Source organism: Salarias fasciatus, chromosome 9 (genome assembly GCF_902148845.1).
Source record: "Salarias fasciatus chromosome 9, fSalaFa1.1, whole genome shotgun sequence".
NCBI lineage: Eukaryota > Metazoa > Chordata > Actinopteri > Blenniiformes > Blenniidae > Salarias > Salarias fasciatus.
Genome location: NC_043753.1, coordinates 11,118,360 through 11,243,998, shown reverse-complemented (window position 1 = coordinate 11,243,998; position 125,639 = coordinate 11,118,360). Strand labels below are relative to the sequence as shown.

General features: G+C 44.8%; 4 protein-coding genes across 11 annotated transcripts; 3 read left to right on the top strand and 1 right to left on the bottom strand.

Moving 5' to 3' along the window:
• Positions 1 to 45,305: 45,305 nt before the first annotated feature.
• Positions 45,306 to 50,987, bottom strand: xkr9 (XK, Kell blood group complex subunit-related family, member 9). 2 transcript variants are annotated; one of them, XM_030100037.1, is made up of 6 exons: positions 50,878 to 50,987; positions 49,196 to 49,234; positions 48,756 to 49,009; positions 47,887 to 48,287; positions 47,168 to 47,379; positions 45,306 to 47,094 (listed from the first exon to the last, which is right to left on the bottom strand). In XM_030100037.1, the coding sequence occupies exons 4-6, from the start codon at positions 48,198 to 48,200 to the stop codon at positions 46,460 to 46,462; spliced, it is 1,161 nt and encodes a 386-aa protein (XP_029955897.1). In that variant the 5' UTR covers positions 48,201 to 48,287; positions 48,756 to 49,009; positions 49,196 to 49,234; positions 50,878 to 50,987; the 3' UTR covers positions 45,306 to 46,459. The 2 variants fall into 2 exon arrangements, with proteins under 2 accessions (XP_029955897.1, XP_029955898.1); XM_030100038.1 differs by lacking the exons at positions 49,196 to 49,234; positions 50,878 to 50,987 and having other exon boundaries at positions 48,756 to 49,141.
• Positions 50,988 to 51,026: 39 nt separating this feature from the next.
• On the top strand, positions 51,027 to 57,258 carry tram1 (translocation associated membrane protein 1). Its single transcript, XM_030100039.1, has 11 exons — positions 51,027 to 51,297; positions 52,971 to 53,034; positions 53,896 to 54,017; positions 54,100 to 54,216; positions 54,298 to 54,356; positions 54,469 to 54,553; positions 54,769 to 54,839; positions 55,014 to 55,118; positions 55,348 to 55,491; positions 55,730 to 55,881; positions 56,014 to 57,258. The coding sequence occupies exons 1-11, from the start codon at positions 51,175 to 51,177 to the stop codon at positions 56,082 to 56,084; spliced, it is 1,113 nt and encodes a 370-aa protein (XP_029955899.1). The 5' UTR covers positions 51,027 to 51,174; the 3' UTR covers positions 56,085 to 57,258.
• A 1,017-nt stretch (positions 57,259 to 58,275) lies between these two features.
• Positions 58,276 to 112,723, top strand: ncoa2 (nuclear receptor coactivator 2). 7 transcript variants are annotated; one of them, XM_030100032.1, is made up of 22 exons: positions 58,276 to 58,294; positions 74,378 to 74,463; positions 83,983 to 84,090; positions 84,760 to 84,932; positions 88,107 to 88,210; positions 91,023 to 91,200; positions 92,771 to 92,959; positions 95,322 to 95,423; positions 96,869 to 97,009; positions 97,140 to 97,287; positions 97,541 to 98,906; positions 105,079 to 105,277; positions 105,355 to 105,567; positions 106,371 to 106,619; positions 106,965 to 107,094; positions 107,196 to 107,361; positions 107,450 to 107,746; positions 108,239 to 108,316; positions 108,411 to 108,891; positions 109,581 to 109,758; positions 109,941 to 110,145; positions 111,265 to 112,723. In XM_030100032.1, exons 3-22 carry the CDS (start codon positions 84,002 to 84,004, stop codon positions 111,274 to 111,276), a joined length of 4,698 nt encoding a protein of 1,565 aa, XP_029955892.1. In that variant the 5' UTR covers positions 58,276 to 58,294; positions 74,378 to 74,463; positions 83,983 to 84,001; the 3' UTR covers positions 111,277 to 112,723. The 7 variants fall into 7 exon arrangements, with proteins under 7 accessions (XP_029955892.1, XP_029955890.1, XP_029955891.1 ...); XM_030100030.1 differs by lacking the exon at positions 58,276 to 58,294 and adding an exon at positions 58,670 to 58,758; XM_030100031.1 differs by lacking the exon at positions 58,276 to 58,294 and adding an exon at positions 58,786 to 59,049 and having other exon boundaries at positions 74,381 to 74,463.
• A 3,283-nt stretch (positions 112,724 to 116,006) lies between these two features.
• On the top strand, positions 116,007 to 121,320 carry prdm14 (PR domain containing 14). The gene is made up of 8 exons (XM_030100036.1): positions 116,007 to 116,643; positions 116,907 to 116,960; positions 117,037 to 117,197; positions 118,396 to 118,663; positions 118,743 to 118,945; positions 119,380 to 119,481; positions 120,633 to 120,852; positions 121,184 to 121,320. The coding sequence occupies exons 1-8, from the start codon at positions 116,007 to 116,009 to the stop codon at positions 121,318 to 121,320; spliced, it is 1,782 nt and encodes a 593-aa protein (XP_029955896.1).
• Positions 121,321 to 125,639: the final 4,319 nt, after the last annotated feature.

Sequence of the window (125,639 nt, the reverse complement as noted above, 5' to 3'; positions counted from 1 at the left end):
CGGGCAGCTCTTCTTGGCGCTAGACTCTGCCCCCCCTTTGTTGACTGTTTGTTTATTTCTCAGTTACCGGGACTGGACAGGCAGAGGAGGGCAGGGACAGCGGCTAATCAGGAAGCTGTGAATGTCAGGGATCCCGGCCAGGAGCCGGGCGTCCATAATAACCGTCCCGGTCCAACGCCGACAGCGAGCGGATCAGGACTGTGAAATGCTGTTAATGAAGGGTGGTGGGTAGTCTTGTTTGTTCCAAAAACATTCGGTTGTGGCGGGTTTTGGCTCAGTCGTGCAGTGGTTAGTGCTGTTGCCTCACAGCAGGAACATCTCCGGTTTGACTCTGCGGCGCACAGTTTGCATGATCCGCCTGGGTTTTTCAGGCTAACGCAGTATTTTCTCAGAATGCAACTATTTCCCACACACATCCCATCATATATGTGTAATGTTGAGCGCTGTGAAGGTTCAACTTCACTTCCCAACAAACCCGTCCTCTTTTCTACTTTCTTAAATCAGTGTTGCCCCTTTTCTCCTGCAGCCATGAGTAGGAGTAGCCGTGGCTGAGTTGGTAGAGCAGGTTGTTTCTCAATCAGAAGGTCCTTGAGCAAGACACCGAACCCCAAATGGCTCCCAGTGGGCGGACCGAGTGCCAGCCGCCGCCTCCAGGAGCTGTGGAGGCTGTTAAATCAGTGGGAAAAAAGCGCCACAGACGTGAACTCCGCTTCAACTCCGCTGAGTTGAAGGGAAAGTTGTTGATGAGGAGAAATGACGACATCGTCCTCGGGGTTTCAGCCACTTCCATGCAAACGGACGTCTTGCTGTGCAAAATCCTGCTGTGGAAAAAGCAAAAATATTTCTGAAACAAAAAAAAAGAGCAGGACACACAATCACACATGCGTTAACAAGCAGAGAGATCTTGACAAATCCAGGGGAAGAACATGCAAACTCCGCAGGCTTCAATGCACACGTCGTTTTAAAAGCTGAGGCCGTAACTCTCCGCCGAGGGAAATAATTACAGCGCAGCACACACTGAAACCAATCCCACCAACAAAAACACACCTCCACGTAACTGCTCACCGCAGCTCGTAACCGCCGCCGTGTTTTGAGTTGTTTCGAGGGCGAGCGGCGTTGCCGGACCGCCGCCGCCGCTGCCGCCGCCCGTCAGCTCCACCTGCACCTGCGGTCAAACACACACACACACACACGCTCGTATTTACGGGGCCCACCGCACTGGTCCATCTGAAGGCGAGTGGCCGAGATTTATATGGCGAGCTCAGGCCACCCCACCACAGCGAGAGCGAGCGTGTGTGTGAGTGTGTGTGTGTGACTCCTTGGCTAACTGGTGGTTTGTGAGCCTCCAGGTCCCTGAAGGTTTATTTTGCCGCCCCTCCAGACCTCCCTGCACGTTGTGAGTGTGTACAGTGCGATTACGTGTGAAGTGTCGTACTGTGGGCGTGTGTGTTTGTATGTGTGTGTGTGTGTGTGCGTGCGTCCCTCTCGGGTGTTAATTGGGCCAGCTCTCCACAGTGAGGCCTCGGACCCGGGCCAAGCTCCCTCCAGTCTGGCAGGAGACGGAGCCTCGCAGCCATTTTAATAAACTCTGTGTCATCCGTTAATAACAGCCCCTCCTCCATCAGTCAGCTGATGTTTCCTCAGATTTTACTCTGAATGTGGCTGTATAACTTCTTCATTTTGTTCGAAAATTGTTCCTGCTTCTCTTTCATACCCTGAAATATTTCCCTAAATGTTTTTAACTTTCTCTGAGCTTTTCTTCTCGCACATTCGGAGGATTAGTTCAGCAGTGGAGTGGACCCCCGAAGCAGTGCTATTGTTAGCCGAACAGGAGGGAAACACTTTCTAAGAACTCCGAGCACATTTTCCAAAGTAAATGCGCTCGGCAGCCAGGATATTTAAATATATCTTTACAGCTGCGAGCCTCCGTTGAAATGAGACGCTTGACCTTCAGGGTTGAAAGTCTTCCAGAGGGGCAGTGGTGGCCTGGATGTTGGTAACCATGAAGTCGTTGGTTGAAATCCCACTGCTAATGGGTCGCCAGGCACTAAACCAGCTTCTCGGGTTGCGTTAGAGAGAGAGAGAGCGTGATCCACGGTTGCCGAAAAAAACAGAAACGTCACCGCCAAATCAAGTTAAGCCAGGGCTGCAAAACATGTTTAAAAGTGAAATTTCAGACCAGGACATGTCTGATAACATCGCTTACTATTGTTATACTCTAAATGAATAAGATCGTTGAATGAATGACATCGTTTGATGCTTTCAATCTCGTCCACAGGTCTGTATTCATTGTGCTTCTGCCTCGCTCCTCCACTGAGTCGTCTCCCTGTGTTAATTACCCAGCGGTCTTTCCTCCATGTGCTCGTTACCCTCATGCGCTGCACCTGTGTGTTTCCTATTTAAACCCCTCTCTCCTTCGGTCTGACGTCTTGATCGCTTTCCCTCCAGACGTCCAGCAGCGTTAACTCTGTTTTTGCAGTCGCTCGCTGGTTTTTGGATTTTTGAATACTCAAGAACAGCATTTTATTCATGACTTTTTCAGCCGTTTTTGCCATTTTGATGATCAAGCTTTGCAACACTTTTAAAACAGAAATAAATTTTACCGCCTTTGTGACGAGATTTGGCCTTAAATGATGAAAATCTCCCACAGAGTCCTTTACAAAAGACACGAGGAATTATATGATTTGGGTTTATGGGAACTGGAGCAGCCGAACGTCTCGGAGAGACAGCATGTCTCAAAAAGAGCCTCACAATGGTTGTTTTATGCCACGTTTCTCTCACTCTCTATCTTCTCCTCGGCCTGGCCGGGCTCCTCTGGAGCTCAGGCTGCCCCAGTAGGAATGTTAATGTCCCGTTCCAGTTGGCTGAAATGGTTTCTCCGCTCGGCCTCCGCCTGGGACGCGGAGGGGACGGAGGGGCGGCCACCGGGACGGAGGAGAATATTCGTCCATATCCTGGGTGACTCCACTCTTCTGGGGGATTACAAAGGGTTTAACTGGCGGATGAAGGAGAGGAAAGTGGTAAGTGACATTTCTGGTCTGGGAATATGGCAATCAGCAGCGTGGAGCGCTGCCAAGTCCGCTGGCCTGGCCAGAAAAATGCTAAAAAGGCTTGAGAGAGTGTAAACAAACGCAGCACTGGCGAGCAGTGCGGAGGGGAAAGGAGGAGGAGGAGGAGGGGGGAGGGTGGAAGTCCAGGGGGACAGATCTGTTAACCATCAGTGGCTGCGTTTCATCCCGCCGCCCGTCTCCAGAACCTTCAAGGGAGGCTTTGTGTACCTGCTCGGCAGACAGGAGCTGGGAATTTGGGGAACAGGAAACCGACTCGCGCACACACACACACACACACACACACACACACACACACACACACACACACACACACACACACACACCTCGCTCTCCTTCCCCATGCCTCACCCGCTCCCCTTCCCCTGTGCTCCCGGCTGCCCTGCAACACATCCCGCATTCACCACATGGGATGCCCTTTCTCCTTCGTCAGCCCTCAGTAACTCTAAAGTGAGTGACCACGGTTGGGGGGGGGGGGGGGGGGTTCGCTGAAGAGGCTGCAGGGTGATGTGCACCCCTCTGATTGACATGTAACTTTTTCTGCTTCCAGTATTTTTCCCTTCAATCCTTCAGATGGACAATAACTACGATGTTTGCCTCCAGAGTGTCTCGACTCCCCCTCCTTGTTCTCCTGGACTCGGTAGTTTTACAGTTGTCAGTCACTTCAACTTGGTCGTCTGTCCCTGTGATCGTCTGTGCACTCACCATTGTTTATGTTTATAGTATATTGTTCTCTGAGTGCATGTGTCGTTTCTTTACAGAAGATAACAACTCCCACTACTCGAGAGACCGTACATGCTAACCACACTTTCAGCTTTTCTTACATTTTTGTAAGAATGGATCTCTTCTGAAACAAAAAAACCTTTCCTTTTCTCTTAAAACTTCATGTAAATGCCTTATTTTGTGGATTTTTGTTTTTACTTCCCCAACATGTGATTAAATGACTGATATGAAGGTTTGTGACTCTGCACCACCTAGTGGAACAACATGGAACTGCATTAAGGAGGCAAATCAGGGTTCTCTGGAATACAGTGTGATAATGCTGCTGTAATAAACTTATTAAAGCAATAGTTGAGGCGTTTACGTGTACTTTGATGCATTTTAGACTGAAATTAACATCTAAGCATGTCATTCTCAGACACAAAAATATGCTGGAAGATGTCAAACTGTCTAAAAATCACATATAGGACCATTTCTAGAGGTGGGAACGATGCATTTCCACCCGAAACATCACATAAAGAGTGTAATTATTTTTATCGTGTTTATCTGACAGAAAGTTAATGCTAACATTTGTCAATGGTTACTAATGTAACACATTAACTGAATACATTCAGGCGCATCTGTATTCATGTGAATGTTTCAGGACCACTTCAGTAACAACGCTAGCATTTTTACTGTGATGAATAGTGTCAAGTCAAATCTATTATAAAGACATTTTATCAACAATCCAATATGTCATTACTTAATCAAGCAGTTTTGAAATAAATTCAAAATTTAATAATCTGCTAAAAATGATGTAAAAATCATTTCATTCACATAAAAATTGCAATATTTCTTAAATACGAATGTTTGTTGCAGGTTCTGTGAAAAAAAGGTGCAGTGGATGGATTGTCGTCATTCATTCATTGAGTATATATGAAATGCTCAATCATGACTGTTAGAACTCTCTTACTATTTTATTACATTATTCCTTGTTACACTAAAATCCATGTGATGAACTTACACAAATGTTTAATACCCAGATGAGCTGAATCAACATCTCACTGACACATTGGTGTAAAATAATTGTCTTTAAAGGCCACATGAGGAATTTCCCTCAGGGATTAATAGAGTATTTTCTCTTTTCGTGGCAGTCATGTGGGTTCCGCTGCCTCCAGTGTAATGTCCACCCGACGGAGCGGGATGGCTGTCTGTCCATTCATTCAGGTGATGAGGAGGAGGAATACTTGGCACTGAGTTGACACACATCATAAAGGCTTCATTGTGAATGCTGACTTGTCTCCCAGTGTGCTAAATTAAAAAATGGATGTAACCTAATCCGGGATGGCAGCGTCGATAAGATCTGGAGTCGGCCCGTGTCCCTGCAGGCCCTGCTCCTCCTCGCTGCGCCGCCAGGGAAGGCGGCGCGGTGACGAGAGGTGTTCAGGAAGCGGCGAACACCCCGCAGATCAGCAGATTATATTTTTTGGCGAATAAATTCATTCCTGAACCTTGAATTACATTCACCTTTCAAAAAACGTCTGCTCTCAAAGCCCAGGGCGGTGTTTGTCTGAGACTGGAGGGGGGGGGGGGGGGGGGGGGGGGGGGGGGGGGGGGGGGGCGGAGGAAGTGCAAGGTGTTAGCTGGCAGCAGATCCAGGCGCTGAGATGTTTATGTGCATGAGTGTGTGTGTGTGTGTTTGCACGTGAATGTGCATCTGCACAAATGTTTCCCAGCATTGCACACATGACAGCATTTCGTATGTGATTAAAAAGCATTTGAGTCACCGTAAATAGCCGAATAGCTGTCAGCGTGTGTGTTTCCAGTGCATTATCGCCGAACTTATTGCTGCACATGTGTGTCGACGTGTGTGTGTGTGTGTGTGTGTGCGCGCGTGTGCGAGGCGGGAGAGTCGCAACGCAGCGCCATGACAACAGCGGAGCCGTCTGATCCTCTCTCTCTAATTGTCTGTGACCTCGTAACCGGAGACGCGCTCTCCAGGCAGGAGGAGGGCCTTTCACACGGCAATCACTTTTGGATTTGTCCTCTGTGCAACTCCTGAATACCACCGCCTGAAAGCGGTGTGTGTGTGTGTGTGTGTTTGTGCATGCGTGCGTGCGTCCGTGTATGTGTGTGTGTCACTGAACATACATGCAGGTGTGACTGCTTCTTCAAATCCCACTTTACTGATCCAGCACTTTGTTGATTGGTAATAAAGGAGAGCGTGTGTGAGGAGCTGCTGCTACATGTGGAAAAAAAAAGCCAACCTCAGTCTTTATTGATGAGAAAAAGTCAATCTTTACAATATGTGGTGATGCATCGATTGGCTAACTAAACTCTTGTAGCAAAAAAAATTGATAATTTACTTCAATGAATGAATATGTTGACTATTCCGTCCTCTATGCTTATTTTTTCATGAGAAAATTTCACAAAATTCGCAAAAAAAGCTTGTATTTCCAAGTATTACATCATTTTCCATTATAACATAAATGAGGTGAAATAAAATGATAGAATATTGTCATCATTAGGCTTGCTGACACAGGGATTTACTTGTTTAAAGTATCCGTTCATCCATCTGTCTGCAGTTCGTCCAGGGTAAATTTGCGGGATGCTGGAGTTGAACCAGCGAACAACGAGTGAGGACAGAGTGAACGATGGGTTTCCAGTCCGTCACAGGACGAACACGCACAGACACAAACCATCACACACACTGACACTCCGTCGGCGATTTAGAGTCACTAATCAACCTTACACACTTGTTTTAGGAGTCAAACCAGGCAGATTTTAAAACTGCTGAGATTTACTTTTTACTTGTTGGGTGTTTCATTAAATAAGAAAACTGATTTTAAATGTGAACTATCTGCCTTTATCAGACAAACCATACAGATAGTTATTCTGTGAAGATATTTTCAAATTGTTTAAGAATTACAAAAATGTAAAATACAAAAAAGTGTTCTATAGCTGTTATGAAACAGTCAAGTATAGATTACATGGAGTGCGTTCACCTCAGTCACTTCAAAGTTTCTCTGTCACATTTAAACAAAACCAACTGTCTTTTAAACTTTCTCATATCGTACAGTTCAAACATCTTCACCTAATTCACAGTTAAAATGCGATTATTGGTTTTATGGAGATCCTCTCAGTCTGAGGAAAGTTGATTTATCGCCTCAAAATCTCGTCATACACCTGAAGCATCATGACCGTATAAAGTAAAATAAAAGTAATGCTGTTTGTCAAGTTGTGCAGTCCGATCTAAAATGAGAATTTATCAAATGTTCATAAAGTTGTTTTATTTACTTTATTTTTAAAAGCCCCATACATTTATCTAGTTTTCCACTTTAATATATTCAATGTATCGAAGTGGCAGCATTTCAGAAAAAAACTTATTTTCCTCCATTTCCACGGTTTGAGACGGATTTGGCACGTTTTGGAAAAGCTGTGTTTTTTTAATGACGCCTGATTAGGAAATAGTGATATTTGACAGGAAGTGAATCCTTTTGATGGAGCAGCTCATTGATCCCGTCCATGTGCTCTCCTCTCCGCCTGCTCTGACGTCTCTGCTGTTGCTCCTCCATAAAGGGGCCTCGGTAATGGCCCCTGTCACACACAAAGGTATTAAGGCCTAAAGCCTTAATACTCTCTCTCCGACGCCACTGGCAGCTGGGCCAGGGGAATAATTCGATTTGGTATTTTATGCTGGAAAAGAGCCTTTCTTCCCAAGCCACATTTGCGCTTGGCTTCTCCTCGGCTCCTCGGCCCCCTGAAAGACTTTACATGACATTAACACATTTCAGAGAGCATTACGGCTTGAAAAGAGATTTGTCTAGACAAAGACACGGTTTATTTGTAGTTAAAGCTTCATTCCTGCCCGGTCCTTCTCCTGCACTCTTTTCCCTGCACCTTTACTCCCTCCCTCCTCCTCCTCCGTCCTCTGACTCCTGCCGGGGCACACAGTGCTTGGCGCCCTGACAGGTAAGAGGATTTCAATTAGTTTACCTCGGAGTGGGCCCGGCAAAACGTGATTAATGAAAGCAATTAGTCTCTGTCATGTCTTCAGCGCACTCCTGCTAAATCACCGGGCCGCTCCTCGCTGACGCTGAGAGCAAATTACATCACCCGGATCGTCTGCGGCGCTCCTCTCCCCCCGCCTCTTTATGAGCTCCCCACGTCTCAATGAAGAGAGGAATGAAACCCAGCTGATACCCATGTGCGAGTTTGTTCTTTTTACGACTGTACCCCATAAACATCTTCAGTTTCTGAAGACTCGCAATAAAAAAACAAGAATTACACTCTGCTCTTTTTTTTTTTTTTTTTTTATTGTTATTATTAAATACTGCCGAACGCTGCTGCTGGAAAACGATAAAACAGTCATAACTTTTCATTTCTAAAGAGAAAACGTGTGAAGATGTGTTTCAAAAGTGAGCATTCGTGATGTTTTTCTGTCAGCAACTTTCAACCTGAAGAAAAGGGGGGAAAAAGAAAGAGAGAGAGAGAGAGAGAGGGGGATGAAATCAAATAAAAGGGAACTCGGCGAGCCATAGATAATGTTTTGCTAGCTGCAGGCTGAGTGGAGCCGAGCCAACAGTAATCACTGCAGCAGCCCCACCTGCTCCGACAGCCAGTGTGTGCACGCTCTCTGCTCTCACATTCATTTTTTTTTTTTTTTTTTTTTAATATCAATACATCAGTCTCATCTTGTCTCTCTCAGTTGTGTTCGTGGTGTAAGACTCTCTCACCTGCAGCCTCTGTTCACATCAGGTTTGGTATACAGCCCTGCATTATGGAAATCTAAGAAAGAGAGAGAAAAGACAAGAGACAGAGAATTAAAAGTTCGTGGTTTAAATAAATAGTAAAGAACACGTCTGAAGTTTATCCACATATCCGTCCATTGATACTCAGCAAACTTTGGTTTGGGGAAAGTTGTGTTTTCAGCAACATAAGTTTCCCGTTTTCACTTGAAAACGTCTTTTAGTGCCAACGGTGGACCAAAGAGAAAAACCACGGCCCAGGGAGAACATGCAAATGAAGTCCAGGCTCTGTGATGCACCCCGGTTGTCCGATTATCGCCTCATGATCCCTTTTTTGGGAAGTTCCGTCAAGTTTGGCGAGCCGCGCCGACCCGACGGTTTATTTTACCGTCGTCACCCGAACATTTCTTTTGGCTCGTCACTGAAACGCATCTCCTGATAAACTCCATAAAATTATTTCATCTGGCTAAGGGTTAATCTCCTCAATCCCGCCCCGGCTCGACTGCGGCCTTTGGAAAGGTGTGCTCGGGACGATGGGGCCTGCATATTTTGATGTGATCCTATTTCTTCATTTCCTGCCCCGGCTGGGAGCGGGGAGGGGGGAGGGGGCGGGGGGGCAGCGGAGGGCTTTTTTCTGCCCCAGACGCTCTTCTTCTCTCCCTGTCTTCCGCTGCTGCTCCCTCTCTTCCTCTCTCTACGCCTGTCTGTCAGACGGAGGACGCCACTGCAGGTCTCTGGCATCCGCCTCGGTCTGTCTTCTCTTCTTCTTCGTCCCGCGCCGCGGTGTGATGCACATTCCTGAGCGTGTCTATATGTGTGCTGGTGACGGCAATCTGTTGATGAAGGGATGGCGGAGGAAATGACCCCTTTCCGGTCCACAGATCCACTCTTTATAGGAGTCATTTTTTTTAGTAATGAATAAAACTTTTCTGTCAAACTGCAGAAAACGAATCTTTTTTTGTCTAAATTAAAGTTCTTACAAAGTTTCAAGGAGAATTTCAGATTTTTTTTCCCCTTTTTAATGATTTTATCATAATTTTCAAAGTTATTGAAGAAACTGTTATCAAACAAAAGCCAGATATCAGGTATGAATGTGGGTATTCGTGATTTAAATTGATATAAAAACTGAATATTATTGATATCAACAATGTTTTTGTGTGCACTTGATTTTCCTCAGTACTGTAATTAGATTTCTTTGGTCCATAATGTCTGCACTGTGCCTGTAAACTGGCCAAACACTCCCATGATGCATTGCAAAGGGAACAAGGTGAGTTTGGCTCTCTTTTTTCACACTGTGATGTTGAACAACATCCCTTCTATAGACCTGCAATCACCTCACCTGTTAACATGGATCTGCAGCATTTTTCCATTTGTTTTCATCACGTTACCAAAACACAGTGGTTCAGATTTTGACCTTGAGCGTCGGGGAACCTGGGTTTGAATCCCAGCTGAAGCAGGAGGAGCATCGGGCATAAAGGGAGGCCATGGTGCATTTTGTTCGGAAACATGAAAAGCACCCCAGTCTACATCCTCCCAACAAGTGTGTGTCAAAGTGTGTGTCCGTGTGGCCTGTTTGCTCGTCTGCAGCAAGTCGGTCCGTGTGCCCAGGGTGTGTGAGCGCCTCGCTCCTTCAAACGTAGACGGAGCTGTCAAGCTGTCATGGAGAGTAATATCTGAGACACACACACACATGCACACACACACACATACTGTCAATCTACCCCCCCCCCCCCCATCCCCCACCCCGTTGTCTACGGTTTTCCTGTCACCGAGCCAAAACCTAATTGTTCAGAATTCTGTCAAACCTCCAACACTTTGATATTTTTCCCAGGCTTCAAAAGAGCTCGACAACAATGGGCCTGTGGCTGCAGGCCGCGCCGAGGCGGCCGAGACTATATTAGTTATCGCGTCTTTATGTCTCTGGCATGGCTGGGAGACTTTTACTGGGGCGGAGGAGGAGGGCGTTTCGGAAGGAAGCAGACCTGTTAGCGGTTTCTCAGGCGGGTTGTTCGATGCCCCGGGATATTTTTTTTGGTTTGCGAGTGACTTTTTTTTTTTTTTTTATCCGATGGCGGCTCAGGTGAATATCAGGGCGTGTCCGGTCGCCGCTCCGTGTTGATGGCAGCGTTGAGGTTTCTGTAATTGACGCTATCTTAATGCATGAACCTTTTACACGTTGTTCACCTAACCACAAACCCAGGCTGTGTTCAGGAGGTCTGGGATGATTAAGTCTGGAAAGGATAGACGCGATCAGATAATTTGTCACAGATTTAAACTTGGCAACACTTCACAAAGAAGCATAAACCCATATCAGAGACACAGCAACTTTTTTTTATTTCTTTTTTAAAAGCTGGGATTAAATCCTGATACTTGCAACAAGTCTGTGTCAGCACAAATAAAACACAGGTTCTTACCTTCATGAATATAAAAGCATCAGAAATGACAAGTTATCTGCTGTTGGCATGATTCTGAGCTTTCACTCATTGTTTGGGTTCAGTCTCGCTCTTCTTCTCTAAAAGAAAGTCTTTGTCTGAATCTTTTTAATCTTTGTCTGCAAAATAAGGAAAGGGGTTTTTTTAAATTAAGTGAATAACATTTTAATACCAGGTCATCTTGCACATAGAAGAAGAAATCTATTCCTATCACGACACGTTCTTATAAATCAAGCGTGGTAAAACAATAAAACCTCTCAATCATGATATCTGTTTATAAGAGAGTGAACGAAAAACAAATCTTAAGATGTCGCCTAAATCAAAGGCATAATCTGAATGGATGAACAATAGTCTGTTATTCTTTATATATATATATATATATATATATATATATATATATATATATATATATATATATATATATATATATATATATATATATAGATCACATGTCTAAATTGACTTTTATTGTAAATGGTAGAGGAGTAATTGGAGTTTTTGACACATTTTAGAAATACATGACGTATGAATGCAAGGAACGCAGTTTACAGCCATATTTTTTTTTGACAGTTTTTTAAAGATCAGCAGTTTGTGTGGAGTCAGTTTTAAAACTTGATTTTGTTGTTTTACATGTGTGTTTTCCTCTCCGGTAAATCGTCCAGCACGTCCACGGTAACTAAAACAGATTGGGCGTGTTTCTCTTCTTGCTCTCAGATGAAAATGAAAACAGTCATTATCGTTCTGAGTTCACCAGACTGGTTTTAATTCAATCGAGGGGAAAGAAAAAACACACTTTTGAAAATGTCTTTGTTCTTGAAGTAGATATGATTTCCCTGATTTTGAATCCGATGTATCACACTTTACAACCTAAAGACATCCTTGTTGTTATTCAATTACCTGTAACATAATTCCGTCCAGGGAGCCGGCGTTTGACAACAATGGGCCTTAGATTGCGTTACACTTTCTTGTGTTTTACTCCACATAACATTAGTTCACTTTTCACACAACAGCGATCCAGTTTCTGTGTTTCTCTGTAACAAGTATTGTTTGGTGTGGAGGTTGCCAGCAGCAGGTTAGCACCTACTCAGCCCTGCTAACATGATATGCGTTCACCTCTGCTGGGATATGCGCTGCTCCTTCTATTTATGGATGCTGGGTAAAATGACACTTCACCCTCAAACCCTTCTGTCTAAAAGAGAAGAAGAAAAAAAAAAGGGACTAGTTTCGTATGTTACGTGGACGTTGAAGACAGGACGGACGCTGCTGGAAAATCACCTCTGTTGATTAAAATCGGTTAATGCGTGGCACGCATGCTACGTCAATCAGCAAAGCGGAACCTCAGATGGAAAACGCAGGAGACTAACTAACAGACATTTCCATCCATGCATGCCTGAGAAAAGTGGCTGCAAACACGTTTACCGGGTAGAACAATGTGTGAAAACATTTGTGAGCTCTGTTTTAATGGAGTCTCATTTCAAGTCTTTGGGATTTCCTCCAGTATCCCAGCGCTGCTGTCGAACAAGGAGAGAGAGAGAGAGAGAGAGAGAGAAAACTGCCTAACAAGCTGCCTTCTCCATCTGTGACCAGACTTCCACTCGGTCCTGCAGAAAGTGGCACTGTCCGCGGGGACGGGCGAGGCTTTGGCTGCTGGCGGAGAGCGGGCCGCTTTCCCCCCGGCTCACGTCTGCGATTACCGGTCGGTGAAGTCAGAACAGCCGCGCCAAGGCTCCAAATGTGACAGGAAATGACTTGCAAATGAGCAATGATGCCCTTCATTATTACTAGAAATCTGAATATATCTTATTTTATATCCATGCATAAATTGCATGACTTTTTTTAAAAAACAAATGTGCATAAAACTGCTTATCAGTGATCAATAATTCTGCATTTATGCAGCGATCTTACTCAAGTATTGTCATAAAATACAACATACAGCCCCCCAGGCAACATTTAAATCTTGAAATCTTTCACAGACGACAACTGATTCTCTCCCCTTGTCTATATTTGTCCAACATGGAGCATCTCTGTTTCCCATGACACACTCATTATTTGGAGCAAGCAAAAGGAAAAAAAAAAAAAAACAACAAAAGACACAGAAACATATGTGAAATTTTACATTCTGGGCAATTTCCTTTGATAAGCAATCAGTGTCTGGTATTTGCATTATGAAATCAGACGTAGCTTCAGAGCAGATTTGCTCCCAAATGCAAAATGATCAGTTCATCGTGTCGGTAAGAAGACAAAGAAGAAGCAGATCCAGGAATCAGAGAGATGCTTTATTCCTCCCATACACGTCTTTTGCTGCACTCAAGTTCATCCCAGTTCCTCCGACTGAGACAAATATGTCTGCGAGCTGTTTTCAGGCCGTTGAACGTTAAACAAAGTCTAGATTAAGACCTAATTGTTATTCCAGATTGTAATTTTTGAATTGGCTGCAGTTGATATTAAAAAAAAAAAAAAAAAAAGTCCACATTTCAAAAGACAGCTGAATATATAAGCTATCCTGGTGTTTTCCTATGCTTTTAGATCATAGAATGTCTGATTTATTATGAAAAGAATTAATTGAAAAAATGCAAAAATTGATAAAACACATTCAGTATGAAGCTTCGTCTTCTGCTATTCCAATTAATCATTCGAACTTTATTTGTATAGCACAGTTCAGACAGTTAATGTAACTCAAAGTATTTTATAACGGATTGACGACGACAATAATAGTCAAAACATACTTGCACAAAGTTCTGCGTGCACATTCACACGCCTACACAAACCCACATGAGTCTGTGATCAAAACAGTCAATAGAAACCACAAAGACCCGAGCAGTGAAATCCATAAATGACCCAAACTAAAAACCTAAACTCTCATAAAACGCTTCTAACTGGAGATGAAGTCGTCCTAAACGGTGTGATGTTTCAAGTGTGCGTGGTTTTGGGCCACTTCCTCTCATCCTCGTCCTCCGGTGGATTTATCCATGATTGAACAGAAGACCCTGGACTGTTCGCTCCCTGCAGGGCCTGTCACCCGGGCTGATCTATCCACCCCCGACCCCGCCCCCACCCCCGTCTCCCTCGCCAAGGCTTTATGATGGAAACCGATACAAACACCGTGATAGAGTTTCGGGATAAATTATTCACGCTTCCAGTGCTCTCTGCCGCCGTTTCGCCTCTTAGAGGACGTCCATTTTACAAATGGCCCCTTTTTTTAGACCCCATCCTTTTAATTGATCCGCGGCGGGGACGGAGCGTGCGGGACGGACGGGGCCGCGCGCTAAAAAAGTTGGACGCCGGCCCGCCCGCGCCGCGGGGGCACTGAGCGACTGGAGATTTACTGCCTGGTAAATGAAATGGCCGTCCATCGGGCTGCAGGGGCGGCACATCAACAGAGGGCCGGCCTGATGTCTCTACCATCTGGTAGGATAGGCCTTTAATTGAAAAGAATTTCTGGAGCGAGGAGGAAGAGCTGGACCAAGTCTCCCGGTCCCCCAAGAGAGAGGAGTAATGAAAAGAAAATAACTTCTCTCCTCTTTAGTGCCTATGGAACCCATAAAGAATAACAGGACATGGTGATATAACAGACACGCCGCCGTCCTGAGTGGGTGAATAACTTTCATATTACAGCCGGCCATCTGCTAAGACGGTTGTGGAGTTAGGAAGCCAATTGGATTAAACGTTACGGCCACTTTGCTCGCCGCGGCTTTTAGGGCTGCCCTTCAGGTAGGCAGTTCATAAAGCATCCCTTTGTCAGATTTATTTAGACGTGAAAGATGTGTTTTTTACTTTTGTGTCAGAGGCACCCACTCCGTGCTCCCACCTCCACGGCGAGGTTTTTCTTAAAACAAACAGGCGGGGAGGGGGGGGTGGGGAGATGGCAGACGTCCCGGAGGATAACTGATGAGTCTAGCAGGGCCGAGGGCGGAATAACAACGCCTCACCTTTAATGTGGCGTCCGCCAATGGGATCCGCCGCATCCCAGACGCGACCGGCGTGTGAGAACGATCCGGAATCATACCGAATTACACAAATCATCCGTCTGACTGCGGACGCCTTCGAACCGCTGTCCGTCACCCGGGAAGGCGGCGCGCACGGCCACGCTGCTCGCCGTGCTGGCCGCTGCCCTCCAGACTCCCCAGACTGAGCAGCTACTTGAGAAAATATATCGTTTACATCCAATTTTCTAAAGAGAAAATCTCCACCGAAATGAACCAATTCCACGCTCGCTTCACTTGACGAGCGCCCGTGCGGCATGAGGTCACCGGCTGAATCATTCTAAGCACTCGGAGGAATCACCCACGCCCAAGGTAAACAGACATAGATACTTAAGGTAAACAGTGAAAAAAACAGGCGACATCAATAGCAGATACTGTACTGCAGCAAGCACTAATAATGGTGATTTTCTGTTTTTCCATGTCTCGGTAAACACTGGCGGTGTTGAAATTAGGCAGACGGGACCTCTTTGAACACACATCCAGCCTCTCCTGTGTGTTTTGGCATTTCTTGCTCGTGCACAGCCGTCACACACGCTCGCGCCGAGAGAATTTACAACACTTTTTTTCAAGGCGGGTAATAACGCGCCATCGCAGAGATTTTGAAGTCGGTGCGTCGAACATCCGTCACTTTCTCACTCTCTGGCACTTTTTGTTTTTTTGAGTCGAACACCATCGAATCTGCAAGTCTGTGGGAAAACGCTCCTGTCAACAGTCAGCCACAGTCTTATGGCAGGAAAGAAGTAATCAGATCCATCTCCACTCACAAATACAAATTGCACATGGGTGAACCGTTTTGTAGCGACAATAGCCAGGAATAGGCCGGGCGACACGGGCTCCGTCGCTCTGTGTGTGTGTGTGTGTGCGTGTGCGTGTCGGGGTCACGGCTTGTCCACTGACATGGACCCCGTTAGATCGGATGACGGCACTTCATAATATTGACACATTCGCAGCGTGAGGTGTGCCGTTCGGGGAGTTCGGTGATATACTGTACACACCTGACACGTCAGATCGGTAAACTTCCTCGGCCACAAAATAAAACGAGCGAAAGTCGAGCCAGATGGAAACATAAGAATGTGGCGTGGCTTTAATAGGTGACACACATACATACACACACACACACACACGCACAGGGTGAACATGGAGACCGAGGCTCAGTACATCTACAGTTGTAACACAGCAGGGGCCACACACAACGATAGGCGTCAAAGTTTGAATGTCGAAGAGGAAATTAAATATGTCTTATAAGCCGAGATGAAAAAAGTGCTCAGTAGTTGAGTTTTATTTTCAATTTTAGTGATTTTTTTTTAATGTTAAACAAAATGCTGTTTCGTTGCATGGGATGATCAATGAGGCTGCAAAATGTTCACCCTGACAGCCCCAAAGATGCAGATCAAAGTCTACTGCAATGATTTCTGGGAATCATGGTCATACAAGTCAGTGAAACGTACTGCTTTGAATCAACAGGACAATATTTAAAAATAAATATCACTACTATCTGCTGCAGGTAACCTGTGGGTTACCAGTTGTTCATGTTTGGTCATTTAGCACCTTTAATCTGATTTCCTTTCAATAATTCGAGCTGTATTTAATATATTACTACTAAACCCTCGATGAAAACTGCATATGCAGATCATATTTTGTATGTTTACAGCTGGAGAGGAAATGATGTAGAATGAAGTCATGATAAATGTATTTATAGTTCACACAGTTTTTATGGTCAGTTAAAATATAATCATGGATTTCTTTTGGATTATTTCTTTTTTTCTAAGATTATTTTGTGTGTAGTTTTGATATCCAAAGCTCATACTCCCATCCAAAGTAAGTTAACACATCAATTATGCTGATTTTTAAATTGGCGCACTTACTGATAATGAATTCAATAAATAGAAGGAGCAGTTTGAGCCGTTCGCAGGATTAACGCCAAACTTCTCAGCTTTTTCGAGGGGGGAATTATTATTTTATGTCCCAGTAAGTGTCTGAGATCCGTGATTCTGTCGTCTTTTCACTTCCAGGGGAAGGTCGGATTACCTCAGAATAATTTGTCAGTGTTTGGACGGCAAATGGGATAATTGTGATGTTGACGGCCCGGAGATGATCCAAACCGTTGCTGAAGCCTCCACAATTATGCGTGTGAGGTAAAGTGGGCCTCGGCCGAGAGCCGCCGCGGCTCCCCTCGCCTCCTCGCTCTTAAACAAACACGCCGGTCAGACATCAGTTGGAAGCGTCTTTGTTTGGGCGCGCCTGACCTTTAGCCGCCGTGCCGGTCTGTGCCCAACCGGACCAGACCTGCACGTCCCAGACGTTTAGCGGCAATCACCGCCGTAAACCTGGGGTGACCCTCCTGCGGCGCTCAGCTGATCGGCATGATGGACACACGGAGGGTAAAATAAATAACTCAGCGAGGGGCTTTAAAACGTGGGCGATGGCGGGCGAGAGAGAGAGAGAGTGAGAGAGAGAGAGCGAAGGAGGGGGGTCCACTCCATGCCATGCCACGAGGGCCAGCTGGCAGGGCCCAAAGCTGGCATGACAGAATGTGACAGAGGATCCGGAGAGCGGGGACTCGGGGAATCCCGACACAATAATGCGGATGGCAGAGGCCAAAGCCCAGATTTAATCACAGCCATCACCCACCTGCCAATAGAAAATTACACAACGGATATCGATGGCAGCCTCCCCCCACGGCGTTGAGCTCCCAGCAGCGTTTTGCCGGCCGGGCCCCCCACCACCACCACCACCAGCTGTCAATCACAGGGCTTTAATGGCGGCGCTGCAGAGAGTCACTTATAGCGCAGTCACAGCAGGAAGTCACAGGTTTCCTGCAGAATGTAAAGAAAATAATCTAATTGCTTTTGGCAAGAAGTCAGATTTCAGGAATCCGGACCTGTGAAAAAGCAAGAATTAAAACTCTGAATGGATAACAAGCAACGACACAGAGTTTATATGGAGGGCAGGATTCAGCTCAGGGTGATCACTGGCTGTATCCACTTTGTCATCAAATCAACACGAAAAGGTTAAAGTGTAGCTAAAATTAACTTTCTAACCATGAAACCATGAAAAATTGTATTTGGAATGTTTTGCTTTCAGAATGTTAGATGTCAAGGTTTTACCATCATGTGATCGCATTCGTCTGGTTCATTGAGGCTGGGTTTCTCCCCAAATTAACCGTTTTTGTCCCGTGTTTTCAGAACTTGGAATCACAAAGGATTTAGCTCATATAAAGACGTTGTCAGTCTGGAGAGCAGCAGACTCCCTGATTCTAACCAGAGCTTTCTTAGTGTCCCGTGTAGGCCTCACTTTCAATCATACATAATCATATACATACACACTAATTTGCACACATGCACCCATGCACACACACACACACGCACAGACACACATATTCATCAAGTTAGCGTGTGCTGTTCGGACTTGACAGGTAACGGTCCTGTGGTTTGGATACTAATCAGTCCCTGAAAATGTTTACATTTTTCATCTGCGCGGCGTGCCTTTGACTCTCAGGTGCCCCCGTATGGATTGCTCCAGCCAAAATTAAGATCTGCCACAATCAAAGTGATTTCACATCCAGAAAACACACGTATTTGGAGACATATGCGCAAACACTTGTGTGCATTATCTTCAATTTCCTTTTGTTTTTGACTCTTTTTTTGCGAAAAAATAAGCATTAAATTAGATTAATTACACTTGATTGTATTAAATCCTTTTGTTTTACTTTTAGAATAAGAATTGCATCATTCTCCTTTTGATATTGTCCATCAGATTAGTGGACCAAAAGATGAGATGGTCCTTATAATCCACATATCTTCGATTTCAGGGATCGTTTTATATCGGTTTGGTTGTTTACATGCATGTGTGTGTGTGTGTGTGTGTGTTTATGCTCCCGTGTGCTGGATCCTGACAGCTATCGCTTCTGACAAGAAGTGGTTGTTTTGCGAAGGCTTTGCCCCGTTTCATGTTCTAATAGCTTCCCCGTGATGGCAGAGAGACCCTCTGCTCCGCGCTGCTCTCAGCCATGACTCCTGCAATATTTACATGTTTACGCTCACATTTTTTCCGTCTGTTGTTTCTGGAACAATCAGCGGCGGGGGCCTGCGGAGAAAAAGCGCGGGGCCGTGAGTCGCGCTCAACTTGGGTTTCATGATTGGGAGGCTGGGCCTGATTACGCTCGACTCAGCCGGGCGGGGGGGGGGGGGCAGCGAGATGGCAGGCAAAAGGGGGGGGTTCGTGTTCGCCTCTTCAAGGCCCGCTCAAGGTTTGCGAACGAGGGCTGGAAGAAAGCGGGGTCTCCGGGGATCTCGCAGAAAAGCTTCGCCGGGCTGAGATCAGTCTTCTGTAGGTCCGTAACCCCGGTCATGATGGAACCAGCCGATCCTGAAGCCAGAAATGGATTTTATACACGTTACAGAATCAATCGAAAAGTTCAGATTTGATCAACTAGATTATAAGCTCTGCATGTCTTCCTGTTTCTCGCATATCGTTAAAGGAAACTCCATGACAAACTAAGACGTTGGTGCTGGAAGGCCTTGTAAATCCTCTGGAATTTGCAATATTTTGATAATGTGTGACTTTTTTCTTTCAATAAAACATGCAAATATGAAGACTGTGCAGAGACAAAACTTTAAAATATATGATATGTTGTCATGTTAACAGCAATGTGTTTGGTGCTATATAAATAAAGCTTCATTGAATTGAATTGAACAGTCACACTTAGAGCACATAACTTAAAAATGAATCTTTTTATTCCATTAAAAAACTTAGTTCTATCAAACTTTGCTGCTAACTTTCAAAATGGTGTAACTCATACTACCATTTAAAGGAAAAACATTCAGTGAAGAATAATAATTCAGTATTATCAAAAGTTTCAACGCCGCTATTATCTGCTGCAAATGGAATGCTAAATAATCATTTAGGAGTCAAAAGAAAACTATTACTACTGAGAGGTAAAGTTAAACCCCCCGAGGACAAAGGAGAGGGTGATACTGATGACTGTGTGGATAGAGGGAGAAAGAAAGCAAAGAAACACGGGCAGGATGAAAGGGCGTGTTGGTCCCCTGTGGTGTGGCTGCAGACGTAGCGGGTCCCAGCGTCGGCCCGGCCCAGCGTCGGGTTTCCCAGTGCCGGAAGTGGCGCGTTTCCCCTGGCGACAAGCTCTTCCTGCAAAATAAAGAAATCATTAGAAAGATGACAGCTGGGCCGGCCGGCAGAAAGCCCACGGGGCGCTCGGCCTTCGAGAGCTGCCACCCGACATTAGCTCGCCGCGCTCGGCTTCACCGCCGTCCCCTTCGCCGGGTAAGCAACACGGTTTCCTGTGTCATTCTTTATCTGGAGCCTAATAATTCTTTCTTTCTCTCTATCTGTGATCTGAACGTGCTCATCTGACTCCTGGCCTCTCGCGCGCACATCGTCCGACCCCTCGCCGTCCCACGAGGACGACGAGCCGGGGAGCAATGCGGGGGTCGGCCGGCGAGCGCTGAAATATCCTGACACGTTAACCCCGGATCGTACGCGTCGAGCTCGAAGCCGAAGGGTCCGGGGCGCCGCCGGTGACCCCTGGCAATCACGGCGTGTGGCAGCCACACCGGGGCCTCCGCAGCGCGGCCTTCTGGGAGCACGCCGCGCCACATTCCAAGCCTCAAGTCCTCCCCGAGCATTTCCTCCGAAAAAGAAAAACCGTCGCTTACTTCTGTCTGCCAGACGAACGCAGCCAAAGAGCCGGAGGATTTAAGGGCGCATTAGGAGAGCTCTCCCAAAAACCATCAGTACTTGACCTCAGCTGAAATGATTACACTGTAGGGAAGATATTTCAAGTTGATCCCAAAAGATAGTCTCATCTTGAGCTTAAAAGCCTAAAGGGGATGAATTGAGGAAAATGATGCCCAACTTGTAATTTGTCGGTCATTATTGTAAGAGACGTTTGAATCATTCAACCTTTTTTTTTTTTGTAAACTCACAGTAAATAATGAATGGTAGAGCGAGACTCCTGAGAATATGAACTGTCTCTCTTCAGTCCAGCAGTCATGTACTGACCATGGAGTAAACTTGAACCCATAAGCATCTGGATGACCCTGACCCGGAAAACGACCAGGAGAGGACTTCTCCTTTCTAACACTGCAGCTTCAAATTAAAGACGTGCTTGAGACATCTTCAACACGGTGAAAGATTCTTTGGAAAAGGCTATGGAGGACAGTGTTGAATAAATGCTGCATCCATTCTTATAGATATATGTTTAAAGAAAGGCATGTCACGAACAAAAACAAAAATCAAACCAAAGTAGCTTCACACGTGGTGAAAAGTTGCTGAAAAACAATAAAAATGAAGCACAGACACCCGAAGTCGGCTGAGGTTCAGTAACAAACGCTCGCATGCATACATACACATATATTGAAGCTATCCACACTGTGATGAGCATGTATGTTTTCGTGTGTGTGTGTGTGTGTGTGTGTGTGTGTGTGTGTGTGTGTGTGTAGTGATGACCAAAACATGACACGGACTCACAGACGCCTCCAGGTGCCACAACTCAGTTGCCATGGCGATTAGGAGCGACATAGGTTAACACCTGCTAGCGCTCACTCATGGAGATTAATGTGGCTGCTCAGGCAAGTCGCTCACAGACACGTACACACACACACGCGAGCTCGCTCAGTCTTGTATTTCTATCCTTGTGGGGACCGTCCATTGACTCCCATTCATGTCTAGCCCCTAACCCTGACCCTTACCCTAACCCTAACCCACACCACAACAAAGCCTAACCCTAAAGAAATGTTTTTGCACTTTTACTTTTTTCAGTAACAACAACATGGTCAAGAAAACACTGTTTCTCCTACTTAGGACCGGAAAAAGGTCCCCACAAGGCACGTCGTTCCACGTTTTGCTATCCTTGTGGGGACATTTGGCCCCGACAAGGATAGAAATACAAGAACACACACACACACGCGCACACACACGCGTTAGACTCCAGTCCCCTTTAATGGGGACTGATAAAAGACAGGCTCCATCTCTCACAAACAGCGAGAGGTCAGCTCCGCTGCAGCCACTTCCACGTGCTGCTGCATTTAGACATGCAGCGCCATGACTAGCAAGCAGGCCACGCTTGCTCTGGACTCACTTGACGTTATTAAACTCCCACCAACACTGCGACACAAAGTTTCGAAAGCTTATGTCAATGAATAAGTGTATCCAAGAAGTGGACAGATGGTGGCTGCTTTATTTTTTTTTTCTTTTTTTAACTGCATGTTGAAGCTACAGGCAATCAAAATAAGTCATTGACATTCACATGCAGATGAATGGCAGCCGTGAAGTGGTGTGTTAGGTATCGTCACCATGGCACAGCAAATCCTAGATGAGGCGCGATGAGCAAGTTGATATAAAGTGCCGTGAGACTGTTGACACACTGCGGTTCATTTCCATCGCTGATGTCTGAGCCAGAGGCCATTGTGGTCGAGGCTCAGGCTTATTTACACACACAAATGAGGCCGACGCTGGAGGCAGACGTTGCCCTGATGGGAAGGTTGCCAGGATCGGCATTTGACAGGACAATCAGTCGTCTGGATGTCCTGTCTGCGCCGACTTTTCTTTCTGTCTGTTCACATTTTGAAACAACACCATGTTCAAACACGCAGGTCGATTTTTTTTTTTTCTTTTTTTTTTTTTTTTTTTTCATTTCAAATGCATGTAGAACATTTTTGGAGAAGGAATATACTGTTTTTCTCTCATACTCAGGGCAGATGTGGCTCAGTCGGTTGATTGACCAACTCACACTAAATGCTACTTTACATGACACCTCAAAAAGCAAATTGTTGCATGGTGATTGTTAACTTGCTGTAGATCAGGGGTGCCAAACATATGGCCCGAGGGCCCAAAAGTGGTCTGCAAGTGGCTCCAATCTGGCTCGCCAAACCACCAAAGAAATTTTGAAAATGGAAAAAAAAAAGAAAACATTTACTTATTGTTTTGTTCTGTTTTTTTTAGAGTAGCAGACACAACAAAGTCGAGCAGTCAAGGTGAGTTCAAACAAGCATGCGTAATTAGCAGCTGTGGAAAGTTTTTTTTATTTTCTGATATTTCACTGTATGTCACACCAGAAGGTTAAAACTGGCTTTATGTTGACATTGTACACATTTTCAGTTATTTGGTTTTGTGAAAATATGACACACTAATATGACGGAAAAAAAAAAAAAAGAAGTATTTACTGAAACCGCCTTGTGCATGTGCAAATATTGCCATTTTGGAAAAATGTTTTATGCTTCCTGGTTAGATACAGACGGGGACATTTTGAAAATGTTGCACTCTAGAAGTGCTTTCTAAAAAGTGCAGATAGTAGTGACGAAATAATCCCTGATCGCCGTATTTCCTGCAATTAAAAAGTGACTTTCATTCAAAAGCCCGGCGCTGACTCCACAAGTGGTTTTCATTGGCCCGAGCGGCCCCGGGCAGCTCAGAGACTCCATGTGTCTCCGAGCGGCGACTGTAAAATCCATTTGGGACTCTAAGCCCTTAATGACCAGAAGATGCTGAGGTAAGGCAGGTACCCTGACTTCCCCCCTAAACTCTGATGGTTTTCGGACAACTCTTAACTTCTACGGACTTGGGTGTCCATCTGGGCCAAATAACTCACATGGTACTATTTATTTGGCCTGTTAGAGACTCGGGGATAATCGGACCCCCCTGTTTTTCCCTTCTTTTCTTTTTTTTCTTCTTCTTTTTCCCCTGTTTGTAATAGCAATTGATATGGACTATTAGAGGGTATTCACTGTGTAGTTTTGGCGCTGATGAAAGCGCTGGTCTGTTTACAGGACTCTAAATGATTGGGATTTGGAAAACATTGTCATGGGTTAAGGGCGGGGATGGGATCAAGGCACTTAATAAAAATGGAGGTAGGGATCCTCGGGCACTCCTCACAGGCAGACATATTAGTAGCACACTGTGTATTGGCATGGTCTTCCTTGGCATTCGGTCAGTGGAGAATAAAGACAACGACACTATTTGCTAAATATGGTCCATCAGAGAGAGGATTCATTGTTTACTTTTATATAAACTGGATTGAAATAGAGTAAAAGACCTTCCAAAGCCACTTGTATTGTTGTTGTAAATAAGACCACTCTGGTAAGTGTACAGTGACACTTCCATAACAAACCCTGCGCATCAGTTGGCAGCATATATGAAATATATGTCTAATATGGAGAGCACTGAAGATTTGATGGTGTTTGTGATTGCCAGCTGTACGTCACTCAGCATTAAAGCTGAAAGGAGCAGTCGTCAGAGAGCCGTCACGCTACGGCTGCCACCATAATGGTACACAACAACAATAAAGCCTTCAATCTTTTGTGGAACAGGCCTATGGGCCACATGTACGTCTTCCAAAGTTCCCCCTCGTTTTTTGTTTTGTTTTTTTTTCTTTCCTTTTTTAGTTGATCAGCCCTGTCATTTTGCGCAATCCGCAAGAAGTGGGAGGAGAGAGGATAACAAAGCTCAGAGGTGTAAAAATAGCCCGGAGGCTTCGGGACGCGGCGCATTGTTTAGCGTCTCAATACAAAAAAGGGAGGAGTGAGATGGGCCGAGGCTGGGAATCACCCCAAGGGGTAAGGGCGGAGAGGTGGATGCACGCTACAAAACAAAGTCCAAGTGTCAGTGTCACCCATTCAGGGCACGGCGTGGCTGTATCAGTGACAAAAAACACTGCAGGCTCTGAGGCTCAGTCGGTGTTGGCGTGATCCTGACAGGGAGGAGAAGTCAAAGTTTTCAACACAGACCTTAAGGAGACAATGTCTGCCTTATATAAGGTCCCATTTATTGTACACGCTAAACTGCCGCCCTCTTTCACTTGGTGATGGATGCGACTTTAACTCAGAAACGTGTTGCGTGTTGATGATCGAAGCGAAATGTGTCGTGGAGCTTCTCACGTAGCTCTAGTCCAGGTATTTATAGCTGCTGCTGTCAGATAAGACAATAACGTTTAAGCATTTGAGGGATGACAAATCTGGTCAAGCTTTACAATGATCAAGAACTATGGAGTCCAGATTGAATTAAATTTAATAAACTAATTCATCACAGAAAGCAGTAAAGCTTTTGTGTTGAGCAAACAAGACAAAACTGTCTTCAAATAGTCAGAAGTCTTGACAAGAATGTGGAGTACTGTGCTTTTTGTTCTACAAGAGGAAAGAGCTACTGTAAGGACAGTTTTCCTGGAAGAGTCCAATGTCAGTTGCTGTGATGTAGTGGAAAACTACAATTTGTTTTTTTTTTCTAAACAAGTGACCGTATTCCCCGTTTTCAGAACAAGAACACTCTGCATTCCTTGAAGAAGTCTATTTCCTCATCTTGTCCAGGAAATGTTCATTGAGAGAATAAGTAGAAAGGACACTCCACAAACTTTGTTTACACTTTCATACACTCAAGAAAATAGATTCTGATTAAAATCTGGAGCCCCGCTTTTGCAGCCCGTCTCTCTCAGGTGTGAGTGTTTTTTTGTTTTGAGATGGAGGCCGGGCCTCTTTCCAATCGCCGTGGTGGTCGAGCATTTTCCTATGACGGAGAGTAATGGATCCATTTAGCAGTAATATTGCTTAATGGAAACAGCCTAATTACAACCACAAATAACCACAAGCCTTCGCAAAGGATTAAATATACAATAGCAGAAAAAAGGCAGGTATACATTTTCCAAATGATGAAAAAGTGAAACATCTGCAGTTCTTAGCAGGTTAAAAAAAAAAAAAAAAAGTCTCGCCAGAGCCTCGCAGGGAGAGAGAAAAATGCTTTGTCACTTTAGATTTCACAGCACCAGTTTGAGCTACAGTGCAGCCGGTTTGGATTTCAAAGCCCTCTAGTTATAGGGAGAAAACAAACACAAATATTTGTTTTGTGGTTTATTGTGTTTTAATATGGCAGCAAGACGAGACGCAAATTGAAAGCAGGGAAGTGTAGAATGCAGCTGCTGAAATCAGCGTCGAGGATCAGTCTCTCCCGACAATCAGGGACGGGCTATGACTTAATCCTCCTTTGAGGAAGATTTGTGATTTTGATGACTGACCAGTTTGATTATTTAGTTTTAATCTCCTGATTACTCAGATACCGATTTCATAGGAAATATGAGCTGCTTTTTCTTTCCCAATCGTCTTGCTTGACTTCCTCCTTTGTTTTCAGCTGATCTATTGATGCCAGTCAGATGATCTAAGATATATCAACCTCTTCCAAGACCACAAGGATTTAACCCTTTATTGCGCAAACTCCAATTTCGAGTAAATGACAGAACACAGGAGAGAACTGATGTGTTGTCAAGATTTCCAGAATGTTGACAGCAGTTTTAAAAAGTGTCAGGAGTTCTAGAATACCTCAGAAGTTCTAGAATGTGCTGTTTTAAAATGTTTCGAAAGTGTCTTGATAAGAAAGCACTGCCCCAATACATGTGGTTATTAATAGTGTGCGCGCCTGATGGCGGGCCGATGTAAATGCCAGGTATAGTGAAATGAGGCCGCCGGGGACGGCTGATTATGAGTGAAGGCCTGCGAACATCACTCAACGCCGGCCGTTCCACCCCTGCCGCCGCTGTTGGTGAGCTCCACTGGCTGCTAAAATTGAATCTCAAGTTGTGTCCTATTTTGGATTCAGGAACAGGTGATGTGCTTTGGCCCAACATGGTCCCTTGCCTCCACGCCGCCCCCCCCGCCGCCTCAGGGCTGTGAGCTGATGCAATGACAACATAGTTTTCTAAGAAAAGGAGCGGAGGCAAAGTGGGTCCGCTGCTCCTGCCGAACAGATCGATACTACGCGACTTACAAAGCTGAAACATCGGCGGACAGCTCGGCACCTGTGGTCCAACGTTTAACGCGGGAAAAAAAAAAATACATATTTCGCACGAGCGTCTGAATAAAAGACATCCGTCTCTGATTATGTTTAGTAAAAATAAATCCGTGTTGGACAGCTAGTGGTAATCAATCTAGCGCTGTTTAATTTGCTTCCAGCTAGCGTAGCACAAAGCTGTCCGTCTCGCTTTGTTGGCCCTTGTTGACAAACGCTTCACTGACTTGAACATATCCACTCAAATTAGGCAAATCCTCCCCTCCGCCTCCCCCCGCTGACGTGCAGGGAGCAGAGTTGCACATTGAAGAAAGAAAAAAAAAAAAAATTGAACTAGCTAAATGAATAATTCACTCTCCTGGTTTTGCAGCGCTGTAAGTTATAGGTTTGCTCTGGTTTCGATATAGAGGACAAACATCGGCGCGGCGTGTCATTGTCAGCGCACCTGGACTCCGCTCTGCCCTGCACCTGCCTGCCTGCCTTCAATGTAAACTTCCCCCGACTCGCCATTTACATGCAGGCCAAATCCTATTCAAATGCCTCCATCTAAACAGGGGGACGTTTCAAAACCGACACCCTCACTTCACTTTGACGATCGCGCGTCGATTTGAATGAGGTCTCCGGCTGCTCAGAAATTAGAATAACCAAAGTGACACTGCAGAGAAAAAAAAATCTCTTATTGTTAATACTGTCAAGGGAGGCCTTTACATATCAAATCTCGCTCATCTGAAATCTGTTTCTGGAAACTCCGAACGTACATAATTTTCTTCTTACTCACAGCGAGAGCGGGATTGAGGAAAATAATGCCGTACGGCTATGACAGAGGACTTGTTGTTCGCCTGGCACACTACCTCAAACTTTCCTACGATCGGAGTTATTTCTACCATGTGGATGATTACAGGCAGAGCAATAGATATGCAAGGGCAAATTATACTCCAATCTGGGATGCTTAAATTCGAATGCCAGCGCGCTTAGCTACAAAGGCCGCGCCGAAGAAGTGCATGGATCACAAGAGGAGCGGGGAAATAAGAGCAAGACAACGCGCAGCCAAAAGTTCCACATCCTTGGTTTCAGGGGGACAGAGTGTTTTGTAGATGGAATATTAGTGTACGGTTGATTATTGTGTGTGTTTATAAGAGTGGATCTAAACAGTTGCCAGGTAAACAGTCTGCAGAATGCCAGAAGAATTACATCCCGAGGCGAACCTACCCTCATGTAGCTTCGTTTGAAGAGAATGACTGTTTATATTAGCCGCCGCGAAGACGTACAGTGGCTGCTCTTTCTGTGAAAGTGATCACGTCTTTACGGCTCCCGTCGCTGCTCTTTACAGATCCGTTTCCCAGAGGTATTTGATGAGGAGACCCGAAGCAGGAGGAAGTGTGGGTCTGCAGCCCGCATGCTAACAATGGCCCTCCTCAGGCCCCCCGGCCCCAGCCCAGCCAGTCATGAAACACCGTGGAGATGTTATTGACCTCAAGGTTAACTCTCCTCAGGTAAGCCCGGGAGATAATGGACAAAGAGCAGTTCTTTTACAGGTGGAGTGACACGGCATATCCGCGCCGCGCAACTCCTCTCGCATTGACAGATTTTCTAATTCACTGCAGATTCCCATAAAACTGGGTGGCCGGGGCCAGCTCCGTCCAACAGAGGGCCCATTCATGCTGGGTGGGATGAGGGGCCTGGCCAAATTAACCTGGATTAATTTAAAAGAGCAAAGGGTCCTAACATCCGAATAAAATGAAGATCAATAAATTAAATGTCCGGGTCAGGATGTCAAGTTGTAGCGATGATCGACTTGCATACAGAAAGTTACGTCCTTTGGCTCAGAACGGGTTCCAAAGGGGGGGGGAAAAAAAAAATGGCAGAGCGATCCTTAATTACTTTATTCCAAGGAAGAGAAGTGCTTCCATGCGTCTCTCTTTACATGCTAGAGTTGCGCTCCTATAAACACACTCACGTCAGAAAAGAATGCTCATTACTTCTCTCATTTGGCTCTGGAATTAGTTACTCCAGCAAAAAAAAAAAGTCATCAAAGAAACCTCAGACATTTTCAAACATGTTTGTATTCGACTCTGAGAATTATTATTATTGAAAAGTGTGATTTACATCTTCATGGGGTTTTCCAGTGTTTTGTGTTTTTACCTCCATTTATCAATGAATTGTTCGCTTCTCCTCTACATATCAAATAATGATCTCAGCCTGATGTGTTTGACTTTAACTTCTCAACTGGAAAAGTTTGCAAAAAAACGAGCTGGCTCACAAAGCCCATCATGGCCGTGCGGTGGAGCACCTCGACTTAAACCTGAACCACATCATGTCATTCACTACATAATCAATTATCCAGGAAGGACAGCCTTGTAAGGAGGCCATCTCATCATGCAGCCATTAATATCTTAGCAGTGTCTGCCTGGAGATGACATATAGGACAATGGAAAGAGGAACTAAGAAATGACCAAGTGGCCCAAGACCAAGCTGTTAGCAGATTAAAGTGACTTAAAGATGCAGGGACCCAAATTCTCCATGACAAAAGCCACGGCAGGTGAGACACAGATTTGGCGAGGGTCATTTGCAAGGTGGAATGTGTCTTAGAGCAAAAGACTGTTTATATAAGGCCCACGCAGCTAAATGTTACACCAATATTTACATGTATTTATATGTTTTTTTTAATGGATTTCTATCTAGCAGGAGTGTCAAACACATTTAAGTTCAGGGGACAAATGTAGCTCAGTTTCATTTTTAAAGGGCAGGGCTTTAATATAATAAGCTTTAAATTTAAACTTTAGAATTTTTCTTTGTTGAGATGCAGATGAGTCATGATGAAATTGTCTAGAATTTTTACAAAACCAAACAGTTACTATGGACAAATGAGTAAAATTTCAACATCAAGTCAAATTGAATTGAAGTCAGTTTAATTGAAACCTGTTGCAAAATACAGTGAAATGTCAAAAAAAAACTAATTCTATCACTGTGAGTAAGCTATAGCTGAAAAGCAACGTCTTGCTATTTGATTCCACCGTGAAAAAATGTACATCCAAAATGTATATGAATAATTTAAGTTACATGAATTGCATCAGGAGGAGAGATGTTGGGACTCAGTTTGTTTCTCCAATCTTTTGTTGTTGTTATTTCTAAGAACTTCCAGCATGACCTTTTTCTTTCTTTCTTCCTTCTTTTTTTCTAATCTTGGTAAATTAAAAACACACTATTTTGGAACTGAGTGATTTCAAGCAAAAGTAGCATAATAAGTATAATAAGGACACATCAAGACCAATGATGCTTATAACTGATTCAAACAATAATATTCAATGACAATTTTAAATTTTAATTTTTAGGAGTCTCAGTATTGAACCACGTTATTTCTCTTGATCCACAGGAAGAACTGGTTGGGAGCCTTTCTTTGCAGAAATTTCTTGTTCTTCCTGTTCATGTATGGGGTTCAGTATAATCTGGGGCAACTCTGAATTAGTGTGAATGTAAGTGTATCAAGTCTATTAAGAAAATTACATCCATTTTTTTCCCTCCTATATATATGAGTCGCACAATGACCACAATGGCTTCCTGAATGAAATACCCAAGCTCTTTTTTTTTTTTTTTTTTTTTCCAAGGCAGGCTTTGCAAATATGCCAGCAGGATACTTCCTCAGATTAGCAGGGCTGTTTACACAGTCCCCTGGTAATCTGGGCCACAGGGGACATACCTGTACTGTGTCAGAGGCTGAGCTAGAGTTACACAGTGGGACCAACCAGCCACAGCGGCCCGCACCAGAATAAGATCCAGAGGGTCCGGCGGGACTGGCCCGGCTCCAGCGGGGTTGGCAATGGGTTCGACTTGCCTCGGCTCCCCCTGCCAGATGAGGAGGGCTTATGTGTGTGTGTGTAAGGTGGTGGCTGGAGGGGTATATTATGGACTGCCACCTCTACATCCTTCCTTCCTGCTCTTGTTTTTTAGGACATACTTTAGTAATTAGCTTGTCCACAGGTTCATAAGCAATACTGGCAGACACACACACACATGCAGGCGCACAAAGAGGAAGCTTTCCATCAGGTAAGGAGGGGAAAAAAAAAAAAAAAAAAAGTAACCATGCCTTATGGGCCGGGACAATGACGGCACACAGACAGGAGAATACTGGTGTTATTGTGCAGCGAGGGGAGGGCGGTTTTAATGGAGCCTAAAGCTGATGGGAAGATAATAGGAGAGAGTTGTCCTGTTTGAACTACATGTATTATAATCAAGCATGCACACACAAATACAAACACGCAATTGTGTGTTCCTGCGGCCGTACACACGTGTGTGTGTGTGTGTGGGAGCGTTATCTCTGGACGCTGCCCTTTCTTCCAGGTGCTCCTGTCTCTTCATCCTTCAGCTGCTTCTCTCTACAAACAGATGTCCAGAAACAAAAGACGGGGATGATCACCAGCTGTCCACACTCAAACGCACAAGACGCCATTTTCACCCGTGCACTTTAAAAACACACAGTTTGGAATCAACATGGCAGAAAATTGTTCTTGTTTTAGAAGCGTGGAACATTTGCAAACTTAAATACACTTTCTCTGAATTTGTTTCCTTTCGTTTTGTTAAATTGCACTCAAAATACGAGCAACAACAGGACACTCTGCCACTATTTCATGAGAAAACAAAACCAACATGAAAGATGTGGGCGAGAAAGCAGATTTCATGGAGACGAGGCAGTTGAACGTGACGTGTGTGACGGGGAGAACTCACAGAGACGTGGTTGAAAGCGACGCAGATAACGCCGATGACAGAGCAGAGAGCAACACGTTAAACGTCTATTTAAGAGAAATATGTGAAGCTGTCATCTCAAGCAATGGATATGTTTGGTGGGAGTGTTATTTAAAGGGTACGTCCCTGTGTGCTGGTGCCGCTCTGAAGCCGGAATTTTGTTTTTATTGCAGAATTTGTTCTCCAATAAATAAATAGGAGAATTTAGAATATATACAGATACCTCTGCTAAAAAAGTGCCTTGCTTTGTTGGTTGTTTTATTGCTGTTGCTTAATCTGTAAAAACAAATTTAAAAATGTTCAATCTTATGAAGTATTCTTAAATTTTGAGATGCCGTGTTTTTTATTTTCAGTGTCAGTTTGAATTATATTTTTTTTTAACTGTGAAATATTTTAATTTCTGCTCAATTAATCTAAATATATGAATGAGACAAAACTTCCCTTCATTTTTAAATCAGTTTTATTGCATGCATGCACTTATTTGTAGTTTTGTTTTGATTATAATTTTGAAATTTCTGTACATTAATATTTAAATGAAAATTCTGTTTCTTTTTTGCCTTTACAGGGAAAACAGAAAGTTATATACATAATTTGAAAAGAAATATATCATTTAATATCATTTGAAATATCAAAATAAGATCTTTTATGGTTCACGGTCGTAAACACAAACTGATGCCATAAGGATCAAGCTGTCTGAGAGCCGTCTGTCTTTTAGTGAAGCATAAGAAAATATTTCATCACATCAGGGCTTCAAGCCCAAGACTTCAGTTTTCTCAGGTCCATCAAGGTTTTGGACAAAATACACTCGTGCAGTGCAAATAAATAAAAAGACATGACAGGACCTGGAATGATTCAGGAAACTGCAGTTCACTAAAACTGAAAACACCAAGTCCCAGTTGGAGCTGCAGGTTGAGTTTATCTGACAGAGGAGAGGAGCTCATTGTTACCCTGCACTGCAAAGATGCACAAACACGTTCCTCATCTTTGACCTCAAGGATGTCAACAACTTCAGCGTGTGAAGCAACGGTGTCTCTATAAGACACAACCGCCTGAAGATCTGAAGATAACATTGCAAAAATACTCAGTCAATGTTAGGATAATGAGAAAGTTAATTTAGATATGATCTGTAAAAACAGAACTGTCAAAAAAAAACAGTTTATTTATTATTTGTTTCTTGAATTTCTTTGTATGTTCTCCATGTTTTCAAGCACCGGACCCTGATGTTTATCATTAAAGTCCGCTGCACTGCTGCAGTTAGCCTCGGTTAAAGGAGAGATGAGAGATATATAACAATACAGCTAATGACAATGGCAACGGTAATGACTCCATTATCTCCCCGCCTCCCCGGGAGCAGCTACAGAGAGCGTTCAACAAGCCCGTGAGGCGGGAGGATGATTCTGGAGTAAATCACTTGTGGAAAGGTGAAATGTGGCCAGCACGAGTCGGCCTAATCCATGCCAGACATGTGCAGAACACCAGAGGAGCAGGTGCAAACAATTGAAGCAGCTGTCAGTGAGCTGCCGTGATCTCTTTTGATATCTTAATTGTTAGTCAATCCAAGAGCAATTTTGGCAACATTGCTGTCAGCCCCGGGACTCGGCCCGCTCCGCTCCCATCTGTCAGGGTCTCGCGGGGGCCGCGCCGCCGCTCCTGCTCCCTGACCGAAAGCCCCGTGTCTCCTGGATGTGTGTGTCCGGCCCGTCGAGCATCTCCGAGGGAAATCGGGCCTGATTGCTGCCATTTCCGCTCACTTTGGCGGTTCGGGTCGGGGGTGCAGGCTAATGCTGATAATTGCCACGTTTCAAAACTACTGGAATCCGTGGAGGGGGGCCCCCCCCCCCAACCCGACTCTGTCCGGCCCCGTCCCCCCGACCCCCTTGTCTGCTCAATATTCCTAAACATAGTGATTAGCATAAGAGCAGAGTGTGTGTCAGGATCGATTTGGGTCAGCGGCGTGAGGCTCTCCAGATCCTCCGCCGTGGAGCCGTTAGGACAGGGCTGATCGGGAGCGGCTCCGCAGATGTTGCGCCGGGCAATCAGGCGGCGAGCAAGCAGCGCCGCGACGAGCGCATGAGCTCATGCGGCCCTCGGCCAAAAAGCCACGAAAAAAACAATCGTTCTGATTTAAACTCAGTGGCAAAAAAATCAGAGTTGAGTCCAGACGCGGAGGCTCGCACACATTCGCAGACATCCTGCAGGCGTCGTTATAAAGAGATAACTCACCGTACGGCGACAGTGAGTGACCTGCCTCTGCCCATTCAAAGTGAGACGAGGCCCGACGCCGGGCCCCGCCTGACCCGCACCGTGATTTATGTGGCCCCAGTAAGCCGGGTCTATTTGAGGGCCCAGCGAGGAATGAAAGTGTTAACAGTGGGTGTCGGGGAAGGTGGGTGCTGAGGGGAGAGTTATGAGTTTTCTCAGCTGAGTGCCCAGCTTTGGGTTTCCGACATTGTTTTCATCCGGGAGTGAGGGAGGGGGGGGGGAGGAAGGAGGCAGAGCAGGGGTAGTAAAAGAGCAAGAGAGGGGGTGGCAGAAGGATGGGAGTGGGGGGGGGGGGGGGGGGGGTCCGTGGAGCCCGCAGGCTTGAACTCCACAGCTGAACCACTGACCCCGACCATCCATCAGTGCAGGGGTGTGACAAGGCAGGGGCAGGGGTATGTGACAGGGTGGGGGGGGGCAGGAGACCAGGACTGGTGACTGTTATGGGGGCTGTGGGGGGGGGGGGGGCTGTGGGGGGGGGGGGGGGGGGGGGGGGACTGAAGGGCTATAATGGGCTTTGGGACATAGGTGGGGCCGGTCACTGGAGAGGACGGCGGGCAGTGTGCTGTACTGTATAAGGATGGAGTGGCTTAATGTGAGCAAGTGAAATAACCCAATGAAAATATGCATATGCTCAATTTATAGTAGATTAATGGAAATGCTTTTTTCCAATAGTCCTTTGTACCATGAAAGTCAGTTATCAGGTATATTTTCTAACAGTTAAAGAAACTAATTATTTTCACTACAGTATACTGCAAAAAAAAAAGTCTAAACTAAAAGAATACAAGAAATGATTCCCAAATTTTGCAACACTAATTCTGTCCTAGACGTTTAGATTTAATTAATTGAGAGTTTCTGCCAACATTTATCAACAGCGAGAGTCACAAAGCAACAAAGTGTTACAGTTCAGCATTGTTTCTTTTTTACTGGTTCCACTTTTGTGAGATTTAAACTGAGCTCAAAGCCAGACTGACCCTCCCCAACCCCCCCGGATAGGCTCAAACCGCCAGCGTCTTTCAGCTGTTGCCCAAGAATCACTGTCACTTGGCTCCATGCGCGCACAATGCACGGCCAATGGGCAGAGCGGACCCCGGCATCCGTCCTCAGAGGGGCATTGGCCCTCGGCCAGACAGGCCTGAGCCGGGGGGCCCCCGTGGCACTGAAAGACTAGAGAGACAGTAATGGTTAACACCGGACGGAGCCGTGAGGAAGAGTCTGGGACAGAGAGGGAGAGAGCGAGGGGAAAATCGCTTGAATATGATCCAGTTTTGGAAGTCCGTAACACATATTCCAATTTCATTAGGGGCCAAAGATGGAGCTTTATGTCGGCAGCATTAGCGGTTATAGGGGTGACTGTGTTTGCCTGCCTGACACTGTGTAAAAGAGGGTTAGGGCCGGGCGGATGAAGACACACGGCGGGAGGAGGGAGAGAGGAGAGGAAGAGACAAGAGTTCGTGGCCCTCCCAGTTAGGTTATGGCACTGCAGCATGGACAAATCCATGAGCAAGCGAAACCACTGTTTTAAATAGCAGGTATCTGGTGTCAGCCTGCCCTGAGAGAGGCCCTCTCCATCAATATGTTCCTTTGCCCTTGTCTGCTCCTGATATCTTTATCTTGTCAGGACCTCTCCTGTACGTTCCACCTCAATGGCTTCCGTCTGTGCTCGCCCCGTCCCGTGCAGATGGACCCCTGCTGGTCGACCCCGCCGTAGGGCCTTCGGGCAAGGATGGCGGAGGTGGAGAGAGAGCAGGAGGGGGTTAAGGTGCAGTGAGAGGGGGGGAGGGTGGGGGCGGCTGAAGGCAGTCTTATGTCAACCTGTAGTCTACAGGGGCCTCATTACACAGACGCCAATGGAGAAGCTTTTAGAAGGTAATTAGACCATTACAGATAGCCAGGGGAATAAATGAGCTCTGCCTACGTCCTCTGAGCAACTGTTCAAATGAGCAGCTACCGAACACGTTGGATTTCCTTCTTCCTATTCGTCTCAGGAATACCGAAAAATGTTCCACCAAAAAAAAAAAAGTTCGACGCCGCTCCGAGTCACGATCTGATCTACGTGTTTCTGCCGTAAATCCGCTGCCTCGAAACCGGCTGGACACAAATTGTACAACAGCCGGGTGACAAGAGGAAGCGTCCACTGTTCCTTTCCTGTAATTTCAAGCTTACCCTGAGATGAAAATGGGATGGGGATTGTGGGGAATGACAGATGCGGCTGGGGAGGGCCATTGACGAGGTCATGTGTCATCACAGGGTCGCACATGCCCTTTGAGGAGGGGCCGGTGGGGGGGGGGGGGTTCCTTCCCACACTACCTGGGGAGACGAGGCCTGGGAATGCGGCTAACCTGGACTTGACTGATTCCATTCACCTGTCAGCCTGGTGGGAAGTATCCCCAGGATCTACTGTATGTCAGCCCGTCTGGCTGCAGGATCAAAAAACTGCAGCGGCAATCGGATATATTTCTAAAAAAAAAAGAAACATTTTGCTACCCCTCACTTTTTATATCATCAAAACTCTCTCCTCCGTGTCTGTGTCGGGACGGCGGAAAGTCTTGTTCTGTAGGTTTATCCAGTATTCTACCTATAAATCACGGCCATCATCAGTGCCATGTACCTTTGCCTGGTATGTCCTCCCGGTATTAGAGCTTCTGACAGACAGGCGACTGCACTATATTTCATCCCCCTCCTTTGTGTGTGAGTGTGTGTGTGTGTGTGTGTGTGTGTGTGTGATTTTAATAGCTGTTGGTTACCTGCTCACATACGATACCCCTGCAGCCTGCTTGGGCAGATGGCTATTACTTTCCAGTTGTGAAAATCAAGCTTATATAAACACAGGCACGACTGGGATGCACTGGACCAAATGCACCCCCCCACCCCCCTCACCCCCCATGCCCCCTGAAAGATAGTATTATTTTGTGTGTGTGTGTGTGTGTGTGTGTGTGTGTGTGTGTGTGTGTGTGTGTGTGTGTGTGTGTGTGTGAGACCAGGGACAATCCGCTGGCGTCTGTCATGCTCGGCCTATCCTGTGGAAATCATTAAGTAGGAGCATTAGGCCGTCACTTCCTGGCAGAGCATGCAAGCGAGCTGCAGAGCTTTATCACTTTCCAGGACAGGTGGGAACATTATGGACGGCAGGACTCTGTTAGAGTCAGAGTCAAATCAAAAGTGAAAACTACTTTTCACTTTTGATTAATAACCTTTTTGAAAGGGCTTCCTCTGTCTTTTTCTTCTTCTTTTTTTTGTCATAAATGTATTTTCCTTCAATTGTTAAGCAGTCCTTTAAAATTTAAAATCCTTTTCTCCCAACTGTTATTTTTTTCCTCTTTCATTAATTGTGGACACTTCATGTTAAGATATGAAACCTGAACTTCTCTCTGTCGTGAAACTCAATATTCCTTTTAGTGTCAAGGTTGGCCCTGTCCCGCTGCCTCTCTCATGGAATCTGCTGTCATGTGATTTGCCCCCACTGCCCCCAAACCGCCCAGATTATTGATTACTGGCCTATTGTGAGTGAGACATTTACTGTAGGCCGTACTGCAGCAAAGCCTGAGAGCTGCAGACAGATCACTCATCACTTTATAGAAACAATCAATGCAGGAACACAGTGCAATTAATAATAATAATAATAATAATAATAATAATAATAATAATGCATTTAAATTATTGATTTTTTATATTATAAGTAGACGGCAAAAAATTACTTATGCTGTTGTTATGTGACAAAATAAACATAACATAAATATGTCTGAGGAGAATGTCAGTCATCCTGATAAAAAAAATTCTGTTGTATGTCCTTTTATCAATTTATTTTTCTAATGTAATTATATCAGGTTCATGAATTCTTTATCTAGAAATTAAACTTAATAGAAAATAAAATGTGTGTATTATTGTAGTCTTTTGTGTTTTCCATTCCCAGATCTGTGCATGGTAACACACCAATAATTAGGACAATTTCATGGATCATTAAAATTATTCTTCCATGTATTGATTATGTTTCGTTTCATGGGAATAAGACATATATAAAACCTATTTCAAGACTCGTGGAACAATAAAAGAACTTATACAATTTCCTTTTTTATTTATTTTGTTGCTATTAATCTAATTTTATTTAATTTTCACCATGGATGATCTCCAGATAGGATTTGTTTTTTGTTTTGTTTTTTTTTTTTTTTTTAATTCGGGGGATTTTGAGAGTGTTCGAAAAAAAAACACAAACAAAAAACGAATTTTTCAGAGGCGCTTTTTTAAATACTAAATTAAAATAGAAAAAAAGGACGGTTTTACAGAGAGCAAATGAAACTATGGCTGCTTATTGTTGTGGGGGGGGGGGGGGGGGGGGGGACAGATGGGTGTAATAACGAAGAATAAAGGTCGATCAGGTGTGTATGTGAGTGTGTGTGTGTGCGTGAGGCGACTGGCGGCTCGAACTGCGGCCGTGAGGCGCGCGCTCCAGCGCGTGGTGCGTTCACGGACATATACTGCCATCTACTGGACACGGTTCACCCTCAAACACACCTCTGACACGTTTGTAGTTTATTTGCAGTCAGTATAATGAAAATAAAGTTTATGATTTAAACCACACCACAACAGTTGGACAGTTTTAAGTTTGTGAAGTGTGTCATTTCATTACCTTTTTAGAACTCTTTGATGCATTCAATAATGACATTTCTCTTTGAAATATTTTTCATTTGCATTTCAGAAGCAAACCAGTGTGTTGATAACAGTGAAAATTCAGGCAAATATCCACAAAACAAACTACCAATGCAGGATTTTTATATTTGCCTAAGAAAAGTGATTTTAATAGAGATAGAAGTGATAAAATCTATTGAGTGCTATTGAAATTAATTTGAACAGTAATACTTTAAAGAGCATTTTAATTCATTTCTAATAGAGTACAAAATGTCAATATAACTGTAGATGTACAAACTTTAATGCACATATTTCACAGCTCTACGTCCATCTCAGAAATTTCATTCAGTTATTTATGACATTCAGTTTACATGCATCTGTTTCAGTGGCTTTATAAGGAAAATAATTTTGAAAAAGTACTGCAAATAGCACACATAACAGGGAAATTCCCTAATTGGGATAATTGAAACAAGCAATGAACCTTAATGTTCATATGAGAAATTAACATTTTGATTCTATTAAAATAAATAATGATAAATAGTTTATAGAACTTAAGCTTCAAACATTATTTTAGATTATTTTTAAATCCTGTTTTAAACATATGTATTAAGTATAGTGAAATAAAGTTTTTTTTTGTTTGTTTGTTTTTTTTTAAATCAAAGGGGAAACTGAAAGCATTTTTGTGTGAGTTTTGCTCACAGTGCTGCTTTTTCTAATGGGACTATAGGGTCTATTCAAAGCAGTTTGTTGGAGCATTTTCTCAGAAGCTAAACCTTGCATCTGTGATCTGCATTGACAGGCCCACTTCACCCGGCGGGTCATGCAAGCAGCGAAAGACCTTACAGGCAAAATCCTGTACACAAGCCAAAAATCCTCAACAGGGCCTTATAATAAAGCTCACACTGTGTGTGTGTGTGTGTGTGTGTGTGTGTGTGTGTGTGTGTGTGTGTGAGTGGGGAAATCCCATGTGCTGGTCTGAACTCAGACTCCTCTCTGGGTGTGTGTGGAGCCCGGCCTGGACTGGGCCCTCGGGTGGCATAAACTATACTTTTGCTCCATAAAATGATCAATAATAATTATGTCAAAGTTGCAGCTCCTATCGCAGAATTACTTGCTGATATTGAGCCACGGGGGAGCATTTGTTTGAGTTCTCGCTTGCCCCATTAAGAACAAGGCACTTCATTCATTCCCCCGCTTTGCTGGCTCTTTTCACATGTTCCCTGAACTTCTCACCAACTCTCTTGAATTTTATCCAGCTCCAGTAGACATTCTTTGTAAAACAGCTCTTGTATCATTTCCACTTGACTGGTCAACTTTCACCCAGAATCACCTCTGACCACACTCCTCTCTGCGAGACATTCATGAGCTTTCCACAGATTTCTACAACAACACAAACCCTCGAACATCTTTGGCACAAATTATAGTCTGTGATCTCCCTGGCATGGGCAGGATAGAAAATAAACGGCCTCTAATTGTGATGCTTTGACCATCTTCCCTCTGACTGTTATTTAGCTTGGCTGCCGCCCGGGGCTTTGTGGTCTCAACCCAAATAGTTCAGTCAGTGTGTGTGAGTGTGTGAGTGTGTGAGTGTGTGTGTGTATGTGTGAGAGAGAGGGAGTACATTATTATTCCCACTGCCCGCTACACTGCACATGCTAATAAGGGAAGAACATGGGGATGTTGTTCTTTTTTGTGAGGAAAAAAAACAGTAAGACAAAAAGACCGGGGGGGGGGGGGGGGGGGGGGGGGGGGGATGGTGATGTCAGGAGTGTGTTTTATCTGAGTTGGGATCTGAAGGTGGGTGGTGGTGGTGGTGGGGGGGGGGCTGCAGTTTCCTCTGGTAGGGGCCCAGGACTGAACCCACAGCTTTGCCAGGGAGCCTGTTTAAGGAGATTACTCAGTCGCCACACCTTTGTTGCATTATGGGGCCAGACTGAAAGGCCCTGCTCTCTGGACATCCCTGTCAGATGCCATGTCGTCTCGTAAATGAAAACCTAACAGCTTTTATGCAAGCCTAGTTGGGCCGTTCACCCTTATGCAGGCTGACAGCGGAGCTGGAAGTTTGTGATCTGTGCTAACTCACCCTCTGATATCAACTTGTGTGTTTTTTTTGTTTTCTTTCCTCTCATACATTCTGTTAACCCCATTCCTGAGCCTGGCTGTGCAGACGTTTCACCTCTCCTCGTGTTGGGTTTTTCTCTGGAACAGAGCCATGAGATGGATAATCTTATAAATTGCACCGTATAAATAAAACCTAATTGAAGTGAGCTGAATTGAAGGGAAATCAAAACCCTGATCGCCGCTTACATTCATCCGTCACTCATCATGAAATCAGACAGATCTACAGACTTGATGGTGGCCTCATGTATTACATAAAAAAAAGGAACATTACAGACCTTGGAAGACCAAATTGAAGACATTAGAGTGATTCAATATGTTATGGTAGATTTCTCTGAGCTGTTTTTTGCATTGGGAGGGCAAACTTTACATTATTGGGAATGGCAGAGGAAGAAAGGGCTGATCCTATCGCACCGAGCGGTGGTGGGGTGTTGGGGTCCGCAGTCCATTCCAACCACACAGAACTTGATTTTATTGCCCTGATAAAACGCCCTCAAGGGTAATCATGACAGGCAGTTGCCCTTTTTTTCATGCACGCACTGCAATGGCACCACAAGAAACCAGAGAGAAAATCACACATCCCATTTATCACACGGGCCTGTCCCTCTCGCTTTGGCCCAAAATGCGTTTTATGGTCATTTCCCTGCACCCCCCGCTCTCCTCCTCCCCCCTGTTTCGTCGCAGATGGGTTAAATATTACATCAAAGCGTCTTTAATGTTTCACCTCTCACATTTCATCTTGGTATCGAGTTCAAAACTGGTGCGGGCTGCGTTTTTACAGTAGATTTAGTGGATCAATGTCCATAATCACATTAGCACTGGCTTAACGTATAACAAATTTCACCGTACCGGCATCAAAGACCTGACCTCTTGTTATAATCAGGCATAGCATCTTTTTCTCTACTCGACATCTATGGACTTTGTGATAGTGAGGGGAAAAAAAGAAGATTGTCAAGGGGGTGATAAGCCGTGGTGTACGAGGCTCAGAGGGAAGCTGTATGAGAGAAAAACGTTTGTCCCTCATAGTCATAAAGCCACAGATGCTTTGCACGCCTCCTTGCTGTTTTCATGCATCGTCCTGATAATCATTTCCTGATCTCAAGACTTTTGGTAGTTTTTCTCTGAGGGATAAAACTCTAATCTGTGAAAATAAAAGCGTTTCCCAGAAGGCCAGAGACTTTTGAGTACAGTGAAGAAATATGGTTGATGCAGTATTGAACTGAATTAAAAAAAAAAAAAAAAAACACGGGGAAACCATCACACTTCCTGCACAAGGCCAACAGGTCATCAGTGACAAATCCAGATTAGCACAAAGATTCAAACAGACAAACTGCAGACAAACTAGAATTGATGGCTTCCACTGAGCCGCTCGGGGAACGGCTCATGACGTAAAAGGAAAAACATGTCAGGTTCCCCCAGCCAGGTTAATCAAGACAAGCTTCCCCTGCAAACACACGCATGTGTGTATGTGTATGTATGTGTGTTTGATTGCAGCCGGGTGCTTTCCCCCGCGTGTGTGCATGTGCGAACCGCATTGCTCATTCATAATATGCAATCCTATTTTACGGCTGATTGTATTCGCCATAGGTTGGCTGTATTGCATGAGCTCGTTGCCCATATTCCTCAAGCCCAGCGCAGCATAAATAAACAGCAACATGCTATAATCCATCATCCTGTGCGCGGTGGGAGCGTGCCCAACACAAACATGGCTTCTGTTTTCTATCTGTGTGTACGGCGCTGTGTGTGAGGGCCGGGATGGGTAGCGCCATTATGCTCGCGCCGCGCTGATTGTCCGTGGCTGTGAAACATAAACCTCCTGCAACAAATGAGGATCACACAAATGAGCTTCCTTCATTTCGCTCTTTGTTTTTGCGCGTCCGGCGGCCCGGATGAGACGCATCGGAGGGAGCAGGCCCACATTTTCTTTGAAGCCCTTTAAAGAATGTGTTTAGAAAAGGCTGAAAAGTTAACAAGTCGTAACTCAGAACTCTTTGAAGGATCTCAGCTCTATTGGAAAAGTTATTCTACATTTATTTTAGCCAATAAAAGAGAGAAAGATGTCCATAAATCAAGCAGTAACATGCAGAGAGATGAGTGTGTAAGTGGGGGATCATTTACAGCTTGTTATTCCTTCCAGAACAACTGGTCTAAAATAGGACTTAAGTGCTGTGCTGGAGCTGTTCTCGGGACATCCCTACACAACCGTGGTCATTTTTAAGTGTGTGTGTCCTTGTGTGTGTCTTTATAACTATTGTCTCATAGTGAAAATATCCCTGGAAAAGTGATGATTTCTTATCTTGACATCGAAATGCTTTGATTCAATCCTTGATTGTGCAACAATACCTATTATATGCACAATGCAAATGTTGTCGGCCTATTTTTAACTCTTCATGCTATTTGTTTATGTAAATATTGAGCTCATCCACAGTGTTTGGTGCTGAGGTCTGGCTCGACTTCCCTGCTGCAGCGCCTGTCACACTACACCCGCACCCCGTCTCAATCACAAATCCAAATAGCAACAATGGCGGGGCTATTGTGCCCCGGCGTAATACGCCATACAATCTCCTCATTCAGCGGCAGGAGGACTTTATTTACAGAGCCCTCTGGGTAATGCAATGCCACGCTCTGATCACACACCGGCCCACTGCAGGTAATTATCCTGGGTCTGCCCTCCAATCTGTCACTGCCCCGACCCATTTGTAAGTGTGCACGTACAGTGATTAAAGAAATTTCTGTGCCACTGCAAAAAGAAGGGGAGTTCTATCAGTGTGCTCCCTCCCTCCCGCCCCTCTCTGCACGTCGGTGGGGGGATTTCTCCAAAAGCGAGGCGACGCTGCCATGTCGGGGCGAGCCAGGCAGACGTGTACAGATCGCCAGCGCCGCTAATGCATCCGAGGCGCTGGTGCGGCAGTCAAGTCATAATAATTAAAGACATACAGCATCTCGGGGCTTCATTAATCATGGTTTATATGGACTTTGAAGCCGTAATGAAAAACAGCCGGCCTTCCTGGGTTTATTGTGTCTGTACAAATTGTGGGGATGGTCTGGAAGCCAGGAATGTCCCCCTCATGACCGGCTGCTCCAGGATGTGGTGATGGAAAACAAAAAGATAAGATTTTGGTGGAAAAAAAAAAAAATCCGACGGAGAGGTCAAGGTTATTTGCATAGATTGAGAGCTCGATTCGATCAGACAAGACTGAACTGCTGACAACGGTGTGAATGAAAGATTACAGGTCTGCGTGGTGTTGGAGCATTCGCCCTGCTGGGAGATCTCAATAAGAGTCACTCGGTGGTCAAAGTCTGGTTTTGAACTGAGCTAAATGAACACCCGTTGTGCTCCGGAGATTCATCTTACACTGTCAAGTGCCATCATACTTGATTCTCCCCCTTTTGTCTCCGGTTCTCACTGAGCTCTCCAGCCTTTTCTGGAGGTGCATTTCAGCGAGATCGGAGCGCGAGATTACCGGGTATTAAGCTCTCAGTGCCAGAAGTGGAAATTACAACGAGGTTGTCAACGCCAGACTTCTTTCTGCTTGTTTTCTCCCGGAGAAGAAGGGGGTAATGCTTTCCTCAACATGTTTCATCCTGATGGCTTGTGACTGGTCCCTGGCAGGGCTATCAGTGGTGAGTCACAGCCAAGAGAGTGTGTGTGGTTCAACAAAAGCAGAGTGAGAGAGGAGACGGAGACGTCCTAGGCCTGCATCCCGGGACGCATGCATCTTCTTCCAATAAAAGTTCCTTTTGGCAGGTTTACATCGCATTAGTCCACTAAACCCGAGGAAAAATACAGTAGAGGGACCGAGAGGAGAGCATGCATCATTCTAAAAGGAGAGGATGATTTGATTTTGGTTCTTTTTTTTTAAAAGGAGTTCCCCTTTCAGGTGCAAATGGCTCAATTTGGCTAAAACGATATCAATCATCTCAGTTATACTCTGCAGATACATTTCCACCTAATAGCATATAACATTCACAGAGTAAATAGGGAGTCAAGAGTCAAGGTTCAACAACTGTAGCTTCACACAGAAACATTGATTCATTGATATCCACTCCAACAAAAAAGTTCCTCGCTGAAATTAGTCATTTTTATGGAGTGTGTGTGACAGACTCCAACTGACAGGCCAAAGTTAAAGTGGCTTCGAGGAGTAAACAAGTCAGAAAGCTCAGGGTTTGGTTGAATTAGATGAAAGGAAGGGGGCTCTCTGGACCCTGCGGTTTGTCGGCGTTCCTCCCAGGTGAGCTCACCCCCGGACCACCCCCACGCCCCGACGTCTGACCCGGCCAGGAGGGAACGGTGTCCTCGGCTCTCCGGCTTGACTCACCCAGTATTTTGCTGGTAGTCAAAACAAAATTAGCGCTGATGTGTTATTTCTTGTTAGCTCATCTATGAGCTGGGCTCCATCGTGTCTGAGGAGGGGGGAGCGCTGACAGCTTTCTGTAGGTTAGGGATTAACGTGAGAGAGATCACAACAGTAGCTGTTGACTAATTTGGTTCATGATAGAAGCAGGAGGAATCCTGGGAAGGCATCTGTTCATGACATGGAAGGATACTAGAACTAAAAAGTCAATGGAAGCACATCCAATCAGGAAAATTTTAAGAACTGATGGCGAAAAGATGCTGAAAATAAATGTTTCTTGACTCAAAGTGAGATACAGCTGTAAATTGTGCAGATAAAGTTAATTTATATGATGGCGCCATCTGGTGTCAAACTTTTGGCATTACAGAGTTTGCTCGAAATTCCAGATCACCCTGAAGTTTGGAAAAAGAGATATCTCCTCCTCCCTTATTGATTTATGAGTGGTGCATGTTACACTCAACATAACACGACAGGTTGAAAGAAATGATTTATTTTCTTAAGTTGGAAGTGTGCTAAACATCGAGGTGTCAGGTACATTTTTGAGTTTTTACCTTTCAGACAACACCATAAATATTAATATAATTATGATTAAATACATAGTTTTCACTACTTTGGTGGTAAGATTAGTCATTAGTTTCATTCCCAATATCAAGGAGAAAAAAAACACATTAAATATGCTTCTTTTGTGTGAACATCAGTGCATTTCATACTAATGAGTTACAAGAAGACTCAAATGAAAAAGAGTAAGAGGAACTAGTTTGTTTCAGGGAGAACTTATTTGTGACTTAGCTGATAAATCATGCTTCATTCATGAAATGTGTGAAGTTTGTGGATAGAAAAACAGAATAGATTTTATAAACATTTTTGAAATGACTGCTATGGATTTTTTTGCTTGAATATGATATTCTAATATCAATATTTCAGCATGTTATTGAAGGTTTTCCTTGTGCCTGTTTTCATCAGGAACTGTCCTTATATACACTGGGATTTGAAAGATGGGTGGATGAATGTGTTGCTTTTTAAAAAAGAAAAAAAAAATTCTGATTTAACATGTTTGTGTGTTTCTGATAAGTTCTGATAAGTTCAGTCCTTCACAATTAGCGATCGTGCCTCATAGTAAAAATATTTTGGGTTTAACTCCAGGCCAGGCGTTTCTCTGTGGAGTTTGCATGTTCTTCCAGTGTGGGTTTTAATCCCAAAGTCCAAAAACATGCATGAGAGATTAATTGATGACTCTCGCAACACTTTTCCCAGTCAGAGGAGACATTTATGTTGATCTCTGAGACGATTATAGCAGAAATGTCACGCGTTGTCATGAACATAGCTCTAAAAATAATACACAAGCAGCATCTAGTTCAATGTGTTGTGCAATAACTATCAATGACTCAACAATAATATTACTATTAACAGAAATAAATAAGAAATGCACCAAATATGTTAACTTGCTTCATGATTTTCAACTTTTTCATTTCAATCCATTACCATTAGTTTGTTTGTGTCCATGCAGAATAACATCATCTATCATTTCAAAGGCACAGTCATCCCACGTTCCTACAAAATTCTTGGGTAGTGTAAAGTATGCAACCCATGCTTGGCTTTGTTCCTGTTCTTAGAAGCCTTGAAAAGAGTTTAAAAGAACTTTTACCAAGGTTGCAAGTTTCTTTGTCTCCTTGAGGTCCCTGATTCCTTTTCCGTCACCACGCCGTCCACCTCATCCGCAATATGACTCTTCTCTCTGGGGTGCAGGAGGTAGTAGTATAGCACGAGACACACCAGCCCCAGCACCGACCCTCCGATGATCAAAGCACTCACGATCAGATATTTTACAATTGTCAACATCTCTAGCTTCAGCAGAAACAGCTGTAACAGCGCCACAAAATGAATGAGGCAGTGAGTAGAATAATAGATGATCATCTCTACTTTCGTGTCCCGTCCTTTCACATTGAAGAAGGTGAACGTGAGGATGACTCCCACGACCGCTCGGTAGAAAAGCTCCAGAACTCTGGAGGAGCAGAAGTCCGTTCGAAGCACATGCGTCCAGAGTGTTCCCAGCAGCCAGAGGATGGTGAAGGCGATGGCGCTGTAGGGGCTCAGTGTGAGGAGGAGGCTGAAGCTGAGGATGAGGCTGCCCACGGTGCAGAGTTTATAGAGGAGGTAGATTGTTGTAGGGATGCCAGAGGGCATCTCCGTGATGTCGGGGAGCGATCGTCGGTGGCAGCGGCGGTAGTCCACCAAGGCCCAGGCGACGTTGAAACAGGAGAAAGTCACAGATAAATCTGAAAGAACATCACGTGTATGAATAACGTCCGGCTCTTCAACGCAGATGTGACAGCGGTGGTCTCTACTTACATTGCGTAAATGAGCCCTCATCGTGGCCAAGCAGGACGTAAAGCTGTAAGAGGAGCTGAGGAACACTCTCCAGGAAGGCCTCAAACAGTTTCAGCATGCTCAGATCGGTAGCCATGCAGAAGAGGCCGTGGTGCTCCTCCCTCAGTTCCTCCACCATGAAATGATTTGTCCTCCAAACCACCTCCCATCCCTTTTTCAGGAGGAAATAAATCCTGGCAACAGAATAAACACACTGAAAACACAGTAACACCAGGTTCAAGCATGCAAATACACTTGTTTGTTTGTTTTTTTTTTGTTTTTTTTCAGAACAGACTGTCACTATACAGTATTTCTCAGCCTCAGACTGTAGTTTGAATGTCGTTCGTCCGGTTTGCACATTCTCTCATGCCATCCATCTGTGCACCAACGGCATGCTGCACGTTTCCATTCACAATGTGCTGACACTCCCTATTCTTGCTATATTAAGATCTCGGATTAATTTTTTCACTAGTTTCCTGGTTATTTGCCAAGAAGTTCAGGAAGTGGGTCTGTAACCAAAGCCCGGCGGTTCAAATCCCTCTGTGGACGGTCTAACCCGAACCCTAAATGCTCAGGTCGCTTGGAGGAGACATCCAGCGTACAACTTGTGCCAAATCAAAATATGCAGATCACATGAGCCCAAGAAGGAGCAGATAAAACACTCTCTCTCTTCCAGAGATACAAATGATATGACTGCTTACCTGGTGAAGATGCCCAGTCCAAACACATGCAGGACAACTATTTTACACATGGAAATGTCTGGTTTTATCTCTGGGTTTATGGGATCGTTGTTCATGTCGTCCCAGTACCAGACACAGCTGAAGATCTGTGTTACCACCAGTCCAACCAGGATGAACATGAGGGTCAGTCCACACCAGACATAATGCTGCTCCTGGAAATACCGCACAGCCAGACGAATATCGGTCCCGATGTCGGCCGCGTACAGCACAAGTCCCACAATCGTTAATAACCATCGCAGCTTGGAATACTGATTGTCTGACTGAAGCATCGTCATTAACTCGAAAAGAATTCCTCAGAAAAAGTACTGCTTTGTGCTCAGGTCTGGCCTGGTTCCAGTATTTCCACTGTTGTGTTGGTCAAACTGCAAATAAAAAAAAACAAAAACAAAGACAGATATAAGAAAAAAACTTTCTCTGTTCTGCCCTGATAACACACCCTCATATGTAACAGAGAAATAATCAGTCATGATATCAATATAACTTCTGAACTTACAACATGAAACTATTACCTATGCTGTAGTTTGTGTTACAGTGGAATTCCCCAGGTACACATATTTGTTTTTAAACAGTACAATAAAGCTATATATGAAGCTACTGGGGCAGTATCATTCATAAAGTCTTCATAGATTTCCTTATTTACTTTCTTTTTTTCTCATCTCAGCTTGGTTTGATCTCGTCCTTCCCGTAAAGCGTCTGATGTCATCAGTGAGTGTTATCCCACCAAGATTCCAGCCGAATGAGGCATTTTCCTCCCACACTACAACAACAACTACTACTACTACAACTACAAAAGAAAAGCAGCAAAGCAAAAAGATACTACTTGGACTTACTTGTTAGTTTCCCTCATGGTAGAGCAATCTGTTCAGTGACAGCCTTACAGAGCTCTGCACATGTCAACTGTCTCTCTTTTTCCTTGAAACGCTTTGTCGCTCCACCCCGGAAGCACTAAACAGAAACTAGACACATGTTATTACATAATTAGTAATCTGCCTTTATCTGTGAGGCCTGTGTGTGAATGGATAGCTGCTGACACCTCCCTTGCAAACACTTCCAGCCTCCGCAATTTTTACATTTTTTTGAATGCCTGAATGCCAAAAAGAAGAACAGGATTAGGACAGAGAGTTGACTTCTTCTTTGTAAAGGACAGGGAGGATTTGAACAGTGATGTATCATTAACTCGCAATTATTAGAAAATAGTCCAACAGAAAAATCTGTTTGATCAGCCAGAAAAGATTTTGCTGTTTTGTTTTGTTTTTTTATGAGTACCCACCCACATGCTGTTGTGCTGCTCATCCCACAAATGCATTTCCTATGCAAATAAACAGGAAGTAAAATGGTGGGTTAGAAGAACAGTCATCTCAGGATAACTTCAGAAGGTCTGTATTTATCCCAGTAGCTCCAAGCTCCCAGCTAAGATGTAAAATATTTATCAAACTGAAGGGGCCACAGGGCAACATGCAGGTTATCAAAGAGATGGAGGAGCTGGAGGCATATCAGTGAACTGAACGAGACTATTAGGTAACAGCTATTCACACAACCATGACACACACTGACACAACTCATTCAACTCCATCTGGAATCAAGCACTTAATGCAGAGAATTGGGACAACAGAGGTTGGGGATGTGTTGCCATATACAGTATGTAAGCTGGAATACAAAATACTAGAAAGAATGTCAGCTGTGGTTGATAACTTATTGGAATGTGGTTTTCTAATTAATGACATCAGTGGTCATTTACCAGTTTTTATCATCTGTGATTACAATCTCAGAAACAAGAAGACAGAGAATCAAAAAGAGATTAAAAGAATGAGGTCGGTCAGCTGACTCAACAGACAGATTCAGGAACGAATTACTGGCACACATTTGAGAAGCAATTTGTCAAGAAAATGATGTGAACAAGGCTTATGAAATATTCTTAAACGTACTCAAGCAACTCAATAACAGGAACTGGGGGTTACTGCCCCGAGTGCCCTGATCACTACTGGCAACACTGTTGCCTTCACACCCCACATGCTCTTTCATCCCTTGGTGTTTCTCCAGCTTTTCCTGTTCCTTCTTTCTGATGTTGCTGTCACTGAGGATTACTACATCCATGACTTCTGCTCTCTTCTTATGTTTATCCACCACTATGTCAGGCTGATTGACCATCAGCAGCTTTCTAAATCTTGTCTGTGGTCTTGCCTTGTGTGATACACCCTGGCCTATCCTGGTCCTGGATTGAAAGCTATTTACAGAGGAGACAGCAAATCGTCAACTCAGTGATGTTTGCTCAGAAGCACAAACAAGACATCGTTTGTGGTGTTCCCCAATGAAATGTATTGGGCCCTGCTTTATTTATTTTGTACATAAATTATATATATAAGGTCTCTAAAATGTTGAAAATGGTTTTGTTTGCAGGTGACATGAATATTTTCTATTCGGGGGAGAATTTCAAAGAAATACTGGAGAAATTCATTCAAGAAATTAATAAATAAAAAATATGGTTTGATAGAGATAAACTTTCATTAAACTCAACTACAACAAAAATAATGTTATTCAGAAATTGCTTAATTAATGAACCACAAGATTTTTTTTTTTATTTTATTTGTTGTGTTTTGCGATTGTCAGTTGGTCATTTTTGCTCTGTCTTTTGTATGTGGCGACATATGGTGTATGCCTATGATATTATTATTATTATTAATAGTGGTAGTGGTGCAATTATTGTTACCAGTATTATTGCTATTATTATTTACAAAATGGCAGTAAATTGATGAAATAGGAAGTTAAGCTTCTTCCCACTCCTTTTTGAGCAAGTTATTCATTAACTTCTGTTGTTGTTTTATCCACTTACGTTGAAATATTCGAAATAGACTTTCCAAATCCAAGTCCAGATGTGGAAACAGTAAGAAAACGTGTAACTTTAATGGCACGAGTGGGAGAAGACAGAGAGCCTGCTCTCCTTACACTCCAGACCTGTAGGCCGCGGCAGAGAGCCCCAGCTGTTTCCTCTCCTGTGCGTAAAGAGCGTCGTTGGTCAGGCGCAGCGGCGGCGGCGGCTCCTCTCCGTGGACCCTCCCACCAGAGAAAGAGTGACACGCCATTCAATCGCAGCCTCCCTGGCCCTGTGCGTGTAGGAAGCGGGAGTGAGCCGTGAGAGCCCTCGATTAAAAGAAAGAAAAGCAGAAGAGAAGAGTATAGTACTCCTTCAGAGGGGAAAAGAGGAGGACAGCCGCGCTGCGTAACGCAAAAGTTGGATCCGATCGTTTCGACATGGGGATCCGAAAGAAGCCCAACAAGAACCCGCCGGTGATGAGCCACGAGTTCATCATCCAGAACCATGCAGATATCGTCTCCTGCGTTGCTATGGTGTTCCTCCTCGGGCTGATGTTTGAGGTACGTCCACGTGTTGAGTGGGGTTTGGTAGCGGGGGTCCCGGCGGACAGAGAGCCGAGTCCTCCCCATCTGTTCCCCTGACATGGCTGTCTGTCTGCGCTCCTCTCCACTTCCTCCCTCCATCCAAAGTTTCTTTTTCTTTCTTTTTCTCTTTCCTCGTCCTTTGTGGTTGTTTCTCCTAAATCGTAAGCTCGGTTAAATAGCGTGGAGTAAGTTGCTGAAATGTAAAATTTGCTTGTGAGAACCGGTGATGACTTTCCATCTGGCTCCTTCCACATTTCAAACCTGTCGTCTCCCCGGCCCGCGGCTACATCCCCGAGAAAACAAAAAGCAAACTCAATAAAAAAAAACCCTCAAAACTAGAAATCAGTGCATTCGTGTTGTTGAATCTGTCCGTGCTTGGTGGAAGTTTGCAGCAGTGAGTGGATCTGAGTGGCTGCAGGGTTTTGCAGCCTCCCGGACTCGCTTGGTTTAAATGTGTTACGTGGCAATCACACAGCGACCGTCAGCGGAATCCCGCTTGGACCCGATCGAAAGTTATTCTTCAACACAAGTTACGTTTCAGACTCGACTCCATGCTGCCTAGTGGCAGCTAGGACATAACCGCGTTCTTACAGTACATGTGGTGCTTTCTTTCTCACTTAAATGTAGTTTATTTCATCCTGAGACAAATTTCAAACCCGCTTGCGAGCAGCGTACGACAAATAAAAGTACATCCGCTTAGTGTGTTTCAGAGTAAAATTTCAGTCAGACGTCCGCAGGTTAACCTTGTGGTTTTATAAATACAAGCTTCACTAAACTTTGTCGGTTCATGTTTGTAAATGTTTCTAATGATAATTCAAGGGACAACGTCTTTTAACAGCTGCTGATTTTAAGTCGATGCTTACGTTGCCCTATAATTTTGAAGGAGTGATGTGTACTTCCGGTTTGGTTGTTGCCGTGATGCAGTTTTAGTTCCTCTCCCAAACATGTTATGTGAAACATTTACTATTTCAGTGAATGTTCACTGTGCACCATTTATTTGATTATTTAATTATATTTATAAAACCTATCCAAAAAAAATCTGCTTTAATGCTTTCCCGTCAAAACTCTATTGCTACAATGTAGCAACGTGTCTTCTTAATGTTACATTTATATTGTATTTATCATATTAAGAATAATCTAAATCAGCATTGGATTAAGTAAATACTTCCTTTCACAACACACTTGCATTTTGATGTATTGCAGCTGCAGCTCGAAGCTACAATTTTATTTTAGTTTTCTTGTGTATCTACTGTTTCCACCGGTCAGCAGTGGGGACAGTGAAATGCCACTTGGACACTGGCCGAGCTCTGATAAGCCTCAGGTCAGCTGTGGGAGGGTGTCTGTTGTAAGACCCGAAACAAACAGTCATTCTGGGAAACAACACTGATGATGTGTCCAAAGACGGGCATCAGAAGATGTTTCTCTAAGCGTGTATCAAACACATGCTGGAGGATGTTAACTGGCTTTAAGAATCCCAATGCATTTATGTAAAAAATAAAACTCTTGATCAAACATCACATTGACTGAACAGTGTTATTTGTGTGGTAATTTGGTAACTGAATTGACCTGTTTGAATACTCTACAACAGGTAATTATACTTCTCTTCTCTAAGGTATGACTCATTGCATGTATGTCATCTACACCCACAGATCACCTCAAAGTTTGCCGTGTCGTTCATAACTGTGCAGTACAACGTCACCATATCAACAAACGGTGAGTTAAATACAGGTTTGAGTTGATTATACATGGTTTTGCAGCGTTTCCTTGAGCTTTCTTGCTATGAGCGTCTCATTTGAATTCTGGAGCGGCGCTTGCATGGCCTAACACCAACCCTTTTGAGAGCTTTTTTTTTTTCCCCTTTGGAGCTAAAATTAGTCTGCCTGATTTATAAAGTTCTCTTGTGGCAAGGTTGCGCTGGGAAAATTTGGGCTGAGGTGTTGTAATATAGGCCTCGCAATTCAAGCCCTGCTCGTTTCAAGGTTGGCAGTTTCTCTCCCGACCTCAGACCCTGTCTGAAGAATACACAAGCGCAGGACTCGGTGTGCTCCTGCAATCTACTGATTGGGTTCTTATCTCTGAGACCATGCCACTTCCCTTGCCGTGCAGCTTGTTCAGAGCTCATATTCAATAAGGCCACATGCTGCGTTTTAATGTCTCGGCTGTATTGTTTTTTTGGCAACTACTGAATTTCTTTTTCTTTTAAGTTAAGCTCCATAAATGTTACGATAAAGAGATGCAGGCAGGCCGTTTCTAGTATTTGTGTGTCATCGTTTTGGGTGAAACTGATAACCGAGTTAGAAGCTGCAAAGGAAATTCGCCACTCAAGAAAAAAGGAAGCCGTTCTGTCAGTTACAATATCCGTACTAGAATAGAATATGACTTTGCCAGTACACATGCGAACACCTCCGAAGATGCAATTCACTTTACTGAACTGGAGAGATCCAGATGTGCGTGTTCAGCTCTAAAGTCTTCATGCACTGGCTACATTTGACCTTTTAAACAATGAATAAAGTATGCAAAATAGGCTTTTATGCTCTAATTGTGGTCATTGTGATAACTCCATGCTCTGTGCAGAAGGCTCTGAGGAGTCCAACCTGAACATGTTCCACCACGGCATCAAGGACCTCGCCACCATCTTCTTCTACATGCTGGTTGCCATCATCATGCACGCCATTATCCAGGAGTACGTGCTTGACGTAAGTGAGACAGACGCCCACAGGCTCCGTCCAGCATGTTCTCCGGCAGACCTGCGTAGTTTATCTTTGTTCGCCTTTGCAGAAAATCAACAGGAAGAAGCACTTCTCCAAAACCAAACACAGCAAGTTCAATGAGTCGGGACAGCTCAGCGCCTTCTACTTGTTCTCCTTCGGTTGGGGTGCCAGCATCCTGCTGTCTGTACGTACACTTTACTGAACAGCCTCCCTGCTTCTTCACATGTGTTTTAAAGTTAGTTAAATGCTTCTTTTTCTCATGTAGGAAAACTTCCTGTCCAATCCAGTCTCTCTGTGGGAGGAGTATCCCCACACTCTGATGCAGTAAGTGGTGTTTTTATGTGTAAAAGCCATTATGTTGTAGGTTTATAGATAAATAGACATAAAAACCTGGGGCATATTTTTAAAATATGAGCATATTGTTGTGGTCTTTCAGCTTCCAGATGAAGTTCTACTACATCTGCCAGATGGGTTACTGGTTACACGCTCTCCCCGAACTGTACTTCCAAAAGACAAAGAAGGTGTGTGTGCGACTGCAGTCAGGCTGTAATTTTGACATGGGATGACGTACTCTGACTTCTGTCTGCACCCCGAGGCCCTTCCTGTTTGACTTCCTTCGCCGCGGAGCATTGTTTCAAAGAATCATGCTTCTTCTGCCTAAATCAGCATCTCCAGCCTCACCGCTGTAAATATTTGGAGCGTTTCAGGCTTTTCTTCTCCCGTGTTTACTGTTTAGGAGGATATTCCACGTCAGCTTGTGTACATCTCCCTCTACCTGGTCCACATCGCTGGCGCCTACATTCTGAAGTAAGAACCGCCACGCTGAGACAGCCTCGAATTAGAAGTGTGATTTTTATTGGTGTTGTGTTTGCGCTTTATGAGAAGGTTAGTTGTACCACAGTGCTGTGATTGTATGTTGTATATTTGTAATTTAAAAGGGAAAAAAAAAAAGGTGTTAGAGTGGTGTGGTGTGTGTTTCAGTCTGAACCGTCTGGGTCTGGTCCTGCTGGTGTTGCACTACTTTGTGGAGTTTCTGTTCCACGTCTCCCGCCTCGTCTACTTCAGCAACGAGAACAGACAGATAGGGTGAGTTCTCTTATTCTTATTGTGGGCTTTTCTTTTTTTACTTTTTTTAGTTTCCCTACTTTTTTTAACACTTGTAATCGGACTATGTTAGACATCCAAATATTTTAATCTACTCTCCTATATGTTTAGCCTGATGAAACACATTGATTGATTTGATAACTGCAGATTTTAGATAGTGATCAGATTTGTGAACGGGTTCGCTGACGGCGGCCTTCCTCCTGTCTGGCAGGTTCACCGTATGGGCCGTGTTGTTCGTCCTCGGAAGGCTGCTCACTCTGTCCCTCTCGGTCCTCACGGTGGGCTTTGGCCTCTCCACAGCTGAGAAACAAGGGTTCGATTTGGCGACGGGAAACTTTAATGTTCTCTTTGTCCGGTGAGTGCGTCTGAGGAGTGACAAGGCAGTGCTGTGTGTGTAGAGGGAAAGTTGTTCTTAATGACCTTTTACCACTGCTTACACATACCTTACTGTCATGCTTTTTTTTTCTTTTTTCTTTCCAAATGTTACTTTTATCATTTTGTTAATGCATTTCAGTTTCTAAGACGTGCGTTGCTCTGTAACGCACCCTTTTTTTGTCTACTGAATTGCCTCCGCTGTTTCCTCTGTGCACCAGGGTCACCGTCCTCGCCGCCATCTGCCTCACACAGGCCTTCATGATGTGGAAATTTATCAACTTTCAGCTGCGCCGATGGAGAGAGCATGCCCAGGCTCAGACCTTGAAGAAAAAACAAGTTGCTCCCAAGAGCAAGTCGAAGAAAGACAAAGGTGAGGGGAAGAACTTCAAGCATGTCTCACTTTATAGTGACGAACTTTCCAAACAGCCATCGATACTTTCATAAAATGTACTGAAGTATTTATCCTGCCTGCTCTTTACCTGGATGTGTTCTTTGCTTTTAGCCAATGGAGTCAACGGAGTGAACTCTCATGCAGCAGATTCACCAAGAGCAAGAAAAGAGAAGTCCTCATAAAAACATTCCTCTCAGTCTTTCCCGGCCCGTCTCAGAGATCCGTCTCTCCCTGCGCCTTCCAGCTCCGATGACCACGACACACACACACACACACACACACGCACGCACACACAGAGCTCCCCCCCACGATTGACCTCCACAGCTGGACTTCTAGGGTCATAATTAATTTCGCTTTTCTTGTCCCCAGTCGTCCACAACACTTTCCTCTCCGAGTCTTCGCCCTTCTGTGCCATCACGAATGAAAAGAAACGCAAATCTGAAATAAAATATTAAAAAAAAAGGACTTTATTTAAGAAGTGCCTATTGATACAGATTGTTTTGTACAGAGTGTAATTTTGAAATTTCAGGAATGATCATGTCAGTGTTTTTCCCAACGCAGATCATTTCATGCTTTCAGCCTGTTTTTATTTTTCCTGTTTTGTATTTATAATCGTTTGCGCCGCCTCATTTCCTTGCTTCTGACTCCTGTCCATCTCCGAGGGGATTTTGGAAGACATTATACTGAGATTGTGACTTTCCTCGTGCAGTTTGTGGTTTTTCCATGAGTGGAGCTCATATTCTTCATCCTTCAGACATGATTTTGGCTCAAACTTCTCTTCCTCCATTGCAGTATTCCTCTACATACGTAGAAATGGACAGTTAGATATAATACAGGAGTAATCTTTAACATCTCCTTGTGGTTCTGGTGAGAAACTGTATCAAAGCAAGAAAGGAAACTGTACGTAACAACTATTACAAGCCCCATAGTGACATCTCCAGAAAGGCTGCAAACTCCCAAACCTCAGAACATGCATCTACATAGATTCACAGTTAATTATTGTGTAAAACTGCCTGCGAAGACGTAGTGACCCGATGTAGCATTTACTTACCAGCATTCAGGACAGCTTTGTTATCACAACAAGACATGTTCTTGCCATGAATTTATACCGAATCTATTGCAAATGTTAATGCATTAATGTGCCATGTGATGTATAGAGAGAACTTAATCACACCAACTATATTTTTAGAAAGTTTTGGCTAAATCACTGTTGTCAGTGTTACGGCGTTCATTTGTTATTCAAGTGGGGACTCGCTGCATCTGTTTGGCCTTGTGATTATTCTTTAAAAAAAAAAAAAGCATAATTTGTTACAAAAGTATGGACTGCAGATGTCACATTTTGTTTTATCGTCCCCCCCCTCCTCCCCCCTACACACTACTAACTGTGACAAATAAGCCTGATTGACTGTTGATGCCTGCCTTTTTACGTACACGCCATAAAATGAATTTGCATTGCGATGGAGTTCAGGCGACTGGATTGTAAGACTGTATCGGTCACCTAGGTAACAAATGGCCCCTTCTAGAGAATAAACTCATTAAGTAATTTCAGGTACGCGGCCGTGAGTCACGGCTGCCTCCAGCTGTATGTGGTTTTCTCAACTTGTCCTGAAGCTTTATCCAGCAAAAAGAATAAAATGCTCTATTTAAAGAAACATACATGCAGAGTTGTTTTTTGGTTGCATGTTAAAATATTTGTTTAAATAGAGGGAGAATAAGCTGAAAAAATAGAGGTTGGGAACTTCTGTTTTACATGTTTTCCAGCTCTAGAATGGATTGATAATCATTGGCTTAAATATTGAGTTTTGAACTACCCATGGGTTTGTTTAAAATTGCCCATGATAAGTTGTAATGACTTGCTGTTGCAGACCTCGTGAACAAGGGAGTGGCTGTGATAAGGCTTCATACACATCTTATCAAAAGAGGATCTTTAAATGTCTCTTATGTAATACAGTGACAGTAATAATAATGACTCACGCACGTTCTTTTATTACTTTAGGCATACAGCCAAATACAATCTGTGAAATTCTTTCTTTTCAGTTCGTATCATTACATATTTGTGTATTTTTCACTGGATTCAATTGAATGTTTGTGTGTTTACATGGCGACCTTTTCGCGGTTTATCTGGCTTTTAACTTCAGCTGGGGATCGACACAAGTGGTGTGGGAGAAGTGGAATCATTTTCAGGCCAGGATTTCTTGAAACTTACTCAACGTCAAGTGAAAACCCTGAGTTTTGGGACCAATGTTGCTGAGGTTGAACGTGTCCTGAGGGGGAGTGACTCTCATGTTCGGGCTGTTGGCCACTAGGTGGCGCTGTTGCCCAGATATCGGCCGACAGAAAACGCCTGGCTGCTTGTTAAAGCCACGGATAGTTGACCAGGCAGTAAATCAAGGTAACTAAATAAGTAGGGCACGCTTATTTAAAATATTTCTGAGGCTCGAAGTGCTTTCTCAACGATATGGTTTCAGTAGTTCCGAAAACAGCATGCGGAATGACATGTTGTCTATGGGGGAAATATCCGCTTTTAATGCACATTTCCCATTAAAAACTGTAGTTATAATACGTGTTATACTAATTCTGTGTTAACATTTACAAGGGCGTTGCCAAAATTCTGTTTGTATTACAATTATATTAGCGTCGTTTAAAAGGGTGACACAAACGATAAGATCTTTAATTACGTGCATCTCGCAGGGAAACGTTGTTGCGGGGTTAGAGTTTGCTCACCTTTTGTGTAAATATAAAAGAGTATTGACACTGACATGGCACGGCGGCGAGTCTTAAGTAACTGTCAAGATTAAATGTCGATAATCTGGTCGCAGATCAATCAAACTGCAAGAAGCGTGTCATTCCTAACAGGTAAAGGATCGCTCAGGAAGCCCCCCCGCCTCCTCTTCCACCTCCTCCTCCTCCTCCTCCTCCCCACCGGCGGTAACCGAGCTGATACTGCTGGAGCCCCGTGATGTGGTTTGGTGTGGGGGAGGATAGCGACTACCAGCCAGATAAACACTCAGCATTGGTTTGCAGAGCAGGAGTAACATGGCGGCACAGTTAGCCAGCAGAAATGTTGTTTCACTACCGCGAAGGTCAGAGCCGCATCGCTTAAACGGAATTTAACAGGCGAGGACACGGCCAGAAGTCTCGGGATTCGTAAGTACGCCGCACTCGCCCGCGGACGCAACGCAGTTGTTTTCATGGCGAAATCCGGTGCGAGGTGTTCAATCTCGGCTGTGTGTCTGTCTGGCACGGGCTCTCTCGCTCCGGCGTTAGCTCATTAGCACGGCGTTAGCTTCTCGGCTAAGCTCGCCGCCCGTGTCAATGGTGTTTTCTGCAGCAAACTTCAACAGACGGCGAGTTGTTGCAACCTTTTTTTTCCTTCTTTTTTCTTTTCTTTTTTACTCGGCTGCAGTGGCGCTCATGTGTACAGTTTACTGTGAAGTGATAAAAAAGGTGGCGTGCAGAATTCTTTAATGTGTCATTGTTTATTTTTGTTTTTTTATTTTTGTGGCGGACGAAGTTCGCCTGTTGTAGCAGCAGCGCAGTTAGCATGCTAACTGTTTAGCTGCGGGCTAATCTCGTCGTAGTCGACAACATGAGTGAGTGGGGTGAGTGTGATCCCGTTTCTTAGAGTTTTATCCAAGTCTTTGCCACGTTAAGTAACTTCACTACATTTGAAAGTGGATCGTTGGTGCGGGTACTACTTTTTGACCCCTCTGTGTTGTTGTGGTGAGCAGATTAGCATCACTAACTTAAAGTAGCGCAAAACATTTTTTTTCCACGATTCAGAAAGTTGTTCGAGAACAACACATTTTGCACGCGAGGAACCCACGCTGGAACGCTTTTTTTGCGGCGTTGTTTTCGAAAGGAAGCAGGAAACGGTGATAAAAAGTGATTAAGACATGAGTGCGGGGGGCTTGGACTTGCAGTTGAATGGAGGGGGATGCTGTCTGAAAGTGCAGTGTGTGGGGGGATGCTGCCTCTCGGTCTCACATTTGTGTGTGTGTGTGTGTGTTGAGAGTGAAGTGCCCTCCTTCTGAAGGGCCCTCCTGCTTGACTGATCCGGGACTATACAGGCGGACAGCTTGTGCCATTTCACTGGCTTGTCAGCGCGGCTCTCGGTAATGCCAGAGGAACGCATCCCGCGGAACCAGTTGAGCAGTTTCTGTTGCATCTCTCTGCCCACCTGATGGTGCACGGTGCTTGTCACCTCGCAGACACCAGATTTCACTTGACATGCTGTTCAGCTGCGCTGTCATTTCTCGGGATGCAGTGGAAATCACTCAGATCTGTCAGGAGTCAAATGCAGGGGAGACTCAGCAAGCTGAAAGACAACGACTCAAGTGCGTTTTGGATCCTGACAGGACTGTAGTTATTATGTGTTACCAATGAATGGCATCTGATTGGCTCCAGAATCCACAAACATACAGCTACATGTTTATGAGGAGCTGTCTTAAGCATCAAGGTGAACAATGCAGCCTTAGAAATGATGGTGTAGCACAAATGGAGTCGTGATCTCCACACAACCAGGTATATCTGAGTTTACACGACAAGATAAAAACATGAAACAGATTACAGATGATAAAAGGTCTCAGATGTTTTCAAAATTTGTCTGCAAGGAAGCTGAGAAGTACCAATGCTGCTGTCATGGCACATTGCCACAATAAATACTGAGTTCTGTCCAGTTAATACAGTAGCAACGCATTACTGATTAGTGGAATAGTTGGAGTTTTCACTGAAAAGTGCCCTGAAGTGACTGTGGTTTTTTGGCCATATAATTAAAAATGGATTGATAAAACACTGTTGCAACCAGTGATTAGAACACAGCACAGGTATATGTGAGTTTTTATTTTTAATTCATTTCCCTCATTTGCATATGTGGAGTACTAACAATTCCAGCATTCCTTCTCCTCATTCTGGCCTGAGCACTATTTCATCTCCACAGCATAGAGCCTGAAGTTACTGACTTTGTGGTTTGCATTGAAACAGAACTCACTCTTTATGTGCACAGATGCCTGTAGATAGACAGATAGGAAGAAAGATCAGACTGTTTTGTCCTTGCAGAGAAGTTAAGAAGTCATCCTGAACTGACCTCATTTAAATTTCCAGACTGGATCTTATATGAGGACATGGCGCACACATACACATGACGCCTGCGACTGCTCACTCACAGTTACAAAGAATGTGGTCCTGTGGAGATACAAACCTGCATTCCTACAGTATGTCGTATTGTAGAGGAGCTATTTGGGTTTGTTTTCCTTTGTTATAGAGATATTTGATATTGTAACACTGGTGATATTAATTTCAGGTTGCAAACAGTTGCTCTTTTTTAATATGTTGTCAACTTCACAATGCAAAGGAAGGGCTTTTGGAATGATGACAGAATTCACACATGCTTGTTTGCAAGTATGTGGATGTTTATACAAGGGCAACTGGCTGGAAGTTTTCTCACACTCACTTGGCACAGTTTGCTTTGGGCGTGACTTAAAAGTATAGCTTTCTGCTTCAGCACATTATAAACCACATCTATAACAACGGGTTATTATGATAGTCATACTGCATCTTTCTCATGCGTGCTCGGTGTCATTTCTCACTCTGGGAAACAAAGTTTTTTCTTTCTTTCTTTCTTTACACAATCCAGTGTTTATCATATCACCTATAGGGTCTTTTTGTTTGTTCACAAAACACAGTAACATGTTGCACTGCACAAGTATTGTTCTTGCAGACGCTTGACTTTTGCCCTTTTGATAGGTGACTTGTTGCGTCACCTGAGTGATACAGTAATCGTTTGACCCTTGTTCTGCTACGTAGGCTGCCACTGTGGAGTTCTGTCAGTCTCTCTGGGACTTTTATTTGCCCATGGTAGGGTTTTTATAGTTCAGCCTCACAGTTGTTAAAATTAAATTCAATTTCGTGCCTTGTTATTTGTACAGACAAATCACCTCAGACATTTTGAGTGATTCTCTGCAAAAGCACCACTGTTGATTTTAGCTTGGTCATTGCTAATAATGACTGTTTTCTTTTGTCCTTTTTATAATTGCAAATTGAACTAATGTTGGATAGCTATGACAGCTTGACCTCAAACTGGGGAAGGCCTTTAATGCCGTATCAGGAAGTAAATAACAGTAACAGCAAATTGAAAAATCTGTTCTCACAACTCCGCTCAGAATATTTCCCAGTTATTCTGGAAAAAATAAATCAAAGTCCATGTTGAGTGATGTTGAGTAATATCACAACGCAACAGAGAGAGAATTATTTTGAGCCCCATTGTGTACTCCTTTAGACATGTTTATTATTAAGGTCATCTTGGTGTTGTTAGAAATGCAATTGTTTTTCACATATTCACTAAACCATGGATGTCCATCGCCAGCCCTCGAGGGCCGCCATCCAGCGTTTTGTAGGCATCTTCTTACTCCAGTATACCTGAATCTGATGGGGACATCTTTATCAAGCTTGTTTAAAAAAGAACACGGGGAGGGGGGCAGTAATGAGCCCCTTGTTGCAGTCACTCATCTAAACCTGTGAGAGATGTCAACATGCAGAATGTTGGCCCTCGAGGACCAAGTCTAGCCACCACTACTACCCATCGGTGGATGCAGGGTTAGTGTGTATGAGCTTCATCGGCATGGAGAGCAGGGTCACCTGACCCGTCCCCTTTCCAGAGTTGGTTTTAGGTCAGATTGACCAATATCTGTACGAACAACGGACACTGAATGTCGACACTGGTTCAAATTCCATTGTAAAAATGTTATAATGCCTGCAACCACTAACGAATAGAATTAACAATGAGCTTCAGCTGACCTCGGGTTGGTTGTAAATGTGAAAATTGCCAAATGCCAATGCATCATAAACTGTGACCTGTTTGAAAAATCAGTCGATGGGACAGTTTAATAGTGAAAATGTTCTGTGAGGTGGAAAATGTCCCATGCCTCAATCTGGAAAATACATCTGAAGGCATTCAAACTGGAAGCTTCTCATTGAGCGATCTGGAGGTTAAAAAGAGTAAATGTGACATCTGAGTGTACTTCCTCATTTCACAAAGAAGTAATGTTCATCATTTTAGCTTCATTGCGTCTAAACATTGTTAGAAGATGTGTTAACCACAAATACTCCTAATTGTAGTTAGATAATACATTATTCCTCCTGAGCTTCGGTTCATTCCCCTCTTGATTGATGCATGTATGCACGCAAGTAGGCGGCCATGGTCTGTTTATCGTTGTCATGTGGATGCTGTAAACATGGAAATATGGGACCTTCGACTGGTAAATATTCCAGTTCCCAGCTGCTTGAAAGCAGCATTGCTTCTGTGATCTCCCTCTGTTTTCATCTTTTGTGTTCTAGTTCAAGCTGAATGAGCGTATTTTCTGAGCCACAGTGTAGAGGTGAATTCCTGAGTCACATGGGTGTTGCAGGGCTTTTGGCCTCTTATTAAGATGTTAAGATTTATGTTGAGAAGTGAATGTGTATGTGACTTGGAAGTTCAGTTCAAATAATATCCAGTCTTGGAAGAAGCAAAGTCATCTAATCAGAGCTCATCTCATTTCCAATTAAAATGATTTATTATTTAATCAGTTTCTCTATAAATGGGAAACGGTCATGTGATTAATTTAATTGTGTGAATCTCGCAGTTACAGCTTTCAGCTGTTTTGCCTGTGTAAATAATCTGAATTTATTAGGGATGGTTAATAGATTAAAAATTGACTTTCTTGTTATTCACTTACAGCTTTATTTAAAAATGTCTATGAAAATATCACTGCATGTCCCAGTTCCTTTTGTGAGAAGCCCTTGATGACAGTAAGGCCCATTAGACATCTAAGAAGAATTGAAATGACTGCATCAGTCCCTTTTTAAAAGCATCACATTTTAGCAGTGAACTACATTGCTCCTCTTGTTACCACACGCTTCTCTTCGCTAACAACGTTAGGTTGACTCATTTGAACCAGGCTGGAAAATGACATCCCTGTCTCCGCCGCTTAGTGCGGCTAGCTCCTGAACAGCAGCACACGCCTCTGTGTTACGCAGGCTCTTCAACGTGTACTCCCGGGCTCTTTTTTTAAAGCACAGTGTCAAATGACAACATGTAGCAGTTAGACGCTGGCAGCAGACGGGGCCTTCATAACTTTATGACTCTAAAATAGGACTGTACGTGCTCAAATCTGCACGTCGATTCAGTGCCTGCTGCTTTACAGTTGTGCTGAACTTCATCGGAATTATTGACATTATTTGCAAGGAATGCTTAAAACGTGCAGGTCAGGCCGGCGCAAATAAACAACGAACCACGTGGCTCCTATTCCAGATTAGCTGTCACACGTCAGTCTACGCTGTGTTTACTGTCCATCACATGCAGTGTGAGGTCCGAGGTGTATTCTTGACATGCTGCGCCCCTCCCCCTGGTATCTGTTTGCCTTGTCTCGCTGGGCATCTCACCCGGCTGTCTCTGCGTTTGCGTCGTCATGGAAACAGCCGTGTGACAGGTCCTGGGTGGGCGTGAGGGATGAGCAGTGGGGTAATGGCCAGGTTTTCACAAGCAGAGGGAGAGAGGAGGGTGAAGCAGCGGAGGGAGAGGCGCACATCGCCAGGAGGAGATGGTTGATGGAAAGCTGAGAGGGATTTGACATGGGAGAGTTGAAGTGGGGAGTATTTACTCCCTCTCTGCTTCAAGGCTTGTTGTCATTGTGGTGTAATGATATTAAACCGGCCAGCCCATCTGTCCACACGGCAAGCAGGCTGTGTCTTGTTAACACCTGGCTGGACAAGACCTTTTAAGGTGTAGCCGATTCGGAAACCTACTCAATACATTTTATCCTTTTAAAGGGCTAATATAACAAGTCAGATGTTAAGTAATTTATTTAATGTGCTCAGAATTCATTGAGGGTTTCAATCTTAACATAGATTTTCACGTAAAGACTTTGTTGTCATATCTATCGATGGTTTCGAGACACTCGGGGTTCTGTGTCTACCCCAAACCTTCACAGTTTTTAAAATGATCTATGCAGATGTTGAAGACCAAGGGCACAATTCCAAGAAAGCAGAGTGTGCACACGCACTGTTGTTGTAAGGTAATAAGAGTCGGCGTGTTCACCAGTGTTTGACAGACTTACTGTGAGGCAACCTTCGGGAAGGAAACAATATTGGGAGCCATTGTTGTACGTGATCAAAGCCTGTGTTTGGCTGTGAAAAATAATACTCACAAACGGTTAAGCTTGGCAAACATTCTGTTAGATGGCAAGATTTGACTCTTTCTGTGGTAAATCCCTGTGGCAGTTTGTTAAACAATGACTGAGGAGTATTTAATTCTGTGAAGTTTACCAGTCTAAGATCGGTAATGTCACACCAAAGGTTGCCTCATGCCCTCCTCCCGTGGAGACTCCTCCAAGGGCTCCGAGGATCTTGAGGCTCAGAGACAATCCGATGATTTCAACAGTCCACGCTCCTCCACTTATGTAGGTCAGCCACAGTAAAGTGCATATTGATCTCTCAAGCTAAATGATATTGTGGTGTCTACTGCTCATTGCTAAGAAGGTGCCCTCAGCCAGTTTGGCTTGAACAGAGGAGACAGCAGAGGTCACATGATTGTATGACAATGCCTCTGCAGCTGTTTTCCCTTGTGCTGCGAGCCTGCTTTTGCTTAGCAGTACAGTATGTCAGACACTGCGTTGAACATGGTAATTTTCACATGAGAGGAGCGGGGCTTTCTTTATCCACAGTCGACTGAGGTGTAAAGATAAACCATGGCATTTAATGATATAACGCAAACATGTTATGGAAGAGAAATCCTGAAAATGAGAAAAATAGATCTGCTCTTCAGATAAAGGTTTTGGAGTCTGCCTTCCCAATTTGTGCAAGTGGTTGGATTTCCTGTCCCTCCGCCACAATGTGTTTTTGCCACTGGGTGCTAGCGAGGGTGCTAGCATGTGCTTGGCACCTTTCCCACAGCCCAGGGTGGAATCCTTGGCACAGAGGGAGGGAGAGAAAACTTGGACTGAGCAAGCCGCCTGCTGGACTTGGGTGGGTGGTCCAAAAAGAAATGTGCCGTGCGAATCAGCCCTGTGAAATCCTCGTATACAGTCTCCTTCTGGGTAAGAGGCGAACGTCACACTTCCACCGCCGTGGCACGGCCAGGCGAAGGTAGCATGGAATGACATGTGCAGCGCAGCAGCATTTCTCACTCGCTCGTCATAAAGCCAGAGGAATGCAGGGGATTTAGTTTCAGGCTTTTCATTTCTGTACACATTGTGAGGGTCAAACTCTGACCAGTGTGATTTCTCCCACCAACCCCCTCCACCTCTCTCTCTCTCTCTCTCTATCTCTCGCTCTCTCTGCTGACTCAGCGGTGTTCCTACTGTGACCTATAATATGGTTGTGCGTGCTTTATCTTGACTGTTTTCAGTGGGGTAGGGAATCTCCTTAGCTGACCTGTCTTATCCAGCTATACTTTAGACTATACATTAGGTACTCAGTAGGGTGATATTTCAACTAATTTAAGCCGTAGCAAATCTGCTGCTCCGCTTGTTTTCGGTTTTATTAATCGCAGTGAACATAAACGGCTGCACAGGTTCATGAGCCTCATATAATGCCCCATTAACCCACACAATAAACGTTGGGTTAAACAGCCAGTATGAATAGGTGAACATGGTATGCATCTTAAATCCACTATCTATTGGATTGGTGAACCTGCAGCACTATTCAGTGAGTTGTTTTAATATAATGCCTGTCTGTATTTCAGCTTTATTATTGACCCATAAGCCAAAATTGTCTGATCACCTACTTTAAGCATACAAATTGAGATTGTGTTAAACATCTATTTTTTTTCTTTTTGGTGCTCATTTTATGTCCACCTGACTCGCCTCATGGAAACATTTGATTTCATTGTTTACTTCTTTTGCAAGGTTGACAAGATAAGAGGACATTTGCAACTGCTGTGCTGCCTGAAGTAAAGAAATACATATTTTACCCAGATGCAACAGGATGGCTCCATGTGTTTTTGATTTTTCATACCGGTGGAGTTTTATAACATGGAGTAGCGACAAAACCAATTAAAGATTTTGTATAAACAGGGAGCTTGATAGAAGAATAGTGGGGTTTTTTTTAAATGTTGGTTTGTCCATAATAAGAGACAATGAGCCTGTGGTTGTGCAGGGTCTATGTTTTTAAAAATAGTGATGCCACAAGATCCCTTCTGATGCTTCTAAAGGCCAACTCTTTTGAGAAATTACAGTTTTCCCTCCAACAGAACTGTCAGATCACTGCCGTCCGTCCCTCGGTGAGCACGAAAGTGTGCGTGTGTTTGTTTGTATGTTAAAAGTACTTCCATTCATGCCTTTACTCCAGAGGTTTGCGGTTTTGGCACCTGAAGATGTGGGCTGTCAAAACAAAGCGGCCTCCCATCTCTTCTGGCTGCAGAGTACAAAACAAAGGCGCTCATTGCCGAGCAGATTACACAGGCGAGGCAGAGCAGCGCCGTTACACAGAGGCTTCTGCTACCAGGCCTGGCTGACAATATCTGATTTCAAAACCCTGTCGGAGTGGAGGTTCGTTGTTTTTGACATTGATGATGGTGGGGCGCAGTAATTAAGTAATCTCAGGTGTCACCCTGCTGTTCAAAGCCCCTATTTGTAAAGTTGTGTGACACTAATTGCAGCGCTTACATTTTTCCAGAACAATGAACTTTGAATTAGTGTCACACACTGTCAGTATGTTTTGCCTCATATAAATCCACATGATTTGTGTTTTGGTTGTGAAATCATTGTGCAGTAGATAAGCCAGTTATCTGGTCAAGCCAAAGAAATGAAGACCAAAACCCTGGTTGACAGTGATGACTTCCATTCTTTCATCTTTGATATTGCTTTTTGCAATGCGGGGTGGGGGGTTGGTTTACTTTTTTTTTTTTTTTTTTATAACAATGCGTTTGAAAACAATCGTATTAGGAAGATCTGTATACTTGAAGAATAAATAAAACGATTCTCGTTCAATCCTCGTGCACATGGGTCACAGCTGAAGCGGATTAAGCAGCATCTGTATAGATGCGCCTTCATCGCCTACCAGTGTGTTTTTATCTGCTCAAACAGTCTTTCAAACAGCTCTGTGATATGCCGGTCGACGCGGGTCGCGGGTCCCAGTTGCAGATCGCCACAGGTCACGACCCCGCCAGTAGTCTCACGGACATATTTGAACAGTTCACTGTTGGTTTTGACTTTCCTGCTTCCTGTCATCTGCGTACATCATGGTGTGAATCTACATATGAGGGAGCGCATGCGCAGAATGAATAACCCGCCCGTACGACACGATCCACCGTTTATGAGGCACAAAGCAGATTATTGATCGGGGAAGACTACTACTATCCCATCCGAAAATTTAAGCGGCTCCGAGTGGATCAGATCCAGTTAGGTGTTTGAGACGTTTACAATCTGATTGACCCCACAATCCAATTATAAGGAGGATTTTTTAACCCATGTAAACCAGGCTAATGACGTAGATTAGCTTCAAACAACAGTCTTGTGTGCGAGGGTTATTTTACCTGGAAACCACCTCAGAAAAAAGCAGGTTTCATCTCCCGTCCGTGGCTCAGTGGGGCAAATCAGTCACTCACGATTAAAGGTTAAATGCCCATCGCTGCTGGCGCTGTTGGAGCCGATCAAAAATAAAAGAAGAGGACTTCACTTCTCTTTCTCTTGCCCAATTGCATGTTTAACTGTCAGAGCAGCAGCACAATTGTCACCTCTTCATCCAGTTAGAATAGACCCTGGTGTGTTTGCTAGTGCGACGCAAGCCACTAGACCAAGTCCTTGTATTGTCCGTTTTGTATTCAGACTCACACTTTTCTCTTTACTTCCTTGAGACTTGGGCCTCACTGAAATTAAAAAGTAGCATCTCTTTTAAAGCCGTTGTTACAGTGTCCTCTCAGAGTGGATGGATTTACTTTGTCTCCAGGTGAATCAGGTCAGGTGGCCTGGGTGTAGCTTGGACTTGAACAACAGCAGCCGATCTCTGCAGCTTAGTATCCAAAATTTCAAATTGATTTGTGGTTCTGCGTTGCTCACGTGAGATGATTAGCTTTTTTCCCGACACAACATACACACAATCTTTTTTTTTTTTTTCTCCCCGACCATTGTCCATGTGTCTTATTTTAATCCAAACAGAAGCACTTCGATTGAGTGGTGTTTCTACAGATTCGCCAGTGTGTGTGTTTGCTGTGAATGTTCGTTTGTCACATTGTCTCACTCTGACTGATACAGTGACATAGTTGTGTCAGCTGATCTCCTCCCCCCTCCTCCTCCTCTCTGCAAACATGGCACCTTATCCTGAGCCTGCTCCCACTGTACAGCCTGCGGGCCCACAGGAACTAATTCCTCATAAACTGTGACAGGCAAGAAAAGATGGTGGACACACACATGGCCGAGCACAGTAAAAATGCAGCTGAGCATGCAGCAAGATGAGTTCCACTTCATCTTTGCACAATTAACCGTGAACACAAGATGCTCTTTCTTGCTCACACCTCTTTTTTTTTTTCCCACCCAGCTTTGCGTCTGTGTCGTCGTTGCAGATGCACACATGTTCGCTTTCTCTTGTCATTATGACTCACCTTTTACGACACGTCTTATCAGTCTCATTATGCCACTTACACATTTGTGTTTACTTCTGCTGAGGTCACAGCTGAAAGGAGCGAGCTGTTGCTGTTCGAGCAACAGATGTAAGGGCACCTGGTATGGGGGTTGCATCTGCATCAGCTTATTCAGTAACTGATAGTTTTAATTTTACGCTCTGATCTCGCCGGGACTGCTGGATTTTCATTCAAACCTCGATCAAATAACAGCCTCTTATATTCCTGCCTCTTCTTGCACTTTCAGGAAAATTATAACTAAAAGATGGATACAACCCACATTTTGACTTTGTGTATTCTGCCAGTAATACAAGTGAAAGCACTTAGCATGCTTTTTGTATGCATGTTTATAAGGCTTGGTGATAGCTTTACGGCACAGTTACATTCACTCACACAGGTGAAGGAAATGAATTTCAAAAGTTTTGCAAAGGTCCACCGAATAGGCGAAACAGTGTTTTTAGTGTTTGGAACTGGTCTCATGTCCAGTCTACAGGTTCAAAGCTGCCATTTCTTGCTGCTTACCCTTTAAGCTCTCTTAAATCGGATTTGCAGCAAAAACCTGTATATTTTCGTCACCTTGTTTCTTGATTGTTCTTGTGAGGAAATCTCTCTTTGTCTCAGAAATCGGATTGTGTGATTTCCTTCACTTGACGGTTCTTTTCCTGAGCACCCGCTCCAGCATCTAGATTTATCGATTATGGGTTACGTAGAAATATTGACCAAACCCTGACATAACTACAGGTAAAAGGCCAGACGTTTTCATTAGTGTAGAGATCAACCTCCATTCTTATTGAATTGACTGCCATTAGTGGGCTATTCAAAAGGCAACCAGCAGGAGCTCCATTGGTGTTTAGCCCCTCCGTGACCTGACCATTATGGTCAATTTCTAGCACATGAGCCATCTACCCTTTGTCCTATGTGAACCTGATTAGCAGGCTCATTAGCATTGTTAGCCCAGCCTGAGTGACGAAGCTTTTCACTCAGAAGGAGCCTACTGCCAGCTTTGAAAGAATGAGGGGATTACAACTACTCTCAAGTTTTGGCTCCAGGCAGCATTTCCTCTCACCTCCTGTGGTCTATGTGCCCATGTCTTAATCGTCCGGATGAGTCTGCCTCATTCAAAGCTGTATGAACTTGAGAGTTAAATCTATTGTAACTCGAATCCCCGAGCATAATATTTTGGTTCAGTTTGTTTTGTTTCACTTTAAGTCATCGAAGCTTTTAGTTTGTCACATTTGAGAGAATGCAAGGTTTTGGTCTGCTCAATAAAACTGTCTACTACCAGTTACGCTTTAATTAGCTGTGGTCTGTTTAAAGGGAGCTTGAACTTTTGCCCCGTTGATCTGTGACCTCCTGTAAATACCAACAGATGGTTTGACTCCGGGTGTATCGGGCAAATGAGTTACTCTCAGGATCCAGTGACATGTTTTGATGATAGTGTGAGATTTACTGTGTCACCATGTAACGGTGTGTTTATCTGCCCTCGTCCCTGTTTTTATTACCATTTTATTTAACCTACAATTAGATTTACTGATTGTATCTCACCCGTATTCAAGGGTAACATGATGCTCAATTAATGACGCCGTTAAAGCTCAGTGGCAGGGTTGGCAGGGTTGCAGGCTTTTGTTTAGGTTACACCATGTGCTGTTCGACACTTCTGTGCCAAGTTGAATATCTATTCAAAGGCAGAGGGCTTCTTGACTCTACATGACTGACTCTTTCTACAGAAGTGTGTCCAGACAATGTGTAACCTTGTATGTGCTCTGCCTTGCCTTTGATACATGAGAGATATTGAATTCTTAAATATGTGTTAAGAGTCTATTGTACATGCAGCTGCACCGTCGGCAGTGAGTGATGTCAGGGTATGTTCAGGCGCTGCTGTTCGGAAGACATTTCTTTTAACCATCCATGGCAATACTACCTGTGATGAACTTGTTGTACTGCTGATTGATTTTCTCTGAGGTGGTGTTGATAAAATCAGGTCTCATGTGCTTTGTCTCAAGCCAACTGTTATAATCGTGCTTTGGAAGTTTGATTAAGGTTTTAATCTGACCTTAAATGTGGGAGACACAGGTTTGAATCCCTGATGCGTGAAAATTACTCAAGTCTGCGGTGCAGGATGCAGTGAGCTGTGGCAACAGATACAAAAAGGGAGCAGTCGGAGAGATGCTCACTTGGCTCTATGAATTCAGTTGTCGAAATATATTTTAACAAAATAATGCTGATTATCCCTCGTTTTTTCGGTCATAAGTTCCTCTGAACAGCTGATGTTGGGGGGAAAAGGCCTCCCTTGTGCCTCTGGATTGGATCTTCCATACAACTCATGCACATTTATACTTCAATTAAAAAAAAAGCCTATTTGACTTACTGTAAAGGATCCGTTTTGATGTTTTCTCGTCCAGCTGGTCATGTAAAAATGATGAGTGAAAGTAGCTCAGTGGAGTGTTTTCACACTGTATTCTGTCACTCGGGCCACAGATCAAGAGCTGGACTGCACCTCAGAGCAGGCATGTGACGGCATTAAAGCTCAGAGGAAATTCCTTCCCTGAGATTGAAAGCTAAGATCACCGAACGAAGATAAGAGGACATTGAACTTAAACTGTAAACTACAATTATAAAGTTCACCAATGATGAGATTACCGGCAGACATTGCGATCGGTTTTGTCTTTGTAATGTCTGTTCTGAGCAGAGTTTTTATAAGGATTCAACAACATTTCCACATGGTGATGAGCTTTGCACTTGTGTTGAGTTCAGAAGGGGAGTCAGTTTACTCCAGTGTTATGTCAGTGCATGACATCATGTGAGTGCATTCCTCAGCTGGCTCACTTGGTCTGTGTTTGAGAGAAAATCAGCTCCGTGAGCTTACAAGAGTGATTCATTGAGAACTTTTTTTCCACCCCCTAGCATAATCAAATTGCCTGGTAAAGTTCTTTTCCTTTCTTTCTTTTTTTTTTTTTAAAGTTACCACTTGCATTTTGTAATTACCCAAATGGGAATATTAGAATTTTAAATTGAAACTTTTCTCCTGGTCTGATTAATTATATGCTATGATTAAAAAGGCCCACTGCATACCACTGTGTAATAAGCTTTGAGGCCCCCAAAGGCCTGAAAAGACTCTGTAGACATTGAACTTGCAGTTCCATGCTGATGTTGTACAAACAGCTCATGTTGGATTGGGGGGGATAAAAAAAAAAGATTGAACAGAAAAGCATTAACACTTAATTGAATTGCAATGAAAGAGTTTGACATTTTGGTGCAATTATTGCTATAGGACGTGTTCTAGTTTGATCCTGAATTAAATTGTAGATAAAAGGACATCTGAAGAGTAATGCCCCGTTATACACGTGTACACAGACAATGGCGGCGTCCAGAGTGCACGGACTCTCAGTCCATATGCTCCTGGAACTTGGTTCAGGCTCATCTAGTCTCCATAACTGCTGCACTGTCCCCCACCCTGTCATTGTACGTTGCTTTTATCTTTTTGTGCTGCCTGTATTTTATCTTTTTTCTTTGTACAGTGACCTTAGGTGACCTGAGCAGTACTTCTAAATGAAATGTGTTATTTGTTTAATAATTGAGTCACCAGTAATAATTTTCTGAATTTGTCATTTTACCATATATTTATTTAACTACAACATATATAATACAAATCAATAGAAAAGTGTTTTTGTTTAAAGCATATTGTTCTCTGCATGCTGTGTGTGGTTTCATTACAAAAAGCAAACAGCACCCACTAGTGGCCCAACATGCATTCTGCAGTTTCCGTGTGAATGGACATAGTTTTCAAAACATTGCAATGCAAGCCCAACGAAAAACACAATCACAAAAACAATGTGATTTCACTTGAAGCATCACGCAAACAGGACACAAGGTTAGTTGGTGTCAAGAAAATATGGTGCATTCATGAGCTTTTTGTATGTGAGCAGGATTCTTTGGCACACCACAGCATATTTGGAGGTATAGTTTTCTTGGTGATTTTTTTTCTTGTTTGCCTTGATTTTCTTGTTAGGAAGATGTTGATGAAAATCTGGAATTGTTGATGTTCCTGGAAACTAATTTACAACAACCAAAAAAATGTATGACTGATTTTGCACTTATTACTTGTGCCTTTTGAAGAGATATATATATATATATATATATATATATATATATATATATATATATATATATATAATTTTTTTTTTTTTTTTTTTTTTTTTTTTTGGCTGCAAATTTTGTGAGGTTCTTTTTCTTGACAGGTCAGGCCAGGCCAGGCAGGATCGGTGTCTCTGGATAAACGCTGGCCTAACTGTGACTTGTTTTGTGCTGGATAATGGCCCGACGTTTGAGTTGATTGTGCATTGCACTTGCAGAGTGATTATAAAACCAGTTCCTTTTTTTTTTTTTTTTTTTTGCATGAGTGACATAACCTACATGCCTAGATGTTTATTTTCAAATCTTTTCTGTTGCTGGGATTACTGTGTAATAGCGCTCTAGCTCCAACTAGTGGTAGGCAGCTGTGTGACGGTTGATTTAACTGACTAATATTTCAGTTCCTGCTCGGGGAGAGGCAGATGTTACATTGTAAGAGTTCATATCAAGCATCCAAATCATTCTTATTGAATATGTCCCTTTTATTGTTGGGACAATTACGATTCTACATGAAACAACAATATTCAGGCATAAACGCTTGAGTGTGTGTGTGTGTGTGTGTGTGTGTGTGTGTGTGTGTGTGTGTGTGTGTGTGATTTTTTTTTTTTAGCCTGTGTTGAAATATTCTACATTCCAACCCTAGCTACATCCAGTGTAAAAGCATGTCCTCTCTGAACGCTGTTCTACCTGTTCTGCTTCACTCTGTGTACTGTACATTAAAATTTTCTGTTTTTTTCCCCCCTCTTTCAGCAGGGAGAAGTGGATGATGCATAAAGGTTTCCTAGCATTATCGTCTTGCAGCAATGGCCTGAGGGACTCTCTGGACTGAAACCAAGGTGAGAAACGTAGCTGCAGCCAGCGCTGCTTTTACGCAACTCTGCTGTGCAATATGGCAGACAGACGCTCCTGTCCAAACAGAATGACTTACAGAGCGGGTGATGCAAACATCTAAGCTGGGAATACTTTTTTTTTTTTTTTTTTTTCATCCCTAAAATTCATTTTTAAGAGATTAGATTTGGTCTGGTGGTTCTGTGAGAACAATTGTCTTCTGCAGCATCTGTTTTATTGACTTAAGTTTCCATCTCTGCTATTAACTGGGAGAAGGGCTCCTTGTACATGCTGATGTGATACGATGTTTCTGAAGCGATTCCTCCAGTTATACACATGAATGTAGTTTCTGCCCAGGAATTGATCTGACGTTGCTGCTGCTTCAGTCCTTTCCCCCTGATTTCCACATAGCTGTTGCTTCAGCCTCTCTCTTCTGCTCTGTGGCGTCCAGATGCAGCTGTTTTGTTGAAGTTTCGGTTTCCACCAGTAGCCCCTTCGGTATAAAGTTGATATAGTGTGATTATAAACTACTTTTGAAGCTTCTGTGTTTTTTCTGCAGTACTCTGTCTCACAGCAGCTTATAATTCACTTGGTTTTGGTTTGAATGTGTCTCATAGGAGCGTTATATTTCCACCGGTTGCTTAGTGAGCTTATCCTTATAGTGTTGGTTTGTATAAGCTGGCAGTGGTGAGTCAAACTGTATTTTCTTATAGTCATCGATTTAACTCTTTAATGGAACACTTGGAGACTACAAACAACCAGACTTTAGAAAACAAGTGGAAGCGAGATTTTGAAAAACAGCACATGATGGCTCCAAATAATCAAATTCCGAAATTTGGCTGTTCCCCAACATGTGAAACTTTGAATATTTCTAAGTGCGTTATATTCTCACAGGATTACTGTCACTAGTCTTAGATATTACAGAGCCTGAGTCACGCCACTCTGGAGGCCGACACTGATATGGTAGGAAGTGATGTAGAAGTTAGGAATATGGTCACTCACCTCATAAAGGGTGAAGGCTGTTGCTTTTTATGACTTCACACTTGTGTTTGTTTTCTACACTGTAAAACTGCTGAAGTGCATTTGTAGAGCAGTGATTTTAAAAAAAGTTATGGGTTGTGAACAGAAAGCTGATGTTTTCTATTCATTACGTTTTATGCCAGTAAATTTGCAAATTGCAATAAATGTTTATCACTGCAAGCTGTTTGAGCCTTTTGCTTCCCGATAACTGTAGTGCAGCTTTAAGGAAAAGGCAATACACTCGAATATCACATTACATTTGGAAAACATATTGATTTGCACATTGTCTGTATGAACTTCCTGTTTCACTGACGCTGAAAGAGACCAGGAACACATTTAACATTTTCCTTGATAGAGGCAGCTGGTTCCCTTTTAGCTGACACAATGTGCTACTGTTGAATGGTTTATGCCAGAACAAGGTGATTCTTCTTGGGTTGATTTTAGTATTTGATATTGCACCATTACCTGACTTGAATTTTTATATTGTGGGAACCATATGTTTTAAATCAGGTTTAAAGATTTATGCTGCGAGTGTGCAGTAAAGCTATGACTCGTGAATATTTTGTTTAAAAATTAATCTAAGGAGCCACGTTTTCTCGTTGAGAATATTCTCAAAACATTAAAAATTAACGAAAGAGATACAGAAGAGTGTATTCAGGCTTTCTTCTTTGCCAATCTATCAATTAATATAAAGTTCCTCTGAGTTCGGAGCCACCCAGAGTTTATCCTGTATGATTACTGTCATTTTGCACCAGGACCTGAGCACAGCCACTTTGCAGGTAACCTGTGTTTAAACCTGAACACTTCCTCTGAAGGCACACACGCACGCACACGCACACAGCTGTAAAGTGTTCGGCTTTTACTGCGCTACATGACACATATACAGCCTCAGCACTGTAAAAACCTTGAAATGGTGAGACTGTGTGTTGGCCAATTCTAATCTGCTATAAAGATTCATTTTAAAAGCATTTTAGATTGCTTTGTGTCTGAACTTAGTGTTTTACTGTCATTTTTTAAGATAATTTCGAAACATTGTGAACTGAATCAACATTTGTGTACATAGTAAAAGATTAACAGGCTCTTCAAAAATGAATAGAATATAATTAAAACCTGTATAAAATTTTTTTGGCACTTATTTCTTCACGCATAGTAAACATGTTGAAAAGTTTTTTTAAAAATTCAATTCTGATAATTATGACCTCTGTTTTCAAAAAAGAGAGAAAATTTTCTATTTTTGAGATACCATATTTTTTAATTGTCATGACTTTTAAGAAAAATGTTTGAAACATTTCAGTATATGTGTAATAAATCCAAAATGCATCAGAAGTTTCAGTTTGAATTAGATTGTAAGAAAATTGAACTTTTGTCTTTCATGCAGCTGCAGTTTGTAGAGTTCAACTGTGTGTTTGTGTAGCAGATCGCTCCTGACCCACAGCAAATACTACATTGGCCCAAATATAAGATTGGCTTTTCTTTTTTCTTTCTTCTGGAAATGGCTCAGAAAATACACGTCTTCTGTATAGACTCTAATATTCAGCTCCCGGTTTTATGGATCACAGCAGCACCGGAGCCTCAGAGCCAGGAGGCAGTGATATGAAGACAGCCAATCAGATGCCAGGTGAACCATGACTTAATGATCACACTGGGGGATGAAAAACCAGCTACAGGTGCTTGATGTTGTTGTTAACAAGTCATTTAAAGGCTTTATAATGTCATGTCAGCGAGGATGGAGCAGGAGAGGGCTGTGCAACGGATAAGTTGAGTACAGGTTAGACTATAGACTGCATATGTGACTGCATACAACCAGGAAAAATCAGAAAAATGACGCTGGCATGCTAGATGACCTTGTCCCATTGTTAACATTTGAAAATATTTGAAATCTTTTTCCCTAATACTTCTCATAAAGGAGCATTGTTTTATAATCAGGGTTGTGCTGTATTCAGAACAGTTCGCAAAAAAAAAAACAACCCAAAAATCTCTTGAACTCAGGGTATTCATACATTTCATCCTTTTACAATAATATGATTTCCTCGCTGATATTGGAATCATCTCCAGGCAGCGCTCTCGGCCAGAGATGAATTGACTAGATTGTTGTGCAGAGTTGTTTATTTATCCCAGTTAATCAGTTTTTGCCATCCCATGGTAACTGACACTCCGGTTCACCTACCCCACCAATCTTCTTCCTCTCCTGCGTTCCTCTGACAGCCAGAGGCCAGTGTGCCTTGCTTATTATACAGAAAGCCCTCTCCCGCCCGTCCCGTGACGTCCCGAAGTGACTGCCAGTGTTAAAGATTGATGAGCATGATCAGCTTTCAGTAAATGGGGGGCCTGGCTCTTGGTTGCACTCCGGCACTTTAGAGCCATTACCTTGCAGTGATTCCAGAGTGGGCAAACTCCTGAGTGGGACTCGGGAGCGGGCGTACAGCGGCGTACCTCTCTGTTGACTGAATCAACCGCGGTCTGTTTGTGTCCGACTTTCTCGACACACATTATCTGAATGAAGTAGATTTGCTCGCTGAACCTCTTTAAAAGGCCTGTGACCTAATTTTTGCACTCGTGGTCGTTTCCCTGTTTTCCTTCGCTGTTTCTTCAGTCTCGGTTTTCCCACAGTTGTGGGGTTGTCTGTTTCGGCATGAGGTGTCAATCACTCAGGTGTTGTTAAATTTACCTAATGGTTCAGGTTTCAGTGTCGAATTCCCTTCAAAAAAAAAAAAAAAAAATTGAGTCCATCATCACATTCCTGTCGTCACCGACCCCCACTTCTCCTCTGACCCAAACCTGATATTCCAACATCTGGTTCAAGGTAACAGCAGCTGTCAACAAGGCCAGAGTTCACAACATACCCCACATATATTGCCTTCTGACAAGATTTGGTATTGTTTTTTTTTTTAAGGAGCGCCGCTTAAATATCGATCCTGTGTGCTCCCAGCGTGTTGTGCCCGCTCTCATCCTCAGCACTTCTCCCAACACTTACGAGTATTAAGTGAGAAGACAGAAGTGGTCCAGGCCCCTCCCGTGTCATGCTTTCCTCTCCAATTGGCAGGAAACAAATGGCCCGTGTTGCAAGCCTCTCACCAGAAGCAGTGTGCATCGGTGCGCCCTCCCTCTCGCTCGCTTGTCTCTCGGGGCCCCGTTGTGCCAAGAAGCCATGTGAGGACAGATTACACACCAGCGAGACATTGTTCAGTGCCCCACAGAGGTTTTGCACTTTCTGGAAGGGTCCTCGTTATTGTAGTGCAAGAAACCTCAAACACCCACCCCCCCAAATCGCTCGCCATGCATTTTAATGCATAGTCATGCCCTGCACCCTCCCAGCTCCAGAAACACTGGGTGTGTCTCCATAATCAAAGCCCTGCTAACCCACATGATTACAGGAATGGCACACTGGCACATGCCCTCTCCCCTTGGCAAACATACTCTGTTCTTTTTTTTCCCCCCTTTTTGCATGTGTTTCCCCCCCACTATTATACTGTGACTGGAACGAGTGATTCAGTGTGTTTGAAGGCCCTTCTTTTGTGATGTGCGTATGACCAGACTTGTTTTAGTTGGTCGCAGCAGCTGGATTTTGTTGAGACGTCTTGTGGCAGCGGCAAAATTAATAGGCTTTGGTGACTTTTGTGTAGAACAGTTGAAAAGAGACAGTCAACTGTAAATAAAATACCCTGATGGTATTAGGGGTTATACAGTTTTTTTAGATACTTTATCGGTCCTCTTGGGGAAATTATTTCTCTGCATTGAACCCATTCTGTTTATAGTTAACCTTAACTTGACGTAGTATGAGCAGTTGAGCTTTTATCTTTCTCAGGGAACCACAACTGTAACCGGTTGGTTTTCAGTGGGATTCAAACCTTCAAACACAAGCTCACTTTATTCCACTTTTTTTTTTTTTTAATTTCCATTCTTTGCATAAATCTGCCATACTGACGTTGTCCAGTGTAGACTAAACTGGCACCGGGCATACAGCAGTGTAGTGGACATGTCACTAGGCTTTCAGTCAATACATCTGTTACACATTTGAGTTCAAACAGGAGGCTCCTGTCATAGTGACTGTATGAAATCTTCAACTCAACAGCCTTCCACTCTGACACATTTCGAGCGCCATGTCTCCGTGGTTTAACTTCAGCTCGGGATTTTCAGGGTAAATTTGCCCGACACCGTGTATCCTCCCTGCAAGAAAAGAAAGTTTTCTGTTATCTCATTGCAACCCAATAGATGCTGAAAAATGTTTACTTTGCACTCTTGGCAGTGTGCATGGCAATCAAATACAGCAAGTCTCCTCCAGCCGTACCAGATGAGTGTGACGTTAGGAAACGTGCCGGCCTCCAGCAGCAGCAGCCCCTTGTTGTCTCTGCATTCCTCCCTCGCCAGACTGGTTGGCTCCAGTTCAGTCCTGGAGAGTCTGCTCTTGTGACACCTAAGATATAAGCAATGACACACCTATGATCATCCACCTCAAGAGCACCCAGTACTTTCAAAGTCAATTGATTTCTCAAGCTGCTGCTTGTGTTTGCCCAGATGACCTATTTATTGCTTCATTGCAGTGTTGCTGCATGCGTCTTATATACACTGTGTCTTTTTTAATTTGCCATTGAGTCTCTAAAACAGATTTCAGCCGATTACACAGACTCACATGCTGAAGAGTCATCAGTCAGTCTTGTCTCAGTGATTTACTGAAGTGGCTTAGCGTCAGTAACATTCTTATGATGCAAATGGAAACTGCACAAAGCTGACCTGTCAGCACACACGCACCCAGTTAGGTAGCTGCTGGTGTGCGTTTGTGTGAGAAGGATGGGAAAGAGCAGGAGGAAGAGGAGGAGGAGTGTCTGAGTGGAGGTGTTTACTACAGTTATGTAAATGGAGACCTGAGGTCGTCCCAGCTTGAAAGTAGCAGAACAACTCCACTGAAAGTTATGTGCGCCAACAAACTCGTCGACCCCAGCATTGTGTTTCTGTGTGTTTGTGTGTGTGTGTGTGTACCTTTTTGCGGTGATTGTCAGCTTGCTACTGCAGTGCCAGAATCCGGCCAAGCAAACAGACACCCCCTACTTAACAGATGGCTGTGACATAGACTCAAAAATCCCGTCCAGCTAAGGTTTGTCTATATTATGGTATTGCCTGGCTCTTGTCATCCTTTTGATATTTCCAAACAATTTGAAAGATGAGGGAAACATTCTTTGTGAACCATTCGGTTGGTGCATATTCTGCAGGAACATTTGATTGAAACAAGGATGGTATATGTTTACCCGCTCCGTCTCGGGTGGAAATATGGCAAAGCCAGCTGAGGCTTCGCTCTTCGATTCTTGACCTCTGTTGGGTCTGTTGAAAAATAGTTACATAAAAGTGGCACAGCCTTTTTTTTTATTTTATTTAGTGTTTTTCATCTTGCCTGCGTGAATCTTGGCAGGCCCCTTTTAGCTGTGACTAACATAAGGTAGCCTGTAATGACTGATGGACCATATGCCTCAGCTTACACTACTAATGAACTTAATGAGCTGACAGCTTGATGAACTGTAATTTTGATAGATGCCTTCCAGAATATGCCAATCACCGTCTCTTACACATAATGAGGTTACGTGCCCAACCCCCACTTACCCTACATTGTTCTGAGTCAGTGATATTTGCACTCACAGCAGGTGAATATGTAAATGGTAGCTTCCTATGCACCCGTTATGTTGTTTGCAACATTAACAGCCATGTTCTCACACCGTTTAACATGCACTGAATGCATGTTAAAATTACTGTATTAGATATGTAATATTTGATATGCTAAATTATCATAATGAGCCCAGCACTGCCAGACACACAAACTCTCACAGCATAGAATTCCTTTGCTTTATGTTTGTAACTTTTGCTCTTAAGCACATTTATAAACTGTCACACAAGTCATCTGAAGCTACTTTGTCCCAATAACCAGGCAGGGTAATGTCGTAGAATTGTTTGTATCCATGAACATTTGTGCAGTCTTTCCTCAAAGTGATCGTAAATATTTCTTTAAGTTCACTTTCTTCTTAATCACAGTATCAGTGATAGAGATTCAAGGTGTCAATGTAATAGAAGCAAAGAAAATTCAACCTTATAGCAGCATTACAAACTTAGAAATAACCTTAGATGTCCAGTATAGCTGAATTATTCTCTTTTTGACTGGAAATGTACCTGAGTGATTTATTTGCACGCAGTAAGCTGATTGGTATGCATCATGATGGTGTGAGGCTCCGTCCTACCTGCATTTAAATCCATAAACATGATTGTTTGTGTCATTTTTGACATCTCTATTATCCTCTCCTTGTACATCGCTGCCCTGGCGGATGCTTCGTGCGAGTGCGGGTCAGTCGTGGTTCACACATGACGCTAAACGAGTTTCTCGTATCGCTATCACGGCGGTGTTTTTTCCGTAGCGTTTTGTTTAGGCTGCAGGGATTAAGATGCCATTTTTCAGTGTCGCAGCCAGAAGAACATTGAGAACATACCTTGGTTCACTCACAGCGGCCGTTCATATCGACAGTCTCCCCCCCCCAGTGACCGTCATTGATAATTAAGTCAGTGACACAGCGTCCATACAGTAGGTGCTAACACCAATACCCAGCTGTTGATTGCCGCTCGGAGTCCAAAGACATTCTCTAGGATTAGAAATGTCTTGCCGGCCGGCCCACGTGAAACTCAGACCCTCCTAGCAACACGAATGTCCCACCAGTCTGCTTGCCAGGCCGTCTCGTCTGTCTGTGTTGGTGTCATTGAGACGTGCCTGGTACTTCCAGTCTCTCTTATTTGTCTCAGTGTAGAATGACCCATCATTACTGCCATGTCAAGGAGACACAGGCAACCAATCATATCTGGCCCAGCGGGACAGGCACAACCAATCAGGTCTGGAATCCCCATGGTAACTTGCGCTTCAAAGCCCGGTCGCAACCAATAGGAACGTAGAGTGCCACTTAGCTATTAGAGTTTAATGGCCTGTTTCTGTTGTCATTAATAAAAGCGAATAACCTCTGCTATTGCGACTGTTATATTTTCAGTGAGCGGGACGGTGTCACAGCATGAAGACGCCCCTCATGGCATTCGAAAGAGCGTAGCACAAGGACGCGCGCGCTCTGCCGTTGGTGTATCTTCGTCTTCATTCACTGTACAGGCCAACAACAGTACTCCAGTCGCTCGTCAACAGAGTGTATTTTACCCTTCAGGCTCTACCATTAGCTTAAAGTAGGTCGCTCCAGGCCAAGAGGGAGCCAGACTCAACTTTGCTGCATGGTCACTATCTCTTTGTTTTTAGTTTACCCTGCCTCAGCCAAGCTATAGTCTTCCTCTCTGCTGTACACTGTGTTGCTCTCCACTCTCCTCCTCCTTATGTAATGGCTGAGCAGTGAGCGGTGTGTGTCATCGCCGTTTCCATGGTTAGAGCTGCTGTGAGTGTATCACTACACAGCTCGGCCCAAACCTTAGGCACTGTGCTGTGGGGGGGGGGGGACTTTGGCTTTCTCTCTCCTAGATCTCTCTGTATGGTTGTCTTTCTCTGCCCCTGCTCGCCGTAATCCCCTGAAAGCAAAAGAGTGTAGATAATCCATCAAGCATGAACCAGAGAGAAGTTGTTTTCATGCATGTAATTGTACATGTTGCCATTTGTTTTGGAAGACAGCGAATTTCACATTTTCTATGCAGGAGGACACGCTCCTATATAGAAATCCAAGTCCATTAACCACCATTAGATTTTTAGTTGATGGTGGTAATTAATAAGACATTACTTTGATCAATAATTGATAGTCTCTCATTTAATGGCATGAAGTTCAGCTTGTGGTGACTCTCAGGGTGGAGTAGGAGCAGAATTAAAGACGTGTTGGTTGGTATGCAGGACTGGGGACAGGCCTAACAAATTATCCTCTCATCCGTTTTAAATTAATGACGGTACAGATTCACACCATAGCCGAATGCCACCTTATTGTATATTGCAGGAAAAACTGAAGGGAGCTGCAGTGCATGAGCTTTTTTTTTCTTTTCTTTTTAAACAGAATCAGCTTTGAGATTGCACAAAACAATCCTGCACTCGGTCACAGAATCTCAAACCAATATAGGTGAAACGTTCCCGAAGATGCTCGGTAAACACGGACACACGCTGTCATCATAAACCCACTCCTTTCTTAATGTGAGCTGACTTTGCTCGGTTTCATGTAACGAATGGGTTTTTCTTTGGTACATGGTCGAGCGCGCAGTCTGGTGCTGTGGGCAAAGCGCCGTGCTCTCATTTCAGCCTCTCTGGGGAGCGCTGCACCATCAGAGAGAAATGATTGAATCTCCTTCTCCGCTCCATTTTCACTCATTTCTCCCAGGGTGGATCAACCTGTGCCCCCAGCACGGGATTGAGTGTCGTATGCAGATGTTGGAAGGCATGTGCACAAACCTGCACGGCTGTTCCACATAGCGTTTTTTTTTTTTTTTCTTATTCTTTGCTGTTGTAATCCCTGATGCTGCAGGCAGTGAGTCACACCTAACTCTTTTACCTCTTGTTATCCTCCCAGACGCTGATATGCATTGAGGATGAGCGGAGTTGGTGAAAACCCATCTGACCCTGCGAGGGCAGAGTCCAGAAAACGCAAAGAATGTTCCGGCGAACTTCTAGGACCCAGGTAAGTATTCATCTTAAAGCGAAGTAATTGCATACAGGTTTAAGTAATGTGGCATGCCGGCATTATCAGGCACCAGTAAAGGTCAAATCCAAACATTTGCTCTCTCCTTCTGCAAAGTCGGCCGTAAAACATCTTGCATCGTGTCCTACATACTATAAAACTGGAAATACAGTGGACGGCTGGGATATTGCATATGCTGTAGTTGCCTACAATACTATGTCATAGTGACAACTAACCCTGAAGCACTGTTTAAGCAGTTGCATAATTTATCTGTATACAAGCACTGAAGAATGTCGTTTTTTCCTTTATTGATGCACCGCGTCATGTCGGCATCCCGGGAAAGCCTTGACGCATGTCACCAACCATAAAAAGTACAATTGACAGTCTCCTTGTCCTCTGCTCCATGCAGTAGGTCTCGTGCGCTCCGCAGCTCATTCTGTGCACGAGCCTCGCAGAGTCCCGCTTCATCTCAGTTGATTCAGACCGGTCAAATTAAAGCAAAAAAGACCTGGAAATAACAAGAAATAATTCCCCACATCCTGGAAATGTTCACTTATGAAGCATCTTCCCTGTTCCTCCTACATTTTGAATCCTTCACTGTGTCTTTCTGAGCTTCGCTACATTTTCTCACCCATGTTTTTTTTTTTTTCCTTCCCCCTCCTTTTACAGTCCCAAGCGGAGCAACGAGAAGCGTAACCGCGAGCACGAGAACAAATACATCGAGGAGCTCGCCGAGCTGATCTTCGCCAACTTCAACGACATCGACAACTTCAATGTCAAACCTGACAAATGTGCAATCCTGAAGGAAACTGTGAAACAAATCAGACAAATAAAGGAGCAAGGTACAAGTTCAAATCCGACACCTCACACTTGCCTGCTGAAGAAAGTGTTGTAGAGTTTCAGTCTCTGCTACAAAAAGGAAAAGAAGTTGTCTGATCTAGTTGGTTTTACTGACGTTATGTAATTTTTTCCCCCTCCGGATTTTTATGACTTAAAACCCTGTGGGTATATCAGGCCTCAGTGAAAGGCTGCAAATGCATTTAACACAGCAAGAAATCACTTTTACCTGAAAAATATATTATTCTCTCATGAATACGAGCGTGTTCTTGTGGTGAGTTTCCCCTAAAGCTGGAGGAGCCACAGGTTGCACTCTGCGTCATAAACTTTAAGTCCACTGGCATAAATATTACAATTTGGGATCGGCTCCACATAATAATTGATGTTTTCATTAAAAAGCAGCACATTTGATTTAATGTGTTCTCCTCTGCTTTATCATACATTGTGCATGAACCAGAGCAGTTTTATGTTGACTACTAATCTCTTCTCGCTTCCATTCGGAGCCATAACGTCAGGAAAATTGAACAGTTTGCTCAGGCCTTCTCTCTTCTTTCACGTAGTCCTGTGCAGTTGGCTGCTTTTTATATTTTTCATTTCAGATTCACCGGAATGTGATTTAGGGAAGTAAGGTTCTTTCCTGTAAATGTAGCTGAAATACTGTGCTCCTTTCCTAAAGGTAAATTTGAAGGCATAAACAAACTTGATGGTGGATCAGTGGGAGGAGGACAGCCGCTGAGTGACTGGCTAGTATAGCTCACTCCCAGCGTACATGAATCAGAGCGGCCCGTGACGCCGTCGTCTTTTATGTGACTCACAGAGCCAAGTGTTATGCAATGGCAGGGCGATGTGATGCAAAAATCACACCGAGTCTCCAGCTACTGTCTGTACATCCCTGGCCCGTTCAGCTGTCTTTTTTTTCCCCCCTTTGCACCTTCCCTCTCTCTCTGCTTCATGCGATGACAGCCGGACTGGACAAGGACTTGTTTGACATCCTGTGCACAGAAGGGCCTTTTGATTTTTCCTCCACACATCACTGGCCACATCGAAAAACCTTCTCACAGTTGAAAAAGAAAGCGGCTGCAGCACATCTGAAGGCCATTCATTTTTACCTGTTGCACTTGTTTGCAGACCAGAGCTAGCAGAATTTTTTTTTTAATGTTTGCGTACATATTAGCCCTTTATTGACCAACCACAGAATAATATGTGGCTAAATGGTGTTTAATATCAAGATGGAGCAATTAATTGTAAAATATGTATGATTTTCGCTCGTTAAATGTCCTTTAGAGACACCTTAACACACAAATTTCAAAATCCAAGAATCTTGGTGAGGAGAATTCTTAAATACAGTGTACTACCAGTGTATTTTCTGAAGGAATTCTGTATTTCCACATGCACGAAATACGCTTCAATGGCAGGAAACTGCGCTCTGACTGAAAGCTGCTCATCGCTTCTTGTGCGACTCACGCTGGATTTTCTTAATTGAAATTGAAGAGGAAATGCTCGGCTCAGGCCCTTCTCCTCTTTTAACAGACAATATGTTGAGTAAAATCTTTATAGCGCTGTAAAATAATGGCGTAGCTAAAGAGTTTTACGGCTTCCTTTACACTGTGTTGGCAAGCCCGAGCACTTTAAGCGGCCACTTCTTAACTGCAGCTCGTATTCCTGGGCTACTAATATATATCTGCTAGAAAAAAAAATAAAGATTCGCTGCATATCCCTTCTTTTTTAAATACAGGATGAGGGAAAAGAGCATATGGCAGACGTCTTGCCAGTTGCATGTAACGGAGAGGAGTCTCTTTAATTGATCAGTTCCTCTCTGGATCTGTGGCACAGTTCCACCCCTCTGCGGACGGACAAAAAGCCAGCGAGGACCTGGCTTGACATTGAGTGATGGGCTAGAACCCGGGGCAGCTGTGCTGGTCTACTGGGCCCCGCTGGGCTCGGAGAGGTCCTGCTGATGCACACATCATTAATGCTGAAAGAGATGAATATGCGTCTGCGGGGGTGTTAGACCAGCCCCGCGCGGCGCAGGGGAAACCTGCATTTGTGTCAGCGCATGTACTCCTGTAACCCCCTCCCCCCGTAAAAATAGGAAGGACACGATTTAGTTTGCTTTTCGCCACAATATTTAATTTTTCTTTCACCATATGGTCAGCCCTCCTTTTTGGCGTGGTGCGACAGCGAAACGTGTCCCCTCCCCAGCAGCCCACTCATATTCCGCCTCTCATCATCGTCTCTAAAAGTAGGGCAGCCTACGCTCCGAACATACGGCTTCTCTGCATGGGTATGAACCCACACACATGGACAAACGCATAGTGCAGGTACAGGCACGAGCAGGGTACTTCTGGTGTGTGATTTCAGATGAACAACTGGCATGTTTACTTTAGTTTTTAAATAAAAAAAGGTGCTTTAATAGGACATAAATAAATCGACTGCATATGATTTTTTTAACACCAGTATCTAGCCGGATTATGGGATTTAGCTTAGATAAATGATCCGTCTTTCATGTGAGCAACAAGTCATACTTGGAAATATGAGTAGTAATGCTGAGTTTAGAATCTTAAACCCCTTTCATGTACAGCTGCTGCAGTTGGAAAGATCAGACCTGCATGTAATGTTAACCTTACAAACTAATGTTCTTAGTAGTCTAACATCTCTCTTAATTCATGACATAAATACTGATTTCTTCATTCACCTTGGAATGACATCCAGCTTTGATCGCGCACGTCATTTTTCCTGTTTAAATCATAAATTATTTTTTTATAGGAAGGTTCGTACATAAAATTGAGGGTCTGCCTTTTCACCTTGTAATCCATATGGAACAACTGCTGTTTATACATTGTCAACACAACAATGCGACCTATGCGGTGGCTGCCAGCAGCGTGGTTCATGTGTGACAACAACCTTTCAGTCCGTTTGCTTCTCTTTGCTTTGGTTCAAGCCACGGCTACATTAAAAAAAAAAAAAAGTGTTTTGAAAGACTTATCAACAAGTGACCTCTTTCAAGTATGTGGGTCAGTTTCAGCTTCTGCTTTATCTTTTTGACACCTACATGTATTATTTTTTCGTGCTGCGATGTTATGGTGTTCAGACACAACAACAGTGATAATTTATCACTACAAGTATTGTGGATTTGGAGTTGTTTTGCCCTTAACTCTGTCATTCACTCTCATTAACAGAAAAGGCTGCAGCAGCAAATGAAGAGGAGGTACAGAAAGCCGATGTCTCATCAACAGGCCAAAGTGTGATTGACAAAGATGCCTTGGGACCAATGATGCTGGAGGTGGGTAGAGCCGCTTCTTACTCACGCTGTCGTATCTTCGAAGAAACTTGTTGTGGGCACTGCCGAGCTCGAACAGAGGGACCTCTCAGTGTTCGCCCTCACATAGGATACACCCGCCTCCTTAAATCACGATCGGTACTTAATGAAGAGGACAGTCACAAATGGGTTAGTAGTGGTTTGTGTGTGAGCGTAGCTGTGTGGCGTTAAAGCTGCCAGCATCTTGTATCTGCCCCTGATTGGCTGTAAATCACCGAGCGGAGCAATGGCCCCGTTGTACCGCGGAGGGCCACTGAAGTGCTTACATATAATGGGAAAGAAAGCAACAGCCTGGCGAATGAATCAGTCTATTGAGCCTGCGCTCTCACTCATTTCCTCCCTCCTTTTCTTTCTCGCAGTTCGGCCCTCTTTTCTCTCTCCCTCCCCATCTTCTCTTCATTCGCCTCTAGATCTGTCCTGTCATGGAATATTTATAGCTCTCCCGGTCCAGCGTCACTGAATCGACATACTAACTTGCGGCTAAATATAGCGCAGTGCAGCCTGCAAGCTTTCCCATCTGTCAGCGGCCCCAAAACACAGCAATCGGCCATTCACACCCGCTCCGCTCCAGCCACGTCTCCGTCCGCCAGCCCGGGCTCATTACACTCTGCCGGAGAATGGCTGCCGGCAGGAAATGCACCCACGCGCCCCAAGACCGTGACCCTCCTCCCAGCCTCTCTGCTGCCCACTCTCATGCGAGCGCCGACAGCCTGCGAGGAAAATATTAGTGTGCTGTTGTTTTAACCTTCTGGAAGAAGTCTCGTCTCGCTCACGTGACCGCCGTGCGTATAGTCGGCGGTAGAACCGCTCCATATGGTTGCTGTTTTGGTGGCGTGACAAGTCAAGGAGCTGTCAGGAAACGGAAAGAAGAGGGGTGTTGATCAAATGCTGCAGCGCACTACTTTCCATATATCTGCGTTTCGCTGTGTGTAAAGATGAGGTGCAAAGTGGAACAGATACAACGGCAGCGACAGACTGTGACTGCTGACAATGGATTTATTTAGAGTATATTGATTTGTAATGCCTTTAGTCATCTATACAGGGCATATTTACTAAGGGCATTGTAAATTAAAGGTATTGGCTAACAGCAGCAGACAAGAGTGTCTGGAGGAGGGCAAGAGTTGGCAAAGGAGGGAATTTGCTCTGCTTCTTTTTTTTTTGCCCTACTTGTCCATTTCATGGCTTTTCTTCACAGTGTAGACTTATCCAGCCATGTAGCTCCGCTCCACGCAGTGATAAATCAGATCAGGCTGGTAGTTAGGACAGCAAAGGGGGGTCTTCTTGCTTCAGTGTGATCATGTATAACATGAAATCTGACTTGATTGGACGTCCTAATGTAGCCTTCAGCTTGTCTGCAAGTACTGTTGAGGTTCCAGAGAAATGATAAATACATTACCCCAGTTTTTATGTTAAGTTTGCATGCTTGCTTTTCCCTTCTCTTAATCTGTGCCAGAAAGTTGTCAAGGTTTGCGTGGAAGGATGCTCCTCCAAACATATGGCCAGTGGATCAGAGATGTTATGCACCACATACACCTTGAACAGATCCGATACACCTTCAAAGGGAGCCAAAGTTCAACACTACTGGTTTGCATATGTCAAGATAAAACACAAACCTTAAACATCCTGAAATGTTGTAATATTGTCCCTTTTTTTCCTGTTTTAATAACCGTTCCTGTAGTTAGGGTTAGGTAAGCAGTGCGTGCTCAATAAAAAATATTTGGTGGCGTTTGAATGCTTCTCTTAAACGTCACTGAAAATCTTAAACAAATTCCCTTTTTACATATCCTACATCAAATATTACAGACTTTTAAATAGGTAATAGGTGTGCAGTCAACGACTCGACACACAAGCAGGAGCACAAAGTAAACATTTTGGCCGAAAACCTTCTTCCAGACGCGTGCGTGAGAAAACGCTCCCCCATTCCGACAGAGCAGTTGATATGTCGCTGTAATTGCACATGTATGTGTTTGACCTTCCTAACTGGCAGACGCCGTGTTGAGGTAATGATTCTTTAAGCAGAGGTGAGGAGCCGACACCTTGAAAAGAGTCCCGCGCGTCTCATCCCGACACCAGCTTTTTACAGCTTTGCAAGCACCAGAATTTCCTTTTAAGGGCTGCGGGTGATTTGATGGCCTAATTGACACCATCTTGTGTGTAATGGCTGACCTGAGGCTGTATTCTTTCAATTAAGTGCTGCTCCTCCTTCACATCCTCCGATCTCTGCAGGCACATGCTTTTATCCTGCTTTCTATCAGCCGAACCGTTGTGGAACATCTGCCGGAGTGATGCATGTACCCGGCACACCGAGTACTAATCACCTCTCGTCTGACACAATGTAGATGGTGTGCCGCGTTTTATACAGTTTGCAGCAGCGTCTTCGGAGGTGTGTGTGTATCGTAGCACACACACACACACCAGACCACAGATGGGGGGTCAGCAGGTAGCAGGAGGTCGTCACATTTGAATGTTTTTAACAATAAGCTGTGGTTTGAACTGGTGTGAATTAAAGTTTACATAATTGTGTCATTATCAAATCAGCGTCTTTTTGTTTGTTGTGGCGGAGGAAGTATAGAAAGTTAGAACCACGTTTCAATGACCTGCTCGCCACCATTGGTATTTGTATTCGCAGCAAGTATTGGTTCCAGTTGGTCTCACACATTTTTCCTCTTCTGTCAGATTTATTCCTCGTGCGCGTGTGTGGGGGAGGGGGGGACGAAAATCTGTAAGCAAACCTGTCTCCTCTAACCTTCCCTTTTTTCATTTTTGCCCTTTTCAGGCCCTGGATGGCTTCTTCTTCGTGGTGAACATGGAGGGCAACATTGTTTTCGTGTCGGAGAACGTGACCCAGTACCTGCGCTACAATCAGGAAGAGCTGATGAACACGAGCGTCTACAGCGTGCTTCACGTCGGGGATCATGCCGAGTTCATCAAGAACCTGTTGCCTAAGTCTCTTGGTTAGTTTTTCATTTTGTTTCTGACGCCAACATTCGCTCCCTGTTTTGCTGATCTCTCAATACAGCAGTCATCGACACAGAAATCTAAATTGTTACTTAATTTCACTCATTGGGCCGAGCATGGTGGTCGAACTTATGGGTTTAGTGTCTTTCTCCTGTATGTATGCATGTATATATTTAAAAAAACCCTAAAGTTTGACCGACTGGAGCTGTTGGGCGTGTCGCTCGCTTTCTCCGACTCTACATGTTGCACCGTTTCCTGAAGTGTGCCTCCTCTCCGTCTCGTCACACTCCCCTCCCCGTGCCGTAGGTAGCTGTTTGATAGTGATGTCAGGTTAATTAAAATGCTGAAATGTTTATTGGTGAGCTGCAGCAGAGAGCGTGCGGGGAAGCCGAGGGATTGGAAGCGTTGGCATCCTGCGTAAAAAAATCTATGGCTTCTTCATTTTCTCTGCCGCTGATTCTCAGCCCAGACATTTGCGCTCTCCTTCCTTTTCTCCCTCCCTCCCTTTTCCAGCTAATTAACTTCCTTTTTCGGCTTCTCTCCCCTGTCAGCAGCATCGAGCCTTTCCTATACTCTCATTTCATGTCCTTTATTCCCCTTCTCTTCATTTTTTGTGGTATTCTTCACTCTGTCTCTGCCCTTCGCCCTCACCAAGTTCTCCAATGAAAATCATTGTCTTTTCGCTAGCATTACTCATCTTCTGAAAACAGGCCATTTATTTCAGTGGCGACAGAATTTACCTTTTCCGTTTTGCCCTTCCCTCATCTTCCCCCCCCCTTTCTTCTCCTCCCATACCCACGTCCACTTAACATCATTCCTCGACAAATCTTCCACTCAAGATTGCGATCTGTGTCACGGCAGCCCATCAGGAGCTCTAAGTCCTTCACTCCTTCTCTCCTGGTGCTCGGGATTGAGGTCTGAGAAGCCAGCCATCTGGGTGGGAGAGCAGCGCAGAGCAGAGTACCCTGGAAACGATCAGTGGGCTGTGTCCCAGATACTGAGAGATTATCAATGCACTGAATGAGATCACAAACCAGATGGAGTGTGATGGGAGTTTGCAAGAGTCAAATGAGTTGTGTGTGCGTGTGACTGTACATGTCTCTTTTTTCTGTGTGTGTGTGTGTGTGTGTGTGGATGCTTGCACATGTGCATGCATGTGTGTTCGCTTGCGCCCGTGTAAGTGTTGGAGAGAAGAAGAAAGATTGGCAACGGCGCTTTAGAGGACATGCATATGGAGGCCTGGCTGTGATGCATGGCTGCGGATGGATGGCACAGGGCTCCGGGTTCCAACTGCTCATTATGAGTGATCTCTACCCAGCAACAGCTCTTTCTCTTTTTACACTTCTCTCTGCCTTCGTTCTCTCTGTCTTGCTCTCATTATGTCTTTCACTTGCATTGTGTTAGCCTCTGTTGGCTCCTTCTTCACAGCTCCCAATCTCCCGGTTCTGTTGTTCAGTTTTGGCAGAAGTAAAAAAATAAATAAAAAATGAAATCGATTCCCCAGGAACGTTCACTGAAAATCTTTTTTTTTTGTTTTTTTGTTTTTTTCTTTTCCACCCCCTGCAGTGAATGGCGTGCCGTGGTCCAGCGAGGGTCCGAGGAGGAACAGTCACACGTTCAACTGTCGAATGTTGGTCAATCCGCACAGCGAGAGCCAGGACGAGTCGCACGAGCACGAGCCGCAGCAGCAGAAATACGAGACTATGCAGTGTTTCGCCGTTTCGGAGCCCAAGTCCATCAAGGAGGAAGGAGACGGTATGAAAGGAGAGAGGGCGACCAAGTGGAGGGGGGAGAGAGAGTTGAAGGGCACTGAGGTAGTGACCCTGCTGGGGTTGTCACAGTACTCCAGAACTGACAAAAACCATGGTATTTAACACATTTTAATATCACCTGTGAAATCAGATTATGAATGTGTTGAAACTTTATGAGCTGACTTTATACAATGGAAGCCACAGTTTAAAACCCTCCTAATCGTTGTTTGGATTTAGTTAAAGTTGGCGGTGAATTCCTGCATCTTCCTGTCTGAATACAGATCTCTCACATGTCTAAGTCCTGAAAAACAAAAGTGTGAGTCACTGGAGAAACAATTTAAGATGTGGGAGGTAAAAGCCAGTTTACTGAAAACTATTATGACTGAGGATTGAAAGATTGTTCTAAAGACAAATTAGCCTAAAATTATCCTTGAACACAGCAGCGCATGATGAAGAGGCATTTAGAAACAAGAGGGAGAGGCTCGGATGAGTGTGGCAACAAATTCAGAATCACTCCATTACCGCGGCATCAGTGTGACTGACGCCTGCCAGCAGCCAACGGAATGCGCTTGTGATAAAGTAGCTATAAACGAGCGCATTGCGGATGTTCGATTTACATTAGACATAAACAATATTTAGCGTCGTAACTGGCATTGTGTCCAGCGTATGAAGCGGCTGATGAGAAGTGCTGGTGCCACTCAACTTACATCCATGAAAAGTTAAGTGACACAAGGGAGACGGGAGGCAGGGCAGCTGTCATTAAAGCTAATCTATAATTCATGCACATCCCACTCAAACCTGGGCCTGAGTCTGCACGGGAAAGGATGCGTCGTAATCGCGCATCGCCACGGCGAAGCGGTCTTCTGATAACCTTTGCTCTGCCTTTGAAGTCGACAGTAATATAAACACGCGGCGTATCGTATGGCGGCTGCAGCCGCGTCGGCCTCTAGCGTAAACATCTGCAGCCCCCGTCTTAGGAAATAATTTAAATTGTATGTTGTCTCTGTTCTCCTCTGCTGTCGAGTCACTGAGAGGTCACTGGGCTTTCTCGGTGGTTTTAAACGGCAACATAAACCACCGACCTTGGTGCAAGTTTCCATTCCAAATATCCTTTATTCCTAAATTTTCCGGACTTTGTTAAAGCGTCGACATGTGACACTCTCAAAACAGTTGGATTGTTGTCAATGTTTGCCATCTAAATCAATTTTCCTCTGTTGATTTGATGAGCAATCGTGATTTCTCGTGGCCAAAGTACACTCCAAACTACACCACTTCATTTGGGACGGTTACACAACTCGCTGTGATCCAATTCAAGAGCTCTGCCATAAATTCAGCCTTCACAGGCTCCGCTTTGCAGAGAGATGCCTGATCTCAAGTTAAAACACCACTGTGCAGCTAAATGTCTAGCAGACATGTACCGAATCGGATTAAATTGTAGTACATGTGTACCTAATGAAGCGGCAGGACTGCAGTAAATTGAAACAATAAGTTTTGAATGCAAATGTTAGATCCCCGAGTCTGGTCTCTGCCTGTGTTTTCCCCTCACTGGCAGCCTTTATTACGCCAGCTGCTTGCCAGCCACACTCTGGCAAATAAAGCAAGTAGGACTACAGCCAGAGGTGTGTGTGCGTGCATGTGTGCGATCAGCGGTAATAGTTGCAAGAGCTTGTCCAGCCGTAGACGGAAACGGAGCAGGAGAGTAAGAAAATTAACAGAGATTCACAGATTTAAGAGCTGGACCACCCAGGAGACTCTTTTCACAAGTCAGAATCAGCTGTGTGTGTGTGTGCGCGCGCGCGCATGTTAGCATGCATTTCCTTGCCAGAGACAAGTGTGGGATTGTGGGTACTCCTGGCACAGGGAAGTTGGATGGCAGACTTTTTGGGGTCACCCCAGTCCCGGACTTGGCGGCATCATTTTTTTTTTTTTTTTTTTTTTTGCGTGTGTTAGAGGCAACTGTCGCGATTGAGCGATGGCAATCTTTAGCGTCGGGCCAGGGGAGGTGTCGTCGGTGCGAGATGGCACTCCGGGTGAGACCAGCCGGAGTCGCGCACACGCGGCCACTCGCGCACACATGCGTTCGCACACTTCCAAAGGTCACACTTCATCATTTCCCTCGCCAGCGATCGCGGCTCCCGCTCATGAACGGAGTGGAGCCCTGCTCCCTCTGCTCATTAATAACTGTATTAATTATGCTGCCTGGGAATAACATGCACTTCATTTTCTTTCCCTCCCTCTGTCTCTATCATTTACACCCCATCTTCTCCCCTCCCCCCCTTCTCTCTCCTGCTTCTGCCCTCTCCCCTTTGTTTTATCCTTTACCTCATCCCCCTCCAATCTTCTCTTTCCTGTTCCTCTTTTTTTAGACTTCCAGTCGTGCCTGATCTGCGTGGCCCGCAGGGTGCCCACCAAGGAAAGGCCGATGCTTCCCACCCATGAAAGCTTCACGACACGCCAGGACCTACAAGGTACTGAAACCAGTCGCAGAACCAGGAATTACACAAGGACTTCATTCGACTGCTCCATTTTTGCAGTTAAAAATTCAACAATAATGACCAAGCTTTTACTTTGAATGAAATAGACACTAGTGAATCATTTTGGTAAATAATCTACAGAAAATCCCCCCCAAAAAAGCAAGACATGTTCAACATGTGTGAAATTGCTAGTCATTTTGTGGGTCGCATACCTCTGGCCAGGCATCACCTTTTACCTCTGGTGGCTGCGTTAAAGGCATCATGGAACTTTAAACAAAACATGCCAGTGTGCTATTTTGTCTATCACTCAGCCTGTATTCTGAAATCATCCCAAAATCCTTGACATGCTCAGCGGGGGAGGACGCCATTCTTTCTGTTTTGACAAAACTTTGCCCCGCACTGATAGTGCAGCGCCTCCAGTGCAGCGCTATCTTAGGCAGTGTCGCCAGCCGGTAAATCACTTCACACTACAGTTTGGCTTTTAATGATTATTACATCCTTGGTGGAGGCCCTTAGGATTGAACAAGCTAGTTGAACTAGCTTCTGTCTACTCTCTGGGAGGTAAAGTACCTGTCTGAACACTGGCGCTACGTGCAGACAGCCGTCTGTTTCACCTTGTGTTTGATGTGCGCTCACACACTCATAGTTAGCCACTGACGTGCAGTAATTTACAGTAGTTTCCCACCCAGACTTCTGTAGGTGGGCAGGTATATTCCTCCTCACTCCCATGTCTGTTAGCGCAGCACCGCTCTGGGTAATAACAATGTTTTGTTTCATTCAAGGTCGACAGTGTGATTTTTTGACAATCGGCTCTTGGAACAGCACTTATTTTAATTTGGAATTATCTCTGTTTTGCTTGCCTATGAGAGCTTGCTGGACACAGTGTTGTGCTGTGGATATCTCCTGATAAGGATGTTTGTAATTTCAGGAGTCTTTAGTCGGTCATTCTAGCTGCACTGTTTATGCACCGTTACCTTTATTTGAATGCCGCTGAAGGGCGACTTTTGACTTGAAGTATGCATGTGCGTACTCATACACAACATGGATCTACTTGTCGATTTCTGAAGATAGTGGAGTCTGAGTTGCCCCGCTGACTTTTCCAAAGGAGGCGCTCTTCCTGCTCCTTTCAGTGTCTACACGGTGGTCTCACTTAATTTGTGCTGACAGTCCTTATAATTATGTGTGCATGTCTGCTCTTGCATCGCCAGGCCTTCAGTTTGTTTCTGTGCATCGCTATCGCAGAATAAAGCTCACGCTTTTGCATTTGAATATTAAAGAAAAGCCCTTTCACTCCTGCTAAACCAAACCGGTGGCATTAGGAAATGTGGAAAGTACCTTCTTATGAACCAAGCCTTCCTCATTAAATCCCCATGATCTGTGTTGGAAGTGGGTTTGCGGCTCGTGTCATGACCTCCCTCCTCTCGGTCCTTTGCGTTTAGGTAAGATAACGTCCCTGGATACCAGTCTGCTGCGAGCCTCTATGAAGCCGGGCTGGGAAGACCTTGTGAGGCGCTGCATCCAGCGGTTCCACCTACAGAATGACGGGGAGATGTCTTTCGCCAAGAGACACCAGCAGGAAGGTAAACCTGTCTATTTATGTGCCTCCTGACCTTTTGATTCTCTCTTTTTTTTTTTTTTTTTTATGATGTCAAGCAACAGAAAATTAAATTTTCTGAGCATCTGCTGAGATGAAATCCTCTCTGCTCGCAGTGCTCCGCCACGGCCAGGCGTTCAGCCCCATCTACCGGTTCTCCCTCTCGGACGGGACCATCGTGTCGGCGCACACCAAGAGCAAGCTGGTGCGCTCACCTGCCACGAACGAACCTCAGCTCTACATGTCCCTGCACATTCTGCAGAGGTATGCCTCGCCATGTACACCTGTGTCAGATCTGCACAGTGAGCCTTGTTTTTTCTTTCTCCCTGCGTGTTTTGACCTGTTAGCACCCCGCAGCGCCGACCTGGTGGCTGCAGCTTATTCCATATGAACAGGACTGTTTGTTTTTTGTTAATTTATTCATCACTAGTCGTATACCAATACAAGAGAATCAATGGCGGTTCTGATATTTGGGTTCCTGATCTCGGTTGCTTTGTCTCTGTTTCATGTGGTCCAGGGAGCAAACGGTGTGTGGAATGGGCCAGGACATGGGCCCTGGCAGTCAGGCCACGGGGATGGCTTCAAAACCAATGAACTCCTCCACTCCCTCCATGACTCCTCCCACCCCGGGCTCTCTGCCGGGATCGGGGCCTCAGGGCCAAGACACTACCATCAGCAGCAACAGCACGCCTTTCTCCCCTCCCGGCCCCGCCGGACCCCGAGAGCCGGCGGCCATGGGGGGCCATATGCAGGGCTACCGCTTCGGCTGCCCCCCGCCACACAACCACACCGGGGGCATGCAGCCGCCGCAGCAAGGCCCCAACTGGAGAATGAACAGCCCCTCCCGGGCCAGCCCCAGCCCGGCCGGGGGGCCGCATCCACCTCAGCAGAACTCGATGCTGTCGCCCCGGCACCGGGGGAGCCCCGGTGGGGCGGGCAGCCCCCGTGTAGCAGGAGGCCTGCATTCGCCCTCTCCAGTAGGGATGTGTGGCGGCGGCGGCGGGCCCGGAGCAGCGAGCAGCAGTGCAGCCAGCACCCACACTAACAGCTACACAAGCAGTTCCCTCTCTGCCCTGCAGGCGCTCAGTGAGTGCCACGGTGTTGGACACGGACACGGGCCCCCTCATGCACATACACTCGGGTCTCCCGACCGTAAGTTAGGCTCCCCGGTGGGGGTCACGCCGGGTTCAGGGGTAAATCCTCATCTGATGTCAAAACTTGGCGGAGGCGGCGCCGCCAGCGGCGGCACCGGGGACTCGTTTGGGCCGCACTCAGAGGTGAATCAGGGACACACACAGGGCCAAACGGAGAGCGGCCTCACTGAGCCCAAGGAGGAGCGGGAGGGTCCTCTGGAGGGCCACGATGCTCTCAAAGGCGTGCACGACAACAAGGGCCACACCAAGCTATTGCAGCTGCTCACCACCAAGCCAGAGCCTCTGGAAACGCCCCTTTCCCCCGGCGCAGGGGGCGAGGGCAAGGACCAGGCCGGGACGGGGGTCCGGGCCGGCCACGCCGGGGGGAACACTCACGCCACGTCCCTCAAAGAAAAACACAAAATCCTCCACCAACTGCTTCAGAACAGTACATCTCCTGTGGACCTTGCCAAACTGACTGCGGAGGCGACAGGCAAAGAGCTGGGCCAAGACCAAACGCAGGGGGCGGGCAGTACGGCGACGGGGGCCGAGATTACTCCGAAACAGGAGCCATTGAGCCCCAAGAAGAGTAACAACAATGCCCTGCTACGCTACCTACTGGATAAGGACGACACTGTATCAAAAGACAAGGTCCCCAAACTAGAGGCCGGGGAAGTGAAGGTGGAAGGAGGCAAACACCCGCAGGTCAAGGCCGAGAAGCCAGACGCAGGATACGACCGGGCCGAGCAGGTCAGTCTGTGCACGTTGTGCCACCGTCCTGTTTACAGAGTGTCTTTGCTTACTGCGTCTCTTCCATCTTCGAAATGAGGAAATAACTCGAGTTGCCCCAAAACTGACTGGATGACCTCTTTAGCTGGTTGCAAAACCAAAAGTTTTCATTGTGCATTGCTCCACTTGCCTCCTCTCTCCGCTTTGCCGTTAATCTGGGTTAAGTAGCAGATGTTGGTTCCTCTGAGTCTCAAGTCCGTGGATGATGTTACCGCTAATGCTCCGACAGTCAGGCAGTGTAGGGGACAGACAGTGTCTGGCATGTGAGCATGTGGACCTATAGTCTTGTGATAAACTCTTATTTCATTCTGCATGGTTTCTCATACCATATATGCCACATGTGGGTCTGGACTGCATACGCGCTGGCAGCTCGAGCTGAGGGAATCTGTCCGCTAGCTTCAAACAACTGTGACATTTGGAAAGCGCCCCTGTGGTTCTTCAGTCATTTGATCCTGGCTGCATTTGGCCAGAATCCTCAGGTTTGGCTCGGAGCTCAGGTCAGGCCTGGCGCTGAAACGCGGGAGAGATTTGAGCAGAGCAAGTGTTGCTGGTAGAAACTCAGAGATTCTTTGGAGCAGACGATTCAGCTGGGCAGGGTTTTTTTTTTCACGTCGACCTGCCGAGCGATGTCGGTGTGAGACTGATGAGCTCCACACAGGAAATGGTGTCCGATGCTCCCCTGTATGCCCCCTTCGATACAGCAATCTGCAAATGTCTCCATCTCATACATTGCAGCGAAACCACAGAATTACATGGAGTCACTCAAAATTACAAGCGTGCCCTTCCACTCTCTGCTGCCGCCTCTATTTTCCTCCTTACTTTTGTCATCTCGGGGCAGGCACGGCGTCGAGGGTACGTGCATGTCGTCTGAATGTCCCGCTTCCCGTGGGAATGCATGTTCATTGTGTCAGAAATACAGCGACGCCTTGTCCAAACTGCACCCGGGTCTGGAAAACTGTTTAGATCTGCAACCTCCACCAAAGTGTGCCGAGAACTGCTATTTTCTCTCTCTTTCTCACTCTCTCTCTGCTGCATATTGTAGTAGAAGCTGTTGTCTTTCCATTCAGATGGGCAGTGGCACAGGATGTCACTTAGCTGCGTGTGTGTGTGTGTGTGTGTGTGTGTGTGTGTTAGCTGTATACGTACAGTATGTGCCTGGCTGCTCAGGTACATGCAAGCAGGAGGAAAAGGTGATTGGTTGGATAATAAGAGCTGTTGTTGAACTGAACAAAGAAGGGGAGATGAGAGAGTTGTAGATACCCCCAGGAGAGCCCAGCCTCGGCAGGCAGAGTGAAAATGATGAGCCATATGCTCCTGCATGTCCTCTCCGCTACCATGGAGATAGAGGGGAGAGGGAGTGGTGTGTTTAGAGATCGCACACACACACACACAAAAAAAAAAAAAAACAGTAAAAGGCAATAGAAAATGAGTGAAATGCAGATTTAATACTCATCCTGATTGTGGTGGTTTATTTTCAGGATGCAGCTATGAGTGATTTTGGTTTGTTGTAATTTTTTTTTTTCAATATTTCTGCCTTAATTGCATTGGCAGCACATGGGAAATTGGTCAATTGCATCATTCTGTTTCACATTTAGATGGTTATTAAATCACTCATCGCTTGAAACGGTGATTCCAGTTGTACAAATTTAACTAACTAGAACAGGGACATTAGCCATGCACGAAGCCACGACTTCATTAGAGCCATTATGTGTGTGTGAGTGGGTTTCTGTTCCTTGTCGGTGGATCGCTGCTTGGCCATGTGTGAACGCTGAGTGTACTAGTTAAAGAGTCCACTCGTTCTCCTGTCCGCTAACCTCACCCACTGTTTCCTCGCCGACTCTCCCTCCCTCCCTCCCTCCCTCCGCCTCGCTCCTCCTCATGATTGTTTGAGGGCTGAATTATTGATGGCCGCCGCAAAGCTAAATGAGAAATCAGAGCGCAGCGCGCATGAAGCTGTAGGTACGGCTGCACCGGGGGGATCGTTGGGGCTTGTGCCAGACCGACGGGCAGCTTGGCCGACGAGACGTTCACCTGTTGTTTTCCCTGCCAGTAACAACACCGAGCGACGCTGATGATCAATGCTAATCAGAGTAGCAGCAGGTCACATCTCTTAAAGCGGAACCCAGTACATATGGAAATTTCAGACTTTGTCAGAAAGGCAGCGGTTTTGGGAGTGTGGGGCGGGGCCTCCCCTGGCGGGGGGGACCAGAGGGGATCCAGCATGGCAGATCCTTTCCCAAAAATGATTTGTGCAATAAATGAGTTTAAGGAATGAGTAACTGTCAGTAAAACATGCTTATTACTATATAATTACAAGTGTAATTGAGACACATTGAACTCAAAGTGTCACAGTTGCAAACTATATATTTGAACTTTCAAAATCCTTCTGATTAAAAGCATTCAAATCGCATGAAAAGAGAGTGTTTATTGAGGCGGATGGGATCAGACTGGTTGTCTTTCTTAACGTTATTTTCATATCTCACAAACAGGACTGAAACAGGACTTCCACTGAAACTCGTATATTGTGTAATTGGTGACGCCTGTGGCGAAACCCTCGTCTATATCACAGATCGGCGTAGCCGGAGCCGAGTTGATAACTTAAACTGCGCTCATATAGCGCTCTAATCTCCGTCTTTGTTCCTCAAGCAGCAGTCTTGACCAAACCGTTCAAACACTTGCTTCACAGCCACTAATTACCTGACAAAATGAATCAAAATAGAGGTTAACAGCAGCAGCTGCGACGTGGGTTCGGATTCACCGGCGGTATAAATGAGTAATCACAGAGAAAAAGAGACTGGGATCATTTTTTTTTTATTGTTTTTGTGAAGACTGTAAGTGCACCATGGCAACACGATTCGTTCTTCACTTTGTCTCAGAGAGAACCGCAGCTCAGGTCAGTTCTTCACAAAAAATAAAAAAAAAACAAAACGGTGATGGATGGAGCGCACAATGAGTGTAGACCCTCAGTGATTGTGGATATGAGTGAGTGGGTGAAGGAAATAAATCATCTTTACTCTCTTTCCACTTCTACATGCCTAAAGATATCTGTGTTGTCGTTTGTTTGCTCCCGTAGAGATGGAGCTGAAAGGAATCTTTATTAATAACCCAAAGTAATATTGCTTACATATTTATTGTCTTTTGACTGACTGTCGTCAGCCTGTATGAGGCACATGGGTGAAACCCAACCGGCTATCAAAAACTTTCCCTTAACTTTTCCATAGAAATATAATAGTGAAACTTGTATTTTCTTGACTTTCTCTTTTTCCCTCTTCCTGGACAGTGCCACTTCTGCTTCACTCGCCCTGCTCTCACTTCCCTTTATTCCAGAATGACATTAGCCGGGGCAGAAAGACGCAACACAACACCCCTCTTCTCCGAAGTCCACTCGGAGTCCATGTTTGCATAGAACGAGCAGATTGGACGTGCGTGACAGAGCCGCGCTCTCATTCCCCGCTTATTCACACACTTGACCGCTTTAGGTTGAAATAGCAAATAGATGCAAGTCATGTTATAAGAACACACACTGGCTGAGGCCTCATCACGACCCCACCGACAGAACGCCAGTCTGCTGCTGCTGAGCGAACAGGCTTAAAATGTAAAACACGTCATCAGCAGACGATTAATTTTTCAGTCTGAAGTTCATTAAATTCGTTACCTGAGAGTTATGTATCCGATTGTTTTGGATTTGAGTTTGTTTGATTCCCCGTTGAGGTTTGTCGAGCTATTAACCCCCGAGTCAGCTTGTGCACTTGTTTGTTTTCTTGTAATGTAAACTGGAGAAAATCCTGAAGTATAGGAACAGAAATGCCGTGCTCATCACGGAATTAGACTTTCAGAGGATTTCCCGTGTTTGCTTCACAGTTAGTGCATCAGATTGAATCATCTTAAGTGATCAAAAAAAGCTTGAAAATGTTGAACTGTGTGGGGAAAAATGTTGCTTGTGATGGTATAAGTGATATTGTGGTGACTTTTTTATAACATAATATAGCATATGCCGTTGTAGCACATTGATATTTAATAACATAAAGGGAATTTTTAAGTGAGGAAAGCCCATTTACTGTCACTTTAGTGGTGAAATACCCACTTTTGGTCAATTTTACAGCAGTTTTATTGTATAATGTGGATGAAATCCGCATGGTTTTGTTCTGACTTATAAATGTTGAAGTATGGAAATATCCTTCAACGCCACCTCGGAGCCGGGGTGTTAATGAAGTGTAGCCTAAAGACGTCCCATTAGACGCTTGTAGGAAGACATTGCGTTGTTTAAAAATGAGGAGAAAAGCCAATACAATTTGTTAGAATCGGTACAAACTTCATTGATTTGGAAGGAAATCTGTAACTGAGTAACTGATTGAATTGATCTGAATTAGTCTTACTTTTCATGGCTGTTTTGTGAAAAGCGCCTTAAGTTTTTTTCTATACTTTTCAACTTCATAAAGGTAAAATGTTTTAATCGTGCTCATAATGCTTCCTCGTCTGTCGGCTGAGGCTAAAATAAAGTGAAAAGTATATTGGATCGTATCCTTCCAGGAACTGTGTACCAAGAGGCCTTTGCTCTTCTCCCCACTGCCTCAGGTTGAATTAAAATAAGATCTGTGGATGATCACAGTTTTAAACTAAATATGTAATACCTAAAAATCCGTGTGGCCTTTAATATCCCTGCTGTTTTCTTTTCCCCTGCACGCGTGAACGGGTGTGATATGCAGAAAAGGAGGACATGGATCACATTGCCTGCTCTGACATGCTTTGAAAGAGGAGAGTAACAAGGATTGATAGAAATGGGACCCATTAAGGGTAAAAGCAACTAGAGAAGTCAGAGAATAGAAAGTGGGAGGAGAGAGAATTGGAGAGGAGGAGGAGGAGGAGGAGAGCAAACAGAGTGTACAGAAGCATTACATCATTCCTGACCTCATTAGGGCTTTTCTCTCTTCCACCACCACCACCACCCCTCACTGTTACTCTCTCCAGCTCTCCTACATATCCTCTCCGCTCCTTTTCTGCATCGCGTCTCTTCTTTCCACCGTATATGGAGGCATGATCCAAATACAGCCACAATGTGCAGCAATTATTTTTTAAAAAGTGCTGTAGGAATGGCCGAGGCTGCCGTCCTTGAGCTCCTGTATTTACACTTTTGTCAGTTCGGCGGTGTTATCTTATGAAGCCTGGCAGATGCGTGTCGTTGTCTGGAAGGCTGAAGTACACCGAAACAGTGCTGATGTGCCGTTTCTCTGCTGTACAGTATGTCACGATCAAGCGATGTGGGCGATTTCCAGGTGTGCTGCACTCTGGTGGTCGTTTACGGCCACTGCAACTTATTTACCTAAAGTCCCCGAGGCCTCGCTTGGACGCACCAACATCACCTGAGCGGATGTTTCCCCTCAGTGTTTATGTAGCCTCCACTTTGAGATGTAAGTTAAGGGAAGCCCTGTCGCTACAGTTTCTGCCTCGTGCTTCTCATGCAGTCGAGCTGCTTGCCGTTCTGATAATTTCTTCCGCTTCTTTTTCAGAGGAGCAGAAGACGCTGTACAAATGTCCAGAAAACCAAAAAAAAACATTCAGTATAAAAAGTTAGCTGGGATCGCAGCAGCGGCCTTGTCTTTGTTTAAGATAGTGTGTGAAAAACTAAACACAAGTTTTCTACAAAGCCCGGTTGTGTATGTATAAAGCCTCTGGCTGTACGGGCCTGGCTCCGGACAGCTGTTTACAGTGGAGGGGCAGAGAGCAGCTCAAACTTTGGCATTAAGCAAGCTCCTCCTGCCTGTTGCCGTTCTCTCATGTTACTCTGGCAGAAAGTCGCTTCGGCGGCCGCATGTTTTGTGTCCTCGCCGTTTCCTCGGCTCACCCCGGGGTTACAGTATTGTTTATGATAATATGACAGTCTTGATAATGTGCTTCGAATGTGGAAGATGTAGGACGGGGGAGTTTTGTGTCTGTGAGGAGCAGACAGTAAGCAGGGAGTCGATAAGCGAATTGTGGCCTATATTTCACAGTAGACTGCTTTCCTGGTGTTACTTTTCCAAGTTTATTCTAAAATATAAGTGTTTGGACTTCATGTGTGGGTTTGTGTGCAGGTGAAGCAGCAGCACAGTTCTAATCTGTCCACATTTGACTCTTTCCTGTTTCCGTCACCCAGTCGTCGGAGCTGGACGACATCCTGAATGACCTGCAGAACGCCCAGCCGCAGCTCTTCTGCGAGCCCCGTCCCGTCTCGCTGCCCAGTCCGATGGACAAGCAGAACATCATCAATGACATCCTCCAGATGTCCGAGACCAATCCCGCCATGGCGGCGCAGCAGCAGCACAGAGGCCTGGGGCCTGCCATGGGCCCCAACAGTGAGTCTCGTTACTGTTTCACCCCCTCGAGATTCCCTCCTCATGAATGTTTCTTCAAAAAGTCTCTTCTTTTTTAGATTTCGGAGGCGTGCGAGCCGGACAGCCAGGCAGAGGTCTCCCCGTCAGGAGTGTGTCTCTGGACATCAACGCGTCCCCGCAGCAGCCCTCATTACAGTACCCCATCAGAGCCACCAGCCCGTACACACTGGTGCAGCAGCAGCAGCAGCAGCAGCAGGGCCTGGTGGGAAGCCACGGCATGATGGGTAACCAGGCCGGAATGGTCAATGCAGGTAGGCGCGACAGCAAGGTCAAACCGTGATGCATGCTTTAGAAAGCCGGCCGAGTCTGGTCACGACAACCCATTCGACTCCCCCCCCCCTCCTTCAAACCCAGTAAACATGCGTCCGCTGTTTCCAAGACAACACGGGGTCCAGAGTGTCCTTCGCAGCCGTCTTCAGTGCCGTCGATCCAGTCCAGGGTCACGCGCCGAGCTGACCGTTGAAAGCAGGACACATCCTGGACAGTCGTCTGTCCATCGCAGGACAGTCACACACTCACATTTTAGACTGACCAAGTGTGTGAAAACACAAACAGAGCATGGTTCTTCAGTCTTTCCATTGAGTCCCAAAGTGTTAAAAAATAAATATAAATGACAAAACCACAGCAGAGCGTCTGAATACGAGGCGACCCTGGTTCTATGAGGACGCCCTATTTTAAACATATTTCCTAACACTGATAACAGGACAGGGACACTTTGCCAAGCCTCATGTTTCTTCCTCGTGTACAGTTTTATAAACGGTCTCTGGTGCCACACAGATTTTCTGAGCGCCCGCCGCCACGTCGTTCTGTCACAATCTAACGCCGCATGTCATGACACAGTGACTCACTTCCTGTCACAGGAAATCGTCACCCACGTTGGCACAAAGTTTCTCTCGCTCCCACAGGAGTACTCCTCCTCTAACGTGCCCCCCCCCCCCCCTTCCCCACTCCCCCTTCCCCTGCTACGCTGCCGAGTGTCATAGCTTCCCCCCAGAGTTGCATCATGGGAGGACAGAGACTGAAAATACCTCCATTGTGTGTTTGATCCTGTTAGGTCTGATGGCTCCAGGTGGTCCGCGGCCCAGCATGCAGCAGCAGCAGCAGCAGCAGCAGGAGGGATGGGTGGGCTCGGCGTCCGCCCCTCCACTGGGCGCCTCCGGCCAGCAGAACGCCATGCAGGGCCGGATGGGACCGAACGGGGCCCCCATGAGGCCCAGCAGCCAGCCGGGGCCTCGGCCGATGCTCCAGTCCCCGATGATGGCCAGCGGTGAGAGCTCGGTCCACAGCAGGAGCATGAGCAAAGGTTTTTAAGAGGCTGAAACGACACGGCATCACACAAACATCATAGATCATAAAATACAGTAAAACCAACAGTTTGTCAGATTCTTACTACTGAAATTAAAACCTCATATTTAATAACTCGGATCCTCTTTGGTGGATACAGTAAATCTAGACCTCATTGTCCAAAGCTTCTGCTTTCATATCACTGCCACCTGGTGGTTATCTGTAGCACTGCACCCTCATCCTCATGTATTTTAGAAAACTGTTTTCAACTTGCTTCTTTCTCTCCATATCACTCTAGTTTGTGCATTGGCTGCTTCTTGTCTGAACTCCGATTTGCTGTTTTCTTTTCCTCCTGTTGCTTCAGGCCAACCCGACATGGATATCGGGATGGTCGGCCACCATTTCTCCCAGCAGCAGGCTCCGCCCAATCAGACGGCGCCGTGGCCGGACAGCATGATGCCGATTGAGCCGACCGCTTTTGTAAATCAGGGCAGGTGAGATGCCGCGATTTGCAGAAACGCACTGAATCACAGTGTCTCGGTTCCGGGCCTTGAGAGCAGTGAAGCAGCGTTGTCTCTGTGTCCTCGGTGTCCAGGTCGGCGCCTCAGGAGGAGCTGCTGTGCGCCGCGGGGCTCGGTTCAGGGGAAGGCAGCGCAGTGGATGAGGGAGCCCTGATGTCGCAGCTCTACACCGCGCTCAAAGATTTTGACGGCCTGGAGGAGCTCGATCGGGCTCTGGGGATCCCAGCGTTGGTGGAACAGGTGAGACCGCTTCTCATTTTTCACCTGCATCACCAAGCTAATGCGGTTTTGTTTAAAATATTGTTTCTATCGTCTGGATTTGTTCCAGAGTCAGACGCTCGAGCCGGACCAGTTCCCCCAAGACCCCTCCATGATGCTGGACCAGAAGCCCCCCATGTACACGCAGCAGTTCGGCCCCCCGCCGTCCCACATGGCACAGAGAGGCTACCCTGGAGCGCCCATGCAGGAGCCGGGCTTCCACCCCATGGCGGGCCAGATGGGCCCGCGGCCCGGCTACCCCATGATGAGGATGCAGGCCCGGCCGGGGATCAGGCCCACGGGGGTCGTCCCCAACCAGCCCAACACACTACGACTGCAGCTCCAGCACCGGCTCCAATCACAGCAGGTACACACACACACAGACACACACACACCCCATGACACTGCTGGATGTGACGGCAGCCATCGATTCTGCACCGTGATGCAGCCTCACTGTTCGATTCGCAGTTTTGGGACTGAACGCAGAGTTTGGTTGCGTAATTATCCTTGGATTTGACATTTTGGTGGGGTTTTTTTTTTTTCCTCTGTTCTCACAAGATGTGGAAGCTTACCTGCCACCTGCTGGTCTTTTAATGTACTTACTGGAAAAATGAGATGCTGCATTGAAATATTGCAAGAAAAAGATCATTGATTTAAAAAATATATTATCTCTAAAGATTTTAATTCTCAGTCAGTTCAGCCACCAATACACACAAATTTTTGCAATTACTTGATATATTTGCACATTTGTAAGTAAACATGATAAATAATATAGTTTTTGAGAGTTTTTATATGATTCTTATTGCTAATCTGTGGATTGTTCCTCTTTCCTGTGACTCTCCGTCCGTCTTCTCTACAGAACCGTCAACCAATGATGAATCAGATGAGCGGTGTGTCAAATGTGAACCTACCTCTTCGAGCCAGTGCTCCAAACCAGGTACCGACTGCTCGCTTTCACACAGTCCAGGTGGCTGCGTTATAACTGAGATTCGGTCCGGTTTTGCCTCACGAGCCTTATGTGTGACACCCAGGGAACCATCAACGCGCAGATGCTGGCGCAGCGTCAGCGGGAGCTGCTGAGCAACCACCTGAGGCAGCGGCAGCAGCAGCAGCAGCAGGTGCAACAGGCCCAGCAGGTCCAGCAGCAGCGGAGCATGGCCATGAGGGCCCAGGGCCTCAACCTGCCCCCCAACATGGCCGCCGGAGGCATGAGTAACCCCCGGAACCCCCAGGCCAACCCCCAGCAGTTCCCCTACCCGCCCAGCTACGGTACCGGTACAGGCCTGGCCTCGTCACCCCCCCCTACCAGCCCCTTCTCCTCCCCTCTCTCCCCCAGCCTGCCCTCTCTCCCCCCGAACCCCCAGCTCCACCTGCATGGCACCTCCTCCTCCTCCTCCACCTCCTCCTCCTCCTCACAGATGATGATGGGAAACACAAACATGATGGGCGGACAGTACGGGGCCGTACTCAGCCCCCAAATGCAGCACAGTGCCTTTCAGTTTCCCAACTCAGGTACTGCCTCCCACACCCCCCGGCCAGTCACACACCTCACCCCACCATCTGTGTGCCTTTGTGTGTGTGTGTGTGTGTGTGTGCGCGCGGATCATCGTGTCTGTGTCTTACGTGACTCCAGCTGCTCGGCATCACACGCTTTTTAGCCGCGGCAATCATCCCGCCTGTAAAAACACCGATGACTTCATTCCTCGCCATCCAGACCTTATCAGGGCAAAATGGTGCCCGGCTGCGCCCCGCGGCGCCAGCAGGGGGCAGCAAGAGTACAGTCATGTTTACTCCACAGACTAGCAAGAGCAGCAGTAACCATCAGCCTCACATGATGTGTGATTTATAGACTGGTAATCTGAGATTTCCTCCATCCTCCTTTCTCTAAATCTCGCTCTCTTGCGGGTTTGCATGAAGCGGTAGTTCCGGTTCGACGTTGCCTCTTTCCTCCTTCCTTATTCCTCCTCCTTTTGCTTGTCGATCGCTCCACACGCATGTAGGAAGCAAGTCGCTGCCTGTCGGTAATCCATAAATGCACGCCGGAATGGATCGGCCTCACGCTTCGCTCATCCTCTGCTTCTGTGGGGTTAAGAGTGTGTCGCGTCCAGCGGGCGTCGCCATAACCGTCACTCCTTCACTCAGTAGGATCCCGGCGGAGGCCGCAGGCGCCGAGCTGACCCGTCTCTCATGATCCGCCGCAGGTATGAGCCAACAGGCGGACGGAGGTTTCGGAGGTCCCGGCACGCCGCAGAGCCCCCTGCTGTCCCCCCGCATGGCCCACGCGCAGTCCCCCATGATGCAGCAGGGCCAGCAGAACGCCGCCTTTCAGGGGTCGCCCGACTTGAACGGCTGGCCGCAGGGCAACATGGGAGGCAACAGGTGGGTGGAAATGCGCCGGTCGAGACAGTTTCAGGGGTTTAGTGGTCTCTGTGCTCTGAAGGTGTGAAACATAGATGTGGAATTTCGATGAACTTTTTGCGTGTTTTGACTTTTCTTTCAATCGCTTCTCTCTTCCCGTCTGAACTCCTGCCGCCGTCCCGCCCCCCCGCCGCCGCCCGCAGCATGTTCTCGCAGCAGCAGGCGTCCCCGCAGTTCACCCAGCAGAACAACAGCAACATGTACAACGGCAACGCCATGAACCTCAACAGCGTCTCCATGGCGAGCAACATGGCCACCAGCAGCATGGGCCAGATGGCCGGGCAGATGAGCGTCACGTCCATGGCCTCGGGGCCGTCGCCCGGCTTGCCCTCCATGGGACAGGAACAGGTGAGGGTCAGGGGTCGCGCCTGCCTGCGTTAGCCTGAAGGGAGAAGTTCAGCTGGAGGCTGGATCTCCGAGGCTGTTACTAAACTCCGTGGCGTCTGGGGATTGTTAAGCAGCCGGAGTGCTCCTGCAGAGGGATAGAACTCTTTAAAAAAAAAAAAAAAAAAAAAAAGTGCATCTCTTACACTTTAACTCGGTGATCGGGGGACCACGAAAATACTAAAAGCTTTTTTTTCTTCTTATTTCTCACCACTCCCGAGTGCTGCTGTCTGCGTTTGTCTTATCGTAAGACTCTAAGTGTTTGGGTACACTTACTGAACGACTGCGCTGGTGAATAATTTACCAGGCATAGTTTACGTAACCCCCCCCCCCCCCCCCCCCCCCCCCGCGCCTCCACCTCCACCTCCACCTCCACCCCGGCTCGCCTTGAACTTAGAGGACAAGCGGCGCAATTAGCCGGCGGAACGTCCCAGGCTGTGGAGGTGCGACCGGAGTCTGGACCGGCGGACCCGGAGACCCGGTCGGAGACGAGCGGCCGCTCCGGATTCCTCCGGCGTCGGCGGAGCTAATCCTCCTTCCCTTTGTCTCCGGGACCGTCCGCCCGCCATGACGGCACGCGCGCCCGTTGACCATCATGCTTTTAAGCCAATAAAGAGCCATGAATATTTAACCAAGGCACTGCTGCCGTTTGATTGTGTGCACTCCAGACTGTTGTAACACTCCTGTCTGTATATCTGTCACCTGATTTACTCGCCTTCCAGGATTATAGAAGAAAAATATTGGCACTTAGATTATTTCAATTATTTACTGTTTGCCCATTAGTACAGGCGTCGCTGATTTACAGGCCGCTCCAGGCCTGATGGTTTCTAATTGTTTATTGTTATTGTGCATCGGGAGGCTTAAGGCCCGGTTTACACAAACAGAAAACTTGCCCGGTGTTTCGGGGTCAGTTTAGACGACAGCGGCGCTCGGAGCCAGTGAAAGTGCTCCGTCTCCATGCTCATCCAAACACAAACTTTTCTGAAACCAAAACACAAAAACGATCGGTTCTCTTTTGAAACATCGTGAAGACGAGGGATAAAAGTTTTTTGTTTTTTTTGTGTTTTTTCTTCCTCCCTGCAGAAATACTGTTGACCCCCCCGGAGACGTGCGCCTGAACCTCAGCGACGAGCCGGTGACCCGGAGCGCGTCGGCCCTTTAAACCGTCAACCAACCGACCGCTCGCCCAACCAGCCGCCGCGCCCCGACACCCCCACCCGCCTCCCACCCACTCCGCCTCCAGCTGACGGTGTTGCCCCCCCCCCCCCTGTACGGGGGAATTGTGGATCTCTGTCCCGATACGTTCGAAACCCCCCCCCCCCCCCCCTTCTCGGTGGAGGAGCCGGTCGACCCGCCTGTCCAGCTGCATTCACCGTAGTGTGACTTACTGTAAGGCCTCCTGTGTGTGGTGGAGTGTGTGTGTGTGTGTGTGGTGGAGTGTGTGTGTGTGTGTGTGTGTGTGTGTGTGTGTGTGTGTGTGTGTGTGTCTGGGGGGGGGCAGCAGCAGCAGCAGCAGTGGGTGGGGATCCTTCTGTTCTGATGAATGTATTCCTCTCAGTGGACAGCGGCCATTTACAATCTCATCTCAAAGTGACGTACACTGATCGTTTCCTCACAGTTCCACTTTGGCAGCAAAGACTCCGAACCACGGTTCCTCCAGTACGGACAGAGCTCAGACACTCAGCCGGTTTTGCCTTTTTGCTGTTCTTTATTTTGTCGTTTGTTATTTTTTTTTATTTTTTTTTTTTCCTTTCCCCGTGAGAGTCGAGATGTACAACGAAGACCTGGTGGAGGAAAAAAAAAAAAAAAAAACTGATGTAGAAAAACACTGCAGAGGAGAACGGTTGGAGTGGAATGGTGAATATCTATGATTAGACTAATTTAGTCAAGAGGTTTATATAGTGTATTAAATTAAGTTTTATTTTTCTGTATAGATTCATTTTAATTATTGTAGATGATTCTTTATCCTGGTAGCAAAGAAGAAGAAGAAGAAAAAAAGATTTCTAAAAGTGTGAACGAGGCACTTTTCTATCATTTTAACAGCGATGGTTGTTCTTTCTGGGAAGACTCTTCTATTAACTCAAGGAATGGATTCTGCTTTTCGGTCCTGTAGTTTCAGAAGATGTCAAAAAAAAAAATAATAATTATGGATAAAAATGAATTGCAAGAGATTGTATATACCAATAAGTGAAAAAAAAGAAAAGTTTTCTTTCCTATTTATTTTATTCCTCTGGTGGGTGTGGACTCTCCCAGCCTGCCCACAGCTGCCTCGCCAAGCAGAGCAGCGTCTTCTTTTTTTTTTTTTCTTTTGGGAGGCGGAAACGAGAAAAACCTTCACACGCCGTCGTTCTGGTACGAAGGTGGGAGGTCCGGGGTGGGGGTGCGGGGAGGGGAGGGGGGGGTGCTGTGTATACAGTGTACAGATTATCGCTTGCTTCTCTGCCTTTAGCATAGAACACAACAAGACACACACAAGGAAAAAAAAATACAAAGGCAAAAAAAAAAAAAAATAAGAGGAAACCCAATCCAACACAGCCATACAGTAACTCAAAAAGTATAAAAAAGTGTGCTTTCTATGTTGTCTGGAGTGAAAACGCTTCATACAAGCTGCTAGGTGCAAACTGTTCTGGTGTGATGTAAACAAGCAATAACAATTACTTGAGAATCTCTTCTTTTCTTTTCTTTTTCGGTTTTATTTTTGGGTTTTTTTTTTTTTTTTTTTTTTTTGGTTTTGTTTTGTTTGTTTTTTTGTAATTTTTGTACAGTTTCCTGAATTTAAAAACAAAACGTTTTCGCTCCACATTTGGATGCAGTATTAAAAAAAAAAAAAAAAAGAAACAGTTTTTTTTATTGCAGTTTGTACCAAGAACATCCACACACGGCGTTCCTGTTAGATTATGCAGCATCGGCTGAGACCTGCAAAGGGAGATAGTTGTGACCCCCCCCCCCCCCCCTTTCTTAATGCCCCCCTCTGCCTCCAGCCGCTCTTCTATAGCAGAGGTCAGAGTTGAGGCTGCACGGTTCACCACACCTGCTCTGACACACACTTATTAGCCATATTTTATGACCTCAGGCAGTTCGTTGAGCTCTCAGAGTGTTCGCCGAGGACCTGCTCTTCTTGGAGGGGTTTTGGACTTTCACAAGAACTGATGCAAGTCGTCTTATCTAACCTCAAAAAAAAAAAACGTAGATTTTCCTCAAAAATGAAGCTAAACTTTTTTATAGCAACTATTTTAAACCCAGGATGAACTTTGAGCAAGCCAAAAAAAGTAAATCATATCAATTGGGTTTTTAGTTTTTCTTCTCCATTCTGCTCGGAACATCAAGTTAATCGGCAGGAAGTGAATCCCGGCGTCAGCGAACAGGGTCTAAACGTCTCCATCGTCAAATAGGAAGAGGATCATTCTGAATGTATCGTCATTAAAAGGCCTAAGGATGTGACTGGTGGTGTTTTCTCGTCAACGTCAACGTTGTCGTCTCCTCTCCAAGTCGCTTCTTCTTTCTCTCATTTCTCTGTTTTTTTTTAATTCGAAGTTGTAGCAAAGTCAACTTTTTGGGACAGAGGAAGTGTGCATGTACACTTTTGGTTGTCCTGCAGGCGTTTTGTCGTGGACCTACAGGAGATCACAACTTCTTTTTTTTTTTTTTGTTTTTCTTTTTGATAAATGCTGTTTTGATTGTATAAAAAAGAAAAGAAAAAAACACAGTCGTGCAGAGACGATTAAAAAAAACCAACAACCAAGCCTTTTGAGCCATTTTAAAGAAGGATTCACAGCCCTTTGCAAATTTCCAAAGATTGTCAAGATTTTGAAATGACTTAAAGCCATGTGGTAGCAGTGCATTTTTTTAGCATTTATAATGAGGATAGGTGCAAATAAATGATTTTTTGCCCCTTTACAAATATATCCAGGCTTTGGACCCACGAAACAAAAACTATTTTTTGTTCCTCTTTAACTTATGATTTTTAGAGAACTTTTAATGCCCTTTTTGTATTGTCTGCCAATTTCTTAGAGCTAAGATGCAACCTTGAAAATGCTAAAACAAAAAACTAGCATAAATGCCTTAGAGTTTGTCCGTTCTTTCTTGTACATTACACCGCTGTCTGTATAAATTTGTATAATGAACTTGTACAATATTGAATGGGTGCATCATCATCGTCGTCATCATCGTTTCGACTGTATCTCAGCTGCTGGAGACTCGGCCACGGTCCAAGTGTCCCTCGCCATCGCTCTTCTTCGTTCTGTGTTGGGTTGAAGACTCTGGTTATTCCGCCTCCTCACCGTTTGTGTGGAAAAGATGATACATAGGGATATTGAAGCAATATGTATTATACTATATGGACTTTCTGAAGAAAGCTTACTTGTTGTGTTATTTTTCTCTCTCTCTCTCCCCCCTCTTTCCTCTGAGATATATTTTTTTTTCTGCATTGTTCACAGGAGTCACACTGTATACCCGCATCCATCTTTGTACCCCTAGTGTGTGTGTGTGCGTGTGCGCGTGCGTGTATGTGTGAGCGTTTTATGCAAAAGTAGATATACAAGAGAAGTTAAACTCACAGTTATGCAAGTTGTGAACTAATATGGCTTCGCTGATGCTATTTGCCTTGTAAATAAAGAATTCTGTTATTGCATTATTTAATCCAGCGCCTCTTATTTCATGCTGCTGAAGGGGGGGGGGGGGGTTTCTACAGATTTGAAAGGAGGGGGGAGTTTTGATTGTATTTTTATTGCAAAAAGAATTTGGATTTTAAATGTTTATGGGCTCTTTATAATCTTTAGAGGGAACACTTTCCTCTAAATGCAGCAGGATTGTCTCTCGTCTGTTGAGACAGGCTGGTTGTGTGTAAGTTGACTGGGCTGGATTTTACAAATGGGGGGGGGGGCTTTGAGATGCATGAGGTCAAGCTGATCTCTGGCCAATAGGAGGAGGAGGATGGAGCATCTTCAGCTGAAGACCTGGCTGTGCGCAGTAAAGGTGCCTTCAGACAGATGACCACAGACTAAAGCTGCTGCAGCTCCGGACTCTTGTTTTTTTTTTTTAATTCCTGCACTTTTTGGAGATTTGGCTGCAAGATTTCATTCATTTAATCTGGGCGTGAAGAGCATGAAAGGACTAAATTCACTGTGAACCTTTTTTTAAGTGGTAAGCTTTTTTCTTAAAAAAAAAAATCGAAAACTGTCAGGATTTCATTTCCAGCCTGTTATTTAAACTTGTTCGGTGTGTTTTGGTGGAAGTCCATCACATGCCTCATTAATGCTGACCTCTGCTCTGCCCGACGCTTCTTTAATTAGTGTCATGACCCTGATTTGTCTCTCTATTTACTGGCTGATTGGTAAACGCTTTCTAAAACACACACACACACACACACACACGGGGATAATGTTCCAGCCACTGATGAACTTTTGATTTGTGTGAGTGTGTGTGTGTGTGTGTGTGACCTCTCAGCTGGAAATACTGCCAAATTGGCTCTCCTGTTTCACTGCGGCTCAGCTTTCCTGCTTAGTTCAGTTTGCATCACTGCTGAATTCAGTTTAAAATTTCACGAAAACGTTTGTAAATTGTTGTATTTCTAGAGTATTTAATCTACCCTTGATACCCAGAGTTGAATTTGAAGCGTGTTTAAGGAGTTTACCAACTCCTTAAAGTCTTGTCTGGTCTCTGATGTGAGTAATGTAAAGTGTGAACCAGGTGCGCTCTTTCTTTCCTGAGACTTTTGGATGCCGTGTTTCCTCGCCCTGCATTAAACTTTCAGAACTCTCTCTCTCACCCTCTGAAGGATCCGTCTCCATCTCCAGCCGGAGCTCCGGCTCCTCTCCCGTGCTGTCATGTCGCTGTCCCTCGCCAGCATCCCCGTTATCCTGAAGGATAAGAGCTTCCCCGCCGCCTCCAGCCTCCTGAAGGCCAGCCCCGCGCGCGGCTTCTTCCCGGCCCCGTTCCCCGGTCCGCATCCCTACGTGGACTTCTTCCCGCGGACGCACAGCCTCCTGCACCCGCTCAAGTCTCTGGGCCGCCTGGTGTCGGAGACGCACCACGCGGCCCTGCCGCTCCCCCTGCACGGGGGCGCGCCTCCTTTCTTCGGACAGGGCGCCTCGGTGCTCCACGAGCACGTGCTGAGCGCCTCGGGCAGCATCCCGTACGTCAGCCACGTGCTGCCGGGACAGCCTCCGTGCGCCAAGCCGGAGGAGCTGGCCGCCGTGGTCACCGAGCACGCCGCCGCCCCGCTGTCCTCGGACTTCAGCAGCCCGTCCACCGACAGGTCCCCGTCCGCCTCTTCCTCCGGCAACACGCCGCTCAAGGACACTTTGTTCCGGCTGAGAGGAGCGGAGCAGTCCCCGGAGAAGAAGTGCGCGACTTACAACTTCAGCGAGGACGACCTGTTCACGGTGCTGTACGGATACTCCAGCGGCCACGAGCGCAGCGTGGGCCACGCGCTATCAGGGCTGGTCCTGCCGGAACACTCAGGTGGGTCTTTGCCATCCATTCATAAATGTCAGGAAATTTAAAACGGAACATTTAAGATTGAAAGTATCCAAAAGAAATGCGCTTTATTGTCCTTGGTGCGCCTTTTACGCACGACGCAACAACAGAATTGTTTCTCAGCCTAAATATTGTCCAAATGCAATGCAGTCAGTGTGAATATGAAATTATTAGATGCATAAAAATAATTCAAAAAAACATTCACAAAAGTAAACTGAAACAATTCCTATGATTCGTTTTCATTCCAGTGTCTGATTCCCACATTTTCCAACTGGATAAGGAAACACTCGAGCTTCCAGAAGGTAAATAATCCAGCATGTTTTCTTATGAATGAAATAAACTGCCCGCAGTGTTGACCTGACTGCCTCCGTCCTGCAGGGTTAACCATCCTCCAGGCCGTCTGGGGAAAAGCTGCACAGTGCGGAGTGTTCACCGAGAAAAACAACATTCCCAAAGGCACGCGCTTCGGACCCTTCCAGGGGAAACTGGTCAACACCAGCGAGATCAAAACCTACGATGACAACACCTTGATGTGGGAGGTAAAAATGGAAAGTTATTCCTGCAAGTAACTTTAAATTACAGAGGCTGAAATACTACCAAAAAATGTAATGTCTGAATTAACTGTGCGTAATTCAAAATATTCTTACATATCATTTGCTTTTAAACCATTCAGTGCTTTAATGTATGCAGAATTCATTTATATTAAATACGAATTGTGAGGTAATTAATGAAGAATGTTGTTAACCAAATCTACTGAAAAGGCTTTTTTTCTTGGTAAAAGAAACAAAAATTTAGGGTGGTATTATAGGCACAAGCAGCGTCACTGAATAATGTTAATAGTGTCTAAAAGAACTAAAGATTTGAGCTAGTTGTCAATTTGATTTTCTTGAAGAAGAAAAAAACGAATCGAATAAACCCAATTTCGTAGACAGTTAATGAATAAAAAACGACATTATGATAAACAAATAAAAGCCAAAAATATATTTTCTAACTTTGAATTCACGCGTATATAGACTACACGGTGTAGACTGTAAGTAAAATTAGAAGAAAAGACTACAAGCACACCAAAATCATTTAGTGGATTTATATTTGCAATCTTTTTTCTTCGTTGCTCCAGTTATTGTAAAAATATTCTCAAATAAAACTTTAATTCATAAAGCACCCTTGGACATTGGATTCAACTCTTAAGTGTTTTGTTAAAGATGATATTAAAAGCATAAAAAAAATTTGTACACAAACAATAAAAAGAAACGTGGGGATGGATGGGTTCTGCAAAACAGAACAAAAGCAAATAAAGTGGAATGAAGACTGCAACAAATGGCCAAAGTATTAATACATTAATACGTAGTTTTTCTTTACTTCTGATCACTTATATGTTTTATTTCATATCTTCACAACCCCAGACATTTGATTAGATGTAGAAATCCTCTTTATTCAAAGACCAAAACGCACAATAAAAGTGTTGTTTGCGCAAAAAAGAGACAATTTAGAAATTAACCTGTAAAACAAGAAAAATGGTTAAATGTTTGAATATTACTGTAAATTGTGGGCTTATTGTAGCAAGTAAATGTTTTTACACTAAATAGTTCTTTGGTTTGAAGATATTTACATATTTGAAGGAATTACTGGTATAATACTGAAAATCTCCAGTGACCTGAGGATTCGTGCTTCGTTGCTTCCAGCCCGCCCCTCAGAACCCCCGTCCTGATGCTGGATCTCCTCTCTCTGCCCCTGCAGGTGTTTGAAAACGGCCGCCTGAGTCACTTCGTGGACGGCAGAGGATCCGGGAACTGGATGTCGGTGGTGAAGTGCGCGCGCTTCCCGGAGGAGCAGAACCTGACGGCGGTGCAGATCCAGGGTCAGATCTTCTACGAGGCCTGCAAGGAGATCGGGCCTGGCCAGGAGCTGCTGGTGTGGTACGGAGACTGCTACATGCAGTTCCTCGGCATCCCCCTCACACTGAAAGACCCCCGCGAGGACAGCGGCGCGCTCACGCCCACCGAAGGTCCGAAACCCTTTCCCCTCTCGTGAACGCGCCTCTGATCTCCTGACCCTCTCCCCCCTCACGGGTCTCCTCCCCTCAGATGCGGGTGAAGGCTTCAAGTGTGACCGCTGCGGGAAGGTGTTCGCCTACAAGTACTACAGAGACAAGCACCTGAAGTACACGCGCTGCGTGGATCAGGGCGACCGGAAGTTTCCCTGCCACCTCTGCAACAGATCCTTCGAGAAGAGGGACCGATTGCGCATCCACATCCTGCACGTGCACGAGAAGCACAGACCCCACAAGGTGCGCGAGCCGGTTTGCACGTGTGCTGCATTCCTCGACACACACAAGCGCGTCTATCGTTTGTTTCCGCACGTGGTGCTGAAGGGACAGCTCCCGCAAAGTCTCTGGCTATTAATCATTATAAATACTAATGTCTGATTTTACCACCGCCACAAAAAAGCAGCTGTTTATCTTTCCCATGCTGTTCTGCGTTTTTCTAAACAAATTCAACTTCAAATTGGTTTAAATCTTTTACAAATTCACAATGAACTTGGTAATGTTGCGTTCACGTGTCACTGGGAAATAGCAAAGAAGGATATTTGCGCAGCGCAGTGGGTAGATCGTGCACATCACCCAAAAGCACCGAACAGAAACTCTAAATTGGTATTTTTCTGAGCTCCCAGCTGCTTGACCGAGCTGTAATGTCCGTGTTTTTGTCTTTTCCTCCTGAGCAGTGCTCAGTGTGCGGAAAGAGTTTCTCCCAGTCATCCAGCCTCAACAAACACATGCGTGTTCACTCCGGAGAGAGGCCGTACAAGTGTGTCTACTGCAACAAGGTGAGGAACTCACAGGATTTCAATTCATTTAGTGGAGCTAGATCATTTCCAGAGTCATTTAAAGCTTGAAAATATAGAATTCACTTTTTGGGACTTCATTTTTAGACTTCTTCACTCATCACAGCTGACTTTATTCAGTAATTGGTATTTTTCCTGTATCTGCTCATACCAAGTTGGGGGTGTTTGGTAAATCTCGGTGACTTTTGGGTTATCTTATTAGATTTTTCTCTTTATTTGGTTCTATAAGCCCCTCTCCGGAGGTATTTCATCTCAGACCTCCTCATTTCATGGCGCATTTGGCACGAGCCCCTCATTAATGTGTCTGGCTGGGGGCACGCGCCTCGGACGCACTTACATGCAAATGATCTCCAGATGTACATCCAGGCTTTTGTCCTGCGAGATCATTCTTTAGTTTATGGCCCTGGACTGAGCAGCTTTGATGCTTCTCCTTCTCTTTTTACTCACCAAAATTCTTTTTCTTTATTTTTCCTGGTTTGGACTATTGAAGCTCGAACAGATGTTTTGGAGGCCTAAACATTGTGTGAAATGGTACATGTGCGATATTTTACTGAGAAAATACTGGCCAAAGAGGATCCTACCTTTGTTTTTCAGGTTTTGTAAGCATTATTTATGTGGAAAATTTCAGTGTATTAAATCAAATTTATTTTAAATCGAACTAATTATGCACATTTCCTTTAATCATTAATTAATTAATTATGAAATATTCGCCTTTTGTTAACTTTACGTTTATAAATTTAGAGATGTGAACTGCTCACTGCTCTCTTATAATTAAATTACTTTGAAAAAAGTCTACATTAGTTTTCTTAAAATTATTTTTTAAGCTGATTTTGTACAATTTCTCAATTTATTTTGAATCAAATTACCTGGCACATTAATAAACTACATCAGTGCACACATTTTAATAGAAAAGTTTGCATTTTTAATATCAAATTCTCTTTCTCTTATAAAAAATATATTGAACTTATCTATTAAATTTAAAAAAAAAAAGCCTAAAATGAATTGATTGACAAGAGAAAATGTGACGGAAAAATCCTTCTCTTCTTCATCCTCTTTCTCTACTCTCCTCCTCTTCTTCCTCTGCGCCTCCTCCTCTCCTCCTACTCCTCCTCCTCCTCTTCCTCCTCCTCCAGGCCTTCACAGCCTCCAGCATCCTGCGCACTCACATCCGCCAGCACTCGGGCGAGCGGCCCTTCAAGTGTAAACACTGCGGGAAGGCCTTCGCCTCGCACGCGGCGCACGACAGCCACGTCCGGCGGACGCACGCGCGGGACAAGCCGCATGCGTGCGGGCTGTGCGGGGCGTCCTTCCAGGAGGAGCAGGAGCTCAGATACCACAGCAAGGCGCACAAAAGTAAGACGAGGGTACACTCAGAAACTGGAGTGTGACTTAGAATTTAGAATAATACAAATAATATTTGGCTCCTAAAAGTAACAAAAGTTTATTTTTCGTATAATTAATCTATCAAAATATTATCAATAATCAATTCTGCACTTAAACATATTCTCACAAATAAAATGTCATCTTAATAATCCAATTGTAAACAAAATATAAATAAGTTATTATGTGAAATATTTATGTTGTAATTTTGCTTTCAGATGATTGTGATGGAATAATTTTTGGGCCAAAAAGTTGAATTGTCCTGATTTTAAAGGTGCTTTTTTTTTTGTTGTGATTGTCTCAGAAAGACAGAACTTGGACAGCACTGTTATTTCCCCGTCTCCGGGACTGCAGGAGGACTCAGACTCGCAGAAGAAGGGACAGAACTTCCCCTACGCCGGCTTCACAGCTCTAAATCCAGAATATCGACCCTGGAACTGAGCTTCCCTGCACTAAAACTAAAACTCAAACTCAAACTCTCCTCTGACTGACTGGAGAAATCACAGTGAGCTCTGACGGGGAAAAAAATCCCTCCTTAAAATTTATTTGGTGTATCATTGAAAGGGTAATTTATTTTTAACTGCATTATTGTTTTTTTTTTTTTTATGATTTCCACTCTAAAGTTAAACAACAATGTTACATTTTATTTCATTTTCTTTTCAAAAAATCTTCATGTTGGCCAGAAAAATGTACATTTTACATTCTATTCCCTTTTTTTTTTCTTTTAGGTCTGTATTGTTCTTTCATCACTGCTGCTGCTTTGTTCAGGCTTTTTTAAATAGGTGCATCATAATTTTAAATATTAAGCAAATATATCACTATTTATATGACTGTGTTGTGAGTTTCTCTGTGGCTTCAAGTTATGAAAGCAATAGTTTTGTAGCCACATTTATATCACTTACTATTATTATTATTATTATTATTATTATTATTATTATTATTATTATTACTATTGTTATTTTTATTATTATTTTAAGCCCTTTTGTGTGTGAATAACATTTTCTGTCCTCTCTTTTAAATTATTATGTATGTTAATGTTTCTACTCAACTGTAAGGCTGCCAAAATCAGTACTGCTATCATTTGTTGTAGTTCATCATCCATCATTTTACAGTTACTGACTAAATAAATCAGCGCATGGATTAATAAAACAATGCTGCTTTTGCTTCACGTTGGAATTTAGCAGGTTTTTCTTTATAAACACATCTAAAATTTGGTTAAAACTGCATTTTTTTGAACAACAGATTAGGCTTCAGTGCTGATGTTAATTATAATTATCTGCAAATGAAGGCAAGAAGATGAAAAAGTAGCAGGGGAGGAAGATCATCTGGGTTTTTTCATTAATTGGTAAAACAAATACATCATTTCTCTGTACGAATCAATGCAAACACTGTACAGATTTGTTGACCTCTTGCAGTTTGTGCCATCAACACGGACGAGGGTCTTTTGTGTCCGTCTCCTGTCTGCCCGCTGCTTTTCTCCCCTAATAAAGCCTGTTAAAGATTAGAGGCTGCAAAACACGAACAAACCCCACCGGACCAAATGAATGACAATGGAGGGCAGCAACTGACATCTGCCCTCACCCTGTCACCAACTGCCCCACGTGTGTCCAGATCAGATCAGGTCAGATCGGATAGATAGATAGATAGATAGATAGATAGATAGATAGATAGATAGATAGATTGGTGTGTGTCGGGCTGATCATTGTCAGGGGTTAATTTGAGGAAAGCTCTGGTGGTGGCAGCAGCCGGGGGTCTGACAGGAGACACGGTGTCTTCTCTTTGTCTCTGTGCTCTGTAATGTCACCTTTAACCTCCGGGCCACCGTAGTTTTAAATGCTGAAATGCTGCACGAGTGCAGAAAATTTGCAAAAACTGACTGTAAAAAAAGCAGAAAGACAGTGAAGTAACACGACCTCTCTGTTTGCTTACAATAACGGCTGGAGAGCAGCGCTGGAGGTCAGGGGTCAGCAGCGTGCTGAATGTTTAATAGCCTCCCTCTCCCTTCAAATAGTCAAAATATGGGTGCTTGAACAAGTGAAGATCAACCTAAAGTGGGCCTGCCCCTCCCATGTATACGACCCCCGAGCCGCCGCGAGGGTTCCTGCTGTGAAAAGAGCGGATCCTCCCCTCTGTGGCCGTCCAGGAGCAAAGGGGAGGAGGAGAAACCGAGACAAAAAGAAAGACAGAAGGAGAAAAGGGAGAATGAGCTGCCAGAGCTGAAATACCGAGATTGTTAGCGCGCCGTGCTAAAAGACTGGTTTTACTAGCAGCGATCTGATTGGCTGATTTAGGACTCAATGCTTCAGCATGAAAGAATTTTCCTTTCTTTTATTGTCCGGGGTTGTTTATATGGATTGATTTCACACTTAACCCCGCGGCGAGTTAACAGGGCCTCCGAAGGCCCATCCATCAGATTCACTTCTATATTAATGTGATATTATTGATAGCGGCCACAGGCTTTATGGTTGAGGTTTGCTCTATTTATTTCCCCTTGAGGTCGAATCAAGAGACGATTACTCTCTGCAAAACAATGATAATGCCGAGGCATCCCATCAGCGTGGTCACAATTCAATTCAATGATGGACGTGATTAATTAATAATGTTTATTACGTCTTCTCTTCTCTTCTCTTCTCTTCTCTTCTCTTCTCTTCTCTTCTCTTCTCTCAGCCTGAGTAGTAAAATGTACTGATGTATTAGCTTCTATTGATCGTCTAATAGCTGTCAGTGTGTGTGTGTGTGTGTGTCCAAATATCAGCCCTTTGTGGGAACCTAAATCCCTTCATGCAGTCAGGGATTTTTATTTTTCTTCTGAAAACTGCTAAAAACAAGCCTCCATAGCATAAATCAATGATTTATGAGGGGAAATACATTTCAGGTTTGTCACAAAGTCTGGATCAAGGTTTGATTTAAAGAAATAGGAGTCAGGAAAAAGATTTGATTGGAGTGAGTTTCCAGAAAATGAGTGTGAGTCCATGCAAAGTGTCTTGAAGTCACTCAGATTATAAGTTTCAGACTCATCGTGCTTCCTCTGGTTAAAATCATAACAGCAGTCCAGTCTGTAATGATGAGAACAACACTGTCGGACGCTGAAGTTAGGATGCTAACCAGCTAACAAATCAGCTAATAAATCAGCAGTGAAGCGAGTTTGTACCTGGATGGTTTGCAGGTTTAAATCTCATTGATGGTCCCTGAGCAAGGCCCTCAAGAATGGGGTCAGGAAGGGGAACGTTGAGCCGAATCAAACTTTCTGATCTCGTCAGCGGTGAGACACACACACACACACCGTTTCTCGGCCTCCCGTCTCCAGAGACTCCGTGATGTAGTCTGATGTGGAGGAGAGCTCTTGCTCCAGACGGGACTCAGACTCTCAGCTGAGTGGACTCATAAACTATAACCACGCCGGCGCTCCGTGCATCTGCGCCTCGCTCGGCCCCAAACAGCAAACTACAGAAAAGATCAAGGAAACTTAAACTTATTGTTGGGGGATTTGCAGTTAGTTTTAATGTGTGTTAGAATTGATCGCCTGTTGCATTGATTCCAGGCTTGCAGTTCATCTCAGCAGGATCACAATGGCGTTCCGTCTGTGTGACTCGCACCTCTGATGGAACCTTTGAGTCGAGTCATTTAGGTTTGAATGGATCCGCTGGACTGAACCTTCCTGTTGTTCTCCGGGTGAAGAAGAGACGAGACTGATCAGCTTCGGGTTGTGATTTCCTCTGGGACGGCGGACAGTAGCAGGACACACACATACACACACACACACACACAGGCTCAGTGGCCTGCCTGCTGCTGGCTGGATGAAAGGCAGATCAAACCGTGTGTGTGTGTGTGTGTGTGAGTGCGTGTGTAAAGCCTCTCCATATTGCTCCTGAGTGTGTCTCCTCTAGCCGGGATTGATGCGCGAGGCGGGCAGATGGCCTGATCCTGCTCTGTGGGGGCTGCTGGGAGGCTGCGCTCTCGTCCCCGGGGGCAGCATATTTGCAGATACACAATCACACACACGCACACACACACACACACACACACACACACTTTTAAATTATAGTCAGTTGCAAGTAAAAGTTAAGATGTTATGAAGTTAAAAGGACCTGCATGTATAATTTCAAACATACGAGTCAGTTTTACTCCAAATCTCCTTGTTGAATCAAAAAATACTTTCTCAGCTCTACAAGAGTAAATCTTGTCGGTTGACTTGTGTCTTTGTCATTCGGGATGTTAGAAAGTGTGGTGGGGTTTCCCTCCGCATGCGGAGCGCTTCACAAAGCTTTTCTGTGTCGTATTCTTCCTGACAGTGAGGAGAGGAGCTACTGTTACAGTACTCCATCACTCCCCTCCTCCCCACTTTCTCCCTCACATATTTCCCATCTCACATTTCTTCACCATCTCTCCGACGTGCCGGTGTTTCTTCAGTTGTAGAATGTTTTGAATCCTCGGCCTCTTTTTGGATTAAATGCATGCACTCTGTTTACATGTTGTCATGCGTGTTGGTCCCTCACGCTGCCTGTTGTTCCAGGGGTCTATTCTCAGGCGAGTGGTCGTCTCTGCGGGGGTCCAGCTGAAAGGCTCTGCGACGTCCTAAACTCAAAGTTTAAGACAGTGGGGCCACATGCTGCTGTGACTACTGACTCCAGTCAAATAAAGTACAGAGTGAGTGAAACGTGGAGGGGAAAGTTCTGGGACCAGCAGTGGTGGAGTCGTTATTCCAACTCCAGCTGTTCCGCTCACATCGAATCAGCGCAAAGATATGGTCAAACTCTAAG

Excerpts from the sequence above, each read along its gene's own strand:
- tram1 (XM_030100039.1), top strand. The coding sequence starts at position 51,175 with ATGGGGATCCGAAAGAAGCCCAACAAGAACCCGCCGGTGATGAGCCAC. Across the intron at positions 54,018-54,099 it reads TCCAGGAGTACGTGCTTGAC|AAAATCAACAGGAAGAAGCA; the intron begins GTAAGTGAGACA and ends TCGCCTTTGCAG. Across the intron at positions 54,357-54,468 it reads TATCCCCACACTCTGATGCA|CTTCCAGATGAAGTTCTACT; the intron begins GTAAGTGGTGTT and ends GTGGTCTTTCAG.
- xkr9 (XM_030100037.1), bottom strand. The coding sequence starts at position 48,200 with ATGACGATGCTTCAGTCAGACAATCAGTATTCCAAGCTGCGATGGTTA. Across the intron at positions 47,380-47,886 it reads GGACTGGGCATCTTCACCAG|GATTTATTTCCTCCTGAAAA; the intron begins GTAAGCAGTCAT and ends TTCTGTTGCCAG. Across the intron at positions 47,095-47,167 it reads TGAGGGCTCATTTACGCAAT|ATTTATCTGTGACTTTCTCC; the intron begins GTAAGTAGAGAC and ends ATGTTCTTTCAG.
- prdm14 (XM_030100036.1), top strand. The coding sequence starts at position 116,007 with ATGTCGCTGTCCCTCGCCAGCATCCCCGTTATCCTGAAGGATAAGAGC. Across the intron at positions 116,644-116,906 it reads GGTCCTGCCGGAACACTCAG|TGTCTGATTCCCACATTTTC; the intron begins GTGGGTCTTTGC and ends TTTTCATTCCAG. Across the intron at positions 118,664-118,742 it reads CGCGCTCACGCCCACCGAAG|ATGCGGGTGAAGGCTTCAAG; the intron begins GTCCGAAACCCT and ends TCCTCCCCTCAG.
- ncoa2 (XM_030100032.1), top strand. The coding sequence starts at position 84,002 with ATGAGCGGAGTTGGTGAAAACCCATCTGACCCTGCGAGGGCAGAGTCC. Across the intron at positions 95,424-96,868 it reads GACACGCCAGGACCTACAAG|GTAAGATAACGTCCCTGGAT; the intron begins GTACTGAAACCA and ends CTTTGCGTTTAG. Across the intron at positions 97,010-97,139 it reads CAAGAGACACCAGCAGGAAG|TGCTCCGCCACGGCCAGGCG; the intron begins GTAAACCTGTCT and ends CTCTGCTCGCAG.